The following is a 121,896-nucleotide window of genomic DNA, read 5'->3' as shown; positions in this document are numbered from 1 at the left end:
CTAGTCCATGTGTGGATACTGGGGCTTGCAGGCACACCCTGGTTGGTGTACTGGCTCCTTTCTTTTCTGCTTGGCTTTTGTGACCATTTATTTTAGGAAAAGAGCAGATGATGGGCAAACATTGTCGCATGCTGCCGACATCTGTGCTTCGGCCAGTTCTGTGGAGCTTCTATTTCTTAAGGTTAGTCTGCAGGGATTTTTCTCTGTTTCTCTTCCCTCACTGTTCACATTAGTTCTTCATCAGTAGTTCTCCTTCAGCTTAAACAAACTGCACCAGTTTAATAAAACTGCTCATTAAACAGGTGCATTTTTCTTCTGGAAGAATGCCCTGATTTCCCTTGTTTTGGTCGGAGTGCTTTATTTGGGTAGTTTTTGCTTAAGGTCATCAGGAGCTTTGAATCTGGGGATGCTATTTTAGTTTAAAAGTGAGTTGAGTCAAACTAAAAGAACTCATGTGGTAGCAGGCGTCTTTCAGCTGAGGGCTGGAAGGAAGGAGATGGTAGATCAGCGCGTTTCATGCTTAACTAATCTTGTGGCCTTCTGTGATGGAGTGACGGCGTTGGTGGACGAAGGGAAGGCAACCAATGTCATTTACCTGGACCTGAGCAAGGCCTTTGACATGGTCCCCCACCACATCCTTATCTCCAAATTGGAGGGAAGTGAATTTGATGGGTGGACAACTCGATGGATAAGCAATTGGTTGAAAGGCCGCAGACAGAGGGTGGTGGTCAATGGCTCTATGTCCAGGTGGAGGCCGGTAACGAGCGGTGTCCCCCAAGGATCTGTCTATGGACTGGTGCTCTTTAACATCTTTATTAATGACACTGATGAGGGAATTGAGTGCACCCTCAGCAAGTTTGCTGACGACACCAAGCGGTCGATACGTTGGAAGGAAGGGATGCCATTCAGAGGGACCTTGACAGGCTGGAAAGCTGGGCTCAGGTGAACCTAATAATAAGGTTCAACACGGCAAAGTGCAAGGTTTTGCACTTGGGCTGGAAGAACCCCAGGCACCTGTACAGGCTGGGAGGAGTGGTCCTTGAGAGCAGCTTGGCAGAGAAGGACCTGGGGGTCCTGATGGACGAAAGACTCAACATGAGCCAACAGTGCGCTCTGGCAGCTCAGAAAGCAAATGGGATCCTGGGCTCCATCAGGGCTTCTTTTCCCTATGCCTGATCTAGCTACGGTGCTTTAATTAGCTTCTAGCACTGGTTTTGAAATAATTTGAACAATTGTATTGTCAGAAGATCTCTTTCAGACCAAACTGCAATCAGAGTGAGTTGGAAAGTGCAGGTCTGTAGCATACAAGGCTTTCTTGGCACATGGTTATGCTTTGGTGGATTAAAGTGAGGAGAAACTGCATGGAACCTGGCAACTGCCAGAGCAGTCCCTCTCATACTGTGGCAGGTGTGATAACATTGTGTGCAGCCCTTCCTACGTGTGCCTGCAGTTTGACTTATCTCTGTCACTTCCCGGGCAGTTTGCCTTTGTTTCTGTCTGTGGGACATGTGCAGGAGCTGTGGGACCAGTACTGTAATGTCCTATTCCATTGGCTTCATGTTTCCTGGGGTAGGAGGATAGTGTGTCCCTTTATCGCATTACAAGTTAATGAAAAAAGCCCCATACCTGAGTTTAACTCTGGGAAGTTTAAACCACCTCTGCTTCATAGCAGCAGGTGATACCTGCTGGTGCTCCTTTGGGCATTAATGCCTATTAGTGCCAGCAAGAATTTAATGTGAGAAAAGGTTGAAAAAGCTTCTTGAGACCCTACCAGAAGGGTTCAAAATATGCTCTTGTGGATACCCGATTTGCAGCCCCATGTTCAGGTTGTCTCCCTGGATTCTCTTCCCATTGAAAACAGAGCTGGCATACACAAAAAAAACCACAACCAACCAAACAACAACAACAAAAACAACCCAAGAAAACAAAACAAATGGGTTTTGACAAAGGGCCAAAACTGAAACGAGTTGGAGATGTTGAGCTGGAATTATTTGGCAGCTTTGACGGCAGAAAAAGATAACAACTTGGTTTATATGCACACCAATAGAAAATGACTGGGAGTTATTTATTCTGCAATAGAGGAGCAAAACAATTAAATGCTTTGTTTCCAAGAGGAGAAATGTAAAGGTCACTCCACAGATATTGTTTGGAATTATTGAATGACCACAGCTTAGCCACTTTTCCCGGGGTATAAATAAGAATTTGGCTGCTGTTTCAGCACAGTTGACTTTGGCTTACCTCTATTTCCTAGTCTTGCCATTTCAGATGCCAGCTGCTAATATCTTCCAGCAAATGAGCTCGTAGCCAAACTGTCTCTGAAAGAGGAGTGATACCCTTCCCTGTGCCTCAGATCATGGTTTAAAAATAAATAAATGGACAGATCCGCTGCTCATCTGCTTCATTTAATGGAGACATCTCTTGAAAACACAGCACATTTTCTTTGATTAGGATTGAATGGTCAGTAACCCATGATGCAAGCCAAGATGCTGCTGCCATTTAGAATAGCAGAGATTCATCCGCCTGACTAGAGAGATCAAATCTAACTTGATTGTAGGTACAGGAGGGTCACTGGACAATTTTCTACATGGAGAAGCAACAGAGTGGAGGAAAAGGGCTGTTGTGCCAGTCTGATTTCCTTGTGTCTCCACTTGGAGCTGAGAGGTTTTTTTCTCTTTGTTATCTTAATAGCTTGGAGCCACAGGAAGATATCTGGGGAAGTGGTGCCTCTGATTAATCCGGGATGCTGCTATCTCATGGAGTTAGTGCTGCAATCCGATAGCTGCGTGCCCTGCGTTGGTGATCCGTGTGAGGTTTCTGTCAGTGCGTAGTGAGGAACAGATCAGATCCTCTGCACAGGGATGGTTCTGTTTTACAGAAATGATTCATCACAAGATTATATTTTTTTTACTCCTGAGTGTAGAAAATTGGCTGCTTATGAAATGCTGTTATTAATCTCATTTCTTGTAACATTCTGAAAAATCAAGGCCACAATCCTTTTTGTCCAAATTGATTCCTCTGCTGCTTTCCAAAGTTATGAGGATGTCCTCATTTTGTTATTTTTTTCTGCCTGGGATTGAGATGTCCATGCCCCCAGTGCCTCACAGCACAAATGTACCCTCCAGCCCTTCCTATGGTAACTACTTCCAGGTGAGTCTAAATTTAAGGTTCTTTCTTCTTTAAATTGCCATATGTGTTCCCAATACTTGCATGATGCTGGGAAGGCATCCCAGATGCCCTTGCACTTAGAGGAGCCTGTCTTGATTTTGGATGCCCTTTTAACACTTTTAAAAGATCTACTCTCTGAGCAGAAAGGCCAAATATCACATCTGGTTTTATAGCACTGACAGAACCATGGCAATATTTCACTCTCAACAGGCAGTTGACTGGAAAAATGGGGGAACCCCTCCGCCCCCCACCTCTGACATACTGCTTTTATTCTTATGCTGTTTCCATGTGTTCTATCTGCTGTCTCTGGCCCTGGTCTGGGGAGCATTTTCAACCCCTCTGCTCCTTGCCAAGAACCCAGTGAGGAGGAACGTCCCCTTGGGTTCCTTTCGTTGAGACCACAGCATGCCTGGGCTCCTGCAGCCGCAGAGCAGCATGACTGCAGCCTGTCAGCGTCCCCTCACCCCCCTCATGTGCTTCTATTTACTGCCATAATCAGCGGCCTTGAAAGGCAAAGCTGAACCACTGCTGCTAAATATAATTGTCGCTGTGACAGGTCCATTGTGGTGAGAAAATCTGTGCCTTTCAGAGCTGACTCTCTGTTAAAGAACCGTGGTAAAGCCAGAGCTGAGTGCCCAGCCTCCTGGCCAGCATGGCAGTGGCTTTGAGGAGTGAAGGCCACTCCATTAACCCTTCTCTCCATTGCACAGGTGAGGTCATGGGGGCTGATGGCTCCGCACTGCACAGAGCAAGGCCAGCAGGCAAGGGAGGGGCTCCTTCCCTTTCTCTGCCCAGTGCTGGGCTGCCCAGTTCCAGGCAGACAGGGAACGGCTGGAGAGAGCCCTGCAGAGGGCTGCAGAGATGGTGGGAGCCTGGAGCACCTCCTGATGGGGCCAGGCAGAGAGCCCTGGAGCTGTTCACCTGGGGAAGGGAAGGCTGGGAGGGAGGGGTCTGATCAGTGCTGATCAGTACCTGAAGGGCGGGGGTCAGGAGGATGGGGCTGGGCTCTGTTCAATGGTGCTCAGTGTCAGGATGAGGGCAGGGAGTTCCATACAGAAATGAGGAAGAACTTCTGTGCTGTGAGGTTGGCAGAGCCCTGGCACAGGCTGCCCAGAGAGGTGGGGTCTCCTTCCCTGGAGATATTCTGATCCCCATGGGTGCCTTCCTGTGCAGCTGCTGCAGGGAATGGCTTTGGGGTCCAGTCCTGACCTGTGTGGATCTGTGATTCCGTGAACTTCCACAGAGCCCTGATCCTGCCTCACAAGGATGTCTTTGGCTGTGGCTGGTTTGTTTGCATTGAGCTATTCACTGAGAAACAGTGGGATGTGTCTTCTGTGCACTTTGGCTGAGACTTCCCTCCAGCACAGGTATGTGTTCCCAAACAGCAGTGCCAAAGCTAAAGGCAAATTGTCAGTAGCACCGATGCTGCCAGAGCACTAAGTATAGCTGAGAATACACTTTCCTTATAAACATCTCCGTTGAGTTCCTTATTGCTACTTCAGAAAAGTAGCATGAATTGTCTCATGTGATCGTGGGTATCAGGTTTATGTAGGAGGCAAACCTGGATGACATTCAGTTTGTCTGCTGTTCTCCTTCTCCCAGTTTCTGCCTGGATACAGTTGAGCAGAAAAATCCCCTCAGCTGAGAAGGTTTTGTAGTTGCACCAAGTTCTCCTAAATTATTCAGGCTTAGTCACCAGTGAGAGCACAAAGCAGAGCTCTGAGCTCTAAGGTTTGTACAGCTACAAATGCACACAACGCCCACAGCGCAGCTCCTGGCACCTGGGGGCTGTCAGTGCAGGGGGCAGCAAGCATGGAATGGGCTCCTCGGAGGCACGGATTGCTCTGTGGCAGCAGGGCTGCCTGCTGGGAGATGCTGGGTCCTGCTGGAGTTTCCCAGCAGTGGTGGTGCTCCTGCTGCTGTCTCGTGGCTCGTCACTTGTCTGAGCCTCTATTTCTAAATCTGTATGGTAGTGGTTATCATCCTTCCCTCCTACCACCCATTTTTTAATGTCAACTCTCAGTAGGGAAAGTTTCTTCATTTTAACAGCCTTACTTTCAATTTAACAACTCTTTGCTTTCCTGTAGGAAATTGCAAATAGGTTCTCCCAGCTGCTTTCTTCCTACACCAGGTTAATTTCTTTCCTTGGGACTTGGCTGCAGTGTGTTGAGCGGGGAGAAGGATGCTGCCATGAGCAGCTTTTGGTGCTGGGGGGCACTTTGTTGGGTCTCCAAGCTCCTGGTGATTTCCCTTTGGGCTTCCTCTGATCCAGAGCAAGGAAAAAAAAAATAAATGCAAAGCAAGGTGTTGGAATCCAACACAGTATTTTAGCCAATAGTGTTGTTGTGATTTATTAACTCCAGAGTAAATCAGGGAAATGTATGGCATCACATTTTTGTGTTACAGCAGCATCCTGCATGCAAGATGGGGCTAGAGGCTGTCTGATATGGGAGCTGTAAAACACAGACCTGTGCCCTGGGAGTAGTTTGCAGCCTCTGCCAGGGAGATGTTAGGACACCGTGGAAAAGGATGACAGTGAAAATAATGTGAACATGTGCTTTCCTGTGAGTAAGGCAGAGTGCATAATTAGGAGCCTTCTGTATATTTTATTTTAGCAGTGCAGTAGACAAAGAAATAATAAAGCATCCATGAAAACTTGAGGCAGTTTGCTAGTGATGATGCAGTAGAGTTCTTAGAGAAGGACTTGAAGTTTCAGGATAAATTTGGAGCAGGAAAGAAAGGTATTACGTGGTATTTGCAGCTGCCTTCTTGCACAGATGCATACTTGGCAGTGGGGTGGAATGAGATTAAGAATGGGTAAACTTATTTGGAATGCTTGCTTTATTTAACGTGATTATTTGCTTCCAAATTGTATCTACTGTGTTCTAAATGCACGTGGTGCTTCCAGAGAGATGGTTAAGCTCAGACGAAGACAAAACAAGACAGTGAATTTTTTTGGCATCTTAAATATTCTATGAGTTGGACGCTGTCTCAGATGTTAGGAGCTGAGGTGTGAAACCAGCTTTGTTCCAGGTCCCGCATCTCCCCCAAAGACACACAGAGTTACGTGAGTTACCATCATGGCTGTGTCCTGCTGCCACTGGGATTCATTGAGTGGGAAGTCATTTTAGAGGGGTTAAAAAGCCCACACTAATAATGAAAGCTGTGAGCACCTGCAGGACTCTCCTGGGGCTGTGGGGGACGTGGGGAGCTGCTGCTGCCTCTGTAAGGGAGGGAGTGGAGCAGACAAAAGCCGCCAAGATCTGATAATAAAATCTGTTTGGAACAGCTGTCTGCTGACAAGTATAATAAACTGTATTAATGGTGTCATTATTATTCCCTAATTAAAAGCTAATAACTAAGAGTTAATTGCCTTTAAAAAATGAAGCAGTGCTAAGGCAGGGATTTATCTCTGTTTTTCTTTGCTCGCCTGGCTGTGCTGATATTTTCAAGCTAATTAATTGAATGAAATCTTACTGAAAACTAATAATCTCTCTGTGTCGACTCAACCAATTGAATTAAAAGGTGTTTGCTGTGTGCTGGGCTTAAAAAAAAATACACGTGTGTGCTCTTTCCAGCTCCTCACTGTGGGTGATGGCAGCCAGCAGTGCTGAGCACAGCATGCAGTCCTGCTTGATGGGAAATCCTTTCCCGGCCATGAGGAAGGAAGAGGAGCATTGCAGGGCTGCTCCGTTGTCTCCAGGACTCTGGATTTTAGAGCCATTTGCAGCTCCAACAGCACCCTGTCCTCTCCCCATCCCAAAAGGTGCCACTTCAGCATCCGCTTCCCAGCTCTTGGCAGTTACATGATGCTAATTGAAAGGAACCAAATGTTCTCTTTGGAAGTTCACTACATCAGTGTTAATCTTCTATGTGGAGTAATTTTATTAAAGTCCCCCAAAGAGCAAATTGTAAATTCATTTGAGCCTGTTTTGGTCTGCACTCTCCTTTATTTTGGGTGGGGAAAAGAAAAAAAGAAAAGAAAAAAAGATTAGAAGTCATCTGGTCTCCATGATAATTAAAAAGAAGATGCTCAAACATAGTTCTTAATTAAACTGTAATGAGATAAGAACTCCACAGACTGCTTTTAGTCTGTTGGAAAGATGCAGAGGTTCCCATTGTAATTATGTGATTTATGATCTTCCACGCAGAGATGTAATTAGGTTTTTTCACCTTTTTTTAAAATTTAAACAATATTTAGATAAAAAATGACGCAGCATTTTGAATCTGCTTTTCCTGGAGGGACTGAAAATCATTTTGAAATCATTTTAGGTTTCAGCCTCAAAAAAAGTCCTCTGTAACTGTCAGGCAGCCAAGAGGTGAGATGTAAAACACAGCCCTGGAGGTTGTGGGATGCAGTGGGGTGGCAGCAGGAGGTGGGTCAGACACCTGAAGTCAACACAAAAACATTTCCCTCTGCATCCTGGGAGTGTTTGTGTTTGCAGGCAATGCTGTGGACTAACACTGATCCGTGATGCTGATGAGACCCATAGTTGGTTTGTTTCTGCCCGATCTTCTCTGAGGAAACAAGGAAAGTGCTCAGCATGCTTCTACATGAGAGGTCTCACCTGTGGAATAAACATCCCGGCTAGATGAATGAGACCTGTCGATCTTGCTGCTCCTTAAGAGTAATGCTAAACTATCGTTATTAGCTTGCAAAAAAAGGGTCAGAGTGTCAGACTTTGGGGGGTGTAAGATGAAAGGGAATGGACTCTTCAGCAATATCTGCTGGGATAGGGCAAGGGGAAATGGTTTAAAATCAAAAGAGAGAAGTTCTAGGTTGGATATAAGGACTAAGGGTGATGAAACACACGTACAGGTTGACCAGAGATGTGGGTGCCACATCCCTGGGTCAGGCTGGGCAAGACCCTGAGGGCTTGATGGAGCTGTGGGTGTCCCTGTTCACTGCAGGAGAGTTGGATCAGATGGCCTCTATGGGTCCCTTCCAACCAAAACAATTCTATAGTCAGATCCTGCTTTGCATGGCTGTTACCAGATACTTTGCTTGAGTGGCGGTGCAGGGATTGGGGGCAGATGTTTTGCTTTCTGTGTGAAAACATGGAGAGTGCAATTTTGCTGAAGAGCTTTCTCTGGTACAAGGAATTTCTCATTGATTGCCTAACCCCATGAATCACACCCCAAGCAGAGCCATGGGCCTGGCATGGAGGGGAAGTTTTCTGGGAATCGGAGCCCTAAATCTGGGAGCACACTGGGGCTCTGCTCGTTGGTCGGATGTTTGTGTGACAGCTGTAGCAGATTTTCTTTCTGCTTGTCTTTCAGTTACAGAATCAAAGAAGGTTGGTTCACCTGGCTGCAGTCGTGAGCAGGAGCAGGTGCTGCTGGAGCTGCTCTGCTGGGCTCCAGGCTCACTCTCACTGTTGTTCAGGCTGTGGCACCGGGAGCATCTCCTTCCATGCAGATGGATGGGTGGATAGAAGTTGGTTGTGTTGGCGTTATGGGATGGTTGTGGTAGGTCGGTAGCTGTTGGTGCTGCTGTTGATGGGCAATAACCACCCATCTTGTTTGGCTTTGGTGCTGTCCCCTTGTGCCTCCCCAGGATGCCACTGTCTTTGTGCTATGGTGGTGGTGAATCCCTGTTCTGTCACTTGCTGTATTCCTGGCTCTATGGTTTGGTGAGGTGCTGTGTGTCCTGTGCTTTTCTGCACTGTTTGGGGGGATTTTTTACAAGTGAAGAGAAGGTGGCTGTGTTTTACACCCATATTTCTCTATTTTGTAAGTAAGAATCTGCCTAAATCCATGCTGCATCTTCTATCTGCTAAATGTGATGCTATGGAAAATGTTATTTCAGTTCTCTGTATTTTAAATGGTTGTGTGGATTCACAAGCCAGGCAGAAGGTCTCTGCTGCTGTGTCACGTGCTGTTCCTGTGTCCTGGAAGCCTGGGGCTGCTGGTCATAGGGATCCTTTGTGTCTCTGCATCCCCAGTGCCTCCCCAGCCCCCCCGCCTGGAGGTTCTGCTTGGTGGCTTTTGGAACACAGTGTAGATGCCTTCAGTAAAGGTGATGTTCTTTCTGGAAGTGTGGAGGTGTGGTGTTAAGGATGTGGCTTATGGTTGTAGAACTCTTTTCCAACTTTGATGACTCTCTGATGCAGAAGAAGAGGGCTTTGTTGAGGCATGTTGATATAACTGTACCATTGTAAATGGAGTTTGAAAGCCAAAGTCAAGTTTAATTCAGAAAGCTCCATTTGGAGTTTGGCAGAAGCGAATTAGGTTGCTGTAATGGTCTGAATTAAAAACAAAATCCCCAGTTACACATTTCTACTGGGTTGTTTTGTCTGTCCCTCATCACTGTCACATGGGTTTGGTAAAGGAAAATGAAGGATGTGGTTCAAGGCTGGGTCTGGTGCTGCTGTGAGGAAGAAGCAGATGAACCCAAACCAGGAGCTCAGCGACAGCAACCTGAGTCTGGTTGAGGAAATTCTCAGCGGACTTCTCACAACTCCCCTCTGCCCACCTCCCACTTTGGAAGAGGTGAACCCTGGAAATGTAGAACCTCAGCACAGAGCCAATGGTTCCGCTGGGGCATCCTTGGCTTTCCTGGTCAGAAAGAGGTGAGAGGAGGGTCTGGCAGAGATGGAACCTCAGTTAGTAACGTTCAGCAGTTTCCCAAACAACACCTTATGAGCAGCTCCGACAGAATGTTATGTGTTTAAAGACAAAAAGATTTTTCTAATCATTTTTGTACATTTATTTATTTATTTATTTATTTTAGAGGGGTTTATTATCCTCAGTAAGCCTGGGATAAAGTCCTTGTGTAACCTATTAATCTAGGATTGCCATCTGCAAGTACGTGTGTGCTTGTGTGTATGCATCACTGTGTGCACACAGATGGATGGAGTGCCCAACTCTGTTAATCAGGAATCTGTCTCTTTAATGACTGGAAGGAAATCATACGTGTCTGACTTTCAAGAGATAAAGGCGTGATGAGATAGCAACACTGGGGTTTGATCTCTGTGCAAATTGCAAAGGGATCCAGAGTTACTGCTCTACTGTATGGGTGGACGGACAGATTAGTAGGCAGAACAGAAAAATAGGCAGATTAAAGATGGACTGAGATGAATATATTAAATGGTAAATGGCTGCAGAAGGAGTGCTGGTGTTAAATGGAAATGCTTCACTATTGTTCAGACTTCAGCTATCTTCCTGGTTTTGAAACAATCTGATAATCTGCTTTTGCTGCAAACAGTGAATGAGTGCAAATGTCAAACACAGCTGTGTGTGGGGGGAGGTTCAAAGCAATCACCTTCTTGTTTATGTGTGGCCAGCCTGGTGTACCTGGGTGTGCTATCAGTCTGTTGGAGAAGGACCTATTGCTACTGAGCACAGCCTGGTGCCATCCAATCTTCCCACACTGGGGAACATTGAGGGCCCCTCCTGCTTGGTGGGATCACAGAACACCCTGAGTTGGGAAGGACTCATAAGGGTCATCGAACCCAACCTCTGGCTCCACACAGCCACTCAAACCCCATGTCTGACAGCAGCATCCCAGTTCTGTGCCCGCTGCCCTGGGGAGCACGTTCTGTGCTCAGTGTCCTCTGCTGCAGAACCTTCACCTCTCAGTGATGGTCCTTGGGAGTCCCCAGAGATCAAGGCGCCAGGTGTGTGCTGCTGTTAGGATGGCCACAGGGCCCACAGGTAGTGGATTTGCACCGAGCTGCCTCTTCACTGGTGAGCAATGGTCTCTGCTGGCTGAGGGGCTGCTCTGCCTTGTGGGAGAGGCTCTGTGCAGCTGTGGATGCTGGGAGGGGAAGCATGTGTCTGTTTGGATGCTGGTTGCACCACTGTAATAAAAGTGATTAAATTTGTTCTGGTTTCCTTATCAGGAGATGTGGGAACAGTCTCCCCATGTCCTTTTCCCAGTGGGTGAACTTGTTGAGATGATTTTCACAGTGCCTGCTCAGGTATTTACTTTTTCCATTTCAATTCTACATCTGCTCAGTTACAAACTTGGAATTTGCAGCCATCTTATTTAGGAGAAGGAATTGATTTCTCATTCTGTTACTGCTTCTCTTGGTATAATTAAAGCGTATTGCAAAATGAAGAATTTCTCCTGGCCTGGGAACTGGTTTGCCTCTTGGGTAATTCTGTTAACCAAGAAAGGCTTTTCGTTTTCCTCTGGAATGTAAATTATTGTTACATCTACTTTAAAGTCTTTGTTGTGCTGCAGAGGACTGAGGGGCTCTTGGTTTAGGGTTGTGCAGAGACAGAGGGGCTGTTGCAAATCAATCCCAAGGTGATTTGGCAGCCAGGCCCATGCAGATGAAGCTTGATGTGATACATGAGGTGGTATTGCCCAGTGTGGTGCGAATGAGAACTGTGTGTGTTGGGGAGGGAAGGGGGGGGGGGGGTTGCCCTTTGCAGTAGTAACAGTGCAGACCTGGAGCCTCGCTGACAGTCCTTTTCTGTAAAAATACAACCTGCAGTGATTTATTTCTTCCAACGTGTCCCAGCACAGCTAATAAACATGCTGTCAAAGCTACCTGTCAGCACTTACATTAAAGAAAAAGAAGAGGGAGACTTTTAAAAAAGGATCTGTGAATCAATAAGAAACAAGGAACTGCCTGGCTGAAAATGGGCATTTGTGGGCTGTCACGTAGGCTTTAATTAAGCCAACTGTCTGCTTGCCAGGTCTCAGACTGGCACTGCCTGCATGGAGAGCCCTGTGAGGACAGGAGCCCCCACTCCATGTGCTCCTCACTGCATGGCTGGGCACCGTGGAGCTGCACTGTGGCATCCTGCAACCTGTGATGATTTCTGCTGAATCGCACCATGAGTTTCTTCTGCTGCATTTCAAGTTTTGCATGGACTGATGCAGTGGAAAGCAGAAGGTGAAAACCTTCATGGATTTTTCTTCTTCCTAGAAAAATAATGCTTGTGTGCCTTCGTCTGCTAGAAGAGGAGCTGCTGAAGGGCTGTGGGCTGTCATCACAGGGTCAGTCAGCATTACTGGACTGCTGCAGCTTCTGTAAGCCTGACTCTTCTAAGTCTTGCTCTGGGATTTCACTTTAGATTTGCTTCTCTATCTGCCCTCCTACTGTATTTATTAGTTTTCTTCATTTCAGGATAGGGAGGACATTTACTTACTTAGATCTCAGCTGCTGTTCCACTTCTTTTTGCCACTCATTCCCTCTGCTCCATGTGGCATTTATTTGTGTTCACTGAGGGGTTTGCAGCTCAAATGGGGGATGGTGGCACAGCTCAAAGAAAGGGCAGAACGAAACTGAAGAGACTGGAGAGTAGTGATGAGAACGTTCAGCATCACAGGGACCAGGATGGCATTGCTGAGAGCACAGGAGACAAGGTGGGCGTACGACAGAGGCACAGAGGCTGAGCACTCTAAAGGAAAATCAGTTTTTCCTTTCTATTTTTCAATGATAAAGAGATATTCAAAGCCAACACAGTGACAGAGGCAAGGCTTATGAAAGGTAACTGTGCTGTGTAGGGTTCAGTGCTTTAGATGATCCTGGAGTCCAAGAGATTGAGTAAAAAACATCTTTGCTGTTCATGTACCTGCCTGCAGGTAGCCACGTACACAAGATGTGATTATAAACTGGGAGATATTTATTTTCCTTCTTCTTCCTGTGCTACCACTTTGAATCTCCACCTGCTCCATCATGTGGAGTAACAGCATTCTGAGCGACGTCATTCCGAGTTCACAGCTTCCACAGTTCTGCTAATCCTTCTCTTGTAATTATTTTTCTTTTCCCTTTAACTGGGTGCCAAAGCGCTCCTGGTGCTGCTCTGGTAGGGAGGGAGGGCTGGTGCTGGCTCAGCGCATCTGTAAAGGCAAGAGGGGGGAAACCTGATGCAGAAACACTCACTGTCCCACTGCTTTCCCACTGCTTCCAGCTCTGTGGTGCTTTCCTGCTCAGCATTTCTCTGTCTGCCATAACATGGAAGAAGTGCAGTGCTCACACTGGACTGAGCACACTGTGATGCCAGGGAGACCTGGAACAGGACCGTGGTTTGGTTCATGGCTGCACATCTGGCTCAGATGGACTAACTTGACTTAGTGCTTTGAGTGGCTCATGTTAAAACTGAGAATGTGTCTAAACTTCATGCTTCAGCTTTGCTGTCCTGTTGTGTTGCAGGTAATAGGAGTGTGGTCACTGACCACAACAGTGGAAGAGCTGAGTCCTGCTGCCTCTTCCTTGATATGGGAACCTCCAGCAGTAATGGGGGAAATCTCCATCTGCCCCATCCACCTGCTTCCAACTACGACCTTCAGCTCTGAGAAAGTGTGATTCTTCTTCAAATACCGGCATGGTCTGCTGGGAGGTGTCCCTGCCCATAGCAGCGTCTGGAAGGTCATCTTACAGGTCCCTTCCACTCCATACCATTCTGAGTCTGTGATGATACCCAAACTAACAGTATGCGTATGCTGCATCACTGCAGCTATTTAGTTAAATGCTCTCCAAGTGAGGTTGTTTCTTTGCAATTGCATGTTTGGCTCATAAGGGTGGTCTGTTTTCTGAAAGAATGGCAGAGGAAGGGCAACCTGGTACCTGGATGCATATGCCAGCAAAAAAGGGCTCTGCAGCTGCTGCATTACACAGAGCAACTGCTTCATTCACTGCCCACTCCTAATAACAAATGGGCGCAGTCAGCCTTTCAGACAATCTTCCTTTAATACAAAGTCAATATATCTACATACACTGTGGTATGAAAACCACTTAATGTTTCAGTTTGAAATAACAGTGTGAAAGCAACAGCACTTTGCTCTCATACAAAGGAAAAAAAAACAAAACCTTCCCCCACCCCACCCCGACTCTTCCAGTAAGATTTTGCTGCAACATACTTAGAAATTTGGGCAACTTTCACACAAATAAGAAGTAAAATCTCGAAGAAGCCTTTTGTTCTTTTTTTTTCAGTTAAAGATGGGAAATGGATTGTTGTGGGGTTTTCTGGGTAGCACTCAATGACAATATTTACCCCTTCTAGAAAAATAAAAAAGCCACAAGCAAGCAGTGCTCTGGGCAGTGCATCTTTTCCAACACATGCTGTCCTCTGTGCACTTCTGCAAGGAGACTCCTTGTCCTGTACTCCTGTTAAACATCTCCAATCTTCACCCTAGTGCACAGACAAGGTTAGGCTCTTACCTCCATTACACTGCTGATGTTTCAAAGCTGCGTGCTTGCCCACGTGTGCTGTGGCTCTGAAGCTGCTGCCCTTTTGTTTTCAGTCCTAAGACACTGGAATTTTTTTAATCTCCCAGTTCACCCCTGGCCCTGGTAGGATGGAGCAGCACGGCCACAGCTGAAGGGGAGGAGGTTGGCACTGCCACCAGGTCTGGGCCTGCCTGCTGATCTCACACCCTTCCAAAGACACGTGATATGTCTGAGATTTTAAACAAAACAAACAGAAAGGAATAATCCAGAAAGGACATTTTGTTCTTACATGAGCAAGTTAAACCTTTTAAATGGTAGAAAAGCAATATGTAGAAGTAGCAATTTGCACTGCATTTTTATATATCACAGCCATTACACGTAACATTTCTACAGTGAAAAAATAGACTGTCTTTGAACATAATATGAACAAATAAGCATTTTTTTTTTCTTTTAAATTCATTGACTGATATTCTTTGTCTTTAAAAAAAAAAAAAAAAAAAGGAAAAAATACACTATTTAAAAAAAAGGTAATGTCACTTGTTACAGTTACATTGACACTTTAAAGAAAGCCACTCACAGTATATGCCATTGAATGCATCTTACTTGATCTTTCCCAGTTATTTATACAGCTAGGGCTTGTTCGTAGCTGTGCCCATGGGCTTGGTGTGAAGTGGTACTGGGACTGTCCTGAGGCAATCTCTGCATCTCTGCACTGCTCCCAAAGAGCCACTGCATCCAGAGGTGAAGGTTTGGCAGCAAGAAGCAGTGGGCTATAGAAGTGTCCTAAGGGTGCTTCTCTGGCTCCTTTCAGAGAGATGCTTCTGGCCTTCTGTGGCAGGAACTGGGGGGGTAGCACAGCTGCTTGCAGCAGAAGTGGGGTTATGTGAATGTGCAAAGAGAGTGGGAAAGGGGCTTCCTTTCTGTCCTGGGTTGTCCCACCACTGCCTGCTCAGTGCCTCCCTGGATGTGCTGAAAAGGGAAGCGAAAGCAGCCCAGCAGAGCTGCCACCTCCGCCTGTGTTCCCGTGTCAAGGGGAGGGGGCTGTGCCATGGCCAGGGCTGAGTTTTCCCCTCTCTCTCTTTCTCTCTCTAATTATAAATATCCTAAAAAATAAATTTTGGAATTAGAAGAAATGAGGAATGTTCTAAGTATTCAAAGCGTGAGCTATAAAACCTCTCGCATGGCAGGGGCACACAGTGAATGCTGTTTGCAAGGTGCCTGTAAGCCCAGAATTATCCCACCGTTGATACTGAGGTTATTAAGACTCCAGCTAAAAGAACTCCTGACCCTACATTTGCCTAACTGCTGAAATTTAATTCCTTAACTTTTACAGAACACTTTCAATTCTGCAAGTGACTTCCTTTAAAGACTGCCAACTATATTAGTAAATAAACTGAACTCTAATGATGTAACCAAAGTCGGTTTCCTTCCCTTCTCCAGCGGTAACGTTTTGCAGGGTGTATTTTAGCTTCTGGATCTCTTTGATGATGTCCATACATCCTCCACAGCGAACACCACTTGAGGTAACAAGAGCAGTTCACCACTTAAAGCAGTCCTTCAGCAATCTCCTGAGCTGCCTCTTCACGGTCCAGGTTACAACATGGAGTTCCTGAAGGGGTGTTCCTTTCAATCCTTCCCCCTGCTCCCCAACGCATTGTCTGGATGAAAAGGTACTTCTTCTGATTCAGTTTTGTAAGTTCAAGCACTCCTCCTGGGTCAAAAGAGGCCTTCCAGGACTTAAGTGGTTGGTAGAGTCTGCACAACAGATGGCTTTTTATGTTGCATAGTGATCAAAACTTCCCAGATATTCCAAAGCTGCCTGGTAACAGAACTGGTATTCATCCTGCAAATGAAAAAGAGAAGCAGTGCTTCAGCTTTGGAGATTAAAAGAATTCAGGATACCTGCCCTGCTTAGCAGCTGGCATATACCACGGTAGTAACTACGTGCAGACGCATTTATTCTCTAAGAGAAGTGAACCACAGGGAAGAGAAACCCCTTTATTGCTTGTGCATCTCATACACAGCAGCCATCCTGTCACCACCCTCCTGTCCCTGTAGCCACAGCAGGCTGTGGTTAGAGGCAGGTGAGTGCCCCTTACTTTAGAGGCAGGATGAGATGAGAATCAAAGCTGGCAGGCTGGGACTAAATTTTCAGGAAACTTTATAAAATAAAGTCTGTTGTTGGCTTTTTTTAATATGTGAAACCAGAAGTACAGCCTGGGCTTGCTTTACTCTTCAGGTAAGTGTTTGCATGTAGTTAAAAAGACAAAAAGCCTCCTCCCTTCAGCTAAGGGATTTTGCTTTGCAAAGGTCCCCTAAGCTGGGACAGAGGAAGGGTTTGCCATTCCACCTTACCTCTGTTTGCACCATAGCAGGTCGTTGTGTTCGCAGCATCTTCACTGTCTGGAAAATATCTACAACACCCTCATAACGCATTCTTTCCAGGACGATACTCAGTGTGATAAACACTCCAGTCCTGCCCACCCCAGCACTGAAGAAAGGAGAGGAGAAAAAAACAAACAAACAAAACGTTACTACATTGAAATGCATTCCTGTGTCATAGAACGGCTTTGCTGGAAGGAACCTTAAAGATTGTCTGCTTCCAAGGCCCTGTTGGGGGCAGGTTGCAATGAGGTTATGATAGGGTACATAAGGGTGACAAGGCCATGCCTTATGAACATAAACATACTAGAAGTGGAAAGCCTCAGTCAGTCCTCTAAGAGGACAGCGTCCAAGTGTGTGACCCAAACAACTGTTTGAGAGACTAACAAATAGAACAACAACAATAGCTTTGGGTAGCAGTAAACAGCATTCAGCATGAAAATTGTTATTAATATGTAACATCAGGCTTTTTGTATTAAATAATTTTCTTTTGCCCAGGGAGAAGAAAATGTAATTCTTGCTATCAGCAAACCTAGGCTAGCAGTGTTAGATATGGACTTATACTGGAAATAAAATACCTAATTGATATTTAATTGCATAATTTTAACACTGATGCCCCTGTCCTGCAGAACATCAGCATTTCATACCCCTCATCTGATTAGAAAACTCTTGCAAGCACTGCCCAGCTCTGAAGGCTTGGCAAAAGTAAAATCTTGGCAGGCAGATTTTTGGGGTAGCCAAAGACGGAATAGAAAAGGAAAAATAGAAACTAAAATTAGCATTTTAGTTCCTTCAGTTCTTCTGCATCCTCGGATGAATTACATGTTTCTGTTCATACATGCCTACCTGCAGTGCACAGAGATGGGGCCATCCTGGCCAAACTGTTCCTTGGTCTTGTGCACCTGCCCAATGAAGTCGATGAAGCCCTCTCCTGTCTTTGGCACTCCCTGCTCAGGCCAGTCTGTGAACTGGAACTGACGAACAGTTCGTGACTGACCGTCCTGGGGAAGAAAACAACAATAGACAAAACATTCTATATCTGTGTGAGGAAATACAAAAGGCAACCCTCCCCTCCACGCGCCTTACACATTTTGCTGGTAGTTCATTAGGGGACACAAAAAGTCAAACCAGCTTTGTGTTGAAATTAATATATAATGATGAAGCTGCTCATCTTGCACTTGACATTTCTGGAGTTGGCTTGTCAGTGCAGATCTATACTCCTGGCAGGTGTCCTAAAAGCTCCGACCACTGCAAAGACTGCACAGATGGAGTCTTCAGCAAAGGAACATTCAAGGTGAGGTTATGGCCCCTCTATCAATCTTCAGGAAGAGTTGCCATAGTGTCAGAATTACAGCTGACAGGAAGATAAATCTTGTTCTACCACGACTGACAAAGCATCCTCCTTCTCAACCTTCCAAATAGAATTATCGGGTTCTACAATTCTGACAACCTCAATAGCAGGGGAAGCAGCTTTGAGAGCGAGGGTTACATCTGCTAAACAAGTCTCAGAAGGCACTGAAATGCTCCCTCAGAAGAGAAATATGACATTGAATATAAAATTGAGTGAATGTGCCCCTCTGAATGTTGTAACAGTAGCTCCTCTTGAAAAGCAGAGAGAAGCATGTGTTTTCTTTAGGGCAAAGAACATCCTCTGCAAGCCTGTGTTATTATTAGCTGTTTGAGGAGACAGTATTTTCTGCTTTTGTTTCAAATAAGCTGAAAGTGAAAATACAAACCTGGGGTATTTCTGACAGGGACTCTCTGCTGTGATTAGTGAGCAGAGGTTAGAAAACTACATTCAATTTTTTAAGTACAATTTATCTGTGGTTGGGTGTTGTGTTCCCCATCACAACTAATCTCTCCTGCACTGACAATAAGCCCAGAAGCATTTACACCTCAGTCTTAGAGTGGCCAAGTGAAACTGCTTTGCTTTCTGTAAGCCAGACAGAATCACAGAATTGCTCTGGTTAGAAAAGACCTTCAAGATCATCAACTCCAACCTCAACCTAACCATACTATCTTAACTCTGATGTCCTACCACACACATTTGAACCACTCCAACCTACCCCTTCCTTGCTGTTCCCCTTGTAAGCACAGAGCACACACTCTACAGCACTTACCCTGGCATCAGTGACCTTGAATTCTCGTAGGATGTACTGAGGCATGTTGTATTCAGCCATGGGATCTACTACAAAGTACTGGTATCGAGCAGAACGCTCTGCTGGCCAGTACTGATGGCACTTTTCCTGTCAAGAGGAGAGAAATACCTCTGTTAGGCCCAGTGCTGCATGCTTTTCCCTCTTACTCTCTTTTGTAGAGCACACTCACCCGCCCCATCTCGCGAAGCTTAGTCAACATCACAACAATGGTGGAGTTGTTCTCCCATAGCATCCGCCAGAAATCTTCAGTGGTCTCTGCCAGGGGCCCTTGAGTAGCAATGTATGCCTTCTGTTGTCTGAAACAGAACACAAACCTGAGCCATGGGTCAAGACTTGGACAAAAGCTTCACAACACACACGCAAAGGCTGAAAAACAGGAAAACAGAAGTGCTAGGGCGCCTAGTTCACCCCTTAGTTCTTCTGCATCCTCAGAACCACAGCCTGCTAAGTTCACACCCTGACCGTGATGGGGGGCAACAAGGTGCTGTTTACCTGTAGCCATCAATAAAGCTGGCATTGATGTAGTCTGACCCCTCGACTCCCCGGATGGGCTGAAGGCAGACCCTCGTCAGCTCGTAGGGCATGATGTTCACGAGGCGGTTCTTGAATTTGTTGCATGGGAGGTTGGCACTGATGAAACGTGAGGTATGTGCTTTAGAGTTGGCCAGGCGCTGAAGGCAAAAGCAGAGTCACAACCATTTATTCAACTCCTGATTGCCCCACATTTGCCTGGGCTGCATGGCAGCCTGCTTACCTTGTCCTCCACATTCCATCATTTTGTTCCACCTTGTCTGCCCTCCATTTCTGGAGGATGGAATGTGACACCATTCCCCCAACAAAACATTTAAAAACCCAGTCTAAGGAGGAAGTAAATTCAGTGTGGGTTCCAAATGACAAGACAAACCTCCCACAGCAACAACTCATTCTCCCTGGGAATTGCAGTGGCAGGAGTCAGAAGAGTAATTACTTCTCTAACATGGAACCAATGAGTTCCTGTCAACCTTTTAAAGTTCCCTGTCTGCTGCGTGAGTGCCAAGGGGAAAAAAGCTCCCATGAGGAATGCAGAATTTTCCCCAGTCACTACTGCCCTCATTCAAGCCTTTACCTTAAACTCCAGCTCCATGCCTGTCACGTGCTCTCCAACTTCAATCTGTGCCAGCTTCTGGATGTATGTGTAGAGATTCCTAGCTGGGACTTCTGTGTTGCCGCACGCAACGGCCTCAAGCAAGGCATCGTGTATAAAGCTGTACTGGTCTTCTGTCTGTACCATGTAGTTCCGCTGTGACCGCATGAGGGTGACATGCCCATAAATGTCCACTGTCTTCTCATGTTTTATCCTCTCCAGCATGGCATCAATCACAATGAAGCAGCCGGTCCGTCCAACCCCCGCGCTGAAAATAAAAGGGATGAAACTGAGTGATGGAGAATTCTCCCACTGAAGAGAGATGCCAAAGAGAGACCCATAAGTAAGGAGTCTTCTTCTGATACAAACCACAGTAATCATGGGGTAGAAATAGACACAAGGCAGGCAGTGCACAGTACACAGTAAATGGGAAGGAAGTGAAGCCTTGTGAACACAGCTAATTGAAGAACTGAGGCAAAGGAACTCTCATGGAACCAGAACATAGCTAAATGTTTCAGTCCATCTGTTCTGTGGACTTTTGTGTTAAGGGAACCTGCCTAATCAAATTGGCTGTGCTGGTTCCAACTCATCCCAATTTACTGCATTCATTAAACAAACAAACAAACAAAAAAACAAACACTAAAAAACAACAAACTGTTGCAATGATTTGGGGCAGTGCAGGACAGTAATGACAATGAAGTCACTGCTCCTCCAAGTCTGCACAAATACAGTGCTGAACTGGGGCTGTAAAGCTACACCTTATTACCTTTCCATGCCAACCTGCCCCACTTCTATCACCTTTTTATCTGTAACATCCTCATGACAAGACTCTCCTGCCAGACACAACTATGACAGTGCTAGGAAGGGGGCCTGAACAAAGGGCTAGCACAATCAAAGGGCTTAAAAAGCACATTTAAGCACTCAAATCTTTCGGCAGCTGAGAAACAACTGATGTTGTAATGAGTAACATGCGTCACCTTGTTTCCCAAATGTTTCTGCGCATTGAGGTAACATCAAACTTCCATGTAATGGCATCTGTGAATCAGCAGGGCTCTGTGGGTCTACACACTTCCACTGCTAACAAAGGGTTTTACTGTTTGGTGCACTCCTTTTTTCCACAAAGCCCCCTTGATCTCCATTAATTAGACTGCCTACACCTGAACCAAGCAGGTGACAGGAGGTTTGGCAAGAATTTAGAAGCTGATGTGGGAGCTGGTTCCTGCACACTGGGAGCTGACAGCTCTCCATTCATTTTCGGAGAGGTGCGCTATAATTGCCATCTGCAAGGTTAGTGATAAGTTGCCCACTTACAAGGACTGTTTAAATAGCATTCTCTAGGAGAGGTAGGATTAGCTTCCCCAGCAGCCTGTACAATTCAGATGTCTTTCCTCGGTGCTGAGTAACCTGCAGGCTCCTCTGCAACCTCCCAAGGAATGCAGGGCTTTATCTAAGTTGAGACTGCAAGTGTTCTTCTTTGGCTTGTAAATTGAATTAGGGAATGCTACCTGCCCAGAGGGGCTGTCACTTTGTCATTATCAGAACGGCTGCAGCACTCAAGAAAAAAAAGAAAAGGTCTTTCAATCACTGTCAGCCATCCCTCTGACAGCTCAGGCACCTCTGCTTCCCAACTGCCAGTTCAGCAATGCAGAGCAGCTTCCAAGGTTGCACTTGAACCTCCTCATTCCCTGCTGTAACAAGAAACAACCCCTACACGCAAAAGCAGATGCCAGAACAGCACAGGGTGCGCCTGTTGCTAACAAGAGTTAACGAGAGCTAGGTGTGGGAAATCAGTACCTGCAGTGCACCACAATTGGACCAGCATCAGGGGGGTTGCAGGTTTTCACTCGTCTCAGAAAAGCCAGGATTGGGGTGGGGTACTCAGGTACACCGTGGTCTGGCCATGCTGTGAACTGGAACTGGCGGACCTCCCGCTTCTCACTGGAGCCATTCTGCAAAGATAAAAGTCCTCCAAGAGTCATGTGCAGTAGCAGCACAGTGTTGTATCTTGCCCACGCTGGGTAAGGAGGAGAATGTGCCCATCTCTTGGAAAGAAACAGGAGCAGGAGAAAGCTCACCTTATGAAGGGAGAATGTTCGAACGCAGAATGTGGCCAATTCAATGGTATCGAGTAATGTCACTTGAATCATCCCATAGGTGTCTGTACCTCGACCTGGCCAGTACTGGTCACATTTTATCTGGAAGACAGAAGTCACTGCTGAATGCTGGAACAGAACAGCTCACTCCAAAGGTGCCTAAAGTCACAGGTGAAGCTGGCAAGCTCGCAGACAGGAGGGAAGGTCCAAGAAAAGTCTCCTTCTGGAGTACCACAACAGGGAGACACTTGGCACGAAAAGCTCCTACTGACTAAGCAGAGGCTTTTGACACACCACATCAATCAGGCAGACAATGGACTAGAATGATCCTGAAGATCGGAGTGAACTTATTGGGGCTCATTAAACAAGAGAAGTGAATGCGAAATGTGCCACAAGATTAACTCCAAGGCAGACCTATGAAACGATGGGACTGAGTTTCCCCTTCTCTTGAAGCTGCAAAGGCTGCTTTCCAGGGTGAGTCATTTTATTTTTAAGGAGAAAACCACTGAACTTTCAGTGTGCTGACTAAGAAGGTAGAGATCCCCCACCAACATCAATGTGGGCTGCAGATCAAAGAGACTTACCCTTCCTACAGCCCAACTATCCAGCCCCCCAGGATTAGGACTAACCAATCCTATCATCCCTCTCAAGCATCTTACCCGTGATTTCTCCTCCAGCTTAGTCATCATAACAATAGTAGCTGAACGCTGCTCCCACACCATCCTCCAAAAGTCCCCAAATGTCTCTGGCAGAGGTCCCTGGGTGGCAATGTAGGCATTCTGCTTCCGGTAACCATCAATATAGTTGGCGTTGATGTAATCACTGCCCACAATTCCTGTATTAAATCATCAAAAGCAAGTCAGTGGATTGTGCAGGACAGGACTGAAAGCACAAGGTGGTCTTCGCAGTTATAATGTCTGAGAGAATTCCCTTGCAAAAATACCAGAGCCTTCACAGCTGCTGGGATGCTCTTTGCAAGTTCTTCCCAGCTGGAGGTAGAGATCTGTATTACTTGAAGACAAAACTCCTAGCAGAAGTTGTTAAGGAAACCAAAGATCAAACCGCAAAACTATATTCTTCTATTAATGTTGCTAACAGGAGCAAAAGCACTGGCTTAAGGCTCTTGTTGCACTGGGCTCAAGCAGGACAAAAGAAGCCCATGTTCTAGAATACCCAGTGGTAGCGAACGCAGCTGGCTGATGCACTGTACAGTCCATAGCCTATTTCCAGTTGCAGCTGGACAAAGTAAGGAATAAATCCAGGCTGGATTCAGCCAGTAAAGGCTTTGAAATTACAGGCTTTGACTTGCTTTAAATTGCCTGCTGTCATTTTTATTTTTTCTATTTGCATGAGTTACAGGCTATTGAGTTACAGCTGCCTGCTTGCATCCTTGTTTGAGGGCTTTGCTATGAGTGGCAGAAGGTAGTGCCAGAGTGAAGAGGGTGATTGGGATGTGGCAGGAGAAAGCTGCTCTGAAGTTAAAATGGACACTGGCACACACTCAGGATCAGCTATAGAGAGCCTCCAAGACTAGCAGGGACAATTTGGACTGTTTGGAAAACTGGCCCATTCCTAATTTCAGCTGAGCAGTTGGCCAGCCTGGCAGGTTTCTGCCAACCTAAGATTAACTCAGCACAGAATGCTTAACTTGTGTCCCGAGGGGGAGCTCAGGGTGGGGAGCTGTACCAATATGCAATTGGGTTGCTAGTCCTCATCTGGCTGTAGCAATAGGCGCTGCTTCTTCTATTGGCTAGGTATGATCCACACTGAATTGCCTGCCAGTCCTCAAGGGTACTCAGTAATTTCAGCTGCTGGTGAAAATGGCTTTTGATTAAATTTCTGGAGGGTTCCCCTCCCCCATTACTTCCCAATCTGAAATTTCAGAGGGGAAGGTGGCTGTGCAGCGGCAGCAGGAACACGATCAAGGCTGAGCTTCTGGAATTAATCTCCTCTCCAGCCCCCTTGGGTCCACTCTGTAATTTAAAATGGTGGCCATGAGCTCCTGCACTGTTTTGCTGCATGACAGGGCCCAGTTACAGAGAAGTCACTGACTTAAAGCCACTACTTCTTCCTGACCAAGCAGACAATCTGCAGCCCTGACAATGCCAGATTTAAAACAAAGAGAAAGCAGCAACTAATTCCTCCAACCCCTATCATCTTCCAGTGCTCAGTTTAAGACACAGCCAAGACAAGTCAGAACCTCTCAGGTATTCAGACATTAACCCTCTGGACACAGGCTGCCATCGATCCCAGCTATGCCTGCAGCCATCCCTGCTCTCTGTTTTCCTGAGGGCAGAGCTCATCCCAGTGTCCTTCAGTTCTACACTTGTACTCTTCAGTGACAAGGCAACTTTTTAAGGACTTGGCTTGCCTTGGCTCATGCAATATTAATCTCAGAAGAAAAATAAGCTAGCAAAACACAGCCAGCTCCACAATGAGAAATGTTTAACATCCTGTAATGGCAAACAAGAACAATCCAGACTGGTTCATTTTATGGCAAATCATGATTTTTTGTGACCTCAGAACCAAATGAGTCCCCCAGAGATACTCCAGCAGGAGGAGATTATTCTAGCAATTCCCTTGCTAGGAGGGCATCCACCACAGGGCTGTTTGCACATCCCCTCTGCTCAGATAATCAGCTCTTGGCAATGCAGAGCGGCCGCACACAGCACACCCATCTGCACAGCCACACAAGCCGTGAGATGATGAAAGGTGAATATTAGCTCAGCAGCAGCAACCAAAGCAGATCCCCCACAAAACTACATCTCCTCTCCACCAAAATCTGCTCTTACCATAGTGTGCATTTCATCAAGAGTAAAATGTAAATTTTCTCGCTATACCATCACTTACATAAGATACGGGAAACTACTGATGGTTGACCAGGCTAACACCACATCTCCCTTACTTTCAGCCCTGAGGGACAGCACTGCAGCAGGAGCTATGTATCACGTAAGCTCTACATTTGTACAACTCAGCGGCCGCATCTCTGCCATGCTGCTGACACACACATCTGTGCAATTAGCGTTGTGCCTACTTCTCATTCATCTGCTGTACAGATGCATTTCACATCCACCGCCACCCACTGCCCTGTTCCTGCTCTCTGTAAAGCACTATGTGGTCTGAATTCTTCCTGTTAGTCAGAAGTGTATCACAAGGATCTCTTAAGTAAAGTGAAGGCAGTTTCTTGATAAAGCAGCCTTTGAAATGAGAGACTGCGGCTACAGGGAATATGTCAGTATCAGAACGTAACAAACATGGTTGACACATGCACTTCTTGCTTTCTAAACTCCAGGGGATATGCTCTGAGAGCAGAACCATCAGCCCAGCGATATCATGGAGTAGCAGATGTTGCTCCCGTACCTTCGATGGGCAGCAGGATGACACGTGAGTGGTCGTAGGCAATCACGTTTGCATAGCGGTTTTTGGGCTTGTTCACTTCCAGGTTGGAGTTCTCCCAGGTGAACTGCTGGCCGGGGTCAATGGACTGCAGGAGTCAGGAAGGAAAACACAGGAGTGAAAGGGGAGAAAAGGAACAAATCAAGCTCTGAGTACCTTGCTCCACGTAGGACAGGTCGTGGCTCTATAGATCTAGCTGAGGAATGCAGCATTCACCATTTTCTTCCCTCCAGAGCAGAGTTTTGCTGTGGAACAGCCCCAGCACAGCGCACTCCACCCCATGACCCTCTGCCCCAAGCACACGGAGCAGCACCAGAGGAAATTCCTTCCCTGGCACAACGCATCAGTACAATTTCAGGCTGCAAAACAGATGCCCTGAATCCTACTTGTGTTCACAGAGTGGTGGCTGCGCTGCATTAGTTACAGCCCTGAGCTACTGCCGCTGATAAACAGTGGGCAATTGGGAGAGAACAACAGGGACAATCACAGCAGGAGGTATTTATGAAATGATGAAGAAGCTAAATCTGTGTGTGGTTAAACTAAACAGCCATTATGGGGGCATAAATATACCGTCTTAATACCTGGGGAGGAAGATATGCAAGCAAGGGTGAGGTTTATAACCACGTATGCGAGTAGGATGTGAAACACTGGGGAAAAAGGCAGTAGGGAACAGAGGCTGCTCCATGAGGGGGCTCAGTGTGACATCCCTCAGGTGCAAAGGGGCAGACAGCACCACGAGAGCAGCCACAATAGGGGTAGGAGCTGGGCCTACAGGCCTGAACTAACATAACGTTTCCTAGAAGCGATAAAGGAGTAAACAACGAAATGTGCTGGAGTGAAAAATCCTCTGCCTGTCCGGGTGATTTATGCCAGGTTTTAAGGTTTTTTTTTTTTTGTTTTGTTTTTTTTTAAGGTCCAGCTGTCCCAGATATGGAAATTAGGTTAATTACGTTTACCTCTAAATCCTCAGCCAGAGAATTAAATAAAACAAGGGCTTAATTCCTTCATCATTTTGCAGAGCCCCAGGGGTTTGCCTGAACTGGAGGCTTGGCAGGAGGGGGCTGAGCTCTGCTCCCAGCTCTTCACCCCCCTCTTCCTGCCTGTGCAGGCCCTGCACACATCACCTGCACCATCCTGCTCCCCTCCTACTCCTGACCCTTTGAGCTCAACCAGCTCAGCCTTCACTGTGCCAGCCCCCCAGCTCAGCTCCAGCAGCCACAGCAACCCCATGACAGCATCCCTTCTCACACTGAGCATTTCCAACTAATGGGTATTTATACTGTTGTAATGTGTCTGTTTGCTTTCTATCCCTCTAATCTCGCCTCACATTCATTTCATTAGCGATGTTTGTTTAGCTCTGGCTCTACCACTAGAGGAGGTTGTGCTGGAACAAAGCCAGGGCACTTGGGATATTGCAGGATGCAAATTAGTCTTTGAAATCTGGATGGAGTTCATTAACAGGCTGCTCCCTCTGCATGGGGTGAGAGACCCCAGCAGAGCTCCTGCACTGCACAGCCCCTCCTGGGTGCAGAGCTATGACTGCAGGGCTGCTTCAGCCCTACTGCTGTTTGCAAGGCAGACAGGACAGAAACCTCCTGGAGAAACATCCCAGGACCTTTGTTCAGAACATATATCCCCTTACTTGCTGCCTGCAAACAGAACCAGGCAGTCTAGACTTATTATTAGCCTAAAAATAGCAGGGCATTTTGTCTCTTAACAACAGGAACCAGTCACACATCCAATCTACAATGATAGCAGCTTGCACAGCGCTCACCCAGCAGCATTGGACACTCGCAAGGGGATTAAGCAGTGCTGATGCAGCCATGGCACTGCCAGGAGATGGGAGCACAGAGCTCAGCCCATCCCCCTGGTGACCAGGGAGCCACGCTCTGTAGCAGCAGTGGTACCATGGGGGCTGCAATCCTCTTCCTCCCCCTTAGTCTGCCGCAGGATAATCACTTGAGCTGCACGTCTGGCAGCCATTGCAGTGTTCAGCTGCAGGAGCCCATCTGAGTACCCAAATATTAGCAGCAAAGAGGAAAAAGAGAACATTGGCTTCACTGGCCGCCACCGATGTCAGCTGTGGAGGAGCCACTGCCTGTCTCCCTGGCTTCCAGAGCCAGGTATCTCATCCTTTGGCTTCATCCTCTGCACATCCAGCAACACAACAAAGCCATTCTCCAGGACAGTGTCCCATCCCACCTTCGGGAAGTCCATCCCCCTGCACAATGGGACAAGACATCCTCTCCGTGCAAAGGGAAGTCTCGTGAATCAGAAGTCTTCTACCATCTGGAACTGAACCTAGGAAGTGCTTAATACTGAATATATAAATAGCCTCTTTTTTTTTTTTTATTTCAAGTGACCAGATCCTTAAAGTGAAGCTAGGTTTGTTTGGATGAGGGCCTCCCTGAATTGCCTGATTTCCTGGCTCTGCAAACCCATGCACAGCACTCACTCTTGCTCATACCTCATACTCTTGGGATAATTTCAGGTTATCATTAGCTTTGAGATGCTCTGTGTGTTCAGCCAGCTCGGAAACAGGGATTGGTGGGTGGCTGAGCATACCTAAAAGACAAGACAGCAGGAAAAGAATCTCATTTAATAATAACTAAGATTTACAACTGTCACACATTTTATAAGAAAGAAGAAACAAGAAAAGAAAATAAATTACAATGTAAGATCTGCAATGAAAGTAGGGAGGTTAGAAGAGAAGAATTCAGGGCTCGAAATTGTGTCCTTGGAAGTAACAAAAATAAAAATAACGGAAATAATTAAAAAAACAACAGTAAAATGAGTGTTTCCACAATGGCCCCATTTTCAATGTGCAAATCAGAGCATAACAAAAAGTAAAATCTGAAGAGCAGATGTGTGTTAGCGATTCCAATAGTGGACTTAAAATGAGTAAATGCTGCCAGAGGAACCTATGCAGCAAATGGTGCAGCACCCGCCATGACCGTAACCAAACTCCAACACAAAAGAAGGGAAGGGGCACGGATCCAGCCGACTGTGGCCACGTGGGGCGGGGAAGGGGATGCAGATGGGGGAAGCAAAGGAGGCTTTTCAGAAATTGTCTGTAGCACAACAATGGCTCTGTGGGCTTCTCAGTGAGCTCATGGATGTGGTGGTGTTAACCTTCACTGCTGCAAGAATGCAGCTGGCTATGGAAATGCTGAGTACTGACTCCTCTTCCTGCTCATGCACTGCAGAGGACCTCGCAGAGGTCCATCTGAAGGGCCGGCTGTACAAACCCCACCAGCAAATTGCTGCAAGTTTGTTACCTTCTGTGGTGGACAGGCAGATCTCTGTGACCCTCCTTGGGCTGGGGAATGGGTAACAATTCACTGGGGAGACCAACACTTCAGAACCCCAATTCACCAGCTTCCCTGGCAGCAGCAGCTGTGCTCATACCGAGACAGAGCCAGAGAACAGAGCTCGTGTCCCTCAAGACCTCCTGGCAGTAAAGACAACACTGCAGCGGGCTGAAGGCACCCAGCACTCCAGCAGAGCTGTGCTTATGGTGCTCCCTGAAGGGCAGCTGGAGCTCTGCAAGGGGCAGGGACCCTTCTCATCTCAGGATGCTGAACTAACTACACTACAAATCAGGTTGGAAAAGCTCTCCATGCTTTGCTCATCTGCATTGGATCATGTTTTTCCAAAGCCTTCCTGTGCTGCCTGCCAGCTGATCCTGCTACAAATGCAGACAGCAAGGGCATAGTGCACGGAAAGGCCTTGGGCAGTGCCCCTGTGGGAAGGAGTGGAGAAGAGATGGAAGCCAGGGAGAATTTCGAGCCCCGTGGGTGTTGGGTGTGTGACAAAGCAGCGGCAGTGGCAGCAGCATGGTCAGATACTCCAAAATCTCAGCACAGAGATGGCAAAGCAAGCATGACATCCTCAGTTTTACAGTGAGCCCTATAGGGACGCTGCCTCCCCCAGGCCTGGGGACAGGACACGTCTGCCAGAGTGAGGATCACAGCCGCCACTCCAGTGTTCTTTTCTAATCTATCTAGATGTCTCTTTTCAGCAAAAGGAAGTTTACCCAAAAATGGAAGGGCTGTGTGGGGAGAACAGACCAAAAAACCCACTAAAATAAATCCTAAGGCTGCATTGGCTCCATGCCGTTACACTGGCTAGCAGGCAGAACACACCTCCAGCTCACAGAGGATGGGTTCCCAGCTCCCTCCTGCCCCTTTCACCCTTTGCTTCCTGCCAGAGCTGCCACCTGCTCCACACCAAGTGTAGACTGGGGGCATTCAGAGGAATCCTAGAATGGCTGGGTTTGAAGGGACCTGGAAGATCATCCAGTTCCAACCCCTATACATTTTGCCCAGTTCCTGTCCTTCTGCCTCCAAACGGAATGGCTGAAGAGAACAGCAAACACACCTGGAGCTGCAGCATCACAGCAAAGCCAAGCCTTGCTCAGAAAAACTCCTGGCAACTCAACTGCTGTCTCAGATCTCTGGCCCTGCCGCCAGCACCCAGTGCTGACAAACCCAGGGGTTGTTTGCTGAGGTGTGGTTAGAAACACAGCAGTGTGGATGAAATTCCAAACAATGAACACTTAACATTAAAAGGAAAAAAAAAGAAGAAAAAAAAAAAAGCCTGGTAAAAATTCATCAGATGCTCTTTGGCTCTGAAATTGCAGAGCTGTAAGCATCATTCCCTCTGAGCACAGGGCTGCCCGGGGAAAGGCCCACTGCACCCATCTGCCAAGAGAAGTCACGTCCCCTCCAAAGGCACTGCACAAGTTTCCCTAAAAAACCTTCATGAGATATGGTCAGTATGCCCAGTGCCAGAAAATCAGCTCTGTCTCTTTGCCAGGGACCGCCCTGTGCCCACCTCCCACCACTGCAACAGGTCTGGCTAAGAACATGTGGGAGCTTATCTGGTTTTGCTGCTGTTAAAGACAGGAATCTCCAGGTAGAATTGATTTCTGGGGCTCTTAATAATAAAACAAAACTGGAAACCTTTGCACTGATAAGCACGTCCCTGGCCAAAACACCAAGCATGCTGGAGTTCCCATAAAGGCAGAGGTGAAGTTTGATATTAAAATGAGCCAGGAGCAACACTTTCCAGCAGAACCAGCTGGTCTCTGCTGAAACTCCTTTGCCTGCTTTAATTAACGACTCTCCTTAGCCAGGATGGATGTGGCTCCCAGGTTCCCTTGCTCGCTGCCCCCTGGCTATGGGGGGTGGCAGACTGAGCCCTGGTGTGGGCTGAAAGAACACACAAAGCCTTCATGTGTTCCAATGAAAGGTCTGAGCAGAGGTGGCAGGTGCACTGAGACAGTACTGGCAGGAGGATTCAAAAGCACTGACAGTGGTGTTTGGATTAAGTTATTCTGAGGACTGGTCCCAGCTCTCACCTCCCAGACTACCAAGCAGCATCCGCAATTCTTCACATTTGTGTGATAAAACCTCCCATCTATCCATCCATTTCCCTGCCCAGCACAAAAAAAACCCCCACAACCCTACCACTCAGGAAAGCCAGGATCTTTGCTTCTAATGGGGATGAAGTCTTTCAGAGCCGCTCTCATCTAACATTTCAATCACTTGAATCTCTCTAATCTTATCACAAAAGACTTGATTCTCTGTGCACCAGCCAACTCACCAGAAACGTCACCCTAACATCTGTTCCATGGGCCGGAGCCCGTCTCTCCTCACACAGCAATCGAGGCTGGATAGCACTGCATGAGCCAACGGGCTGTGGAGAGCCATGGAGAAGCCTCTGGTCTTTGTGCTGCTGGAACAAGTCGCTGCCAAGGAACAGGCACCTGCCACAGATGGGCAAAGGCCCCTTCCCCATCAGCACAGAATGGTGCCCGCATGGCTCTTCCCAAAGAGAGAGGGGACTGTCAGCTACAGCTCATTTCCTCCTTCCCCATGTTATGAAGCAATGAACACAAAACCACAGGCACACACACACAGAGGGCCCACAAGCTGGTGCACAAAAGATCACTTTCTGTCCAGGAATATGTATGAGGGACATGTAGCCAAGCTTCAGAAATGGAACATCATTGACAACGTGGAGAAAAGGGAGCCCTGAAACACACATTCTTATCCTCAGAGAGACACAGAAGGATGGACGGTGTCCCACACTGCTGCTGGGGGCTCTATCCTTACGCTGCTGCTACTGCCCACGTTGTACAAAAGGCCTGATATTTGGTACTGTAAAACTGGAAGTGCTGTTCAGACAAACAGATGGCACAGAAAAGGGATGAGATGGGCAGACACTGCAGGAATACAGAGAATTCAGCGAAAATAAAAAGTAACAGGAACGAAACAGAACTGGAAAGGAAAGCGACGGAAGAGGAAAAAATAATTATGGGGGAAAAAATGAAACCAACAGGAACAAAAACACACAGGAACTAACTTTCAAAGTCAAACTCAGGGTCACTGAGAGGGCTGCTCAGACCAGAATCTGCAGAAAACAGTAAAAAAAAAATAAAAATAAATGAAATATACACTTTTTGAAAAATTTCATGCTAAAGCAAAAAAATAAAAACCAAACCAACGTAAATCTAAAGAGGAAAAGAAAGTTATTTTTTTTTTTGTGCTGATAAGGCAAGGACAGGCTTTTTAAGATTTGTGCTGTGCTGCCCCTTCCTCTCTCTGTGCTTTTTGTGCCCACTCCCATCCCCATGTCCCCCCTCTGCCGCACTGCTAGGGACAGAACAGAGACCCCTCAACCTGGAAACCCACTGCAGAAGACCCCACAGCCCTATAAATCACAACAGACTTCATTCAGATGGCTCTAATTCCAACAGCCCTTACAGAGCCTTCCACCTGAAAACTGCACCACAATCTGCCCATCAACAGAATTTCTGTTCGTTCCCTTTTTGCCCAGCAGTGATCAGTGTGGGAGGCAGGTGGTCAGCTATCCCAGAGCCTTTCAAACATTCCAGGGCCGTACAAATAGCAGCAGAGAACAGCCAGCTCACTCAGGCTGGATAACATTACAGAGAAGAGTTGGCAATATCCTTTCAAAGCTAGATAGGAGAAAACCTGGCAGCCTTTTTGAGATCTATGGACTTCTGCCCAGCTGAGTCCTAACAGCAGCCTTGCACGTCTCTGCTGCCTTTTACAAGCCTCTCAGATCAAGAATTCAGAGGTAAGCATGATCTAACTAGCAACAGATCCATTAATCTGTTGAGCACATTAACTGCAGCTAGGAAGTGCCTCTTCCTCAGCTGACTCTGCAGTGCTGCAAGTGCAGGGAGAAATACTCGGTCAGGCAAACAAATGAAGCAGTGCTCCCACCTGCCTCTTAGCATCCAGGCTAAGCTGGATCTTTTATCTTTGCATTTATCCCAGCATCAGTTTCAAACAGGGCAGTTCTCTCCTGAGTCTCCAACCACCAGCTGGAGCACCCACAGGCCAACCTCTCGTCTGCCCCAAGCATAAACCACAGAGCCCAGACAAATGCAAACTGCTGCCAAGCTGCAGCTAGAGACTCTAAATGAAGCGGTTTATACAAACTTACTGATGTTTACACAAAGGGCAGCTGGGACAGCAGGATTCTGAAGTTTTCCAAGTTCTCCTGCTGCAGATCCCAAATACCTTCCGACTCTCCTGCAACGGTACCACTGAGTATGAGCTGATTTGGGGGTCCAGCTGCAGTTGAACTGCTCTTCATTCAGTTTCTGCATGCTGGATTAAACCTGCTTCCATCCTTTCGCTGAGACTCAATCTTTCCTAAACTTAGATAGATACCAACATGCTGCTTCTAACTTTTTAATACAAACCCCTCAGTTCAGTACTGTCTTTGTGGCTCCCTGAGGACCCCTGCTCTCCAAATACCTACTGGCTTGTCAGCCTTGCCCTAAGAAAACTTAGACAACGCTAAGGACAGGACTGGGATGGGGAAACAAGAGCTGCAGAAACATTACTAACAAGCACAAAACAGCAAAACAATACAAACAAACTGAAAACAACAGCCAGCCCCCCCCCCCCCCAAAAGCACAACTTCCTTTCCAAAACCTCAAGCAGAGGTGCATATCAGTGCACAGGCACTGCTCAGCATTGCCATGTGTCTGCGTACAAGGATGTGCCCATGCCGGGCTGTGTCAGTGGCGGACTGCAGAAGTGCCATGCAGGCAGCTTAGACATGCATGTACATGGGGATATGGGTGACTGGCCTCTCTGCTGGGACACAGCATAGTTACATGCCAGCTTAGCAGCTGTATGCTAAAGGAGGAGATGCTGCCTCTCCTTCACAAAGCAACCAGCTGCCTTTCTCTGTCCTTACAACCCACAGGGCAGGCCTGGCTCCTAATGGGACCTTTTTGGTGTGTATAGAAGAAGCACCAGTTACAGATGCAGCTGAAGCACATGGCCCTGCCATGCTTTACCTCTCCCACCCCAGGGTTTCCCAGCACAAGGCTGTATGGCAGTGCTGGTGGGCAGGCAAGCTTGGCATGGCTACACCTGTGGTTATGTACTTTGCCCAGAATGCACCGATTTCTTTAGCTAGGTAGCCAGGAAAGCTCTTCTTTCTGCCTTGCAATTGCTTGGTACAGTCTGCAAGGCCCTCATGGTTTCCCAGGAAAGGTTTATTTCATCAGTCTTGCTTAGCAAAGGCAAGTCTTGAGGCTCCCTGGCTGCATGCTAGGTTAGCACTAGGTCTCAAAAGCAACACCACAGCAGTGTGGCAGGAAGGAGTTGGGGAAGGGGCTCTGCTTCTGCATTCCTAGTGAGAGAAGCCAGTTTGCAGCCGTTTACCTGGAGTCTGGAAGTTGATGCGCCTCATTTCCACAGGGTCCTTGGGGTGGTGAGGGGTAATTTCAGCATTGTTCAGGAGGCACTTTGTGCGTGGCTCTGAATCTTTCCGTTTGCTTAAAAAAAAAAAAAAAAAAAAAAAAAACAAAATACTTATGGAGAAAAAAAAAAAAAAAAAAAAAAAAAAGATTAAAAGTACAATCAGCTTAGCTTAGAGGCCTTTCGGTCTTTTCAGCTCCCCCAGAAATCAGGGCCAGCTACAGCTGTGCCCTGAACAAGGATGCAAGTTACACAAAACACAACAGAAAAGGGTTGAGGTCTGGAATGTTTTATCATTGCAGCACTTGATGGGTTTTATAACAGCTCAGCAGCTTACATGCAAGTCTGGAAGTTCCCCCTTCACACAGCAGAAGTACAGAGAGGTAACAAGGAGCAGATGAGGTACTGTGAACCCACACCACAGCCCCCCTGCACAGACAAAACTCCACTTAACTTTGCAGAGCTCTGCAAGTGGAAATGTTCCAGTTCTGGCCAAGCCACTCTAAGGCTGAGAGAACTAGAGCCAACATAATCATTTGGAAAAGTACAGAATCTCCCAGCCATGACCTTGGACATGAAGTACTGCTATTTGTTGGCTTGTTTAGGATTTCTTATTGCCTTGGTGCAGACAGAAAAGTCAGGGCAGTGGTTTTCAACCTTTTTTGATCTATCGAACCCTAAAAATGTGGGTTCAGAACCAGCACAGACACATCCTCTCCCATCACAGCTGTGCCTGCTGAGATCTGTCTCATCTCCTTGCCAGAAGCTGAAGCCCGCTATGACATGCCAGCTGAGCTGCACATGAAAGTGCTTCAAAATCTATTCTGCTTAAAACATGCTAGGTTAGCCGAGGCAGTTTAAAAGTCCTTGCTGACCTGGCTCATTCTCCTTGAAAAGAATTTGGAAGCAAAGCCCAGCACTGATCTGAAGAGGTGATAACCCCTGGCAAGGGAACAGTGACAAGCAGCTGGAAGGAGAACTTTTTGAATGAGCAGAGAACAAGTACCCACACCCCAGGGCTTGCAAATATTGTCCAAGCCTTTCTCACAAGATGGCTGTAAAGCTCCTCACCTCTCCTGCTCGGGTTGCACAGATGCCTCCCATAATATGCCCACAGCAATAATGGTAATTGCGTAGGCAGACAGAAGCTTGCTCAGTGCACTGCTAGTTGTCTCTTAACGTCATTAATAACTAGAAGAAGTGGCAAGAGCCCTGGCAGCACTGCATGGGGCAGTATTTTGGAATTACACCACTCTGGAGTTTAGGAGTAGTTTATTTTTTCAGCAGTTCTGAAGCTGCTGTTAAGTAGTTCATTGGCTAAACTCATCCGTTACCTCTCATAGCCTTGAAAACGTTTGAACGATTTCTCATTCTGCAGTTACAAGCATACTGTCAGAAGTCCCTTGCTGATGGGGCAAGAATTGCTTTTGCAATAGGGTGAGGACAGCTCAGCTGGTGAGATTCTGTTTCTAGTATGGCAGTGGCTCGGAGAAGCCTGCATGGGACACTGCTGCCATAAAGAAAACCCACTTTCATCTCTGACTACAACACAAATACATGTTTCCCTGCTCTATTAACCCATGGTTTTATTGGTTGCTTACTGTTGCTGCTGCTTAGCTTGAGAAAGGCCATTATATTTAGGGACAGACAAGCAGGAGAAAGCTGGCACTTCTTTCCTTTTTCTGCCCCAATTCAAACACGATCTTGGGTGGGTGTCCTTTACAAAGGACCTAGCAGTAGAAACAATGCCAATACAGCCCCATCACCAGAGACAGTAAATACGGCCTAACATACAGCCAGCCCACACAGAAAGAACCTTAGTAAATGGCAAATCTGGTGTTCTTACCTGTCTGGTTTGCTGTCCAGGAAAGCAGTGAGTGGAGAAAAGACAAGACAAATGTCCAGATTAGAAAGGAACTGTAGAATAATTGGGAAACATTTGCTCAGCTCTACCCCTGGTAACACAGGTGGAAGGTGAGACCGGCACTCCCCAGTGCTAATGAACACCAACAAGGAACACCTGAGACCCTGCTTCCTACAGCACTTCTGTGTTTAGCAGCTTCACACGTTCTGGGACATAAAGGATATACATGTGCATAAGCAAATGCACCTCTGCAGATGAAAGGTGGAGCAGGGTTAATTGAGCTCTCTCCATAATGGCTAATGTCCCCAAGGACACAGCTGTACTGGCCAGAGCTGCCATCTTGCCTCTTTTCTTATTTTGCTCAACTTCTCATGCCCTTCCTGCTCTTTTTTTGCTGCACAGTGTTGACCTGTCTGTTCTCAAGGGGCTTCTACTCTTATCTATGTACCATGAGCTACTCAGAAATCCAAGGAAAAGAGACTTCCAGAAACTATTCACTGTTTCAGCACTTTTACCTTAAGACTCCTCTCTGGTGCTGGTGGGACGATTTGCTCCTCCAAATAACAACTTTAGGACCAAGGAGGAAACTGCCTTTTGGGGTTATTACTGGAGAGATTCATAGCTGTCACAGATTTGGGCAAGAAGCATAACTTACTTTTTGTATAGCAGAATGGCAATGACAATGCAGATGATGAACACCACGGCCAGGACGGGCCCAATGACCCAGATCAGCCCTTCCTCTCCATCAATGATTGGCTGTGGGTCAGGGTTGTCCAGCTGGATAGGGTCAGAGAATGGACTAGCAGCAAAAGTCTGGAAAACATGAAAAATTGTGGAACAGAGTTCAGAGAGGGAACGGGGACTGAAAATGATAGACAAACATGTTGTATTATAGAAGAGATAACAGAGAAAAAGGGAAGGAATTAAAACAAAAACTAATGCTTATGAACAGTCTGGTCTGATGACTTAAAATAATTCATTGTAACATGTCACCTCTGCTTCCTTTGCATGGAGCTGTGCTCTTCAGAAAGAGTCCCAGCTAAGCAGCACTGCCTGCCACAACCTTCCCACCCCAGGAAACATGTGGTCCCATCTTACACAGAAACTACAAAAACTGAAGCACACAGAGTTGAACTGGCAGGCCTTGGTTTGAATGAAAAGTCCGGGATAGGACAAGAACAGGAGATTTGGGCTCTGGGTTTTCAGAAACTCTATCAGCTCTCAGCAAGACTACAACTTTGCTTCATGTGAGGCAGCTGGTGTGATGGCAGGCTGTTGTGAGTGAGCATGCAGTACCTCGTTCTAAAGCAAAAACTACCACAAGCTGCAGTAATCCGATTGAGAAACGCATTCAGAAGCGTGTCAGCCTAATCCTTTAATATCAAATACACAACTAAATATTTATTTTGAAAAATCCCTCTGAAAACCCTTAATTTCAAATAGCTCCCTGCTACAATTCCATAGGGGGATTTAGAAACAACAAAGTATTCAACTGCTTCCTATTGTGCATGAGGAGGAGGGCAGGTAAATATTAAAGCAGTTATTTTCATACAGCCAAACACAACATCGCTGAAATGAGCTGTGGTGCTGAAGTGGTGAAGAGAGCAGAGAGCAGGTCTAGTTTTCCATTAAAAAAATGCTCCCTTCTCTGTTCGGTGGGGAGCTTAGCGATAACCAGGACATGTGGCATGCTGGTCTCAAAGCAGGACATCTGGGGTCACTGCTCTAAGGAATACAGGGGCAGCCTATAAAAGAAATTATGTTTTGTAAAGGCTTTGACCCAGAGATCCCTGAACTGAAGTGTACTGCTGATAGTTCAGTACCCTCCTCTCTGATCTCAAATCTGGAGCCACAAGTGTAGCAAGTCCTGCCTAAGGAGACTGACAAAACGCAGATGCAGCAAACAAGATGCTCGTGTCGTCAGCCTGTCTGCAAGGAACAGCACATTTGCTGGGTGTAGACACAAGCACAAACAGCTCCAATAGTCCACAGCTGGACTGGAAGGCTTTTGCTAAGAAAAAAACCCTAAAGCTCTAACATCTGGTGGAAGCGAGTTACAGAGAATGCCAAGGGGGCAGGAGACCTGCAGGCAGATTACAAGAGAGCTGCCCCTGCAGCTGCTGTCTCTGGTTGATAATGGGGACAGCAGGGCTACAAGCATCTAAGGAGGGTAAGGCAGCACTTACTGCCTCAGGTTCCTGGAGCACTGCCAGGATGAAGATGACGTATCTCTGCCCTGGCTCTAGGGCTCTGTTCTCAAAGTTGTCGTAGTGTTTCATGTCGCCCAGGATGAAGTGGTTGGGGAGAGAACGAAAACGGGCAGCAATGTAGGGCTTGGGGAAGTCCAGCTGACGGGAGTGACGCAAACTTCGGCGTCGGAGCCTGGCAATGTCCTGAACAAGCTGGAGGAAGGAAAGAATACTGTGAGTACTGATGCCTTCAGCACCTTCAGGGAACAGGAAGAGGGAAAAGCAAAACCATGGCACTCCAATTAGTCTCATTTTAGCTCCTGGGAACACAGGTCACATGCCCCAAACCCACCCTTCCCAGGATCTCCAGTCACCATAACATCCATTATGCTCTTTGCTCTCTCCCTTACAGCTGGCTGCAGTCTCAGCCACACTCACCTCCTCCAGGTCCATCTCTTCAGGGCTACCCAACGGGTTCAGGAACTGTCCTCCACGGGACTTCCTCAGAGGCACCACCACAATGTAGTAAGCTCTAAGAGTTGAGAATAATCAGAACAAATAGGCCTGAATCTCATTCTGGGGTTGACAGGAGAGTGCACACACTGAAAGAGGAAAGCTAGGTTTGCCCACCCACTCCCCATGGCTCAGCCCAGTAAACCCCTTATCTTTAATTTTTCACACTTGTTATTGCTGTTTCTGGATTCAGTGACAGCCCCATGTAACATGCCTCCCATTGCGTTCCTGTGGCACATGTTAGCCCCAGGAAGGGGCTCCACAAGATGAGACTCAAACAATGTTTGAACACACAGGGAACAAACTCTCTGTTGCAGTCCTTGTGAGTATGTGCTATGGGCTCCAGCCATCAATGCTGATGCCCTGCATCATGAACTGAGTACACCAAGTCTGCAGTTTACCAGAAACCTACTGGACAGCCACAGAGCTCTTCACATCAGGGAGAATCACCACCACGTTGCCATCAGCATCAGGCTTGTGCGTCACCTCTGGCTTCCTAGACAACATGTTAGCAGCGGTCCAGGCAGCGACATTCTGCTGCAGGCCACCCATGCTATTGCCCCGGTTCATGAGAACAAAGTTGTAGAATGTGTGGGGCTTCAGGTTGGTGATCAGTTTCTTGGTGGTGCGGCCATCCACATCAACATTCAGTCCATTGTACTGGATCTGTGCAGGGAGAAGAGGCAGCAAAGATGTACCATGAGCAAGGCTGATATTGCCTAGACAACTGGACTCCTTTGCCTTGGTTTGCAGAGAACATGGGCCACTTGACTGTGCCCTGCTCCAGCCAGAGCGGGTGCAAACACAGGCACAGGAGCCACTGAGTGGGGAGCTGTCTGGCCCAAGGCATAAGGCAGACAGGGCCTTAAAACTTCTCTCCAAAGAGAACTTTTTATCTGAAAATGGGAAGAGTGTGGTAGCTTGCCTAGAGAGACAAAGGTTTTGTAGCAGAGCTCAGAGTGCAACCCTACAGGCTGATTATCAGCACATCTGCTTGATCTAGAGATTAACCATTATTTGCCCATATCTAAGAACCAGATCCAGAATCCCTGGCTCTTATAATCTGTTCTTTAAGTAAATTGACAAGACTCCCAGGAAACTGAGAAGGAACACAGTTCTGATTCTTGCTTTTTACTTGCCTTGTATGGAGTGGGAGAGTTGTAATTCTCAGGAAACTCCCAGCTCAAAAGGACAGATGTCTTTGTCACCATCTTCACCTTGAAGTTTTTGGGTAAAACTGCTGAGAGAAAAGTGAGGAAGAAGGGGAGAAAGGAGAAGAAAAGGCAACAGAGGAAAGGAAGAGCAAGAAACAGAAGGAAGACAATGTCAGACACTGGCAAAAGGGTCTGCCAGTCACGGTCTGGCTGCTGCTGCAAGAATGGAAGGGCTTGCTCCTTCCTTCACACTTTGCTTGAGTTTTGCCAAGGTCCACTTCCTAATGCTCCCTGTCCCCATGCCTAACACTGGAGAGGGTGAGGGAGGGTGCGTGGCTCTGCCCCTCACCCTGTCCGTGCTCAGTGCACACTATGGGTCTAGGTGGCTGCTGCAGGAAACGAGGTGCTGGCTTTCTGAGCATGCTCAGGTGAGGAAACCCATCCCAGGTAACAACTGAGGCTTTCTGATTTTTCTGTTTTCTTTTGGCTGTTTGCAAAAGCTGAAGAAAATGCTCTTCCCACCTGTATAGTGACTGGCTCCATACTTCAGGGGCCAGTGAAAGAAGGGTGTCCGGACTTAACTTAGAAGAAAGTGGTAAAAGAGACTTACCTGGCACAAGGCAGAGAGGAGCTGAGGGACTGAGTGTGAAACCAGAGTGCTCTGCATTTACTCACGAGCCTGGCTGAGCCTGGCTTTACCTCTCCAGCTCTCTGCCTCCTGGCACCAGCCCCGGTTACAAGGAGAGAGAGGGAGGAGAAACCGGTAAGTCCTACCTTGATCCAGCTGGAACGTTCGATACTGGACGGTCGGGCTGTACGGCCCGGGGCCTTTACTGGTGTGAGCACGGATTTTAACATCATAGGCAGTGTTAGGTTTGAGGCCGTTGAGGGTGTACGAGTTCTCTGGGGAGGGGGGCAGGTCTTTTTCCAGTGGGTTGCCGGGAGAACCGGCTTCCCGGTAGGCCACGGTGTATTTGACGATGGCTCCATTCCTCTCGGCCAGCACGGGGGGGAGCCAGCCAAACTGGACCGACATGGAAGTGACGTTGCTCGCCTCGAGGATTTGGGGGTAACCCTTGGGGATATCTTCAGGGGTGGTGAGTTCCTGCACAGCTTCCTCCCCAAAGCCAGCCCGGCTTTTCACGGCCAGCTTGAAAACATATGTGGCGCCTTTGTGGATGCTGGGAGCGGTGTACTTATCCTCCAGGGCAGAGAACTCCAAAGTAGCCAGGGGATCAACATCCTTGCGGCCAAACTGAAGCCGGTAGCCCATCACCTGGCCTTCTGCATCCAATGGAGGCTCCCATTTCACCAGAAGAGTATTCTCCTCTGTCTGGTGCACAGACAGGATGGGCTTCCCTGGGACTGGGAGAGAAGAGAAACAGCTTCAGCCATGTGTTAGGGTGGCTGGTGAGGAGATGCAGAGACTCTTGGGCTGCAGCATAGGTTCCTCAAATTGGCGGCAAGTTTTCACCTTGACCTTGTGTACCTCACTAACCCAGGCTGCTGCTACCCACCCACTCTACAGTGGGTGGTCTTTATCAAGTTTAGGAGAGGAGATGCACTGTCACTGAGATGTTCTTACGTGTTTTGGGATTTTTCTTCCTTGTCCTCAGAAAGTAAAGGTGAGCCTTGCTGCCCTCTCATCACTGGACCACTTTACCATAGCTGGGAAGAACAAACTCAGCAGTCCTCCCCACCTGAGCAGACTGCATCACAGCACAGGGACAAACAAGTGCAGGAGTCCCCTAAACTCCTGCACTCTCTCCATTAAACAACACAGCTCATGCAGAAGGAGACTAGAACAGATTGGCTCAGGCTGGGAAGGCCAGAGCAGCTGTGCGTGAAGTAATATAGGATGGGGAAGGAAAGTCTGGGCAGCCTGAGGTCCTGAGCAGCCAGCATGAGGCCAGCTGAAGTAAGTCTGGCAGGCATCTGATCACCCAGTTGGATATAGAGAAGCACACAGGAAGTCGAAACAAGAGCCCAAAATTTGTGCAAGGTGCAGGACAGGAAGAGATGCTGAAATTTCTCCCCTCTGGGTGAAGGGAAAAGACATCTGAGTGTTGGTGTTTTCCAAGCTAGCTCCCTCCTCACTCTGCCAGTTAGTCCCTCCATATTTGGGGAATACTGCAGGTCCTCAGCAGTGCCTCTGCCTAATGAGCCCTGGCTAAGCCTGACAGCAGAGCAAGCCTATCGCCACAGTTAAATGACATGTGTAGGCCCAGAGGTTTCTGAAGCTGGAGAAATCAGAGCATTAATTCCAGCAGCTCACACATCATTTACATTCACTCCACTATTAAAGATCTAATTTCCTTCTCTATGCCTTAGTGTTTCTTCTGATTGAGCAGGAAAGGGAGAGAGAATGGAGTATAAGAACAACCCCGGCCCACTCTGGCAGCACGTGCCTGACTGAGAGTTGGCAGGGTGGAAAGCTGCAGTGCAGCTAACAAAGCAAGCAGGAGGGAGCTGGCGGGGAAGGATGCTGCATGTGGCAGGGATCCTGGCAGTCATTCCAGGGAAAACCACTCTGCTGAGTGTAACGACTGACAAGTGAACAGAGGGATGAGGTGCTGTCTCTGAAACAAATGCTTCGCTCCCTTTGAACTGCCAGCAGGTGCCTAGGGGGCAGTGTCAGGAGATCCTCTCTTGGAAATACCGAAGAAACACATTACAGAGAAAAACAATGCCATTACCTTTATGTTTCTGTTTATCACAGATGTTACTACAGTCAGCTGAGCTTGAAAATATTACATTTGAACAACAAATATTGTTTTGGAGAAAGGTGAGAAGAAAGCAGGGGGAAGTGTTTTAGTTTGTAATTGGTTTGGACAGTAAAGGAGAAAATGGGATGTATTACTGTATTTAAATTCAGCCCCTAGCCCTGAATGATAAAGAAAAAGATCTCTCTTCTCAGAAGGTATATTGAGTCAACATTGCAAAGAAGATAAGAATGTTACAGAACCATTTGAAAGATTTTTTTTTTTTTAATAGCTATTTCAAGTTGGGGAAAATTGAGTTTTGGGCAATAGCTGCTGTGCTGGAGAAAACATCCCTCTGCAACTGATCACCTGCACTACAAATCCTAATGGGGAGACATGGGAGAGGCGGACAAGAGAGTGACAAGAGAGGAAGGAAGGGAGGGAGAAAAAAGGCTCCGGAGAGAAAAAGTGAAGAAGGCAGAGAGCTCAGGAAGAAGGACATGAGAGGAGAGCACCAGAGAGAGAGTGGCAAGACACATGGGCAAAGCTGGAGGGGGAAGGAGAAGAAAGTGAAGGAAAAAGCTTCTGGCAGCAAACTGATGCTACAGAATGTGAGGACTGGATGTTAGCATCCAAATGTACCCTGCTATTTCCTCCTACGTCCTGGAAATAAACCTTGTTCTCCTATGTAACATCTCTTAGCTATGAAGGAGACACAAGAAGGGAAAGAATGGCTGAATTCTCATTTTGTCTGAAGACAGAAACATAGCATGGGATCAGCTTGGGACTGAGAAAAAGACAACAGCACAGAGGGCAGCTGCTGCTCCAGCTTTGCACATTTCAAGCCCCCAAGCCCTCTCTGTTCTGTGCACTCTGCTGAGGGTCTGTGCTGCCTCCAGAGACTGAGCAGAGGTCTCTGGGTTAATTATGCCGCACTGACCCAAAGGCCTTTGACCACTGTAGAGGCAGAGAACAACATTCTTCTAGAAACAAGAGATGATGTCAGTTATGAAGCTGCTAGAAGCAGGGTGAAGATAACTGCCCCACAACTGAGAAGAAAACGAACAGGCAGCCAGGGATGACATTAGACAATGAAAAGAAATGACAAGGGCAGAACGCCATTACCTGACAGCCTGAGCAAGGGCAAGATGGGGTGACAGAAGGTAACCACAGTCCAACAACCAGGTGCAGGCACAACAGCCTCACTCCATTACACAAAACCTTTCCCATACTGCACAGCAGAGCTCAGTCTGGGACAGCACCGATCACAGGAAGGCAGATGCTGAGAGGACAGGTGGAACACATCTCTCTCCTTTCTGCCTGCAGCACAACTGTGTGGAAGAACGAGGAGTACCCTGGTGACCTTTGTCGCTCCTTTCAGGCCCTGCTGTCCTAGTTTGACACTGCATCCCCTGCACTGAGGCTGTCAGAATTTGCCACGAAGTATAGGGCAAAGGGAGGAATGAATCTGGGTGGTATGTGCAGAGCAAGCCCAGGCTGCAGAAATGTTTGCAAGAAAAGGTCAATACTGTCACTGTTTTCCTCCCTACTCATCACAAGTCCCGGGCAAAGAGGGAAGGTATGTTCAGGAACAATACAAAAAGAACAGAAGGCTGGGCAATATAAGCCTTCACTGTGTCTCTACTGCTTTTCAGCTCTTTGCAAGTAAGCACCATGACAACAGGCCTCTGGGTCTCCTGTTCCCCACGGTACATGCATGTGCCCACCATCAAAGCTGCAGAATCTATCCAGTGTCACCACACAGGTCAGTTCAGGCAAAGATTCTCTTAATTCTGGTGCACTGGAATTTACAGTGCACAAGATTACAAGCAAAGAATTTGTCCACTATTGTATTTCTGAATGTGTGGGACTTCCTGCAGTACTTAAGAGAAAATTATTTCATTTACTGAAAACTACCTCTGCAGAATAAAGGATCTTCTGCCTTACTAATTTTTTCTCCAGAGGCAGCATGGCATTTGTTCTGAGGAGAGTGAGATGAAAGAAGCTTCTTTGCTCCAGGATGTTATGAAACTGGGGCACTGCAATGGATCAAAAAGAAGTCTTACCTGCACCCTTAGTGGTGACCACTTTTGGTTTGCTGCGAGCACCATCTCCTTTCATGGTGTAGGCGGCTACGGTAATGGAATATGCAGTCTCAGGCTGGAGCCCAGCAATGACCATCTCCTGTTTGCAAGATTCCAAAAAAAATGGTGTAAATATTTATGAACATTCACACAGGTAGATCTCTCCTTGTGGGAATCTCGGGTCTTTTCATGCAGGAACATTCACTGAATCTGAAACCACAAGGCACTCAGGGGTAACTAGGCAGATGTGGCAACTGCAAGAGGACAAGGGCCACGTTACTCTGGCGAGCAGCACGCACACCCCAGCCACAAACAGCCCCTCTGTAAACACAGCGTGTTTCTGCAGGCCCTGATTCAATGTGCTCCCTTCCAGATCTACCTCTCACACAACCCGTATCTCAATACAAACTGCTTCAGCCATCAAAACAGAGTTACATTCTTCAAAGCGTTCCTCTTCACTGCGCCGTCTCAGAGGAGGTTTCAGTGGTTTCAAGGAGATTACGTGTTTTTATCCTTCATCCCCTCCCTTCTCTCTTCAGAGATATTTTTATAATGCCTTCATAATATTAAAAGGATTGCTTTAACACAAAGTGCAAGACGACAGTTTTTGCTTGCAGGTTAAGTACTCTCTGCCAAATCCCCAGCACCCTCCTTCCTCCCTCCTCTATCAGCCTCACCACACCTGGCTCCCAAAAGCTTTTGTTGGAAGATGGACCTCAAAAACAGCCCTTCCCCATAAAGCACTCAGCTCTTCCAAGGGCTGTGCTGTAACAGAATACCCATGCTAAACCAAAAAGGATGGGGGCACTGCAGCAGGGTTTTCTCCAAGGCTCTGAGAAGGAGGGAGATGTGAATTTTGTGTGTTGTTTCATGGCCGCCTTCTCCCCTCACCCTTTCTGTTCTCAGTTCTTTAAAAATGAAATTACAGGGCAGCACTTGGAAAATTTCTGGTGCTGAAAATATTTGTGTTGCCCTCAGAGCTGAGCGCGAGGTGGAAAGGCAGCGCTTCAAAACAGCAGGACTTCAATCAAGTTTGGAAGCCATTAGCTAGGGAGACAGGTCTGCCTTCTGGGAGTCAAAAAACCTGTCCTGCTTTCGCACACACCACTGAGTTCTATTAACATTTCAGGCAAGCAATGCAGCCTCTCCATGTGTAACGAGCCCCTTGCTTTTGTAGGGCTCTCAGCAATCTCTGGGAGACATACATATATTCATTGTAGCAGTGTATTATCTTGGGACTCTGCTCCTGCAAGGAAATGCTTTCTCCTACTGCTTTGCAGCCATAAGATCACTGAATCCATTAGCAGAAGCAGCAAATGCCAAACAGCCAAGATGACTTTATGGTCTACTTGAAAGGCAGAAGGGCCAGCAGCAGTTCAGGGTTTGTGTGAACAAGTATCCTAAGAATTTTGGCCGTTCCAGGGCACACAGCGTTTGCTGATACCTTGGAAGTTACAGGGCTTTGAAAACCCAACACTTTTCAATCCAACTTTGTTTTTCAGACACAAGGCAGGGTGGCGGCAGAGCAGCCCATCTTTAGGATGTGTTCAAGGTCCTCCCAGCCTCAGTGTCCCACCTGCTTCCTTGTGGAGGAGCAGCAGACTCGTCTTTCCTTCAGAGCCAAAAGGAAAACCCTGCAGTACCACCACGTGCTGACAAACTACACAATGACACAGGGTTGCAGAGCAGAGCAAACAGGGCAGGGACAATGCATGGGAACACCAACAACAGGCTTTAAAACAGGCACACTGGCACTGCAAAACCAAACAAACAAACAAAAAAAGGAAAACACACCACACCACAACAGGAAGTGGGAGAAGGGAAGGGACAGAACCAGGGTGGGAGGATTTTTCTTTGCTTTTACTTACATATTCAGCAGTGTCATCTGTTTCCCACTGAGCAGAGAACAAGAGAGGTTTTGCATATGAGAATACAAGAGGGGAAAGAAGGGAAAGACAGAGACACAGCATGAGGAAGGATTCCCTGAGCAAGCAACCACACATGGTCGGAAGTTACCAGGCCAGCGTGAAGGAAGAAGTAGAGTGGGAGAAATTAGTAAGATTCCACTGTGGCCTTTGTCTATTTTAAAAGACTTCCCAGACACAGGGGAATGGATGGTATTTAGTTCAGTGCTGGGAGAGCAGCTCATGCTCCTCCACAACAGTTGTTTTCTGGGACCACAAATGAACTGCAGGAAGATAACATCTACCTTTGTCACAGAGGCTTTTTTCCAGTAATACATTGCTTGGAATGAGATAAGGTGGCTGAAGCACCCACCCTCTCAAAGCTTCCACAAGAGAAAAAGAAGTTGGAGCAGGATGTGAGCCTTTACCTGGGCATCAGCCAGCATGATGTCCTTGATCTGGGGCAGCCCCCGGGCCTCTCCATTCTCCATGCGCACATAGTGGACCTGGTAGCCGCGAATCTGGCCATGCTGGCGGTTCTGGACTGGAGAGCGCCAGAACACCTGGATTGCAGTTGAGTTCAGGACCTCCACCTCCACTTTCCGAGGCGGCGCGCTGGGCACTGCGAGGAAGGGATGGAAGGGACAAGAGTCACTTGGGGATTTCTGTCTGGTGCCCATAACTTCCATTATTGGGCACATGCATGCTCAATCTACAGTCCTGAAAGAAGGGAGAGATCTAATGACGATCTGGTTACCCCGCTACCTGCATTTGGCCTTTACTCAGTGAGATGGGGAAGCAGTTCTGGGGGATCTAATCTGCACCACTCAGAGATCTGCATCGGGTCCATTTCAGCCCAGGTGTTCCTCTTTTTCCTCACTTTGCTCAGCCATAGAGCTCCAGATCAAATTCTGAGGGCAAAGCTAATAATCTAAGGAGCCAGAAAAGCTCTGGCCATGTGACAAGGGATGTTATGGTGCAGAGGATGTGGAGGGAGACTTGCCCTTGGTGTTCCCAGTCCTTCTGGGCAGGTCAGGCAGGTTGGCGGTGACAGCAGCTGTGCTGTCTCAGGTCAAAAGATGTCTTGGATGGAATGTGGGGAAACAATAAAACTAAAACAGAACAGTGCCTGAGAACTTGATCTGCAAGAAAACCGTAATTCCAACGTAATGTATCCATCCATTTGGATGTAAGCAGACGGTAAAGAAACAGGACCAACACTGGGGACAAACCTACTTGATCTTATCCAGTGCTTTTTCTTTTTTTGGAAGAAAGCTTGAGGATCTGACTTATTGATTTATTGGATTTTATTATTTGTTTACCTCACTGTCAGAGTTTTCTGTTCTCCCTTCACGCACACATTCACATTTTTCCTGGTTTTATTTCACTGCTTAAATAACAGGGAAGTTCAAGTCTCGTCATCATATGTGTTTGTGCCAAAAGTCTCCAAAGTGGACCACTGAACTGGAATGTAAACTGTCTGTCATTAACAGTTTTCTGGAGCTTTAGTGAAGAGACTCATCCTGTTTACCACTACCAGAAAGCCTGAGGAGCAAGTAACAAGGAATGTGTGGGAAGAACTCTCAACATTTTAAAGTAATTTCTGGCAGCGGCCTCCTCCTTTCTCTGGATTCAGTTTCTTACTGCTCAATTGGAGCATCTGTCAGGGACAGTGTGTGAGGGGCCCAGGGCCCACAGCTCCACTTTGCAGAGGGGCAAATGGAGACAGCACTCCACACCTGGAGAAGGGATTTGACACGTGGAAAAGCCGGGATAAAACCAGAAAAAGCGCAATTACCATCTTCATCTGTCCGGACGATAACTGGCGAGCTCTCCGGGCCCGGCCCCACCTCCGTATGAGCCACGACAGTGATGCGATACTCTGTCCACTTCTCCAGGGACTCCAGCAGGATCTGACTGGTGGTTGGGGGGATATCATTCACCTCCTTAAGCTCCGTGTCCTCAGAGTCCAGCGCTCGATAGTAGACGCTGTAGCCGGCCAGGACGCCATTTTGGCTTTCGGCCGGAGGCGGCCGCCAACTTACCAGAATGGCGGTGGATCTGGTGCTGACGCACTTTATGTCTTGAGGGGGGGCAGACGGTTCTACGAGGGGGGAAAATTCAGGAGGGAAAGGGAAGAAGGGGGAAAAAAACAAAAGATGGGAAAGATAAAAAAGAAACAAAAAAAAGAAAATGACAACAAAAAAATCTAAAATAAAACGTACAAAAATTTGGTTCAGGAAGATAAAATTAAAAAAGAAGAGAGCTTTTTGTTGTTGTCTTTTTTTTTTTTTTTTTAATGAAAAGGAGAAAAAAAAAAAGCCAACAGAAATTAAATGAGGCATCAAAACTGAAATGTGATTAAGCAAAGGACTGAAATAGGAGTGGGCTAGCCATGAGGGTCCCGCTGCTTTGGGGTCTGTCAGCAAGCCTGCAGGGTCTCACCCTATACAAGAGCCTTCCTTTTAGCTCCTGCCATACAGCAGTCTGGCAAATCCTGCCCTGGCTGGTGAAGCACTTGTTGCCAAAGTGCAGCCTCTGAGATCTCTAATTTCTTTGAAGGGATCAGTGTAAAGTAACTACGAAAAGCAAATCTTTGGCTAGAAGGTGTACGTTTAAGAGACTGTACATCCAGATGTAAGTTATTAGTTGTGCACAGACTGAAGAGGGAGAAAAAACAGAGCGGTGACGGGCAGGTGCCAAGCAAAGAGCCTGCAGTGCTGGGTGAGGGCAAGTGCTCAGACAGGAGAGCTTAAAAAACAAGTCCTGCAAAGGAGTCTGTACAGGTACTCAAGTACCAGCGGGTTTTTCAGAAACAGCAGCACACCTGGCTCTCATTTCACCTACTGTCCAAATTACTGCAGGATATTTTGGAAGGTCCCAGGAGGACACCTTTGGAAATCTGTTCACTGAGCTGCCCTCACTGACAGCAGCAAGAGCTGCTCAGCGGGCTGTGGGACACTGCACACCCAGGTTGGCACAGCCATGCCCTTACAGGTCAGACTGTAGGGAGGATGGGTTTGTCTCCTGCTGAACAGAGAAAACCTGGTACTTCTGTACCCTGGCGATAACCTGGTCACTCTGGGCAACTGCAGACCAGACTTCTTTCAACCACTAATTGCAATCAATCAGCCCAGGTAAGCAGAATGATCAGTTCTGATGGTAAATCTGCAACTCTCACTTAACTCAGTCAATCTGCGATAAATAAGTTTTAACACTCTGCAGATCCAGCTGCAAAGTAGGGTGTCCTTATGAGCCCCAATGCACCACATGAGAGCAGCAGGGGGGTGCACAAACGCTGTGTTCTTTTTCGTTTTCAATCAACAGAAAGCTCTTTCACTGAGAAATTATTTTGTTCAAACATCTCACTGCTGTCCCTGAGTCACCAGCAGATGTTTAAGCCCAGCTTTCTTAAAGTACTCAGCTAAACCAAGTCCCACTTTTCCCACTTTGTGCTGTGAAATCTCCGTGCTTTTGCCTCCACTAAAGAGAAATAAGAGCTCTGTAAAATGGTAGAGATATTTCCTTACACTGCAGCACTGAGCACCTTGTTCAGTAGGACGTTTTGAGTGCTCTTCTCCTACTTTCATGCTTTATTACTGCACTTTGGCAGCGTTTACATGGAGTGAATGAAACCCTTATCATCAGAAATTGCAGCAGATTTTGGGTGGCAGTCCCTGGTGATGGCTAGCCACACAAAGTAACACACAACATGTGAAATAAACAAAAACCCAATGAAACAAACTTGAAAATAAAATATAAATCAAGCCAATAATTTAAAACATACAAACAAACAAAAAAAAAACATCAGAAAGGAAATCATAATAATAAAATAATACTGGTACAAAAGTGACTCTTTCCAGAACATTCCCAGTCTGTTTACCTACCTTCCATGCTTCAACTGCTAACTTATAAGACTTTCTTACGAGAGAACAAGAGGTCAGACCAAACTCCTGGTGGGTTTCTGCACATGACTGGCTTTTAGACGCTGCCCTGCCCCACAGCTGGCTGCCTGGCTGAGTTACAGTCCCCCTGCCAGCAGAAACCTAGCAATTTGGGTCTCCAATCTATTCTCTTTTGGTAAGTTACCTGTACAGGGGGCAGAGAGCTGGGTGGCAGATTCCCACCAATGGCTCTTCTTCCCTCTTTTGCTCTCTCTGCTCTGATGGATGCAGCACCAACATCTCCAGAATGGAGGTGAGCTTCTCTTTCCTGCAACTCAGGTCCTTTTAAGGGTATGGAGGATAAAGACTCAACCTGCTTCCAGTGCTGTTTGCTCCTTTTTATTCCCCACTGAGGCTGGTGCTTTAAAAGCCACCTTTCCTACTTAGCAGTCGAGACAAAGCCACCACAGCTGAGAAACCCACTGCAGAGAGGGTCTGACCTGACCTACCCTTTCCATCCTGAAACTCATTATGAAAGTCCCAGTAAGCAGAGCTGGAGCTCCAGCTGGTACTTGGGTTCACTGTTTGCACTGCAGCTGCTGCGCGTGGCCATGCTTGCTCACTCACCCTCTAATGTTCCAGCATGGAAACCTACTGGGAGGCCCAGAAGGGAGGCCTCCTTTTGGGGTCGTCTGCTCTTTTTCTGGTCAAGAAGGCAGAGTGGTAGGTGGGTGATGGGGGAGAAGGCCCAGATATCACCTGGACCTTCTCCCAATCACTCTCATTGACTACAGCACCTGGATGAAAACAGCCACCAAGTGCTGGCTGCCCATACTGGAGATGCATCAGGGGAGTTCATGGCACTGAGTTTCCTTCACAATCCAGACCAACCTGTGTGACCCTGGACATGTGCATGCATGCGTGGGGACAGAATTGGTCAAGTGGGAGCAGTCTGCAGGAGGGAAAGTGCTGCAGCTCAGACTGGAGGCTGTGAGTCCCCCTCTGCAACAAATCCCTTCACTGGAAGGGAGCCGCAGCCCAGGCAGATATCAGCTCAGTCTGTTGGTTCATTTTTACCATGCAGACAGCTCTTTGGGAACCCTTCCCCACCCTCCCCCAGGCTCCAGGATAAAGGGCAGCGTGCACAGATCCACACACGTGTGTGAGCCTGCGGCGACAGGGTGGACTGTATTTGTGAATCCGCTTGAGACCAGCCAGTACTCACCTGCACTGCATCTTTTACATGCTTTAAAGTTGACTGTCCAAGCCACAAGAATGACCCTTACTGACCTTGTACAATACAATGTTTTTTAACCCTTTAGGTACCATAGACTTCACATACTTTTTTTCACTTCATATACTGTGAGGAAGGGGGGAAGGGAAGGAGAGCAGAGCTAATGGGTAGGGGAAAAATCCTTTCTTAGGAAGGAACAGAGGGTAAGAAATCCTCCTTGTTCCTCTGTGCCTACACATGCAGCATCACAGCACCCACCCTGCCACCCATCTGATGCCATGTGCTCTGCACGCTGAAATTTATGAGTATGAGCCCTGGATGGTCATGACTAGATAGAAAAGGCAAAACTGCTCCCTCCAATCATGAGAGTGTCATTTTTTTTACAATCTATGTCTCTGGTACTTGAAGAGTTAAAACCCAGCTACTTCAAGAAGAAAAATATACTTTACCTTTAGTTTAATGGATTTTACTTTGGTTATGATGCTCAGGAGGAGCCAGCCTGACAGGGAGGTGGGAGGGTGTTGTGCAGAAAGGTGTGCAATGCAGGGAGGGCTGCGGCATGCAGGCACATGCTTGCCAGCTGAGATAGGAGGGGGAGAGCACTGAAAGCATCAGCAGGCTGCAGGAGGATGAGAGAGGCTTTGCTGCTGCAGAGACAAGATGCCATCGTGGTATGAAACCACCCAGAAAGAGACAGATAGACAGAGAGCAGGGAGCTGGTTTCATTGGGCTGAGAGAACATGCAGGCAGGCAGGCAGACAGCAGAAGAGAGGAGAAAGAAAAGCCATGGAGCAGGCCAAGGAGGAGCTGAACGGAAAAGGAGCTGCAGAGGGAAGACACAAAAGCCTGTCTCGAGCCAGACGGTCTGTGAGCCGAAGGATGTCGCCTGGACCAGGGAGAATTGACTCGTTCCTCCAACAGCCAGCCAGGAAAAAATGTTTCATCGTGTTACAGGACACTGACAGCTCCCAACTGATGTTCTTAAGAGTGTTAAATTAATGAAACTATCCCTCTGAAAGCTAAGCTAGAGAGAAATAAACCAGGCCTCACTCTGGGCAGGTGCCAGGTTAGAAAAAGACCCAAAGCCTTCCCCTTTCCCGGACTCCCTTCTCTTCACCCATCAGGGAAAAATATTCAGTGTCACAAAACCCTGCTGACATTGGCACCCCCAGCCCTCCTTCCAGCCAGAAAGCACAAATCCAAGACTCTTTTCTTCCCATCCCCATGGATCTCAAGGAGGGAAACCCCTTGCAAAACAGAAGCAGAGTGTGGGTAAGGTTGACAATTATTTTTCAGGTTCTTTCAGTTCGTTTTCCCCCACCCTGTAGCAATGGCCCATTTGGCAGTATGATTCTGGGATCAGAACCAGTGAATCTGCAGCCAGGTCAGGAAAGGATTTTCTTTGGATATGTACAGAGAATATGGAAAAAAAAAAAAGAAAAAAAAGAAAAAAAAGAAAGATTAAAAAAAAGGGAAAAAAGGGAAAAAACATTTGAAGGAAACAAGAAAACAAAATATGTTTTAATGGACTGAGAGCCCCGTAAGGAATTCTGTCTATACAGAAAGAGACTCCTCTTTCATCCCACTCCTGGGGGGAGAGAAGGAGAAAGATGGGAAAAAGAAAGAGGGACAGCAGGGAGTGACAACTGCAACAGGGAGACAGGGCGGGCACCCGCCAGCAGCCCACTGCTCCCCTCGTTAAGGATTGAGGGATGGGAGCAGACACACTCTCCTCACACTGGTGACCGGAGTCATTTCTGAGTTAGTTCTGCTCCCGGCTACTCCAAACTGCAGCAGAGTGATTTAGTAGAGATGAGAGGAGACAGAAAACACAAAGAACAGCTGCCACAGCCACTCATGCAGTGAAAAAACACCTCATTTAAAAGCAAAGATCTGTGAAAAGCCCAGGTTGAAATATTGCCATCCAGGGTTATTGTCCCCAGGGCAACAGCGAAGGGAGACAATCCATTAAACTAAAACCAGCACATTTTGGTTGCATACGCTCTATCCTGATGTCATTAATATCCCTCCCAGCCTCCTTATGACTCTTCTCTCCCCTCTGCTGGAGCCCGGCTGGGCCCATTCCCTGCTCACTGGGACAAGCAGGCCTTCCTCCCAGCAGCTACAAGGCTGCTCACAACAGCATGAAGACTCCTTGCCCAAAGGAAAAAAATCAGACTTTTGATTCATCACCTTCCTTCCTCCTCTTCCTCCTCAGTCCCCACCATCTCCCTGTTCCATTGCTTCTGCCCGCCTTCCAGAAGGCGGCTGCTGGGTTGTTGATGGTGGGCAGCCAAGCTGCTGCCCAAAGGTGGGCTGCCATCCTCCCTGAGCATGCTCAGCACCAGGGCCAGCTGAGCCCACCCACAAGATCATAGCAGCCCTCCACCCATTGCATGGACACCGTTAAGTCATTTCACATTGCCCGCCACGCAGAGCATGCCCCAGTCCCGTGTTTTAATCACATCTCAGCCCTCTCCGTCTACAGAGAGAAGGTATCAGGTCCCAGAGATGCACCGCCCGCTACAGGAACCCCGGGTTGGTGGAAAGCCACTGCACCGCAAACATCCTCCCCACAGCTCCATACCCCTGGGCCCACCATCTCTGGCTCCCTGACTGTCTTCCCCTCAGAGAAGGGTGCGAAAAGGAGAGACACCTACTAGACTGCAAGGTGCGCTCTCTGACCTCCGGGGTGAAGGCCCCCAGGCCCAGAGCCGAGCGGGCGGCCAGTCGGAAGACATACTCAGTGTTGGGCTTCAGGCCTTCCACGGTGAAGGAGGTCATTGGCTCGAAGTTCCTCGGCACCTGAGATGGGCGAGGGGGGAAGAAAAAAATAAAAACAAACAAAAAAGAGCAGAGGCGAGCCCTGCCCAGACACCTGCCCTGCTCCCCTTTCTCAGCCACCTCAAGGAACGGAGGGCCAGGATGCTCCTCAGGGCCCCAAACCCTTAGTGCTGCTCCTCTCCAGACTCACCTCTCTGCCGTGGTCTCCTTCCTTAAAGAGGAGCTCATACTTCACTATGATCTCCTGTCGAGGAGGGCTCCATGACAACACGATGCTTGTCTCTGTCTTGGCTTCTGCTCGGAAGTTCATCGGCTGCCCAGGAACTGGCACGGAGAAGGGCAGCCCATGGGGCACGAAGGGGCAGAGGAGGCGAGATGAGAGACAGGAGGAACAACGTTAACTTGCTAACTGGAAGAATCCTACCCTGTTTTCTTCAAAGCCTGGTTGCGAAGAGCATGTCAACAGCAAAATGCCACCCCCATTCAGCTCTGAGGGGGCAGTTTCTGGGTGCTTTAAAGAATTAAGCTTCACTATTCCCTGAGCAGCAAAGAGTTTTCACATGTATTAAAGACATAAAGTGGAAACCTTAAGATATCTTGGTCTGGAGAATAGATCAGCAAAAATGGATTCTCCCCTGCATAACTGCTTGCCCTTCCCAGTTAAACAACAGTCTTTCCAAGTAAAGACAGAACAAAAATCACGTTCCAGTCCCTTGGGCTACAGTTGCTGGACCAAACCTCCTCCTAGAAAGTTACTTCTATTCTAACCAAATTGGATTAGTAAAGAAGAAGATGCTCTGGTGACACAGCAGTCACAGCTGGATAATGCTATAGGCCAACACCTCTCCCTCCTGCAGCCCAGTGCATCCAAGGTGAGTGACGCAGTACTCACCTCCCTGCTGCGTCTTAACCTGGATGGGGTCAGAAAGAGGCCCGTCTCCCACGGAAGTGAAGGCCAAGACCCGAACTGTGTAGGTTTCATCCTCAAGGAGGCTGCCCACCGTGGTGAGGAGGCTGTCATCCACGTTGTGCTTCTGCCAGTTGCTGACAGGTTGGTCAGGCTCCATAGTGTAATACACACGATAGCCACGGATCTGCCCATTGGGCTCCACTGGTTCCTCCCACTGGATAATCATAGTGGTGCTGCTCAGCATTCGTCCCTGCACGTTACGGGGGGCACTGGCAGGAGCTTGTTCCCCAGTGCGAGTGACTACTGACTCGCTGGGAGGCCCCTGCCCAATGCTGTTGACAGCAGAGACCCAGATCTCATACTCAGAGTTGGGGCTGAGCCCCCCAATGCTGTAGCGGGTGGTGGTGATGTCCTCTTTGATCTGATATGGTCCATCCTGGCTTTTAGACTTGTATTCAATGACATAGTAGGACACAGGGTCTGGATTTCCAGAGTCCCAGGTGATGGTGATACTCGTTGCTGTCGTCTCTGTCACCACTGGTGTCCCAGGAGCCTTGGGCAGTGCTGAGAATCAGGAAGAAGAGACATTAAAAAAAAAAACACAAAAAAAGTATGCTGAAATGGTGCTTAATTGGGCTAGTTAGGGCTGTAGGAGCCAGAGGCACAGCACCAATCACAGTGCGTCCGTTCAGCAAAGTGCTGCTGAAATATTATGAACCTAGTTATACACTCTATTATCCTTCTTAAACTGATCCATCAAGAGGGAAGTGCTCAGCTAAACATCTGGAATCATTAGTGCAGACTTCAGCAGAACATCCTTCACAGGGCAGTGAGGAAAAGCAGTTTTGCAAGAGCTCCTTCAGAGCATGCAGTCAGATCTTCTGAAGCAGCACTGGCTGCCCAGCTCTCACACTGCTGAATTTCTCCACGTCTCGCATGCAGGTAGCGGGACAGGGAGGGCTGCAATATCTGGAACTAGAAAGCTATCAACATGTGCAGTACCGAATGTCTGTGTATGTACCCTGTCTCTCAAACAAAAGACTAATGTGCTGGAGACTGTATTCTAAATGTGGGAAAGCTTTACCAGCAAGTTTGATGTGTTTTCCTCACTGCACGCTTTAGACCCCTTCCAAACACATCTTCTCTAAACTTGAAGTTCTAAAGCTTCAATTTCTCAGTTCATCTTCTGACTGGCAAATACTGCAAATGCTTACAGAAAGGAACATAAGGGGAATGGTACCAAAATAAAACAGCGAAGGGCAGAATGTACAAGCACGGCAAGAGGACAGCTAGAAGCAGAAGCAAGGTATTGGTCTTTTAAATTAATAGAGTAAAAGGGAAGAAAGAGAAGGTGGAAAATACTCGGGAGGATAAGGAGCACTTCAGTCCAGCCACAAGCATCCTTTATGTGAGCTCACAGGATGAGTGTCATGGCTCACTGGTCCCTACTCACTTCTATGGTGAGCCCTTCCTTAGCCAGATGCATTGACACAATCAGGATGGTTTCTTGTTAGCCTTCCCATTCTCCAAGTTACTTCTCTTCCTTTCCCCCTCTGTTCCAATTCCTTTCCCACCCCACCACCCCCAGATCCCTCTCAGGCGTTGCCATCACTCAGAGCAGTCACCAACTCATACAAGAGCTCTACACTCACCCAACCACGGGGGCATCCCGCTTGGGTTTAAATACTCCCCTGCTGAGGACAGAATAGATTGAAGATTGCACCTGTGCTCCTCCTGGGAATTGCTAGCTGGAAGCTGGGGTTATGTCCCCTCTTGCTGAGGCAACAACAGCCACTAAGATGCTGGATCTAGGCTCCAGTCCAAGGGCATACATGTCAGAGAGCCTCAGAGCCTTGGCTGCATCTCTAACCTTGGAAAGGGATGGCATGCAGGCTTCAAGCCATCCAAGGCTCCTTGCAAACTGCCCAGCCAGCCCCATATCCATGAAAGAAACAAGCATGCAGGGGTTTAAACCATTTATCTTCGTAACAAACAGCCCAGGGTTCCCAAAGCAATGAAAGATTTCAAGCCACCAGCATCCCTTTCCCACAGTGTGTGGGATCCCCAAAGACGCATGCACAGATCCCAGCACATGGCACTCATGATGCACAAGTTTATCTTCCTGCTCATGCTCACATACACATGTACATACAGGCTTGTACCAAAATGGACGTACATACATGCAGTCAGGCACCTGCATGCCCATACAGCCACTTTGCTCTGACTCACATGCACACACATTCATGCACAACCAGCTTTTTTTCATGCATGACCACATCCCACATCCACCACGAGCAGATCAGTCATGGGCTCACCTCATGCAGGCACACAAAGACAGGAGCAGGCTCAGCTCCTTACGCATCCCAACACAGTGCCAGGGTGACACACACACTCATGCACTGGTGAAGGTTCACAGGCACAACCAGAGATCTCACATGCACAAACACGATGCGTGCCCACAATGGCTTTGCACACATGCTCAGACACACAGGTACAACCATGCATCCAACATGTGCCTTGCACATGGACACACCAATGCAGCAGCTCACTCATTGTGTTTGCGCTCCTGCAGACATGCACAGTTGGGGGACCCACGCACTCACTCAGCAGGCGTGCTCACACTCCCTTACATTTCACCGTGATCTGAGCAACGGCTTCTATGACTCCCAGACTGGACATGGCCACACACGTGTAGTTGGCGGAGTCCTTGACATCCGTGAGCTCCAGGACATTGCGGCCCACGGGCATGTCATCTTCAGGTGTCAGGTCCTCTGCTCCCTGCATCCACTTGACGTAGGGCATGGGTGAGCCCACAGCCACGCAGGTGATGTTGACGTTCCCCCCAGGCATGATTTCGTGGCTGACGGGGAGGATGGAGAAGCGAGGGGCCACACGCCGAACTGCGGACGAGACGCACAGAGGTAACAAAAAAACAAAACAGAACGAAACCAAAACCAAAACAAAGGAAAAAAAGAAAAAGAAAAAAAAAAAAAGAAAGAAAAAAGAAGAAAAGGGAGAAAAAGAAAAAAGAGCAAAAGATAATTTAAATATAGATGGTGTTTGTCATTATTTATTTTCTTCCTTCATTAAAAAAAAAACAAACGAAAATCAAATAAACTAAAAATCAAAAACCAAAAACCAATAAAATTAAACTCCAAATAAATGTTTACTTCACAAACAATATATAGAATATAGACATAAAAGCGGTATTTCATAGCAACAGGGTTCCATTGATCAAGATTAGACCCATCACAGCACAGATAAATACACAAAAATTTATTAGCAATTTCTCATCTTTACAGGCACAGAGCTGGCATGGCGAGCCTCGGAAATCTCCTCCGCTGGGGGCCCCCAGCTCCCCGCTCCCCCCAGCCGCGGGGTCGGCTCAGCCCCATTGCAGGAACCCAACTCCTCCGCCACCACGACCCGAGGATGTCCCCAACCATTCGGGTGGTGGCGGAGAGGACGGGCGCGGAGGTGGAAACTTCTCAAGATTTCGCCTCATTCAAAAGGCCAAGTCTTGCAGAGAGCCATGGGATGTAACCAGGAGAGACGTGGCACAGCCCCTAATGGGTAAAAAGTTTAGCTCGCGGTTGAGTGTGAGAGCCGCCCCCCTGGGGAGAGAACGAGCGTGGAAAAGATGAGAAACTCTAATGAAATTTTTGTGGTTTTCGGGTATAGAAACCCTAACAAAGCCTCTTTAAGATCTGACACGGTTCCATTGATAGATGCAGCTCTCAAGAGTCACAAACATCATGCAAAATAGGTAAAAAAGAGACAGAGAGAAAGAGACAGAGAGAAAGAGATAGAGAGAAAAAGAGGAAAATGCAGAGAAATCGAATTTATGGGCGCTAGCAAATGCCCAGGTGGATACAGGATAGGAAGAGAGTGACAGAGGAAGAAGAAGACGAGGAAGAGAACAGGAGGGGAGGGAGAGAAGAGAGAAAGAGGGAGGGGAGGGGGAAACCCACTTTAATGCTGCATACTTTTCTAGCTGATGTGACCCAATGTGGTGGCTCACATTGTCACATCTCAGCCCTGGCGGAATAATAAATAGAATAGAATTAATAAGAAAAACAAGGTAATGAAAATTTAACGTTGAGAAAACAGTGACATGTTCTGTGCATCTCCTTAGCAGAGAAGTGGATGCAGCTTCCAGACCTGACACGGTAAGAACATGGACGCAGGGGACGGTATGGTTTCCTTGGCTCCATTTTCTGAACTAAGGGTGGCCGAGGTGGGTGCTGCCCCTTTGAGGGAAGCAGGAAAAGGGACAAAGGGGAGAAGGAGGTGAGTCAGAAGGGCCCTAGGAGGGAGCTGAGCACACAGTCCCATCCCACAAGCAGAGGGAGAAGGACCCAAACCCTGAGAAGCAGCAGCAGCCTAGGGAGAAAAGGAGCAGGAATGCTTCCAGCTCGAGAGTGAGCCATGCAATGAACAGCCCTTGGGAAGGGGCAGTGAGGGGCAGAAGGAGTGCTGAGGCCTGCAAGATTCCTGTTCTGATGTTCTCCTCTGAGCAACCTCTCTAAAGTTAGCAACAGCTGCATCCATGCAATAGCAATGCAGAGGACTCAAAGCTAAGCCTGCAATCTCTCTTCCCGAGTCCCAGTGCCTTCAGGTGTCCCTAGCTTTTCAAGTGTCTACTTCTCAGCCCACTCTCCCGTCTGCCGCTCAGCACTGGGACCCTTTCAAATAGGAAGGCTGCTGCCAGGAGAGACAGCAGCTGTTTTCCTTTTAGTGAGGTTTTGATAAATGAAAGCCAAATACAGCTCCACATCCTCCCACAAAAAGACAAGGAGATGTCTTCATAGGAAGGTGTGCTCTCACCATCATGCTACCAGATCCTTTTCTGCAGTTACTGGTACAAAAGCACCAGAGAGGGGAGGAAGAGAAGACTTCCAGCTTTAAGGCATTAGGAGCCTGGATATGTCAGAGGGGAATTCCTGCATGCAGGGATTTGCAAAGGGGATGGACAGCATGTCTCCACCTGCAATGTGGCTGGGGAAGGGACCTGAGTGCAGAGAGGGGGACTGCGAACTCACCTGGCACTACCACTAGAAGATGGCTTTCTGCTCGCAGAAAGGAGTAAGGAGAGCACCATGGCATTGCTCAGGCACCTCATGCACCAAAATGGGCTCACAAGAGCAGGCAACATGCCTCCTGCTCCCTCCTGTCGTACCTACGTGGAGGATTTTTAGCCCTTGACACGAAGGTACATCCCTGCTGCCTACTCCATCCTTCCTTCCACTGTCTGTTACAGGAGGTACCACGTTTCAGAAAATGGAGCCATGTGAAGACCACACTGGTCACAGTCTGAGACAAGATGGAGAGAACTCAAAGAGAAACAAGTGGGGTCAACATGCAGACAGATCTAGGTGGGGATGGCTCTTCTGAGGAAGGGCTGACATGTAACCTTCTGGAGAGGGGAGGCAGGTGGGGAGAGGTGAGGAGAAATGGGGAGACATCCGCCAGACAAGATCCAGCCAGCAAACAGCATCAACAGCAACAAACAACGGCAGGTGGGATGCAAACACTGAGTTGTCATGGAAACAGAACAAGACAATTAATTCAAACTGAGGCTAATCACAAAGAAATAAAACCAAACTCAAAGAGGAAAGGGGAAAAAAAAGAAAAAAGAAAAAAAAGGAAAAAGGAAAAAAAAAAAGGAAGAACAAACCAGAATTTATTAACTGGAAATCATCATTTGATGTATGGCGGAGTGTTGAGAATCGGAGTCTGAAAGGGGGCACGCTGCTGTCTGTGTGTTTTTTGGCAGGGAAAGGAAGAGCCACTCACAAAACACAAGCTCAGGAGCCCAGCCATGAGACCACCTCCTATGCACCTCCATGTGGGAAGTGACTCTCACCACCCTCGCAGCACCCAGGGCTTTAGGTCAGCTCTGCCGGCTTTGGGGCAGCCTCACTGCTCGGCTGCTTTAATAGCATTTGTCACACTTAACTAATGGGAAGCAGCCAGGACATCTGGTGCCAGCTGAAGACACCGCGTGTTCTGTGAAAATGGAGAATTTGGATTAGGGTTATAGGCAGAGGAATGCAAGAACAAAAGTGGCAGCAGCATTCCTGTTGTGCATCCTGGTCAAAAGAAGCTGCACTCCTGCCTGTGCACAAACGTACAAACATCCACACATCAGCCTGGGATGTGAAAACAATTCCAATGCTAGCTGAGGCTGGAGATGTCAGTGAGTCCCTCGGTACACCCCTGCCAGGGCTCAGGGCTGTGACAACAGCATTTACTGTAACAGGAAATACTTGTAGGGCTCGTCTCTGGACACTGGGAGCCATGTTACTGTTTGATTTAATTGCCATACCACTCTGATGTGACTGCTGACATGAGACTTCTCAAGCTGAGAACCTCTGGGTCAGCATTTGGGTCAGAGCTTAGGAGGAGAGTTGTGATGGGAAGAAAGCTTGAAATGCAGTGAGAGATTGAATTGAGAGCAATTTCAGCTCTGGCTCCAGCTGGGTTTCATGCATAGTAGCTGAAAAAGTGATTTCTTTTCCATCTAAAAATGCAGAGAAATGAATCTTTCTATTTTGTCATCCAAAAAACTCAAAGGACTGGAAAGCTAAGAGGAAGAACTGACCTCTCTGGAATGGAAAAGTAGTGATGGGGCACTCAAGGCTCCACTTTATAGACCACTTCTCTCACACTCCAGCAATTTATTGCACATCTCATCTCCCTTCCTTCTGAGGGCTGAGCTCCGTCTGTATGTCTCAGACAGGAACATCCCACTTCTGGAGCAGGGCAGCTCCTTGCTCTTACAGAACTTCAGCCTGTTTTTCCACTAGCTCTCATTTACTGCCTTACAGGGGCACAGAGCAGACTTCTAACCTGGAGACAGCAGCACTTCTGAAGGCAATATCTGCTGTTGTGCAGAATTCACATTAAAAATAGCCCAAGTGCCACCACAATGGCAGAAGTCACCAACACCACCATGTGCTTCTCTTCTCTCCCATCAGACTCTGAGGATGCAGCCAGACCAATGCCCCTAACTCCTGTGGCCGCCAAGATGCACCTCAGCCCTGAGTTTCAGGGACATTTGGTTCCCATGACAGCTTTGTCAAACCTATTTTACAAAGCCAACCTCACATGCAGACACCCGTGCATGCTCCATGTGCATGTGCAACATCTCCTGATAGACACACACAAGCAGGCACTTACAAACAGCCAAAAAACTCTCAGGTGCTTTTTTTCAACAAGGATACAGCTCACTGCTGGTAGAACCAAACATCAGAACTGGAGCTGGACGCTTGTGATGCAACTCCAACAGTGCAGAGAAGCGATTTATGAGGCACGGAAAATTTCCTAAGTCCAGTTCATTCTGTTTTATGCCACTGGGTATTTCACACAGGCAAACATGCCCCCTCCCCCCCGAAGATCCTGGTTAGTTTTCAGCAGAAACTGAACAGATCCATTGCTTTTCACAGCCTTTTAAAGCCAATTGGTTTTGTTGCTGATCATCGATACAGAGAGGTTAACCTGGTTTGTGTTCTGTGAGTGGCATTTTCGGTGCATTACTCTTTCCCACAAAAAGGTACCAATCAACATCACTCAGGTTACCCCCCACCATTTTGTTTAGAAGAGCTGGGGTCCCCAGGTGAGAAAGGTTTTGGAAAGGACAGGTTTACAGACCTGGTCAGAAGAGACACTGGGAGATCCAGGGTTGACTTTTGCAACACCAGAATCCATCCTTACAATGCGTTCCCAGGACACTGCTAGTGAGAGAAACCTGAGGACCACCAACCAGCCCATGCTGGGGACACCCACCGGTTCCACTTGTTAAGCCCTTTCCAGATCAGCTCAAGGAGAAAAATGTTGGAGGAGGAGCGAAGTGGGGAAAAGAGAATGTACTACACCAGATCCCACCGCTTCAAACCCCGATTCACGTTAAAAACCAACCAAAAGATAAACATACTTTATATATTAAAGAAGAAATTAATTGAAAAAAAGGAAAGAAAAGAAAGTGAAGTGAGTGGTTGAAAGCACCAAACAAAACCAAATGGTATTAAACATTTTGACACTCAGCAAGCTGCTGCTCCAAATGAGGTGAGAAGGCGGACATTATTGGCCATTTTGGTGAGACAGGAGTCATTCCGTCTTGCTCCAAAATGAGGAGGGGTAGGGGAAAGGGTGCCAAAATAATGTGCAGCCTCTACATTATTAGTGAAGCTTAGATTACACCTGTCCTCCCCTCCCAAAAGGTGGTGTGTCCCTGCCCTGGGCTGTGCTGCAGCCGCCCTTCCTCTCCCACTCCCATTCCAATTCCAAAATCACCGCACAGTGAGATGCTGCATGGGTTTGGATTTCCGACCTCAGTCCCTCCAGAGGAAGAGATACTTCCGTCCATGCGCCCACCTCCCTCCTGATTTCCTTCATGGTAAATAAAAATAAATAAGTCAATAGGTAGATAAATAAAGAATGAGACCAAGGCTTGGAATTGGTCTAGAGGAAATCCATTACCTTCCCAATCGGTGTTATTTTCCCTTAAAAACACGCATGATTTGAGTGACAGGCTGGCTGAGTATCTCTGGTCTTTTGCAATTCTTTTTTCTTTTTCTCTCTTTTTTTTTTTCCTTTTAATATAAAACAATCAGAACCGAATTGTTTTTCAAGGAGATCCATAAAACTAAACAGAGGCTTTGCTGCGTTATTTTTGTTACTTTAATTTGACAAGGTGTAATCTAATTTTTTTCCCCTAAAACAAAGAGAACAGCGATGCAAAAGGTGTAAGAGACACAGGCAGGCAGAGATTTCGAGATCAGTACAGCACAGTGTTCCTGCAAAGTGCCCTCTATAGAGATATACATAGATATATACATATATAGTTTTGATTTGCTTTTTTGGGTGGTGGCTTTTTGTATCTGTTTCCTGATACCCTTGAGAAATCCTTCTGCAGAAACACAGCAGATTTGTTGGTTTGGTTTGGAACCGCAGTTTCAGAGCTGAGGACACCCCAAACACAGACAGGGCGCTCCCCCACCTGTGGAAGTGCCAACGTGACCCAAACTGTCACCAAATGAACCCCTCTCTGAACTCCAGAACCTGGAAACCAGCCCCGCAGGGGCAGCTGTACAAATGGGGGTTCTGCCTCCCTCCTTTCCCATTAAGGAACTGACTAATGCAAAGCTAAAAAGGAATTCCAATTCCTCTGTTTTAAGATATCATTGACTGTATGGACTTTGTGCACATTTGTGAAATCTATAGAGCAACTGAAATTATTTCCTTCTAATCTCTAAAAGGTACCGAGAGTTAAACAGCTTAGCAGCTGTCCCACTTGTTTATGGAGGGAGCTCCATAAACAGCAACTCTGCTTTAATGGTAAAATTATATGAGCTGAACTTAACCCAGGAGCGGGCTAAGGGCTACATTACTCCTTAAATTAGTCACATTTTAATACATTTTGAAGCCGTATTTCCTGAGGTCCTATGAAAGCTATTTCTTCGTTTTCTGTGGGTTTTATTTTAATTGAATTGAACTAGTTTTGCTCTGATGTGTTTACCCCTGGCCTGGTTTCATCTTCAGCCTCCAAATGAGTTGAGGTTTTCCAGAGGGCCCTGAAAAATACTGGAAATGCTCTCAGCAGGAACCCGGCTGCAGAACTGCTTCTGGGTGCACGAGCACCATGCTTGACTCCAGCAGCAGCAGCAGCGGAAGCGCAGCCCAAGCACTGTGCTGCTTTAAATGCCTGCTGAACCATTACAAAACCTCTGTGCTTGAAAAGAACACGGCAACCAGAATCTTGAGCAGAGGGGAAAAGGGATTATCCTTCCAGCACCACAACTGCTGCCTTTTATAACTCCCGACAGGTCACTGCTGTGTGAAATTGGGCAGCGTTTTGAGTTCTGGTAAATTCAACCACGGCCATTTGCCCGGTACCAGCAGCAGCTCTGCAGAGGTTGCTGAAGCACAGACCACAGCGCGGTGCTCTGTTCCTTCCTCCTCCCATCTGTAGTAAGGGAGAGCACGCAGGGATGGTCCTTACATGCAGCTGGGTATTGGGGGATCAAAGCAACACAGACGTGAGAGCTTAAAGCTCTCAGTTAGATGGGAGCTACAAACTGCTCCATTTCAAGGGAGCAAAACAGCTGTGGCCACAGACCTTGGACAAGCACTATGGGACCTCTCTGGGATATGGCCTGGGTGATTCACTGGAGCCTGCAGAAAAACACTGCTGGGTTCCGAGTCTGGTTTCACCCATCGGAGAGCAGTGAGCATCTCAGCTCTTCTGGACAAGACTCAAAGTGCCAAAAAGGCTTCCTTGTGCCCCAAGTGAAAGAAGGCCACTGAGCTCCACCAGCCCTATCCCTGTGCAAGGAGAGACAGCAGGCTCCAAACCCCACCAGCAAGAAAGACGCTCCTTGTTACACAGGACTTCCCATCAATCCTTCCCTGCAATCACCAGGGGCCAAAGTCTGACGGCATCCCTGTCCCTGGGCATACAGAGCAACACGTCCGTCTGAAGGCCAGATGAGCTGTACAGCTCCCATACAAACCAGCGTCCCACCTTTAGAAGTGCTGATTTCCCACCACAGCTGAGCCCTCCTTTACGCTGCCTGCAGGTGAAATCTGGGCATCTGGCTTACACAGAAACTTCCCAATGGCCTGAGCTGCTGGCACAACTCCTCCCTCCCACTTCTGATCTGCTTCTGTGGCTCTCCATGAAGATGCTTCTGCATTTTGAGCTTGGAAATTCCCTGCTAGCAGACTGTTATTTTGGACTGTGACACGATCTGATCCATAACAACAAACAGTGGAAACCGTTGGCCAACACTTTCAAGACCACGGCTGCTGTTATTATTGCTTTTATTGGCCCTTAAGGAAGATTTTAATCTTAAGACCTTCCTCAGACCAAAGGTGATTCTAGCAGCAGCAGTGCAATTAGGGCACGTTGGAGATATTTCATAAAAGATAAAATAAACAAATACAAAAATCAACGGCGTATAAATCCCTTTTTAAAATCCTAATCCTGAAACTCAAACTCCTATTCATGAAGGAAAATCCCGTGATTAGTGGTGATTAACACCTTTTAGTCCCAGGCAGGAGGGAGGTGGGAAGGGAACACCTTATTTCAAATACTGTCCTTTCCCTCTTACTCTTTTCAAACAGAGCATATCTTTTTTTCTTTAACGCTGGGGCTGGGAGATGTCTTTTGGTTGTTGTTGGCATTAGGCAAAGTTAGAAGAGCCACAGCTGGCTGCTCTAAAAGACATGATCAACAGTGCAGCATTTCAGAGAGGTACCGTGGTACCTATGGGGGAAGGGGAGAGACTTGAAGGAGGGGGGGAAAATACCAGTACTGAGGGTCCGAGCACTGAAATCTCAGTATTTTAAGAAAAAGAGAAAGAAAGACAGAGAGAAAGAGAAAGACAGAAGAAGAGAGAGACAGATACTGTGTCAGTACTGCACTGGATTTCTCAAAAATCACACAGCTTTAATACCTGTTCACTAGGAAAGCCACTCCTTTGGTAGATTATTGAGTAGTGAGGACTGATGGGTGGAGGGAAACGCATAAACAGGGATGGAAGGGCATTCAATTCTGCACAGGGCAAAAGCACCAAGCACCAGAGGTACAACTAACACACTGCGGAAACCCACCTGTTTACTATCCCATGTGGCTCGCCCACTCAGGTTGCACACATGGGAGGCAACAGAAGCTTAATGGGGATAAACAGGGAGATGAGAAGAGGGAAAAGAGGCATTTTCAGCTTGAATATAACTTGTCAGATTTCTTACTGCTGTTTACAATAGGAATGCAGCTGCCAGATGTGCCCCTGCAGCATCGTTCGTGTCTACTGCTGCTGCATTTCTCTTTCCATGCTCCTCTCCAAAGGAGGGCTCTGTTTATCTGGAAGTGGTGTTTTGGAGCTCGCCGTGCTGGCTGCTTTTTGAGGTGCCCAAAACGGCCCAGTGTCAGGGAATGAGAAGGGCCAGCAGGGAGAGGCAAAGCCGTCAGAGATAGGTGGGCTGTGCTGGGAGGGCAGACACCTGCATGTGGCCGGGCAGGGAGGAAGCTCCATCCTCCAGCCCTCAGTGAGCTCTGCAAAGTGGGGCTGGGCTGTCCAGGCACTGGGGGGCAGCCACCCTCTCCCAGGGCACAGCTGGCACATGTTCTGCCCTCCGACCATCTTTTCCACTTCCCAGGTCCCTCCCTCCCCTCACAACAAAGGTTGTCCCCAACAGCAGTGCTTCCACGGACAGGCGTTAGAGCTGTGTGACCCCTTCCTGCTGAGGACTGGGGGTTCGGTTACCACTGGGGGTGGGGGGCAGGAACACTGGCTTCTCACAATGCGTTTGGAATCAACTAGAGCACAGCATAACCAACCAGAACTGAAACGGGAAACCAAGAGAAAGCAAAAAAAAAACCAACCCAACAGAACGAACGACTCAGAAAGTAACTGTAAATCCACTTTAAATCAATCAGAATAATAGAAAAGGAAAAACAGAAACAAACAAAAAAGACAAACCAAACAAAAAAAAAACCAACAAAACAAAACCAACCGATACATACTTATATACAGAAAAAAATAATCCATAATTAATTTAAAAAGTGGCATGCAAAGAAGATTGTTACATTCTCCTATCATGCATCAGGCCCAATGTCCACACGGCAAGGTAACCATGACGACAGAAAGTGCAAGAACTCAGCAACATTACCAAAGGATGCATAGAGGCCCACAATGCAACTCAACTCATCTCCGCAAGACCCGGGAACAGCGGGTCTCGCTCATCTTAAAGATTTCTTGCTTTTTCTCTTTTTATTTTTTTTTAAATTTTTTTAAAATATATATATGTTTTTTAATTTTCTTTTTTTTTTTTTTTTTTTAATTTTCTCTTAAGAATGTAAAAATGTGGGTAAAGAAAGTAAAAAAGAAAAAAACCACACCAACCTTCTCGTAGCTCTGAGGGATGTTAAGGGGGTTTGATGCGGAACACAATGACATGAGGAGAAGAGAAAAATAGGGGAAACACAGAGAGAGTAAAAAAAGGCCTTCTCAAGGCTGTCAGCTGCAAACTGATCGCTGTTTTTCTTTTTTTTTTCTTTTTTTTTTTTTTCTCTTAACCAAAACAAAAAGAAAGGAGAAAAAAAAATGAAGATAGTAACGACCCTCCTTCCTCGCCTTCCTGCCTTCCCCCTCCCATCCAGCCAGGCCACAGCAGGCGAGCTCTGCAAGTCCTGGCCCAGAACCATCCAGGCCGATGGACGCCGACCCACGGAGCTGCTGGGGGGCAGCGGGGGCTGCCATGGGGCCTGCAGAGCACTCAGCCCACACACAGCCCCGCTGCCCCGCGCTCCCCCCGCCCCAACCCGGCTCTGAGTGAGGAAAAGGAAATCATTAGAAGGAGAAAAGGAAACCCAAAGCGAAACATTTCCTCGCAGTATTCAAACTTACAACTCCTATCCCGGGTGTTCTAGAGAGACAAGCGTGCTACGGGAGAAACAAGGCAATTGGGAACGCGGGAGTGTTGGAGACTCTTTCAAAACAAAAAAAAACGGGAAGAAAAAAGGCGCGTGAATGTTCCCTCCCACCAATGCAGAACCCGCTGCAGAGATCTGTTACCTTTCCACAATAATAACAGACAAGGAACAAGGAATTAAACAGCATGAGAAGCACCTGCTGAGCTGCCTGCACCCCGCAGGGACAGCCCCATCCGCAGCCATGTCTGCGGGAGGGCTCCGAGCGGCCAGAAAGGTGGAGGAGATTTGGGAAGAAAAGAATAAGGAAAAATCCCCACCTTTCTGTTTTGATCTTTCTTTGCTTTGTTTGTTATTGTTTGTTTGTTTGAGAAAAAGAACCCCAAACATTCCAGCTTTCTGCCCTGCGTGAGCATCAGATCCATACTGCTCAGGTTACTATCAGGAATTGCCCTGAATGTCAATCTGGATTTGCATCCCAAAAAAAGCAGCATTTCAGGGCCCAAGCGACAGGGCAGATTTCAAAATGCAGTTTCCCAGATGGCCATAAAAGTCTGTTTAAAAATGTAGCTGGGAAACGTGGAATTATTAAAAGCCTTCTCTCCATGTGCATGTGATTTCGTGAGTGTCAGACGTGAGAGAGAGAGAGAGACAGAGAACGGGAGTGCAGCTCTGCACGGGGCTGCAGGGAACGGGGGTGGGGGTGGGCAGCGCTTCCTCTGCCGATGGGATGGAAATGGGAACAGTTTGCTGGGATGGAATTTTGCTTTTTTTTTCTCCTCCCAATGGTATTTTTCTTTTTCTTTTTAAGTGGGAAGGACTGGTCCTGCTCTCTCATTATCAAAAGTTTTGCTCTGGAAAGATTTTAAACCAAATCCATACACGAAATGTTACAGGTGAGACAGACTAAAATAGGATAACAAAGAAAGCAGAAAGGCAACTGCCCCCTGGGTGGGAGTACATTGAGGGGGCACGCAGCAGGGCCTGTTGTCTGTTCCCAGTGATTGGGGCAAAGGGATCTGCCACTGATGGCAGAGATGTCTGCTGGCCACCTCCACCCTCTGTGTGGCTGTGCCTGTGGCAGCACTCACACCCAAGGAATCAGTGACAAAGTATTGCCGGCAAAAGGAAAACAGGCTGGATCATAAGCAGGGAGTGGGGAAGACCCCTCCTGCTGCAACCTGGGAAGGTCCTGGGGAGAAAGGGTCTGGCAGGGGGACTGAGGACTCCCCCCTCCTCTCACACCCACATCAGCAGAACCGAGACCTTCCCACTTCCAGCCAGTGGGGATTCTTAGTGAGGAAAGGGGATTATGGTCTCTGCAGCCAAAGCTGGGTGCTCCCCTTTGGGCGGATGCTGGCAGATTCTTGGGTCCACTGGTCTATATTGCACTCGGCTTCTAGTGGGTGACACAGCCTTGTACCGCTGCTCTGCAGCTCTGAGTTGCTGACCAGATCCCCCAGCAGCAGGGAGGAACTCAAGGTACACCAGGACTGCCCCACGAGCTCAGCAGTGCACTGCAGGGGTCCGAGCAGCAGCGCCAGCGCCTTCCCTGTGCTCAGCACAGGAGCAAATCAGAGCGCTGGGGACAAAGGACGGCCACGGGGAGGGCGGTATCTGCCAGCACTGCGGGCCGACGTGCTCCCTACCTCTCACGTAAAGGTTTGCAGGTGAGGAGTAGCGCACTCCTGCGCTGTTGCTGGCGACGCATTCGTACTTCCCCTGGTCCGTCTCCTCACTGCTTTCGATCTGCAGGCCACCTGGCAGGAGAGAGGGAGACCGCAGCACACACAGTCATCACCACCTTGTTTTTAGAGGCAGAAGGAGTGTCAGTGTTGCTTTCTCCTCCCCTTGGGCAAACGTGCACTGGAACGCTGTGGGGGTCTTGGGATGGGAAAGGAATAGCCCTGCCAGGATCAGCTCCTGCCTGTGCTCCATGTTACAGCTGGACATGGCCAGCAGGAAGGGGAAACCTCACACCCGCCTCTGGATGAGTGTCACCCTGTACTGAACTAATCAGCAGAAATACCAACTGTTGTAACTTCTGCAATGCAGACATTCTGCACCAGAGCTCATGAAATCAGCTTCAGTAATCCGTATTACTGCAATCCCCAGGAATCTGTCAGAAGACATTCAGCTTCCACTGCTCCAGCTGAAGAAGCGACCGCAGGGACGGTGGGACTGTCACCCACCGTCCAGCACCATGGAGCACTCTTACCAATGTTCTGTGCCTCAATTTGTGACTCTGAGGAATCTCACAGGAGATAAAGTGTGAAAATCACATTACTGCTAATGAATATTTTTCAAACTGCATGTTAGGCCTACGCTGACTGGGCCAGAAAGGATTACAATGTTTTCTTACACCCATGAATTATTGGAGTTGACAGGAATATACCGGGAGCCCAAACTGAACACCCCCGTAAGCAGACATGCACGTATATACAACATTAAACTACATGGAAGAAAACGGCCTCATTTACCTCAAAGGGCTTCACTCCTGCAAAACTTCAGTTAGAATACATACAACATAAATAATTCATCAAGCTATCAAATGTTTTATGTATTAGGAGTACATGATTATACTACAGAAATGGGCAGAGCTCACATGAGCTGAGAATCTTAACTCCCATCCTTGGAAAAAGCAATAACAGGAAAAAAAACAATTCCAGATCTAATATTAATGATAACATCTCAAGCCGGGTACAGATGCAGCCCCTTCAGAGTGATGTGTTGTAGAAGCTCATGTTGTGTGTGTGCAGGGTACAGCAGGATGCTGCGTGGGGAGCCACATGGCTGCGAGTGCTTCTGACAGCAATGGGGTGTGAAAGTGCAGCTCCCACCCAGACCCACTGAGTCTGGGAGCTCCCAAAGGCAGGACAGAGAGAATTAACAAAAAAACAACCCAACAGCACAAAGAAACCCAAAGAGCTAAATCGTGCTGAAGTAATTTCAAAAGATCCTGAGGGTATTTCGGTATGAGAGGAGTGAGAAACCAAATGCTGAAGCTTCACACTGAAACATCACCTGAGCATTTTTCACACTGAACTGATGCTCGAGCATCATCTGCCATATGAACCTTCCCAGGAACTTCTGTTTGTTTGGACAAAGCTGTGATAATTTCAGCTGGTTCCAGGCAAAACTTCTGTGTGCCCACAACTGCTGCTCGCGCAGAGTACAATGGGGCGAAAGCACAGCGCAGAGAAGGAGCAGCACTGAACTGCAGCATGGCTGTACTGCAGGGATGAGGACCTAATCCCTCCTCCTGACCACCACAGCATTGCTGGTGAATGGATGTTACACTGCAATCAACTGCCAGGAGCCAACAGAGAAGACGTGCTCACCTACAGCACCTGGTACTGCTTTTACCAACATAGAATCACAGACTTTTAAACTTGCCGGTGCTAAAGCAAGGTTCCAAAGTGTGTGCATGCTCCTCCTGCTGGCTTTCATTGACAACTTGAGCTCTTTTGGGCTCTGCTAATGATACAGTGCAAAAGCTACTTACCATGGGTATCTCTCCCAGAATAACCTAAGGGTGAGAGTGTGGAGAGGAGGGGGAAGATGGCCCTGAAGCCAAGGTGATGGGAAGTGCTAAAGATCTTCCTGAGCAAAGGACTGGAGAACTTGCACTGCAGTCAATGGCTCAGGAGCACTGTGCACCAATTAAGAGAGGCGCTGTTTACCAATCTTTGATAGCATTTACTGCCCAAGACGATCTTCAGCCCTTTGCAGTCCTGGAGAGATTAGTTCTTAAAACTCTGCCATAAATCTGAGGCAGTAGAGCCTGAGATGTCATTAAAATAACAGTACCAGTATTACCGAGTGCACCCAGCAAACAGAAACAGACATCAGAACCATATATAAAATAAAGACAGGTATAAAAAAAGAAATAAATATTCAAAGGTGAAGCGGGACAAGAGAACATAACACAACAACAAGAATCTGGATCGAGTACAGGTCAATGAAACAGGAACTGAGTGGAGAGAAGTGTTTGGAGAGTGGGTGAGTGAGTGGTGGGGGGTGTCTTACCTCGGATCGGTGTACCTTCTGCAAAGGAAACAAAGAAAAGAAGTGAAAAGACTGCAAAAGCCCCAACACCTGGATTGCCTGTGGGAAAAGGACCTGAGTCAAGGAAGACAGTTCCCAGTAGGAAACTTCCTGTACTATCTCATCTCAAATTAGAGGGACAGACTGAAGAGGGTTCAGGTACTCAAGGCGGGGATGCCCTTTATAAAGCAGTCCAATTCAGCTGGCTGTTTGCAGAGCCTCCATGGCACTTATCTTGGAAGCTCTTTGAGGCTGGCTCCATTTTACTGGTAAGAATGGAAAGAAAGTCTTCAAGCTCTCAGCTAACATTACTGTTTGTTATTTGCAGAATGTGTGATGAACCTGCACACCTTCATCACCCTAGGGGAAAGGGGACAGCATTAAGTTGGTGTCAGCCAAGTCAGGAAAAGGACATCCAGGTACCCTGCATCATATTTAGAGTTGCAGGTCTGATCCCAGCTCTGCCAGAGAATTCCCAGTTCCAAACTTAAGCTTTTGGCACAGATGTGCGAAGAATTCAATGCATGTCCTTATCAGGACCTTCAGTTATCTTTCAGTGGCTCAGCACAGACATTGAAGCCAGATGCTCCACATTAAATAAAGTTGTGCTACTACTGCACTACTACCCGCAAGGGGTACTCATGCCACTGTTCTAGAAGCATCCCTAACACCAGTGTGGGAGAGGGTATTTTTGGAGAGAAGAGCCCTGCTCTGCTTGCCTGCTGACTGCATCCCTCGGGTTATTTTTGTTCAAACCCCCTCCAGTTGTCTCCAGTGCCTGACATGAGCATTCTGCCTGGGCAGGTCCCACAGATGAGAGGTGGTGACTTCGTGGCCGTGAACCACAGCACAGCCCACATGGCAGCAAAATCACTGTGACCCCGTTTGACCTCTGGAGGTTGAAACCATCTTCCTTTGAAAACACGGCAGGTCCTTTTACTCACAGTGGCATTCAAACTCGTCACAAAGCTTATTAAAAAAGGGAGGTTGACTGCTTTGCTTTTTTTACCTCAATCCTGAGAACAGAGCAGATTCCGCAGTTCCGAATATTGCCTCTTACTTGGGGAAAGCACAACAGTTTCTCCGTGACAGTAACACTGCTGTCGTTCTGCAGCCAGGGCACGTACTGTGCATTACTGGACAAACTGCAGCCTGCACACTGTCCTCTCCCCCAGCGAGAATTACGTTCCCCTCTCTACAGATGGGGAAACCGAGGTTGAGGCGAAGCAATGTGCCCGCGGTGACAGGGAGGTCAATGGCAGAGGCAGGCAGAGCCCAGGCGTCCCACATGTCAGCCTGCCTGAGCCACAGCCCTCCCCGCAGCGCTCAGCCCTGCTCATCCTTCTTGTGCTGCGGCTCAGTCCTCCATTTTCAGGATAGAAGGTAAAAAATATACAGACACTGATTATAGTTTGTCTTTATTTTTCAAAGGAGATGAGGGAAGAGAGGTATTATAGTGTTAGGATATTAGATTCTAGGTATACTCAGCTTCTAGTTAAGAGGTTAGGTTACTTGCTAGAGAAAAGTTAGCATCTAGTTAGGGTTAGGAACTAGCTAAGGTTAATAAAGCAGGCCAGTTAGCTATCAGGACAAAGGTTGGAGAGACAGCGCTTGAAAGAGAAAGAGGTGGGGGAGCGTGAATTTGGGCAGATCTCCACACAGGAGCCGGCAGGAAGGTTTGAAAAAGCGAGAGACAAAGCAGCAAAGGGTTATAGATCAACTCAGTGGAAATAAAAACAGCCTCCAATCCTTCTGTCTCAAAAGTGGAGTGAAAATCTGCCATCTGTGGCACAAATCTGGAACAAGGCTAATGGGAAGCGGGTTGAGAGGGGAAGAAACCCCGGCAGCACCCACTGCTATAATGCTCTGTTGGCCTCGCCAGGCTTGGCAACTTCCTGCAAAGGCACACTACAAAGGGCAGGAGGAACGTGCTGGGAGTTTGGGCTGTGCAATATAGAAGAGATAGTGGCAGAACTGCCTCGTGTTACCGTAGGCTGGTTATTCCCTGTTCCATCTAAACATCAGTGCTGTCCCTGGAAACAGGCTGCTGGCAGCTCTTGGAGAGCCAAGCAATGCTGCTGCGATGCTTCCAATTCTGACTGTGGCATTTGGGGCACAGAGGTGAGAAGCAAAACACGGTTCGTGAGATGGCCCACGGCTGGGACAGAGGTGACAGAATTTCAACCAAAGCGAGATCAAGTAACTCTTAAGAGAAGTAGTTTGCGTTGGTGGCTGGGACACAGATGGTAGATTTTCACTACTGGAGTTTCACATCTAACCACCTTCGTATTCAATTTAAGGGAGTAGGATGAGGCTAGAAAGGGATTGGGGCAGAATAAGAGCACCAGCTTTGCAGGAAAACAGAGGAAGAGTTCCCATGGATGCCGACCTCCCAGGTGGAAAGTTGGCTATGCAAAATATTCATTTTGCCTTCTGCAGGCCCCTGGGAACAGGAAATCTGTTTGTTTGGGAGAAACGTTAAGGCTGCACAAGCCCAGACAGCCAGCACAGCATCAAGCAGCAGAGGCAAAAGGCACCCGGCCCTGGGACCGAGATGGTGCCAGGCAGAACTCCACGCGCAGGCGTCTCCCTGGGCCAGAGAGGATGGGATCTGCTCTTCCACCATCCCTTTCTCTGACTCTTCCCACACAGCAAGCTGCCCACGATTCTGTAAGCCTTCAAAACAGGGAGAGGAGGAAAGTCACCATTGCCATGGCAATGACAGAAAACACATCCCCACCTTCTGTCAGACCACGTGTGAGAACATGTGTGTACCGTGCTCCTCTCCTGAGGGCTGGAGAGAGCTTTTCTATTCTAAACAAGCAAGCAACCATCAAGGGTCTTCTGCAGTTTTAAAATGCTGGATCCTGGGTGACAGCTGCAATCGCTCCATCTCTAATAACAAAAGGGGACATGGCACAAGAGCGGAAGGCTGTGGGCTTCTCAGGGGACAGAGCTGACGTGGACAGGGTGCTTTTCCAACCTCCAGTGACAAACAGCTTCCGTTTGGAAATGCTGCACCCTCACCTCTCCCTTCCAAAAAAGCCAATAACGCTGTTAGATGTGAAACTCCAGGACCTCCTGCAGGTGTGAACACAATTATCACAGGGCCAGGGTACAAGCTATTGTGTGTTTGGGGAATTCCAGGACAACTGTTGCTAAGTTACAAAAAAAAATCTATCCAATGTTAGGAGGTTCGTATTTAGCTGTTACCTCTTTATACAGATTTATTAATTAGGATTGTTATTATTCTTTTTGTAGCCTGCAATACCCCTGCAGAAATTATTAAGAGGGCAGAAGATCCCTACTGAAAGAGTTAGTAGAAGAAATGCATGGCATGCCTCTCAGAAAGCTGTTACAGAGGAATTAGTTTAAAGGTGAGGGTTACAGATCTGGACATCAGCAGGTTTGGGGATTTCGTTTAGCTTTGGATTTTTGTTTTGTTTTGTTGTTGTTTTTTTTTTAATTGAACAAACTTACCAAAGGTCTCTGAATGTAAAAAATAGTGAAAAAAAGACAAAAAAAGAAAAAAAATTAAGTTTGTTAGAGGCACTTATTTAGAAAGCAGAAGACAACACAAAAGACACAAAAGGTTTTAGGGCTCCTACGATGTAAAAAGCCAACTGCTGAGCGCCTCCCGCTGTCCCCCATAGGTGGCACGGCTGAGCAGAGGACATTGCCTTCTGCTCACAAAACGCTCCTGTCGTCAGGCAGAAGCATCCATTTGTCGTCCACCACTGAGAACACTTAAACTCACAGACAGGCTGGGTCGGTAAGGTTGAGATGCCGGTGTAAGACTGAGGGGAACAGGTGGCCAGACAGAGCTTTTTCCCATTTTTCTTTGACTGACAATTTAGCTTTTGATTCTGTCTGAGTGATCAAATGTTAACAGACTCCCAGTTGCTTGGAAGGAGTGTCTGGAGATGGAGGGAGGACCAACGGCTGGAGGAAAGCTGCATGGCTAACAACATCATTACCTGTTTCTTAGTTCTACTGCAGACTCTGAACGCAGACGGGACCACGGGATGACATGAACATAACAGCTGTAACCTCAGAGGGCCATCTGCATTGCCAGTGAAGCACTCGGCTGTTTTAATATAGACAAGAACTAAATCTGGACATGGCTGCCCAACTTTGAGAGCTCTGCGTGTGACATTTCATTCCTACTCTCTAATGAGCTAATTTGCATGTTTGCCACTAACTCCTGTACCAGGCCTTAACACCCTGCCTACTTCTGAACACCCTCTGTAATAATGTGCCATGGTTGCCGTCCTCTGCAAGGCAGAACCTGCGTGGCTGTCCTGTCCTGCCTTGTCCTGACGTATGTCCCTCTGCCCATCTCCATCAGGGAGCACCCCACAGCCAAGTCTTCAGAGACAGCACAGCTGCTGGCTTCTGTGCTAAGTCTGTTAGCACCCAGTGCAGAGACAAAGCTCCCATTTAGTGCAGGGGTTGCTCCTCCTCTCTGTGCTCCCTTTCACAAAGGGCTTGTCCAACACCCGTTGAGTCAGCTGTAATTGTAATTTCCCAGAGGCTGGGTTGGAATGACGCTGCTGACCTGTGTGTGGAAGACACTGAAGCTCATTAGCAGTGTCCTGAAGCATCCAGTGCCCTAACGTGAGCTACTGCTACGCTCTGGGCAGCAAAGCTTGTTTTCTGCAAAGGTAAACGTATTAAATTAAGTCTTGACATCAGCAGCAATCGCATCATCAGCTCTCCGACAGGCAGCACCGTGCACATCGCACGCAGGTTACAAACACACTTGAAATCTCCTTTGCCTTGGTGAGGATGACCCTGATGTTAATGTTTTCCACTTCCACAGGCCGTTGCATCACAGAACATGCAAGTTTTGGAAAGCCCTACAAGTAGATGAAGTAGGACAATGACTCAGAACCTTGACTTTCAGTCTTCCAGCATGAACAGGCACCTGCACTCCTTTCACGGAAGCAATAGGTTTCTGTCCCAGAGGACAGCGGGGATGCTTCATCAGTTTACTAATTCAAAGAAGCTGTAAATGGGATTAATTTTCAGCAGGCATCTTCAGATTTATCAGAAAGGTCAAGGGTTCCCTCAGAGGCAAACCAATTCACTGAAGTAAAAATGCAGCATTCAGGTGGCTTTAAGGAAAACATCAGATCAAAACCAGTTGAGGAGTATAAAGGCATTCTAGCAAGATGATAAATGTATTAAAAATAATCTGCCTGTGCATTACTCACACTTCAGCTCATGGTCACAGAGCATGATATAATTCCAGTTTACGTCTCATTATTTATGCTGAGTGATTTTTTTTATTTGCATTTGACTCAGCTGTTACAATAAAACAGAGAGGTCAACCTCATCTGTGTTTGTGGGACTCATCAATCCATTCTAATTCTAACAAAGCGGCTTAAATATCTGCTTGTTAGTTTGCTTCACTGAATAAGGAAGCATTTATGCAGGTGTATAAAAGCTATGCTGAACTGGAACTATACTGAGCCAAACTGGTGGCTGCAGAATTACAGATCTTTGTGTAGATTCCTGCTGGGTCCAACGACAAAGGCTTGTTTTCTCCAGGCGGGGTCAGAGCAGTTGGTCCAAACCTCCTTGGGGTAGTTTTTGTCCATAAGCAGAACCTCCACAGCTTGTTTCATCATCGCATTTATCAGCAAGAAAGCAGGGTGGGTTTTGTGTGGATTTTCTTTTAAGTTGAGAAATTACTTTATCAGAAGCATTCAAAAAGAAATCCACCTGTGCCCTCCTTGTATGTCAGCATATACACACTCACACTGTGAACCAGGACACTTAACAACTACACAAACAGCTCCTGAAACATGGATATTATTAGGAGATGTCACGTTGACACACAAAAACAACAAACATAAACAAAAGAAGCAGATGGACAAGCAGATGGGGAAAGATGGAGAACTGACAAGAGCCACGGAGCTGGGGTACATCTGTTCATGGAAATCCACTCCACTGCACTGCCACTGAGCACCGAGGGGTCACTCAATGCTCGTAACTGCTCTCCAGCAGTGACTGCAGGGATGTGATGCCAGAGAGATCCTGCAAGAGCTGCTCTTCATACCAGCTCTGACAGGCACCATTTACACCAGCAGGATTCTGCTTCCACAGCTGCAGGCCTTATACCAGGTGTGTGTGGTCTAACATGTCGTAGTGCTTTTTTCCCCAGCTCTCGGACTAAGGAGGAAACCCACAGCCCTTCTCCAATTTCCAGTTTCCCCTCACTGCAATAACATCGTAACTGAGGTGAAAAGACTAGTTGCAGCATCTCCTGCATGAGAACCAGCTTCCCTTTGTGCTTTCCTTTATAACAGGGAAGGGCAGGAAGATGGGGTGCAGGGGAAAAGGCCCCAGTCATTTTCTTAGTAAGAATATGAATCCCAAAAGTGAAGAAAAGCAAACGACCCAATCCACACCAGTGAGGCTGATGCTTATAGGCCCCCCTCCTCTGATTCAGAAAACTCTGAGCATTCCCTTCACAGCTATATCTATCTATACCCTGATTCTCTGATCTCACACAGAGACCTCACCTGATCTCAGCTGCTTTATTCTCCCATTGCTCGTGCTCGGGTCGACAGGCAGGAAATCTTTAAACCAGGTGATCTCTGGGTCTGGGTTCCCACTGGCTGCACAGAGCATCGTGGCTGTTCGTGTCCGCTCCACCACTTTCAGCTGGGGCCCCATGTCAATGTTTGGGAAGCCGGGAGGTAACTGGTCCTCTGTTGGGAGAGAAGAAAACACAGCGGTTACACACAGCAGGGCAGCTGTAGGGGCTGATCAATGGAACACGCCACAAATGGCAGTCAGGCAGAACTGCTGCCCAGTTCTCTGTGCAGTAAGATTCAAGAAAGGGCTACTGCAAATGACCCATAGACGGCCTGTGAAGACATGTCACGCAGTCAAGCTTACCCTCCTGTCCATAATGTGTAAGTATCCTAATGAACCACAAAAAAAGTTTTAGTTAAATACAATATCTGAGTCTAAAAAGCTTTGGGGCATTGGTACAATCACCTCAAGGTCTCTCCAGGTCTTGCAGTGCATCCCTCCCCTAGGTAAGCGACTTGCACATACTTGCTCGTACAACAGAAGCTGTGCATACATATGGCACAGAGCCCTGTGCTGCAGAGTACAGCACATACAGTCACATCTGAAAGGAATAATTCTTCCTTCCCCTCCAAACTCCACAGTGCAAAACAAACTGCGCAAGAGCAATAATAAAAGTGACTACATGAAAAGGAATGTCAAAAACACAGTGGAAACGAGGAGGGAAAGGAGAGGAAAATATCATCCAGCTGTAGTTACCAGAGGGGACACACAGAGCAACAGAGAGCCAAGTGCTGTCAGACAGGGTGTGATGTTCAGCTTTATTGGATGCTGCTGCCATAGAAGAAGAGGATGCAGCACCAGAACCACGCAGCCAGGCTCAGCAGAGCTCCCTGCTGCCTCTCAGCCCTGCCTTCACCTTCACTAATGAGGGTGAGGAGTGCAATCCTAACCAGCGTTGACTAATCTGTGATAACTAATGTAAAACACCAGAGCTTCCCCCATAATCTTTGTCACGACCTCCTTGCATGTTTAAAAATGGGCAGTTTCCTTCTCTGACAACTGCTGATTTGATGGAGAGTGAAATATCTTCTCCTCATACATCACAGGAACCTGACCACAAACAAAAACACATACCACCACATTGCTGCAAAAGTAATAAGGGTTTCACAGCACGGACAAATTTTGCTCCTTTATACAGCTGAATTATTTTGGTGCATCTGAAATGCCTCAAAACCAGGTATTAACTCCCAAATAGAGACTCAAACACCTCTAACCAAGGACTGATCCAAACCTTTGAGGTCTCACTTTCACCAGGCTGTGCTCAGGCTTTGCAGCAGCCTCCAAACAGCATTTGCTTTTGCAGATCATGCGTGCTGCAAAGGCCCAGCCCCTCCCCAGAGGGAGCTCAAGGCTGGAGGGCTTGGGGAGTTGCTTTGCCTTTGCACAGCTTTCAGCCAGGCTTTTAACGTCTTGTCTTCCCTTCTCCCATTTAACCAGGCGGTGGTGTGTTGTTAAGGAGCTGCAGAGCTGCTGCCGCATTGGCTGCAGATGACATCATTATTGATTACTGCTTTTATCCTGCTCCCTGGCGATGCTACTCCACCTGGCTCAGACCCGCGCCCGTTAATTTCATGAACCAATTAATCCGCAGTGTGTGCGTCTATGTGCGTGTGCATGTGTGCTGGGGGAGGCCTGGTACAACCACTACTGCCGAGTGTTTCTAATTAAACAAAATGTTAATCTTGCAGCACATTGTGCAGAATTCCTCTGAGTTTAATTAAAACAACTGCGACGAGAGGCGTGATCAGATTTGAGGATCAGATCGACAGAGGAAGCACCACCGAACATCACACGCTGCACTGATCCAAGAGCTCAGATTTCCTTCCTGCCAGGAAAGTGAAACTGGCTTCATCCCCTAACAATTGGATTCCCTTTAATAATGCAATTACAGCCTCAACTCAATCCCCACAAGACATGCACACGCACGCCCTGCCACCTCCTCCTCAATCCCCAAACACCAGCCCAGACCTGTTACCAAGTAAATAAATAAGGAATGGTTCAGATTCTGAATTCTCTTTCTAAAAGCAGCCCAGACAACTGCAAGAACAAAAGAGGCAAGATTCAGGCTTGGAGGGCACACCTGGCTTGCTGCTGAATCCCAGGCTAGCTCATGCCAGCAAGTGTTGTCACACGCTGCACTTGCTGTCTTAACAGAGCTCATACCTGCTCTTAGGCTGAGAAGTGTAAAGATTTCCCTTGAGAAAAAGCTGATGAATTATCTCAAGGCCGCTGAACAAAGTAGGGTGAGAAGCAGCAAGGGAGGGAAGACTGAGGGAGGCACGGAGACGACAGCACTTCAGCATTCATTTGTATTAAATCCTATTGGAGGCCGCGCTCTGTGCTGGGAGCTGCACGCGTGCACTGATGCACACACGGTCCTACAGACGGAGCAAAGGGCACCAACTGCAGCAAAAGGAGACGATGGCACTTGCTGTCTCGTCGCTCTAGAAGGTGTCAGCTTTGTGTTTAGACAGTCAGTAGTGCTAGAAATGAAGATGATGAAGGAAGATAAAGCAGGTGTTGCTGTGCTCTTTTTCCTGCAGGGCGTGCAGTTATTTAATAATTTAGAAGAGGAGGAGGGTGTGAGTGTGTACGGATGAGCTGTGTATTGAATGCAGAACGCTACAGTGAGGATGTTGCTGAAGAAAGGAGGCACTTTCTTGCTTTTCTCTGGAGATACACAGCCCAGCTCACGGATACCAGCTGGTCTCTTATCAGTCCACAACCCTCACTTCAAGGGTGAAGAGCCAAGAGCACAGAGATGAAGCAGCTCAAATGACACTAATTTTAAGCAGAACCAGGATCAGAATCCACTACCTGTGAAGCTTAGTCCTGTTTTCTTCATCAACTTTATGAATGTTACAAATATCCCCATCCCCAACACGCATCCCTGCATTATGCACCTTGTAAAATTACACCCAGTTCCTTCCAGCAGGATGCACACATATCTTATCTAACTGGTATCATACAGCCAAAGAGAGTTTTAATACATGCCAGGAGTCTCAAGAAGATGCTCTGCTTGTTGATTCCATGCATTCTGATCTGACAGCTTTGCTATGAAGATAACTAAACAGGCTTACAGACACCCAGATACGTGAGCTGGCCCCACAACAGTGCAGGTAATACTCGGCCTTCCCTACCACTATTGCGCTCCTATGCACACTCCACTGAATTAAAATTGGCCTGACGTTGTTCATAAACCACAAAACTAATCTGCTTTCTGCTTGGCAAGATCTTCAGGTCGTTACAGGAACAGCCAAGCGAGACCAGTTTGAAGTGCATCTGCCAAGACCTTCTCAAGTGGGCAGGTAACACCTCCGAGGCAGCTCCTCCTCAGCACACACACCCATAGGGCTCAGTGCTTTCTGCAGAGCATCCAGAGCTCATCTGTATTTGTTGACCTAAAGCCAACCATTACAAAATGCAACCAAACAGCACAAGTTTTGCTAGAACATTCTACATGCCCACACCAGATGTCCTCTTTGAGTAGGAAATGTGTGATGGAAATTTCAGGCCAGGACTGCTGGAGAAACAAACACTGCATTAAAAAAACAACAGGGAATCACTAAAAAAAGTCTGAATGTCCGTACCCAGCAGCCCGACCCACACACTGGTAATAACTGGCACAGACCTTGCGTGTCTAACAGCCACCCTCCTCAATTTTCTGGAGTGCAGCAATCCTCAGGAAAAGATGGCATCAGCCAGCATGCAGCGAGCTGTCAGCACAGCAGACCTTGCTCCATTACACTTAACTGGACCGAGCACTGTTTTTTATGGGATCAATGTACAATTCATGTTGCATTTACTAACAACTCACAAAGGGGAGCCTCCATGGAACTCTATCGGCTTCAATAAAGCAAAGAAGAAATCTCTGCCTGCCCCTGCTCCAAATGCAGCTCCCTGCCTACGTGCAGCACAGGCAATGCAGGCAGAAGGCTGCAGCCCGGTCACATGCAGGCAGGGGGAGGACAGGCCTCCATGGCAGGAGAATCGCTGCCATGGGCTGCTACAGAAGTGAAGATAAAACCTGTGGATAGGAAGCAGTAATAGTAATAATAAAAATTAAATTATCTACATCTTTCCTGGAGTGTGGAGCTTAGAGAAACATAACCAACCGAGAACCGGGGTGCCTGTGTCAACTAGCTTCCCTTCTGCCTAAGTTGTTATGAAAAATGACAGCAGCTGGAGTCAACAATAACCAGAAGACGGTTCCTTAAACCACTTTCTTTCTTTTTCATTGGGCTCTGCAGGAATCAAGTTTGCAGGCACTACTTCCAGCCTGTGGAAAGAATAGCAAACCTCCCCATACCTATCGGAACTCAGATCCAAGAGACAGAACAGTAAGAACAAACGAGGCAATGGAGCCGGAGTGAAGATATTCTGTGAGCTGAGTGGTGTCCATCACAAGATTTGCTTCTCAGCACTCCCGGAGGTTTCCTCTCCTGCAGCTTCCTGCTATTATGTGAATGCATATGGATTTCTATGATGGTCTGATCCAAGAATAGTCACACGGATAACCAAAGAAGGGTTTGCTCCCCATCCCTTCGGTAGCCGCATCTAGGAGGGAAGAATGTATTTTTTCTCTTCTGTTTGTGTGACTGACTGCTCCGGCACTAAGGAAATCCCATAACTGTTTGAACACGTGTATTCCATGAAGCTACACAAATGTATTTCAAACTGATTACAACAGCACAGCCAACAGGCTGCAGAATGAGTCCAAACCCCATCCTGCAGAGTTTGTAACAGCTGGGGCCCAGGTTTCCATACTCTGCAGCATGCCAAGATAACAGCTTCTGCAAATGACAGCTCACATTCATCTCCAAGCTGTGGAGCTGCCCCCATCTTTATGCCAAGCGTTCGTTCTGAGAGTGAGAGAGGAGAGACAGAAAGGAGGAGGAGGCACTGCAAGGAAAGACAGAGAAAAGACAAGCAGGAGAGTGGGTGAACGTAGAAGGAGATTGAGAAAAGAGAGGAATAGATGCCAGCATGCTGACTTTGTCATTGCAGAGATTAGTGGATTTGTGCTTGGTCCTTTTAACCTTCCCATCACTTATAAATGAAGACAAAGAGGAGACAATCTGTGCTACGTGAAAGGTAGGGAAAGATGAAGGATGGAGTAACTCCAGCAGTGCAGGGAAGGGCAGAGTGTGCTGCAAAAACTGCCTCCCTGCTGCTCTTCAGCAACCTCTTAGACAAGACCCTACCCGCTTCTGTAGTCAGTTAGCAAAGCTAACAAAGTCCTGTTAGGCAAACAGAACAGCAGTACTTGTGAAAGCACCGCAGCACAAGAGCAAAGAACACAGTAATAATGTTCTGGTGGGATCAGCAAAGTGCATAATTAGTCAGGCAGGAGATACAGCTCCTGTTCTGTCATCTGCCTCTCTAGCTGACATGTGTATGATGCTGATACCGGAAGGAAGAGCTGCAAAAAGACATGTACAAAGCAGTGCTGTCCCTAAGGGCCATCACTGAGCTCAAGGCATCATTTCCCATACACTGCAGCTTTCTTATAAGTGCCTGAAAAACGCAGTGAGAATTCAGAGGATTTGCGAGAGCAGGAGTTGGAGGACAACATTCCCTCTTGCTACTGATCACATTACATTCAAGGGGTAGAAACTTTGGTTATGATCACAGGGGCACCTCTCCCAAACCATCACAACTCCTTAGGAATAAATGAGAGGAAGGGTGAAGAGTCAGGCTGCCAGCTCCTAGACAGACCGCAGCTAAACATGCTCTGCTGTAAAGCACTGCTGCAGCCTCCCAGCAGAGACATCCCACCACGTACTGCCAGCAGAAGGTTAAATGCCACGCCAGGCAGAGGAGCAACACAAAGATTTCGGTGCTCCTACACAAATCTGTCAGGCATGCCTGGACCACGGGCTCACATCCTCAAAGGAAACCAGCAGCTTGCAAATGCAGAGCCTGCCAGGTGAACAGCAGAAGGGATATTCCCGCTACAAAGGGCTTTGCCATGTGCCCTTTATGTCTGATCTTTGTTTATTGCTCTGTGCTGGGAATCTGCACACAAATTTAGCACCACAGTGCCAGGGATATGCTCACTCTGTTCAAACAAAAGGACATCAGATGCTGTTGAAAACACCCAAGTTGCTGAAGAAAAGGCAGTATCTGGTGCTACTCATAAACCTGTGGAGGGAATATATATTGGAGGGAGGATCATGGGAATGTAGGATAATTCCTGACAGAACTCCTCCGTGGTCTGGCCTTTGTTTCTTACACAGCCATTTTATGACACTCAGGTAATAAAAGGAAACAGATCTGACAGGTCAAAACAAACCAAAAAAGGACTTTGTGCTCTGGCCATGCATTCTGTGACAGTCTTCTCCCGTGACACTGACACACAGCAGGTAGAAATGTTCTTTACCTCGGAGGACAGTCAGCTTGGCATGGACGGTGACTTCCCCATGAGGGTTTTGAGCAACACACTCATAAATGTTCTCGTCCCGGGGAGTCCGGAGCGGCTGGATCCTCAAAACAGCACCTGCACTTTCATCAAATTCAATTGTCTGGGGAATAAAAGGAAAGAAACACATTCACATAGGAAGCATCCTTGGCTTGCAACTAGAAGGTTAATTTCTGCTTCTAAAGGAGGCACCAACACATATACAAACAAATACACTTGGAAACACACATCAGCTGTCCTACAGTGCCTGGCATACAGCCAGCATTGCCAGCTTCTCTCTGCTGACCTGAAGGAGCCAGGGAACTGTCACACCAACCCCATCCCTGACTTCTGGCACACCAGAACTGCTATGTGTATCTCAGATGCTCTCACATGATGAGTCATGGAGATGGGAGTGTGTGGGGTGGGTTCAGAATACAACTGTGATGAAGCAGGGGGAAATGGGCTGAGAGAAACAGAACAAGAAAAAAGAATCTTTGCCTCATTCTTCCATTTGCGTAGGCAAATAACCTCACAAAGCTCTTCTGAGCACACAGCTGCCTGGCAGGACAGAGTCCCACAGCAAATTCCACAGGATGACCTCCAAGTTCTCATTACTCCGGTCATTTCTATCCAAATTATTTCTATCTAAGCAGTGCCAGCAACTGTATTGTTTACTTCAGGCTGCTCCAGAGTTAAAATAATGAGCCACGGATGAGTATGAAGGATGCAATTGTGGAGCCCAAGAAGTACCAGCTTATAGCAGGAGTTTCTTAGGGCAGGGAGATGGCAGCTTCATGTCATATCTGAGGGCAACACTAAACAACCAACCCACAAAACAAAAGAAAAAACATCAGTAACATTAAAAAAAACCATGAACAGTGCTGCTTTGGAACAATCTCAGTTGTTAACATGGCCAAGAGCTTGTACTTCACTCTTCCTGCTGTTAAAACTCCTCCTCTTCCAAATCTCCCTTCATTATCAGGCCTTAGAATGGCCACAGAGGAGCACTAGCTGCTTTCTGTCAGTCCCTTTCTACATACACAATGACTGGAAGGAGGTCTCTTACCTCAAACCTCTGAGAGTTCACTTTCTTCCCTTTCTTGTTCCAGGTGACTCGTGGCTTCGGGTCTCCAGTTGCTTGGCATACAAAAGATGCCACCCCTCCTGACACACCAATTTGGTCCACAGGTTTTTTAATGAACACAGGGGGACCTTTTAAAATAAATAAAAACAAGAAAAAAAAAAATCATAATTGGCACAAGGACAGACAAACTCCAGTAAACAATGTCTGTAATTAATAGTAGCATTATCGCTGCTGTTCTCTTATGATCCCAGTTGAAATCCATCCTCTGGGCCTTCTGGGAACGAGCAGTCTTTCCTTCCATTTTGCATATGAAGAACGTACATCACAAGCTGATTAATGGCCTGATCCCACAATGAGATTTCAGTGGGATGAGTTGCAAAGCCTCTCTTACTTCTCAAAAGTGGACTTTTAAGCCACGCTGTGCAGTAAAGTTGCCCTGTGAAGCCCATCTAAGGGTCATCAGAAGAAGCTGAGCTGAAAAGAGTTCCTAAAAACAACGAATTGTGCTCCTTAAGCCAAAAGCTCCTCAATGTCCTCTCATAACCACTGCCCAAAGGTGCAGCAAGGCCTGAGCCAACACACTCCAAACAGCCTGCAACAGCACTTCTGCAAGGAGCAGGGAGGATACTGGGACCGGGCTTCTGATCCAGGGAGGTGTCAGGGACCTTCAAGGAGCCCAGAAGTGTCAGTGCAGAGTCCATATTGCCTCTATCTACGGGAAATCTCCCTTCCATATTCTAAGCTATTTCCCGGCACAGCTTTCTCTCATCTAGTTAGTTTACAATTTATTGGAATATTTCAATCACGAGGCCACAGCTGTGTTCAAATAAAATCACTCAGATCATAAAGTTGCCGTCTGTTATTCTTGAGAAAAGCAGGCCACGTGACTGTGAAAGCTGTGTATTTATATGTACATACTCACAAGAGTCTATAAAACAAGACATAAACAGCCTACCAAAGAGCTTACAAAGAGGGCAGGGAGAGCGGTCTGCATGGTCTTCCAGGGGCCGAAAGACAAAAGCAAGCATCCCCCCTTCCCTGCCTGGTGTGGCCAGGGGTATATAAATAAAAGCCACTGAGCGAGCTCATGTGATGCAATCAAGCATTTGTTTCCACGCTGGAGATAAATACAGTTTGCTGGAGCTGTTTATGTCCCATCGAATGCTGTGTACAAAGCACGGGATGTATAAATATCCAAATCTATATTTAGAGGTCAAAATATTCTTTGCAATGTTACTGCTAAAGGTTATCGAGTCCCACCGGAGGCATCGGCACTTGGGAATTTGTCTTCCACCCGAAGATGGCAAAACCAAACTCTGCTTCAGGCTGAATCTGCCTGAACCAACTTCCTCCCTCCATTCTGTGTTCAGAATCTGACGGGTCTGCAGAGGTCGGATCTGAAGGTACAGCCAAAGTCATCCAGGGCTTAAGAGCACTTTATTGACGTAAGCTCACTTCCTAAAATGAAAGCCCCTAACAATCTTTAATGTTATGTATACACTGGTATGGGAGCAAGCAGCACAATCAGAGCACAAATAAGGACAAATAAAGGTCTATTTTTGTCCTGAAGAAAGTGGAAGTGCTCCAAATGGAGAACGAAGTGGAGTCAAAGCTCAGCGTTCCTTGTGAAGAGCTCTGCTGACAGGTAACCAACCTGCCCTTCTGAGACCGCTGCGATGCTGCGCTGCCTACAACAAGCTTGTTCAGAGAGAGTGAGAAACAAACGGAAAGAAACCAAACACAAATCCCTACCAAACCATCCGTTCGGTTTTGCTGCTCAGTTGGAAAATGACTGAAAATCAAAGCTGAGTTATTGTTTTTAAAGCTGCCCAAGTCTCTTAGCTCCAGACTTTGATTCTCGCCTCTCCCCCTGACAGATCACCCACTGTGCTCTCTCTCCACCTATGCCTCCTCGTCACTGCACCACTTGTCACTCCAGCCCACGCCAACAGAACAGCCCTCTCCACTCTGGAAAAGAGAAAGCCAGTGCTACCACAGGCAAGGTGGTGGTGATATAAAGCTGAAACAGATTCCTGCGTGCTGCGTAGGACTGCTACAGCTCTGCCATTCTGGGTCCGGCCTGCAGTAAAACACGCAGTCAGAATTCCTGCTTCTGCTCTGCAAGCAGCTCTGAAAGCCTCCTAAAGCAGGAGCAGGGTGTCCCTGCATCCCTGAGCGCTGCCAAAGGCAATGCCATGTAGGCAGCTGATGAGACCATCAGCCCGAGAAACTTTACAGCAAGGAGGGGACATCTCACCCTTTAAAGCTAAATGTCCCTCAGGAACTGCTGCCATGGTGAACCTCAGGTGGTGGATGAGGAGTGAGGGAGGGGGACAGTCCAGCTGCCATATGCCCACCTCAAACACCAGGATGGCAAAGGCAGAGAAAGGGATGGGAAAATGGAGGTGCTCTGAGCACTGGGAGAGAGGCAGAAGCACAGAGAGGCAGAACATAACTGAGCCAACTGCTGGAGGGGGAGAAAAAAGGCACAGTCTGAACCTGCTGACCCTTCTCCCTGCTGCTCCTGCTGCCACTGGACTATGGAGGGACAAGGAGGCTGGGATGCCTTTAGCCCCAAGGACTACACCGTGGGGTAGAAGCAGCTTTCTCCACAGTCCTCCTCCAGTGCATTCCAACTGGAAGACACTGCCCGGAAGGCTGAAGTGAGAACTCACACCAGCTTGGCTGATACAGCAAAGCAGTGGCAATGGAGAGGGCTGTGTAAAACCAGCACCAGCCCTGCAGGAAGGCCAGCCCTCAGTCAGCCCCCAGGACAGCAGGAGGGCACAGCAGGGAAATATTGACTTCCCTGGGTTTTTCTGTGACTAAATTGATTCTCAAAGCACTTCATGTCAGCTTGTCAGATCAATACTCAAACATCCTCCCAACCAGCCTGAGCTCAAATGCCCCTGGTGCTGGTTTGAGGAGTCTGGGGCTGATATGAGACAGCAAAACTCACCTCAGTGCTCATCAACCCCCTGCCACAGCCCCACACACTGCTGCTGGGAAACCACCCCAACAGCGGATGGCAAAGAAAGACAAAACACTCATTCTTTTGTCTGGCCCCAGCACACTGAGCAGCAAGAGCCGGGCTGAAAGGGTCCCTCACCCACAACAGCACCAATCCATGGAGACAAAAGGAAGCCAGCTTCAGAACACGTATTTTAAAAGGTTTTGCTTCCATTTTCAGTGCCCCCAGTCCTGCACTGGTGGACACCCACACACCAGTCCCACTGACCTACGGCTGTACCCAACAATGCCAAGGAAAGAAGGCAAAAGCAAAAGCAAAGCCAGTCGGCTGTTTTCTTTTTGCTAGCTGGCTTATCACAGCGCTCTCCAGTGCACAAGGCCGTGCTGTTCTGCCCACCATTCTCAGTCAACCTGCAACAGCGTGATGCTGAGCTGCCCACCACGAAAGCACGGCTGCATCACCAAAGGATCTGGGGCACACTGGGCAGTGTCATCCTTTACCCTAGCTCAAAAATACTCAACAGATGAGAAAACATTATTTCTTTGTGCATTTACATATTCAACATTATATACACACAAACATCTGTGCTTCTGCCTTTTACAAGGGTAAAAGATGAGGCCGTTGGGCCCCTCACAGTCAACGTCATTTATCTGTTAGCAAACCCCGATCTGCTCTCCCAGGCTCCAGATGATTCCTACAATCAGGATTCAGATCTCCTGCTCTGACGCACATTGGGCTGACCTTGGGCTCTCACCCCTCCAGCACCTCCGTCTGCCACCCGCCGTGCAGTGACAGCCCTCATTCCTCACACCTGCCTGCCTGCATCCAGACACTGTGAGCAATGTGGGGCAAAAGGAGGGTCTTGGCTCAGCACTCAGCACCATAGAAGGGCTTGCACACAGCTACAGCCTCCATATATCACAACACAAACAAAACAGCCAGGAAAATCCACTTGCAACAGAACCTGGAGACCTTCTCCCACACGTATTTCTTGGTGGGATAAAAAGCAAAAGCCAGACAAAAGCTTTGCAGTCTCCAAACAACCAGGTCATGTCAGCTGGCAGGAAGACATCTCACCCTTCTGACTTCTAGAGCAGCCAAACCAGCCCATGGTTCTTGGGATGAACTTCACGGTGCTCTCTCTGGCATGCACAGAGTTAAGCCCTCTTCTACCCCCACCTCTCCTTTGGTTTTGGGGCTGAAACTTTCTGCTGATGTAGTGAAACTCCATCTCCACTCTCCAGAACTGCTGACAGGTTCTCAACCCAAGGAGAAGAAGCACAAGGCGCTCCCCCAACCACAGCACCAGGACGGCACCGCTTTCATCTCCCCCCTTTTACAACCCATGTGTGATGTGGGCACGGCTCAGCACCGAGTGGCTGTTTGCTGGTTTAGGAAATGTTGACACACGTGTGCTGCTGAGCTCTGCCTGCATGCAGCAAGTGCATGCCCTGCGCTCCAGGGATCGAGTGGGGAGCACCGAGCAGCTGCGGACAGCCTGGGGGGGATGGCTGGAGAGCAGAGGAACAGCTTTGTCACACTGATGGAGCAAACAAGGGGAGCAGGAGGGAGAAAGAACAGCAAAACCACAGACACGTTTGTGGGGGAAAGGAGAGAAGAGATAACAGGGAGAATGCAAGAGGAATGGAGCAAGATGGAGAGAAGGGAGGTGCTGAGAGCAAGGAAGTGAGGATTAGGCAGAGGAGACGAACCACCGAGCAGATGAAAACAGGAGAGAGCAGCCAAATTTCAGACAGATGGAGAGTGGGGAGCAAGAATGCGATGTTTGGAATGGGAACATCTCACAGCGACGGCACCAGAGAGCGGGGGAGCTGCTGAGGGGCAGGGAAGAGAAAGATGGCGACAGGATTTACATTTGTCATCGTGAGAAGAGCAAATGCTGCAAATGGGAGCAGGACAGACAGACACGGGCCGTGGTGAGGGTCTCTATGGGGAGACTGAAAACAGCTCGTGGGGAGGTCCTGCAGAGACTCCAGTCCCCTTGAAGCCTGAGCTTTTACTGACAGGTTCTGCTGCTTTTCTCTTTCTTCCCTCAGGGCCGTTTCTCAGTGCCTCACAAATAAAATTAAAATTAGGGTTTTCTGACAGAACAAACAAACAGGGAGTGAATTATATTCCATTTCCCTGTCAATAACTTCTCCCCAACCCAGTCGCCTTATCATCATAAAAAGTCCATTAAGCAGTAATTGGGAAGGCAGCAGAATGCGGGGCTGGTCCGTGACACAGAAGCACGCTCGCTCCCCAACTGGCCTTTTCTGGGAAGGCAGACAGGATAATTATAGGCTTCAGACAGAGACTTCCTCTTACTGTCAGCAGCTTCTGGCTCCCTTCAGGGAGATGGGACTGGCAAGGTTGGGGAATGGAGGGTAAAAAAAGATTGAGGATGTTTTTTTAGAAGTGAAATACTTCCACCTTGCTGCTCCCCTGGTGCTGATCCATCAAAGTCCTTCCTTAACTCAGAAAGTCTGGGCTGCACACAAGGCTTTCCCCCTGCCAGAAATGTGGCAATGTCACTTGAAAAGTTTCCCCTTCCCCTACCCTGTATATCCCACAGAGGACAGAGGACCCTGGATGGGATTTAAGATAAGCAGAAAAGAGGTGAAAAAGAGCAAGAACTCATTGCACACACAACTACACGAGCTGGCCAACACCCAATGCCCTCCCCTGCACTCCTGCCCATGTTTCCAGCTCCCTCCTCTCCCTGCAGCCGGGATGAGGCTGCAGACCCCTCACAGCTCACACCATGCCAAGCTGCTCTTGCCAGAAGCTTTACCATTTGGGGGGCTTGGCACATCCATACAGCCTTCAGGCTCCCATTTGCAATGCATTCAGATACAGACCTTTCAGAAGAGGAGGTACAAGCCTGCAGCAGAGGAGGCAGGATGAGTCGGAGGCTACAAAAATCTATTCCTAGTTCTGACACCCAAGGTGAGAAAAAACACATTATCTTGCTGGCTTGAGGGAAGGCAGAATCCTTCCTTCTGGTCTGTTTAAAATGCTGGTTTTAAGAAACGGGGCTGTGCCTTATCGCCTGGGAACAGCAGCTGGTACCAGGTCATCCCATGTCAGCAGTCCTGCTTCACACTGCATCCACGTGCACGGAAAGGATTCTCTACCTGCTTCCTGCCCGCACTCAGCACAGGGCTGTTTCATTCTCCCTCCCCGGGAGGGCCAAAGGAGCAAGTGGGTGGCAGTGCAGATGGATCTTTGTAGCATCTCCATCCAAGACTCTTACTCACCCACTGGTACTGCAATGCAATGCCAGGAAGAAAGGAGCTCCTTGCAATCAGCAAGAGCTGGAGCAGACATGCAGCGCTGTCACAGACGATGGCAGCCCTGGGATCACTGCTGAGGGGCCAGCAAGCACCGGGGCACATGCAGCCTCAGCAATGTGGCAGGCCAGGGCCTTGGAGGTATGCAAGTGCTTTCAATCAGTTGTAACAACATCACATCCCACATTTGTCCACAAGTCCTATAACAAGGCATAATAACCCAGAGCTGAGCAAGAAACCCAAGAAGCTATTCTGACAACTTAATGAGAGCCCCTTGTCCATCAACATCATGACAGCAATCCCAGATTGTTTGCAATCAGAAGCTTAAGGTGGAGAGCTCTCCCTTGCCCTGCAATGCTGCTAGGACAGCTTCTCCAGCTCTGTCATTGGCATCAGCATCTCGGAGAAGCTCAACTCGCCCTCACCTCCAGCAGGCAGCCAGGAAGGCCTTGGCTGTCACGCAACTTCTGCTGTTCTGCTTGAATTACCAGAAAAGCCGGAGTCTATGGGGGATACCAGAACACGACAAACCACCTCCCATGGCACATGCGTGAAAGAAGAGAAAGCTAAATACACAAGGATCCCAAGTCCCTGGGGATCGTGCCAGCTTAATATAGCCCAGCAGAGGTCCTGATCTGCTGAAAAGTGACAGCAGCAATGGGAAAAGCACACTGCTGCAAGCTGCTGCATCTCACGGCCTTTCAGAAAGGAAGCGCAGTGCCAGAAGCCCCAAGGATATGAGCAGGGAGGTCAATTCTGATCCCCGATTTAGTGATACAACAAAGACCTTTGCAAAATGTAAACACAAGGAGAGGCCCCCGGCCTTGCACAGCCAGCCCAGAAGGGCTGACAAATGGTGCCCATCACGATCTGCTGCCTAATACAAGCTCTGGGGGATGAAGGCACACCAGATAAATACAGCATTGTCTGATAAAACTCTTTTCCTCGTGTAAATAAAAGCCATCTTACTTCCATTTCCTTTCCATAAACAGTTTATAGTTTCAACGTATTAGCTGCTGCTTTGGTAATATTTTGAAGCATGCACTTCACAGAGATTTAAGCCATGTTTCTTTCTTTCAGGCAAGAAGGGAAGTCTCCTCACCTACAGGAAAAGGGCAAGGCGCAATTCCTAGAGCACAGGATTAGGGAGATTTTCAAAAGCTTCTTGTATCATTCCCATCCAGCCTCTGGGAACTGACTTCAGCCCTATTTTCTATGAAACAAAGGGAAATTACGGGCACACAAGCTTGAAACACCTTATTCTATGCCTTAACAGCACATCGTGAGCTTGGATTGCTCCTGAGTATTGAGACTGGGATGTGAAGGGAGCTCAAGAATGGGAGATTCTGGAAACAAAACCCAATAAAGCCATGACTAGTGGGAGAAACACTTAAGAATCACAAACTTTGGCTCTTACCACGAGTTATTACAATTTCTGTCTCCCAACCACAAAACTCATCCTTCAGATTTGTACACATCAATACATGGGAAGAGAAAAGGGAGACTCCAACAACAGTGCTGAGAACCAACAACAGCTTATGGGTGCAGGGCTGGGACAAGTGAGCCAGAGAAACATGAGAGATGGACACGTGGAAAAGCTGCAACAAGGAAGCCTTAAAGCCTTCTTTCAATGGCAGTGATTGAGGAAGGGGAGCTTGCTTTCAGGACACCTTTCTGTTCACATTTGATTCCTGCCGCTCTTCTCAGGATACCCCACCTAATTTATGAATAAATCCACAAATCCTGTCGGAGGTGAGGGAGGAAGAGGACGCAGTCAAACGAATTTGACTTTATTAATTAAAAAAAACCCACCAAGTTTCATCACCCCGACACTCTTCAGAGGTTGTGTGAGCGTGGAGGGGAGTTATGCTCATTAATTATGCAGAAAATGCAAAACTATCGTCCTCTGAATGAGTTTAAAATAAGGAGAAACCCTTTCAGGATGGGGAGAAATTACTCCCCAAGGCAGCTGAAATTTCTCTTGCAACTTCAAAGGCCAATAAATTATTCAAATTGCTCGCGCCACTCCATGCTCTCTCTCTTTCTCTCTCTCTTTCCCCTTCTCAATTTTATGCTCCTGACTCAATTAAGGGTTTGGAGGACTTGGGAGAAACTTTGTGGAATGCTGAACCAGTTGCAGCTCCTATTTCTTTCTTCCTTTTTTAAAGCTTTACTTTTCCTCTCGGCCTCAAAAGGATGCAGAAATTATTTTATGTATTCCAGATGAAACAAGCGTGGCGTTGGTTTAAACCCAGCTTGTAAGACAGCGCGGTGCTTTGTGCCTGCAGTCAGCGCGACAGGACACGCTGAAAATCCTCTGCACAATGGCACTATGGAAACAAGGTCAGTCCGTATTCCTTCACATCAGCTGCTTAAATCACTCACTGCGATATCCCCTTTCCAAGCTGTAGCAGTAGAAGTTCCAGCATTTATGTATAATGCTTTTTTTCTGGCAACCTACAGGTCTGGTTAAGCAGAGATCTGCTCCCCAGCCACTCCACTCTGCTGTGCCCTTGGATGGGGCAGGTGGTGGTTCTGCAACCATCCAGCACTGCTGAACCCCAAACCAACACTGAAACTGAGGACACAATAAAACCAATGGAAGCCCCTGCTTAAAAAAGAACACCCAGGCATGCAAAAGGAGGCAAGGAGGGTTGAGGAGGTGCAGCCACAGACTGAGGACGCTCCTGACTCCGTCAGCTCCTCCACATGCAGCAGACAGCATAAAATCTGACTGCTTTCATGAACTTTAACATCCTCCAGAATTAAAGGAACTGCAGGAGCACCACAGCTTTGCAAGGTGGGCACTGGGACCAATTATGCTGCAAGAGAACATCTCTGACTGGAGGGGGGGGAGTGGCACGAAGTAAATAAAACTGTTCTTTGGAGACTGTCTTGCAGGCCAATTTGAGCCCAGATTCCATCCCACGCACACCAAAGAACGACATTCCTCTCGTTGGGTGTCCTTGAAAAGCACTCTGCTTTGCCTTCTAAGAATAATACTGGGCTTGCCAGGCCACAAAAAGCTGGGAATACCCTCACAGATCCCCTTCAGGGACACAGAAGACTCGCATCTAGTTGGCCTGGAACAGACATGAGCACACAGACCTCTCCAAACAGCCGACGTGACCCAGGAACCCAGTAAGACAGCAAAGTTGCCATCCTTCCTGGCAGCACATGTGGGAAGAGCCTGGGTGAAATGCACACCCAGGGAGGAAAGTCACAGAGAAACAGGGACTGCCTTCCTGGTGAGGTCTGGTGCAGATGAAAAGCCCTGGCTCTGGCACATATGGTGAAGACAGATGCTTTCTCCATCACCAACACCATGCAGATGACTTGTTTACAACAAACGGATGCTTTTTTGGCCTGCCTGAGCCATTCAATGAAGCTGAGTAGCAAGAACCCTTAGCTGGGAAAGATCCTTTACCAAGAGACACCCATGGCTGCGTCCCAAACACCCGTGGCTGCTCTGTCCCCAGGTGCACCTTGGCCGAGATTAATGTAATCAGTGTCTGCAGCATGGGGCACAGCTGGGACCCGGGAGGTGACATCCCCCTGCCTCCATGGAAGCTCTTTCAAAAGATGATTTATTTCCTGTCCTGGTCCCATAGGAACAAAAACTTTCCAATTTAAGTTACCTGAAAAAAAAATTAAAAAAAGAAGAAGAAAAAAATGACATCACTCGATCCAGGCAGGCAAGGTTTGATTTAATCAGGCACTTAAACAAGGTGACACAGAAGCTTAATTCAGTGTCCTTGAATGGGATGACAACTAGTCCAGAACCCTGAGCAACCGCAGGCTGGATCGCAGCTGGCAGGCGGAGAAGGCAGCAAAGGGAAGGACACAAGGAGTCCCCTCACCTACAAAGGAACACAAGCAGTGAGTGGGTCCAGGAGAGGGAAGTGGGGTCACTGCATCCCAGGAGGGCAAAACTCAGACCCCACTTCTGCAGGAACGATGCTCATTGTCCCACATGCACCAATGTTAAAGGGCCATTATGCAGCAGCTGCCCAGCTCCACCGTGGGGTTACACCATCGCGAATGCAAACGCTGCCACAAGTGCTTGTGGGGCCAGCTCAGCTTCACCACATCGTGACACCTCCCACCTCCATGGGCAGCACTGCTGCTTCGTCATCAGGCAGGCATAGGCTCAGAGATGGAGCAGCTCTCACACAAAGCAGAGGAACATTATCTTCCTGCTGTTGTCATCTCAGCATGTCCATCAAGCCCTAAGACAGAACCTCCTCGATTTTTACAGCCATCTGACATTGACAGCTGCTATCCTGGACAACAACAGACAAAGCCAGGCCTTCCAGAACCCAGGAGAGACAACACAGAGGAATCACCCCTGTGAGGAAGGAGAGCCGAACACTAAACACAGCTCTGCACCTCTCCTTGTTGCTCCCAATACACGGCGCAGCTCAAACTGGGTTGTGTGGGCTCCTCTCCATCCCTCCGCACGTGTTCTCTGTCCTCGTGTTCTCTGTCCCCACTACAGCCCCACGTGCAGAGCAGCCCCTGCTGCCATCTGCTGCCAGCTGCACACTGCAGCCCCCACGCACGCGCCCGGCGTGAATTACTGCACTCTCCAAATTAACGATGGAACAAGGGCAATTAAAAGGGAAGAAAGTCAGGGGAATGCACCATAAAAGAGGCTTTATTCTTTTATTTTGTCAATTGCAATCTAGCTTTAATTATTTATGGTAATACTAGCATGCTAGTAAGTGTTCTATAACATGATTTATAAAAGGAAGGAAACCTAAGTAATAAGTAACATTCGCTGCTGCATCTGCTATTAAATCTTTGCTGGGGCGGAGAGCACACACACCAGCCCTGTGTATGCAAAGTACCAATTAGCAAAGCACTACTGTAAAACGCAAAGCTTTAATCAATGGGAAAAATCCACTTGAAAACAGCGAGCATGCTGATTTCAGTTATAAAAATTACCACGTTTCTATACAGTAAGTGGCTTTTTATCTGCCATGGAGGAGCACTTACAGGGAGCGTTTGTTCCTGCGGGTGGCACAGGGGTACCTGACTGCTGCCTGGCCGAAGCAGGGGAGCAGCCTGTCCTACTGCAGCCAGCAAGGCTGGGCTGGTTCTGCCTGCACACCAAGTGAGATGCTGCACAGTGCCCACTGCTCACTGCAGGGACCTGAGGGTCGGGCAGGGTGCACGGCCAGGACATGGAGACACTCTGATTCTGTGTGTCTGTGTGTGTGAGCCAGAACTTCTCTGCTGCCTGGACCCACAGCCTGACCTCAGCTCTTTGGTTTTCTCTGAGCCCTCCAATGCACAGCCACATGAATCTGTAACAAAATGGTGACGTGCCCCATCCAGAGAAAGCCCCTGGGGACAGCAATTCCCAGCTTTACGGCTGCCCTTGGCAGAATGGGAGAGACAATGAGAGCTTCTCAAGAACAGCATGCAAAAAGCAGTGTGCTGCTTTGGAGTTTTAATTTAAATAGCAGTTTCCTTTAAATAGAACATTCCAGCCACAGAAAGGTTTAAATCACTGACCGAGATCAATTAGCCCAGGAAGCAAGGGAAATATTTTAATGGCCCTTTGATTGCAGAGGCCACAGCTTCTCCAATGCTGTGCTGAAGAGCAAGCAAGTTCAAGCTCTCAGCTTTGCAGCGGGGTGCTGTGGGGTGCTGTAAGGAGCTGTGGGATGCTGTAAGGAGCTGTGGGGTGTTGCAGGATGCTGCAGTGTTACAGGCTGCTGTGAGATGCAGCGAGCTACTGGGTGCAATGGAAACTCAACTGCAATGGGGACACAGCTTGGCACCTCCCGGCACTGCCCCACGGGCTGTGTGACCCCAGCAGCCCCTCAGCATGAACTGGAGCAGGAAATGGGGTCAGCATCGTGGCAAGTGCGATGAATGGATGCTGGCCAAGGGATTAAGCAAGAGGCAGCGTGACAGAGCCCAGGGCCATCTGATGGGAGAGGCCATTGTCAGAACAGTGACAGCTCCTCACGCAGCCTCCACAGTTGTGACAGACAAAGCTGTTTGCTGTTTATATGCCTCAGCAGGGAGCAGGGCAGACGAACTGGGATGCTGCTGCCCGGCCTGGCACAGAACCCAACAGCCCCTCTAAACCTCATTGCTCAGAATCCAACGACACTGCAGAACTATAGAGAGAAGCCTGGCTGCTACCAGCAAGGTGACAGAAAGCAGCAGGGCCACAAACTGGTGCTGGATCAGCATCAGTCCTTCCTGAGGGTGCATTTCCACCAAAGACGCCCAGAGCAGCCAGGCAGCACGAGGCATCAGCAAAACTCACCCTGCAGAGGATGGGGGCAGAAGATCTTCATTCTTTCCTGGGAAAACTCGGACTCTGAGGGCACACAGCAATGGTCTGGAGAAGCCCTGACTCTGCAGAGTGCCCACTTCCAGCAGTGAGAACACAGGGCTTGGAGCACATTTAGGAAGGAAATGACCCCGGTTCTCACAGGAGTTCAGACAGCACAACAGATGAATTGGGGCTGTGCTCATATTAAGAGGCACTTGCACACACATGAACTCTCCATCTGCGCCTGCATAGCTGCATTGCTTGCTTTGAAAGCAGAGGACAAAGCCATTTGTCCAGGAATGTCACAGCAAACAGCAGCAGGACTGAGACCCGCAGCCCTGACACAGAGTGTTCACCTGAACACCCAGCTGGGACCCCAGACAAATGCTGTCACTCTCAGCAGGATCCCTGCTGCCCCACAGCGCACTGTGCCCGGTGCTGAGCACAGGCAGCCCCAGATAAAGTCTTGTGGTCAGATGTAAGAACGGCAGCAGTGCTGTCTCAGGTGCAGAATGACGCAAAGCTACACACCAGCAAAGTGGCCTTATGTCAAACTTACCTGAGTCTGGCTCACCTCCCAGCCATATAAAACAGAACAAAAGGAAATATTACCTTTTTGCACATGTACCTTTCTCTCCAAACAAAATCCCTGACTAAATTAATGATGGGCACATCCCCACTCGCCTACTGTAAGGAAGAGAGAAAGCACTGCTCACAAAAATTTCCCAGCAACAAAAGGTCGAGGATCCCACTCAATCCCCAGTGACCGTGTCGTCTTAATAACCCCTGATAACCAAGTGATTACGTTAAAAGCTGTCAAGGGCTCTGCTGACCAGAGCAGCCCTCTCACCAGCTTCAAGCAGCTTTGCTGGGGAGGAAAAAAAAGCCATAATTCAATCAGCTTGGAAGAGTCTATTCCCCACTGATCCCGAGCGATCAGCCTTCATGTCGACATTACATTCCAGCTGCTGAAGATTTTCTTTTTTTTCCTTCCCCTTTTCATTTTATCAAGCAAGAACTGAAAAGCAGCAAAGCTAAAAACTGTGTTAGAAGGGAACTGGTTCACCCAGGAGAAGGAGAAACGTAATGCTCTTTCTATGGATGCATTTTTGAATCCAACCCTGGTGAGAAATTTGACAGTGGTCACTGGTGTCTGAAGGATGCCTGGAGGACCATGGGCTGCACTGGGTGGCAATGGTTGGAGGAAGGGTCCAGGCAGAGCTGCAGGCCATTCCCTCCCCTTCTCCCTGGCTGTTGGGCAGTCTCAGGATCAGCCCCATACCCAAAGCAGCTGCCAGGGCCTGGCTGCCCCGTGAGGTCCCAGGAACAACAAGGAATAACCAGTGCAAAGACAAAGATGCTGGAAAATTTTCAGACGTTGTCAAGTCCAAAGCACTTCCATAGTGCTAAAACGCCGGGGCAATGTCTGCTGGCTCCAAGCCCCACAGTCAGCTCTGCTGCCATCAACCACAGGAGGTGAACTATGGGTGAAGGAAAGGAGTGAGATCATGGCAGCCACTTACTTTCAGCTACGCAACCGATCAGCAGCACGGAGAGGAGGCTCACGAGGGAGAGCAGCGCAGGCATCCCAGGGCTGGGAAGGATCCTCATCCTCTGCGTTGGCCTTCAGCCCCCACCCACAGCTCCGCTCACAGCACTCACAGCGCCCGCCCAGCGGCGTCAGCACCTGCAGGGGAGGAAGAGGAGAGAGCTCAGGGAGAGGAGCAGGAAGGCGAGCAGGGATGATGAGGGGCATGTGAGGAGGCCAGGCCTCGAGGGAAGCAGGGTGAGGAAATGCTGTCTCACTCCCCCAGCAGCACACATTGCTCCGGAGCCGGGGGTCCCACTGATTCTGGTGGAGCAAAAGGCTCAGAAGCAAAAGGCCTCTGAAGAGACAAGGGGAGATTCTGTGCTGCCCAATTCTGCTCTGGACGGGGCACAGCCTGGCTGCATGGTGCTGGCACAGCGTCCCCACTGCGACAGAAGGCTCATTGCCATGGAGACAGCTCCCACTCCTAGCGAAGCCACCCGCTTACAGCCTTGTCCGGATCCCTTTCCAAAGCTGGAATGGCATCAAGGAGGCAGCTCTTAGTGGTGCTCCCTGTCCCGTGTGCCAACCCTTCGTGCTTTGCCACAGAAGGGCTGAAAACATGAGGTGAGGGCCAATGAAAGCCGCAGCGGCTCTGCAGTTAGCACAGAGCTCAGCAATGGGCCGCGCTCCCGCATTTGTGCCAAACCCTTCTGGCTCTCCATTACCCCAATTAAACATCAAACCCGGGGTTTGTCACCTTTTGGAGGAAAGCCAGGTAGGAGAGATTGTACAGTGATCAAATGCTTTGAAAGGACTAAGGGGACAGCAAGGCTGCTGTAGCTTTCTGATGCACTTAAGGGCATGAAACCATCAGGACAGGCAGCGCGAAGGGGCATTTTAATCTTTTTCGGTCCCATTAACTCTTCAAGGCTGAACTGTAAAGTACTAAAAGAAAAACGAGGATAAACAAGAAGTCCCCATATGTACCCAGTCCTAAAGAGCGACTTTGCAGACAGCAGCTTTGGGTTTGCCCTTTGAGGATTACAAAGCCTCTGCTGTGCACTCTGTGCTGGTTTGGAGCCATCGTGCCTCAGTGCTGCCTTGTGAAAACACAGCAGAAATATTCATACTCTACAGAAAGAGAAAAAATCTGGATTATACCACTGGGAACCTCTTCACATGTTTGTTCCAGAGATGATCTGAGAAACAAGCAGAGGCTGCAGCCAGAACTAAGGAGGGTTCACAGGGTCCCAGGGTGCAGAATGACGTGCTGGGGTTCCTTTAGTGGCTGTCAGAGGCAAGCACAGACCAGGAACATTGCAAACAGGTGTGACAGCAACTGTTAATTAAACTGGGGATGCAGTATCAATGCCAGCACAACCAGAGCAAACTGCTGTCTGCCTGTTGGCTCTCTCCCTGTTCCCTGCTCAGTCACAGCTCCCAGCTCCCATCGGCAAGGCTGCAGTGGGCAGCAATAGGAGCACACACCTCATCCCAGCCCTCGGAGTTCTCTCTATTTCAAAAACATGAGGCCAGCCCAGTCAGCTCTGCAGAAATTGTGTCCTTTATCAAACCAAAGCCCAGCCCATCCCTCCCTGCCCATCACATCCCAGCACATGCCACCAAACATCTCCCTGATCCCCATCCACTCTCTGCATGTAACATCGGTGACGTTCACAGCTCGGAGCAGACGCAGTGCTGCGCTGCCTCCAGCACAGTGCCCCAAACCCCCAACGATGGAGCTGAACATCAGCACATCATGGAGACTTTCCCTGAGCCCACAGCTCCCATTCCTGCATTCTGCATGGCTTTTCATGCCACATAATGGTCTCCGATAGAAAAGGTCTGGTTAAAGGGATATGGCAACAGCTCCAAGATTAGAGAAGGAGATGCCAGAGGGTGACACTTCCACTCCGGTGCTAATGTGCTTCCCGAGCCCTTGATGGAGACAGAAAGAGCTGGCAGAGATATTAGGACACGTCAACCTCAATCCAGCAACTCATCCTTCAGAGCAGGTACAGCACCGGCTGTCCCCTCAGCCGCGGGATTTTCGGGACAGAGGATGAGTGCCCACCCCGCTGCCCTGCAGGGACCGAGGGGCTGGAATGGGAATTTGCTCTTGCTTTCTTCACAGCACCCTGACAATAGGAAGGATGGAAACAGACTCATTTACTGCACGACTCTCCTACAACGCAGAACACACAACGTTTGGAATCCCAGCTGCCATGCAAACAGGCCTCTTCTGCCCTCCAGGCGGTGCTGAATTTGAACAGGAATTACTCTGATGAATGCTCACATCACCGCGGGTTCATGAACCATCCTCTCCCCTCCTTGGCCGGCGCTCAGCTCACCTCATCTGCGCTCTCTGAAGGTCGGACTGCTGCCCCGGCCATTCAGTGCTCCATAGAACAAAGCACAGCTGCACTCTCCTGCCCATTCCTGCCCAGGGACTGCAGCCTCGCACGGAATTCTCTGGCACAGAATCTCCCATAATAGGAGCAAGTCACCTAACAGACTTCAATCCTTGCTAAAGAATGCAATTAAAGGAAGCCATGGCCCCCACCAGGGTCAGATTCATGTTAGATACGGTCACATTTCAGGAATAAGATTAATTCTTACAGCAAAGAGCTCCTGTAAGACATCCATTCTCGTGCGCTGCCTGAGCTCCAGCCTTAAGCATGCTGATTTGTGCGTGCTGTGAGCGCTGCACACAGGGCCTTGAAAAGTACTGCTAAAATAACCCAATAGAGACCTGTTTGCAGGAAGCATCTTCCTGAGGCTCCTCCAGCCGGTCCAGAGCAGGAGGTTCGCAGGGACCCAAGGGTGCTGGGCACAAAGAGGAGAACGCTCAGAAGCACCTGTGGCTCTTAAGAGCTTAAGTTCCATTGAAAGTCAAAGGGGCTTAACCTAAGCTGCTAAGATGCTTTTGAAGATCTTCCTCCCAGCAACTCCCATTTCAGGGGTGCTGGACAGGCCTTAAGCTACCTGAGGGATCCAAGGGGATGGAGGAAGCTTTACTTCGGGAGCAGCACTGCCTGGGACTGAGCCTGGGAACACTGCTTCAGCTGGGGGCACAGCGTGCAGCTCCGCAGCACTTCCCCACATTACTGCCCCTCAGCCCTCAAAGCAGGGACTGAAACATTTGCTGTGCACTTGAACCCCGTCCAGCAGGGAGGGAGGGCTGTGCCCTCATTGTGGGCTCATAGAATAAAGCAACTCGAAAACACAAGAATGCATTTGGGATTCTTTTGCTTCTGTTTGGCCTGCATGCAAAAAGGAGAAGGGCCATTTTAAATACATTCTCTGTGAAAAGCTCCACGCGGATGCAGCAGATGATGAAACATCTTCATTCGCAGTGGCTGCTGTGGGAGAATTACTGCCATTAACCACAGCCATCCAGAAAACACCTCGCAGCCCTGCTCAGGTCTCTGCCTTCCAGCAGCACCGCTTCATTTGCGCTGAGCATTAACACAGGTCAGTGGGTCACTCCATTTCCTCCTAGCAACCTCTTGAAAGAGAGAAGGAAAGAAGGACAGAGGAACACTGAGCCCAGCTGATGGCTCATTGTCACCTCCCCTGAGGACAGCAGAGGAACCCCTGCTTTTCTCTTGCTCCCCAGGCAATTCCAGCCCTGCAGGGACAGGGATGGTGGAGGCTGGAGCAGCTGGGACCGGCCTGGGACACGCTGTGCTCTGGGTGCTGGCAGCAAGGAGCTGCCACCGGGCACCATGTCCCCACGTCCACATAGTTCTGTCCAGCCAGCCTCGCCTCCTGGGGAAATAGAGCGTGAGGGATCTCCCCTGCAGCCAGCAGTGCTGGCCAGCACAATCCTAACAAACAGAGGGAGACTGTGGCCCTCGTAGCTCCCCACCAGCCATGCAGAAGAGAGGTGTTGCAGCTCTGCACCTTGCTCAGCCCCATGAGACACAGGGAAGCTGACCACCTCAATAGGGAAATCCTAATGCTCTGTAGCCCCAGCAGCCTGTTGAACCAGGCTCCTCAGCCCCAAAAGCAGCTCTGCTTCCAGGGCTCCTTCTCTGTGCTCAGAACAAATCCCCAGCCCGCTTCAAAACACAGGCCACAGCCTTGGCACACGCAATTAGAGCATCCAGAGCAGACCCTTCATGGCTAAGCATGACTGCTTATCATCGTGGAGCTGCTTAGATCTTAAAAACAATATTTACAAGAAAGAAGCAGAGTATTATCTTCCATGGGGAAACAAACACAGATGGAGAAAAAAGAGCTTTGATCAGGACTGTCTCAGTCCTCCGCGCTGCTTTTCATCCACAGATCTCCCAGTGCTTTAATATGACAGCATTATCCCTTTTTACGATGTGGGAAACCAGAAGAAACTGCACACTAAGACAGCGCTGGGAGCGCGAAGCTGCGGTGCCACTCAGTGCTTGGTGTGCACACACATACAGACACAGCAGATACACACACACACACACACACACACACACACACACATATTTCCTGGTCCATCTGTGCATGCACATGCCTGGTGCCATCCCAAGCAATGGGCACGGGGGGGGGGGGTGTACAGGGGAGAGCTGCTGCTCCCTGCCTGCAGACACAGTGAGAGCGGAGCTGTGGGCACTGCAGGAGGAACAGGAAAACAGGCAAGAACTCGACAAAGAGCCCAAGAGCAGCCTATCAACAGCAGAAATGCAACAGCTGTTCTGGTGTCTGAGACCAAGTGGGCAAGAGGAACTTTTCCACCCCAGGTCAGGTGGGCTGAGGCTCCACCTCCCTGGGAAAGAGAGAAAAGAGCTGAAAACATGAAAGGAAAGAAAAAATGAAAGCAGATTAATTAGGGACATGGGGTATTTCCGTGGTACTCAGTGCCAGCTCAGGGCTCTGGAGCAGTGCAGGCTGTCAGCTGTGCTCTCACAAGAGCTCAATCTCCTCATCAGAGCCGGTGCTGATCCATCGCCTCGGTCTGTGCTCCCCGCAGGCCCTGGGGACACACGGGCAGTGTGAGGACACACAGTGCTGCTCCCAGGGCTGTCCTCACCAGCCCATCTCTCCTGCATTGCTCCTGCACCGCTGCCGCGCCGAGTGCTCCCGTCCTGCACCAAACTACGCAGAGGGCTCAACTCCACAAGGATTTGCTTTTGAGTTTGCAAGACAGCGGATAAGTAAAACCCTTCCCCTGCTCAAACAGGTAACCTGCATCTCAGATCCACCAGCCAGGGGAGATTAAGGAAGGAGGAGAGAAAGAAAAAAGCCATCCACTGCTCACTGCTGTGATCTCACCTGAATTCAGGAGCTCAGCCCCGCAGCCCGGCTACAGCCTCAAGGTCAGCAGCGCAACTTCCACACCCGTGCCTGATTTCCCCCTGATGTAAGTCTGCCTCTTGTACGGAGGGGAGCCTTTGGCTCTCGTCACATCCCTGCAGAAGGCTGAGCTCCAGTGGGTGCCTGCGGGAGTCCCCTCAATGCACCGCAGAGCACAAAGAGCTCCACTGCAATCCTCATCCTGCACGAGATGCAAAATTAAGAGGCTGCTAAACAAGCAGCAGCAGCAGCATCCTCAGCGTTCCCCAGCTCCCACCTACCAGCACAGTCTCACCCCACTGGGTTGCCCCTATTAAATGGGATTTTCTTCCCTTTCTGCTCCGAGCAGTGCGGTGCTTTCCTCCTGCAGCCATCCCACCCGCGGCCGCTGCGTGTCACTGGCCAGGATAAAGCATCCCATCCACAGCCCATCTGCACCACGGATGCATCAGAGACTGCTTAAAACATTTATAAGCATTCACAGCCCTCCTGCAGCAAGCAGTGGGAGCAGAGCTCGCGAGAGGATGCTGGGAATCCCACTGCCACAGCTCAGAGCCTCCACCTGGCAGCACAGAGCTCTGTGCTCCCCTCGCAGCAGCCGCAGGGTTTTGGAGGAGCTGTGAGATCACCTCGGGCTCTTTGTTATCAGTCCATCACCACAGAGATAGCACAAAGGGGGTCTGGGAGCCGCACATCCACACAGACAGCTCTGTAATGCTGAGCCCAGGAGAAGTGGGCATGAATTAAACATGCAATAACATTTACAGATGGACGGATGGCCGGCCGAGCAGGCTTTATAGCAGGCTGGGCACCATTCTGCCCCCAACAGTTTCCAAATGCACAGCTCCAACCCCCCCCCACCTTCACTTGCTGTGATCTCACACATCAGTGATGCTGAGCAAATCTCTGTGTCCAGCGGGCAGTGGGGCAGCACTGTGCCATGAGCATGGGGAGGAACACGTGGGGCAGAGGGGCAGCAAGGAGCAGCGCAGCATTCCCTGCTGCTGTGAGCACTGCAGTGAGGTGACCCCGGGGTGCCTGCAGGGTTTGGTGTCCCCAGCAATGCGGGCACCAATTAAAGCCTTTAACCATGCAGCCCTCAGACCCTGCTAAGCCCCATGTGCCTCTCCCTGCGCTCTGCCTGCCAACACTGCCCGGCTACAGCCGGCTGCTCAGCCTCCCCACCCCTTCCCACTGCAGCCTCAGTTCGGGCTCTCTCGTTAATCTAATTGTTCTCCTAATGAAGATCTGCAATTCCTCAAACATTAATTACCAACGGCAGCGGCAGCAGCGGCAGCAGCTGTGGAACAAGAGCTCCCTGTTCCTAATAATACACCTCACACTTTTGCCTGCCACAGCTCAATTTAGCTGTGCGTGATTTGGCCGAGGGCAGACAAAGAAGGGCCCGGCAATGGGCTGAGTGCTGCCCGGTGAGCACAGGGCTGAACACTGCCCCACCGTGCTGCAAGTGGGTGAAGGAACCACGGGGAGCCCAGCACGGAGCTCTGCCCCCCTGCAGAAGAGGTTTGGGGCTGCAGAAAGCAGCTGGAGCCAACGGCAGCACTGCACAGCCAAAAATACACACAGGGAACAAAACGGGGTGGAAAAAAAGCAAACCACCACCATCAGAGTTTTCAATGACAAAAGCAAACAAATAGATTTTGTGAATAAATATTGATTTGACAGGAAGGCAGACAATTGCTCCCAAAGCTCGTGCTGGCACTGGGCTCCCTCTGCCCGCAGCCGTCTGTCTGAGCCGTGCTGTGTGGGGCTGGGGGGCTGCAGCCCAACCATCCCATCCAAATTGCTGCACATGGGGGACAGAGAGATGAGCACAGCAGCTCTGAGGCTTCATGCACCCCCACGGAGCTGCAGGCATCCCCATGCACTGCTGGGGCAGCTCCAACAGCCATGGAATGATGGAATGGCTTGGGTTGGAGGGGAGCTCTAAAGACCACATGCTCCAACCCCCCTACAACAAACAAGGCCATGCTCAGAGCTCACAGCCTAACCAGGGACGGGGCACCCACCAACCTGTGCCACTGCTTCACCTTCTCTGAAGTCAAAAACTTCTTCCCTTTTTCCTTATACCCAACCCAAGGCTGCATTGGGCCCCATGCTCCCCCGGCGGCTCTCTGTGCGGTTCCCTCCCAGCCCACGCGCACTGGGAGGGCTGCTGACGCCGATCGCAGCTTTCCTGCTCATTTCTTTTTCAATGAGTGAATTAGCAGGCAGCCAGCCGACTTGAACATCCCCTTATCTCTGCACCAAGCTCGCTGCCGAGGATTTGCATAATTTTAATCTTTCCCACCAATGAGCATGAAAAAATTAGTTTTCCACTATTTTATCTTCTATTTGTGTTCAATAAACAGAGCGGCTTTGCTCCATGTATTTATACTGGGAGCTGGGAGGCAGAAGGGGAAAAAGAAATCCCACACGTCCAGCCCTTGGCCAGGCAGAGAGGGTTAAAGCCAGGGCATGGGCTGGGACGGCTCCAGGACTGCACACAGGTTGGAGGCTGAAGCCTGAATTTCCTCCTCCACTGGCAGCTGCACTCCCACGAGTCCCTTCCCACCACCCAGCACAATTAACCAGCCTCCTTCCCCTGATCCACACCTTTCATTTTCTTCTCCCAGCAGAATCAGCAGATTGCTGGACTCCCTACCCTCTGTGTCCCAAGAGCACTGGGAATGCAATGGGGCTGACAGTGCCCAGATGGTGAGGTCCCACCTAGAGGAAGGTTGTCCTGCTCAGAACCATGGCACCCAGTGAAGGCTTCGGGTCTGGGCTGCTGTGGGGCTCCCAGCACACGGCCCTCAGCCCCACTGCCGGGCTGCACCAAAGGCAATAAGAGGAAAAATCACCACCATCAGTGTGGAGCTTTGGGCGCTTTTTAATGGGATGCATCAAAATCTGACTTGTCTATATTTAAAAAATAGCACTTAGAAGAGAGAGCTGCTGCTCCTGCCCTCTCTCCTGTAGAACCAGAGCAGCTCCTGCAGCAGAGTGTGGTGATGGATGGCAGCACACAGAGCCCTGCTGTGTTACCCACCTGAAACTGGGGTTGCTCTGGAGATGCAATGCAGAGGAAATATGAGGGTCTCATGCCCCACGTACCCCCCTGAGCAGGACAGGGGCACGGCCACAAAGCCACGTTTTGCATTTCCCTATGGAGCCAAACACGGCTTGGTCTCCAGGGGTGCACAAGGAAACCCAGCAAGGCAATTACCTTCCTTCCTGTCCTCTACTTATGCTCTAGGAGCCATATAATTTTCCAGACCAGAAACATAATTAAAGAGCTGGAGCTGCCTGCAATGAGGCCCTCTCTCCTGCCACCTCTCTTATCTTCTCTAAAAATACCCTGGAGCAGCAGACCTGTGCCAAGGGCCGGGCCCCGCGGGGATGGAGCGCACCCGACATGTCGGCAACCCCACTCAGTGCAGCTGGGGCTGATGGTGCACGGGAAGGTTAACTCAGATCTAACTTTTAATGCAGTTTATCTAAGCAATTTTAAAAGCCTTGGGCAAGCTGACTGATTGAGAATTAGAGGGACTTTGATGATCACTGCTCTTCCAGCAGAACCATTGTGAGCAGGATCCAGCTTATTCCAGAGTAAATCCAGCTTTCCAGGGGATACAAAGATGTCTATGCAGAGGAGCATCGCAGCCCCAAGCTGCTGCCTTTCCCCCAGACAAAAAGAAAGGGACACCAGGGGGCAAAGCTCAGCTCTCAGGGCAAAGGAAACCAGGGAGCAGCAAAGGGACTGACGGCTCTTGCCCAAACCTCTGCTGTCCATCAAAGGAAAGGTTTCTTCCCCACCCCACAAAAGCGAGCAGCATCACAGAGGGAACTCAGACACGGGCACTTCCTGACCCACAGCTCCTGCCCCATGGTACTGTGCTGGGAGCCGTGTAGGATGGGCAGAAAGGAGAGGGAGCAGCAGCCCCAAAGGCAGCCACCGGCCCCAACTGGCTGCAGCTACACCTCCCAGTACAAAGCTCCTGGCACGGCCCTACTGCAGAACTGGGAGAAGGAAGGTGAAAAACACTTTTTTTTTAAATATCCTGAAGGTTCAAAACAGCCTTTTAACTCATGGATGAACAAGTTCCAACAGGACGGCACGCACTGCTTTCCACAGCTCCCAGCGACAGACGTTCAGAACAATCATCCCAACAGCCCAACAGCCAAACAGAGGTAAAGGTGTTGGCTCTGCGCCCCAAACCACTGCCTGGCAGCAGCACAGCCCGGGCACCGCGCTCCGACACAGCCCACACTGCAGGGCCTGGGTGGGATCTCACAGAACCACAGCAGGGCTCAGTTGAAGGCACCTCACAGCCCACAGCCCCATCCCTGCCATGGGCTCCGTGCCCCACAGCTCTGGCTGCTCAGGACCCCTCCATGGGCACCTCCAGGGATGGAGCACACGCAGTTCTGGGCAGCAGTGCCAGAACAAATGTGAGCGTTGTCAGAGCATCGCCCGGAGCCAGAGCATACACAGCACTCCAAGGAGCTGCCTGAGGAACAAGAAGCCAAGGGACCCCACAGGTTTTGCCTTCACTTGTTAATGGTATGAAAATTTGTCCGCTTGGATAGAGACTTCCCTGGCTGGGAGTCGGACTATACACAGCCAGATAGAGGGAGGAGAACAGGGAATGGCTTTGAACTCAAAGGGGAGAATCAGACCAGATGTGAGGCAGAAATTCTTCACTCAGAGGGCACTGAGGCCCCAGCACTGCCCAGAGCTGTGGGTGCCCCATCCCTGGAGGGGCCCATGGAGGGGCCCTGGACAGCCTGAGCTGTGGGGCATGCAGCCCATGGCAGCTGTGGGGCCAGGGGGCTGTAAGGTCCCTTCCAGCCCAACCATTCCACATTTCCATGACTTTATTATCCCTCAGCCCAAGCACATTGCTGCTCCCTGTTGCTGCATGATGTGCAGGAGCAATGTTCACTGCAGAGATGCCCTGATGGTGAGAAGCTCCGGTGCAGGCTGGAAGATGCTCCTCTTCCTTCTTTCTTCCTTTAAAGGTCCCTTCCAATTCAAACGATTCTATGATTCAGCTTCAGGACCACTTCAGATGGCCTTCAACACTCCTGGTCAGGATGGATGAGTCCCCTCGAGGACTCACACTTCATTCCCGCAGCACAGAGCTGCGTAGGAGTCACCAGAGGGGCTTCATAGCGGGTCTGGGTGATGGATGGCAGCTACAGGGCTGGCCCAGTGCACGGCATGGTGAGGGGACACAGCAGGGCACATCCACAGCAATCCAACTTCTGGGGTCTGAAGAGAAGAGAGGAGGGCTCCGATTTCCGTGTTGGTATTTCAAACAAGTCCAACGAAGGAAAAAAGGTGTCTGAAGCAGCAGCTTGAAAACGTGTGCGTTTTTGTAAATCCTCCCACTTCCAAGATTGTATCAACAAACCAAAGAGGGAGGAGGAATGAAAAACATGAATAGGAGTTTCACATCGACAAGGTCTCTTTGAACAGCTTTCAAAGAGCTCCACTACCACTTCTCCTATTTGATTGTGCTGGGCTTTTTTAGAACATCTACAGCGTGTTGCTCCACGTGCCATGCGGCTCTGCCAGCTCAGCTCCCTCCTGTGCTCTGTAAGGAAGAGCCCTGGGCCAGCACGCAGGGCTGGGATCTGAGCCGGGTTTGTTCCAAGGGGCTGCGGGATGGCATGTGGATACCAAAACCCAGAGCAGCTCCTGGCTGCTCCCTGTCAAGGCACAAGTTGTCTGCCAGCAAGGAGACCCAGCATGGAGAGGAGCTGAGCCTTTACTTTGGGAGGGACTGCTATAAAGCACAAAGAAAGAGAAATCCTGAGCGTGCACCAAACGTTGGCAATTCACATTTGTAGGTACTGATCTACTCCACTCAGTGCTGCTATATGTGGGTGAACTGAGAGCCCCAAACCTCCGTGCACACACAGCACTACTCCGTGCAATTAGCTGCGCTCCTGAACCAAACGACGCGTGCACCAATGTTAGGGAATTCTTCATTTATTTACCCAAAACTAAAGCCAAGAATTTAATACAACCCCTGCAGCACTGAGGAACCCTCCTGAGTGAGGAAGACCTGAGCTGAGTGCAATGACACACATCTTCCTCTCCATGCTCAGAACTAAAGCCAGCATCCACAGGAGGCAGCTGGGAACCCACAGCCCACAGCCAGCAATGGTGACAGCAGTGCCCAAAGGACAGCCGAGTTTCAGATTATGACGGGGAAGAAGAACCGCCTGTACATGCACATAAACTGTAAATAAAGGGGAAATAAATCCCATGGAAATGGTGACAGCAGCCCCCAGACAGATCTTTACAAATTGCCTTTTACAAGTAAATAACATTATATCAGGGTTTATGGGCTTCCCTGCTACGGGTACGGGCAGAGCTGTAAACAATGCAGCGGCAGCGGCTTGGTGGAAGGAAGGCAGAGCATCAAGGACTGCAGGGCAGCAGCACGGGGGGAGGAGGGCAGCACGCCCCCCCCAGGGGCTGCAGGGCTGCGGTGGGCTCACATCAATCCCTGCACCCAATGGTCAGCCTGCCCCTGTGCCATGTAACAGCAAGGCATGCAGGAGCTACCGAACACCAGCAATGTGATTCACTGGGGATGGTGAAGTGCCTTGAGATTTCTGAAGGAGCTGCTATAGGAGTATTAATTTAAATATCTCGTGGCAGAGAACATAATGGCAGGCAGATTTTCTTCCATTCTTTTATAATAGCTTAATAATCCTCAAAACAGTTCCATTATTAACGCACTTGTGTATTTTTATTAGGGCTTCCTAGAATGCAAAGGGAGGTAAACACTCCACACTTCCCTTCAGTCCATCAAAGCACATCCCAGGAGCCATCACTGCTCCATCAGACCCCCTCCCAAGCCGCCCAGCAACACACAACCTGCTGGGACAGCACGGAGACAGCAGCCCGGGTCTCATTAATTCCACTGTGAAACTTCAGGTCTCCTGAAGGCTGTGCAGCCCAACGCTGCTCCCTGCCAGTCCCACTGCTCTGCAGCTTGCCCATGCCCACGGAGCATCCCTGCAGCACTGGCCGAGGTGGAGGCAGCTCAGGTGAAGGCTCTATGACACACTATGATCCCACCCTCCTTCTGGGAGGAGTTTCAGCTGTGTGTGCAGTGCGGCGGTGGGATCTCCCAGCACAGATCAGCTGCAGGAATGCAGAGCATCCAGAGCACAGCAGTACCAACGCTACACTGGGGATGCTGCACTTAGAGGTAAATCCCTGCCTGGGATGAGAGGAGTTATCTAAGATCAAAGGTTTGGGGGCAATGTGTTCCTTTTAAGGAAAACAGAGAAGAGAGAAAGGGGGGAAAAATAAAACAAAAGCCAAATCTTGTTTGGGTTACGCTGCAAAGCAGCCTTACCCCAAGAAAACATCAAGAAAAGCGTACAACCAACCCAAGTTACTGATGGAGAGGCTCAAAGGCACAGCCAGTCACTGAGGTTTCGCAACATAAATCTTCAATTAGTCTTCCAGAGAAGGAGAGGAACGACGCATCTCCTTCCCCACCGGCTCACAACCACACGACATCCCTGGTTATCTCCTGCTTCATCACTGGGCAGATCCCACCCCGGGGCACACATGGAACAGAGGGCCGCGTTTCTAATTATACTGTCTATTCTCAGGGAAATGGGTTATTTATTAGCTCCCTGAGCTTCCCTTTCATTCACTCTCCGCTCTGGTCCCAGCAGTGGGGAGTTCTCGACAAAAGGAAATTTATTGGGCTCTCTGTGCGCTCCCCCTCCCCATCTCTGCGCTCCCACCGCCTCTCCCTCCTCCCCCGTCAGCATTGCAGGCAATCTCATCACTTTTAATTCAATAACTCACGGTATAATTACTCCGTAATAACACTATTATCTTAACATTTGCTCAGCAGCTGTGATCCCCTTCCAGCGAGGCGAGGAGGGAGAGGGGGATTCTCCAGGGAGTGCGATGGGAGCAGTCACAGTGCGGGAGGGGGATCCCCACCACCCACCCCAAACTGAGCCCATCTGGAGCTGTGCGCTGCCCTTCCACTTCCCTGCCTTCCTCAGGGCTCTGTCCTGCAAGAGAGCAGGGGATGCTGCGTTGGCAGCTCAGGGAACCACTGAATAGAGCCTTCTCCATTGGGGACACAAAGAGAATGGAGGGCAGCGGTGCAAGATCCACTGAAATACGTTCTGATACAGCAAGCGGGAGCGCCGGCTGCAGGAGCCATCCATCACAACAAGAGTACGAACCAGATGATGTAATGCTCATGCACTGCCCCAGCTGCTGCTCACTGTGAATTTTTAATCCAGAAACACACAAGAAAGAGGGCATCCACCATTCCCAACAGCACACTCAGTGATCGGGGAGGCACCATTGAGCCCGGATCTCCCACCACCACCTCCAGTCTGTGCACCCACCGCCACCAAGGGGAAAATGCTGTTTATTGTGATTGATACCCCATCGTGTAACATGGAGCTGTAATTCACAGAATCACAGAATTGATTGTTGATGAAATTGTAATTCCATCACAGCCGCTCAGTAATTCCATAAATCACAGGAGGAACGTGAGCAAGGTTTGTCGTTATAGGAGCACAAAATGGAATTCCCCCCTATTGTTTTGCTGCACATCAGTTTGGTTTTTAGCACCACACACAGAGATCATTTCAGTTCCAGCTTTTTACAATGAAGGCACCAGCACAGGTTGCCCAGAGATGTGGTGGGTGCCCCATCCCTGGAGATGCTCAGGGTCAGCAGATGGGGCTCTGAGAACTGATGGAGCTGTAGATCCAACCTCTTAGCTTCAACTGGGCACCCTAAATCTGCAATCACCACCTGTCCTTCAGAGTCCTTTGGAGGAAGAGAAGAAAAACTGCAGCCACGATGAGCTGAGAGCCACCAGGCACAGCACAGAGCTGTGCCCACCGCTGTGCCACCCAGCAGGCAGCAGCCATGGCCAGGATGTGGCACTGACTGCTGGCTGCTGCCGGACACCACCACACACAAAGGAAGTTTATTCAATGCTTCATAAACTTTAATGCATTACAGAAACACTTTGAACTAGGAATTTTATTTGGCAACCCACAAAACTTACTTCTTGACAGGTAAGGAGCAGCAATGGACATCTCTCTCTAGAAATAACAGGCATGCTCTAATTTCTATAGCCCAAAATGGTGACGTGATTAAAGGTGGAGTAAATAATTCCTCAAAGCGAGAGCACCTGTGTCATGATCCACACTGGGCAAAGCTGAGACCCAGCAGGGATGGGGCTTTGGGCTTCACCCCCCCTCTGCATCCTGGAGTGGATGAGCCTGGATATCACATTGCCCCCACTCCCTGTTTTTGCTGATTTCCCCCCAAAAATCACCTCCCCAGGGGGCTGATATGAGATCTGAGCCACCCACAGCCCCCACTGCCCCCATCCGCCCTCTGCCAGATCTGTGACTCTTTCCAAAGGAACCTTTTGTCCAACTTAACTTGCTGAGAAACCTAAAATCTACCAGCTGGCTTAAGCATCATTGGCTTTGCATAAAACCTAAAGCCACTTTCAGCATGTCACTCATCTTCCCTATTAAGCGTGCTGGAAGCTGTGTTCTCCGTGCTCAGGGCGAGGCAGGAGCTGGTCAGCAAGCCCTGATCCTGCACCAGCGACAGGGAATGGGACAGGGGATGAATAGGGGACGGGATCAGCCCCACGCACTGCTGCAATTTTCCTCCTGTTTTATAGCACACAGTTACTCCAGTGCCGGCGCAAGGGAGAAGCAGGGATAGAAATTCATTTTGAATCACAGCTCTACCTGGGGCTAAATCATTTGGATGGCGCGATTTACACATTCCCACCTCTCAGGGCAGTGCATAAAGCACAGCGCGGGCCCATCACTCATGGCAGGATATTGCTCTGGAACGTGCTGCCGAGCACTTTGATGGCACACAAGCGAGGAACCGGCTGCACTCAGCAAGCAGCTCTCACGCCTGTGTGACGCCCACCTCCAGTAAGAGAAATGGGCTCCTGGTAATGGACTGCAATCCCGTTCCTTCCAGGAAGGCAGCACTGCAACCATCCAACGCAGCAGCCATCCATCTCAGCAGCACCCCAACGCTCTGAGCCCCCAGCACTGCTCACAGCGATGGCAGCAGGGCTGTCCTGCAGCACCCACAGCACCAAACCCACCCATGCTGGAGAAACACAATAGATGATTTGGTTTCAGAACCCACAGCTTGGCACTACAGGAACACGTGGCAGGCCAGCAGATCTCCCTAGGCAAACCTTTCCCCTTTCCAGCCCAAAATGAGGGATTTTCCCTTTTTATGCTGAAATAACTGCCCAGAATCTGGGATTTTTCCTCCTGCTCGGGGAACACACGGGCAGAGCTCTGCATCCCCATCTCCTGCAGCCCATCTGGTGATGGGGGAAGGACAGAAGGATGGGGACACACAGCTTCTGCCACCGAGCGCAGGGACAGGCCACAGCTTCCTTAAGTAAAGGATAATGTTTGAATTTAAGCGGATCTCTGGGGAGAGGAGGTCACTGAATCCATAGGAAGCAGCAGGGAGCAAACCCACTGACCCCATCCAAGCAGAGATGATTCCCAAGGGTCACGGCGTCGGCTGCAGAAGATCAGAGCAGATTTGCTGTGGATTTTTCTCATCCCCTGCCCTAAACTCCCATCCCCGTGCTCCCCCACACAGCAAACCAGGGACACTTCCGAGGGGAAAAGGGAAAAGCTGCTTTCTCCCAACCCCTCCCCCTCTCCCAACCTTCTCCTCTCTGCAGCTTCCAGAAAAACACCCCCTAATCCCCCCGGCTCTCCCTCTACCTGCAGCAAGCGCTGAAATCCTACCCGTGCCCTCCCCCAGCCCTAATCCTGCCCCCAGCCCCGCAGCCATCCCGGCACCAGATGGCCACCACAAAGGCAGCACCGGCCATCAAAAAGCCATCAAACAGCCGACGGGCCCAGCAGCGTCCCTCTGGGCAAAGAGCGCATTCTGCTCCCGCAACCTCCGGAGAGGGGCACGGGGATAAACCCTCCGAGCTGCACTGCGCCCCATCCCGCTGCTCGAGGGCTGCAGACCCCGCCTAGGAGCAGGGATTTAAACCACGGGTCGACGAGAGGGAAACAAATAAAATACAAGGGATTTTATTTTAAGCAATTAATTAATAAATAAATCAGAGCCCGATTCAGACAGCTGCGCCCCGTCCGCACCTCGGCTGAAACGGCATTAGCGGCGACTCTGGTTAAACACGACGGCCACAAAGCGCTTCCAGACATCCCCTGTAGATCCGTGGGTCTCTGATCCCCCTCGCCGCCCGCCTGCAGGGCTCTGCTCGCCCCGACAGATCGGCCAGGCTGAGCCCTGAGCTCTGCCCCAGTCTGCTGCCCCCCCCCCGGGAAGCTGGGGCTTGGAGAGGGGCTTGGAGAGGGGCTTGGGGGGGGGTCCCACCCATCGCTGTCAGTGTAACACACAGGGCTGAGCGCTGCTCTCGCTGCATCGCTTTATTTACGATTTGACTTCTGTCATCGTAAAGCTCCCACATCAATTCCACACACCGATCCTGCGACAATACCGGCTGCTATTACTGTAATGATCCCATCTGAATGGCACAGGTACCATTACCAGAAAATCTGTTTGTGATGGAGAATCAACCGCAAAAAGAGGCGTTACGCCCAAATGAACTATTTAAGAATTAGTGTAAGTTGGGGTGGGGGGGAGGGGCGGCCTCCATTCGCAGCGCTGTGATGGGCTGATTGCTGCTCCCTGCGAACAGAAATGGGAGGGACGAAAGAGCTGCGCGGTCCATGCAGGCATCTGTCTGTCCATCCCTGCAGACCCACAGCCATGACACCCCCAGGTGCCTCGAGCACAGCCAACAACTGATTGCTCGCAGGGTACAGGGCTGGAAGGGCCCTCCTCCTTCCAAGGGAGCTTCCAACAGATGTTCTCCCACCATCAGCATTTGAACAAACGATGCCCCGCACTTTCCACAGTCCCTGCTTTTATCAGTTCACTGCCCAGCATTAACGCAGCACAAAATACACTCCAACATAACAAGCTGCCACTTCCCAGTGCCACGGGACGCTCTGTGGGCTCTGCTGGCTCTGAATTTAAGCCTCGTTTAGAACACAGCACAGCCGGAGTGTCCAATCCCTGTACGAGGGCAGAGCACAGTGCTAAGGGATGCAGCACCGCCCACCCCACAGGTGGCTGCTTAAATCCAACCCAGGTGAGCAGCACCACAAAGTCTCCTCTGCTGCACAGAAATCGGCACCAAATGAGTCGTAGCTTCAATGCAACTGCTGGCACACAGCTCCTCACTGCAGGACACACAGGAGGCTCTGCCTGGACTCCACTGCTGCCAACTCAGCCCTGCTCTGCTGAGCTCCCAACCAGCGCCCGCTCCAATGCCTTTGGCTGCCCCGAGACACTTCACAGGAAGGAGCCACGCATCGCTATCCCCATTTTACAGACAAGGAAGCTCTCAGATTGCCGTTTCCCCAAGGCTGTTTTTCTGGCACGCTCCTTAGAGATTAAATCTAGTGAAATAGCTGCGCCGGAGAAGAATCTGTACCCACAGGCCAGACTCAGCAGTGAGGATGAGGGGGGTGTTTGAAGGCTCTGTGATCAAGGCGACGAAACATAATAAAAGGCCAGGCCCTACTTTTGTAGCTCTCGGGGCAATGAGGGAACTCCTCAGACCCTCTGCAGTGCTCCGGAGCCATCCCAGCCCCACATCCCAACGTGAGGGACTGCACTGCACCACCACTGCTCTGCACCAGAGAGTGCAAACAAACCATTGGAACAGCACACATTTCTCACCTCCTCCTTTTTTTGGGTGGAAAAAAATCAACCAACCACCCAACTCAACAGCATCCGGCTGTCATAAATATCAGCATCATTCAGCACTGGAGCACTGCGGCCTGAAATGCAGGGGGAACCAAACACAGAGGGACCAAAACAGGGACCCAAATGCACACAGAGGGACCCAAATTCACACCTTCTGAGTTGGGCCCAGGAGCCCCCTCTGCAGCCGGATGGCTGCTGCCTCCTCCCAGCACAGCAGCCCTGAGCTGGGACTGCTTTTGGGGGCAGGGAGGGAAGGAGCAGAGATGAGGAATCATAACATTAATGTTTGAAGCTGCTCTCCATACTGAGCAGCCATCAGCTTCATCTTTACATATCCTTTTCCCCTTAACTGCGGGAGGGTTTTCTGCCAACGAATAATACACGTTTCAACTTCATTTCCAGCTTTCCTTTAACGGCTCTGAGTCAGCGCAGCTGCTGCGAACTCCGAGTCGAAGCCCCGACGTCAGTGTTACCTGCGACACGAAACCGCTCTGCCTTCCCCAGGGCGCGGGGTGAAACACGGCCATTTCTCACCGCTCCGCCACAAAATGGAGCAGTTCTCCCCCATCTCACGTTTCTGTGATCGCAACTACGAGTCCGAAGCCGTACAAAAGGGGCACCCGGAGCCGGGGTAAAGCCGCTGCTGCGTCACGAAATAACGGCGACTGCGGCGTGGGAAACAAATGCACACAAACACACATATACACACACATATACACACACATATACACACACATATACACACGCACGCAAAGATGGAGAGGGGAGGAAGGGGTCCCTGTGTGCAGCGGGCCGGCCGCACACTGCGCGCACCGCCGCGCTTCGCCTCTCGTTGTGCAGAGCAGCGGAGCCGAGAGCGGGGCAGCCCCGCGCTGAGCCCCGCCAACCCCGCGTGCGGCCCGGAGGGACGGAGCGCCCCGATCCAAAAAGGAGCCGTAAACCAATGAGTCCCGACGGGCCCGAACGGCCGCACTTACCGGCAGCGGCCGCCGTCCCCCGGAGCCTTCGGGGCCATCGGGCGCCGCGACCCCGCGAGGAGCGCGGGCGGAGGGACGGGGAGGAGCCGGGGCGGGGCCGGGGGAGCGGAGCGGGGCTGGAGGCCCCGGGCGGGGGGGACCGCGGGACGGGAGGCCTGAAGGGACGGCGGTGCCGGGCGGGCCTCGCGGTGCCCCGACCCGCACAGCGGTTCCGCCCCGTCGGCCGTTCTGCACGGCCCGAAGTGCGGCTGTCACCTCCCGGCGCTTTGAAAAGAACAAAAACTAAAACAGACCCGCCGCCCCGAGCCGTCAGCGCCCGCCTTTGCTCCGCGTTGGGCTCGGCCGACGCGCGAAGCACTCGCGGCCCGTCTACAAACAGATGTTTGGCTTCCCGGCCCGGGACGCTCCGCGGTTCGGATCGCAGATCGCGCAGCAGCGCTCGGTCCGACCCGTCCGCCCCCATCGCACGGCGCCGCTGTGAGCACGAACAAAACGCTCAGTCTGTCCCTTTTCCCGATGAACCCAACGAGTCGGACCCGAACAAACCCCCAAACGCGAAACTCACAACAACAACGTTCCTTCCCTCCCCTCCCTCCCCCTTTTTTGTTTCTGTTTTTCCTCCCCAATTCCCAAATGTTTTGTTGTTTTTTTTCTTTCTGTAACGTTCTTTGGCTGTTTTTCGATCCCGGAGTTGGAAAGCAGCGGCCGATGGGGAGTTCACGCTGCGGGTTGGAGCAGCGCATGAAGGACGGCTCGGGGAGCGAGGAGGAACGCGTGCATTTGTACAAGAGGGGGAAAGAAAAGGGAAAAAAGCGTCAGCGGGGCCTCTGCTGGGCGCACAGAGCGGGGAGGAGGAACGCGCAGTGCATGGAAGCGAGGATCCAGATTGAAAACAGATGGGATTTCTCTCGCCAACCCGACATCCGAGGCCGCGGGAGGAGGGGTGAAACTTCCCCTTCGGGGCCGGCAGCCAAACGATACGGCCGGGAGGGGCCGAAAAATCCCTGCTCGGTTCAGAATCCCTCCTCGCTGCGTCCGCTGGGGCTCCCTGCGCGGCAGCGGGCAGCTCAGCGCGGCCGGGTTGTTTTTAATGCTCTGCGAGGTTTGATTTTACCATTCTGTGTCTGATTCATCTGTTCCCACTCGCTGGAGCCCAGCCCAGCCTGGCGCTTTTTCCCTTGCCCTAGGAGAGGTTTTAGGGCCGTTCTGCGCCCCCGCAGCTCCCTCCATCTATACACGTGAGGGAAATCTATCTACGTGCACATGCCCAGAACCAGCCCCACGTGCCGCCCCGGCGCAACACGCGACGTGCCCGCACCGAGGGCCAAAACTGCGAGGAACAGAAAAGAGGCAACAAAACGCTGCGCGCAGCTGCTCGGCAGCCCGAGCTTTGAAAGGAGCCGCAAACAAATGATGCAACGGCCCCGCAGCGGCTCGGCGGTGATTCACCCTGCCTTCATTTGCGGTCGGTTCGGGCAGCGCTCTCAGCCGCAGCCCCTCCGAGAGCAGCGGAGCTGACAGAGGTGACCCTGCTGAGCTGGGGGCCGCGGAGCGCCCGCATCCATGAGACATCGTGGGACAAAGAGGGACAGCAGCAGCCTCAGAGCGAGCGGGCGCTGAGCGCAGCCCACAGGGACGTGGGGTACATTTCCCCCACCCCTCCCGCCCCCCCGGCAGATTTCACAGCTACTTTACAAACCAAAAACAAAAGTTAATGGCA

At 49.1% G+C, this 121,896-nt stretch overlaps 1 protein-coding gene and 1 long non-coding RNA gene across 17 annotated transcripts; one reads left to right on the top strand and one right to left on the bottom strand.

The window, feature by feature from the left end:
• Positions 1–3,718: 3,718 nt before the first annotated feature.
• LOC107325509 lies at positions 3,719–14,790 on the top strand. 3 transcript variants are annotated; one of them, XR_001559697.2, is made up of 5 exons: positions 3,719–3,875; positions 4,409–4,532; positions 11,010–11,087; positions 12,048–12,118; positions 13,278–14,790. It is a non-coding gene; the product is annotated as an uncharacterized LOC107325509 (long non-coding RNA). The 3 variants fall into 3 exon arrangements; XR_001559696.2 differs by having other exon boundaries at positions 12,048–12,151; XR_001559698.2 differs by lacking the exons at positions 11,010–11,087; positions 12,048–12,118 and having other exon boundaries at positions 3,729–3,875.
• On the bottom strand, positions 13,796–120,265 carry PTPRS (protein tyrosine phosphatase receptor type S). 14 transcript variants are annotated; one of them, XM_015886428.2, is made up of 38 exons: positions 120,177–120,263; positions 101,080–101,243; positions 86,980–87,125; positions 85,893–86,034; positions 79,435–79,623; positions 76,385–76,393; positions 72,887–72,904; positions 70,507–70,617; positions 68,331–68,342; positions 58,053–58,322; positions 55,405–55,986; positions 54,703–54,836; positions 54,389–54,533; positions 48,409–48,714; positions 47,039–47,232; positions 46,575–46,601; positions 44,689–44,806; positions 40,695–41,285; positions 39,906–40,006; positions 39,179–39,432; positions 38,692–38,785; positions 38,251–38,466; positions 36,720–36,877; positions 36,047–36,058; positions 34,165–34,277; positions 31,817–31,864; positions 27,915–28,012; positions 25,412–25,535; positions 22,711–22,886; positions 22,034–22,153; positions 21,753–21,907; positions 19,941–20,226; positions 19,328–19,506; positions 19,005–19,131; positions 18,797–18,922; positions 17,523–17,677; positions 16,650–16,785; positions 13,796–16,137 (listed from the first exon to the last, which is right to left on the bottom strand). In XM_015886428.2, exons 2-38 carry the CDS (start codon positions 101,165–101,167, stop codon positions 16,069–16,071), a joined length of 5,829 nt encoding a protein of 1,942 aa, XP_015741914.2. In that variant the 5' UTR covers positions 101,168–101,243; positions 120,177–120,263; the 3' UTR covers positions 13,796–16,068. The 14 variants fall into 14 exon arrangements, with proteins under 14 accessions (XP_015741914.2, XP_015741917.1, XP_015741915.1 ...); XM_015886429.2 differs by lacking the exons at positions 13,796–16,137; positions 16,650–16,785; positions 17,523–17,677; ... (2 more) ...; positions 19,328–19,506; positions 120,177–120,263 and adding an exon at positions 106,347–106,362 and having other exon boundaries at positions 19,518–20,226; XM_015886431.2 differs by lacking the exons at positions 13,796–16,137; positions 16,650–16,785; positions 17,523–17,677; ... (2 more) ...; positions 19,328–19,506; positions 36,047–36,058 and having other exon boundaries at positions 19,517–20,226; positions 120,177–120,265.
• Positions 120,266–121,896: the final 1,631 nt, after the last annotated feature.

Source organism: Coturnix japonica, chromosome 28 (assembly GCF_001577835.2).
Source record: "Coturnix japonica isolate 7356 chromosome 28, Coturnix japonica 2.1, whole genome shotgun sequence".
Taxonomy (NCBI): Eukaryota; Metazoa; Chordata; class Aves; order Galliformes; family Phasianidae; genus Coturnix; species Coturnix japonica.
Note: the sequence above shows the minus strand (reverse complement) of the source record. Positions and strands in the feature narration are given on the sequence as shown.

Excerpts from the sequence above, each read along its gene's own strand:
- PTPRS (XM_015886428.2), bottom strand. The coding sequence starts at position 101,167 with ATGAGGATCCTTCCCAGCCCTGGGATGCCTGCGCTGCTCTCCCTCGTG. Across the intron at positions 48,715-54,388 it reads AGAGCGCACCTTGCAGTCTA|AACCGTCTGCCCCCCCTCAA; the intron begins GTAGGTGTCTCT and ends CCCCCCTCGTAG. Across the intron at positions 18,923-19,004 it reads AGCTTCGCGAGATGGGGCGG|GAAAAGTGCCATCAGTACTG; the intron begins GTGAGTGTGCTC and ends TCCTCTTGACAG.